Source organism: Hibiscus syriacus, unplaced genomic scaffold (assembly GCF_006381635.1).
Source record: "Hibiscus syriacus cultivar Baekdansim isolate YM2019G1 unplaced genomic scaffold, ASM638163v2 tig00013773_pilon, whole genome shotgun sequence".
Taxonomy (NCBI): Eukaryota; Viridiplantae; Streptophyta; class Magnoliopsida; order Malvales; family Malvaceae; genus Hibiscus; species Hibiscus syriacus.
The window spans coordinates 237,159-375,081 of record NW_024062309.1 but is presented as its reverse complement, the minus strand read 5'-3'; the positions used below and the strand labels follow the sequence as shown (position 1 = coordinate 375,081).

General features: G+C 33.7%; 12 protein-coding genes and 7 pseudogenes across 15 annotated transcripts; 10 read left to right on the top strand and 9 right to left on the bottom strand.

Annotated features, from left to right (window-relative positions):
- Positions 1-775: 775 nt before the first annotated feature.
- On the bottom strand, positions 776-2,311 carry LOC120206454 (60S ribosomal protein L36-2-like). The gene is made up of 4 exons (XM_039206099.1): positions 2,193-2,311; positions 1,562-1,665; positions 1,101-1,300; positions 776-983 (listed from the first exon to the last, which is right to left on the bottom strand). The coding sequence occupies exons 2-4, from the start codon at positions 1,661-1,663 to the stop codon at positions 950-952; spliced, it is 336 nt and encodes a 111-aa protein (XP_039062030.1). The 5' UTR covers positions 1,664-1,665; positions 2,193-2,311; the 3' UTR covers positions 776-949.
- A 1,185-nt stretch (positions 2,312-3,496) lies between these two features.
- Positions 3,497-4,422, top strand: LOC120206423 (annotated as a pseudogene).
- A 20,296-nt stretch (positions 4,423-24,718) lies between these two features.
- On the top strand, positions 24,719-37,341 carry LOC120206451. 2 transcript variants are annotated; one of them, XM_039206098.1, is made up of 10 exons: positions 24,719-24,951; positions 26,254-26,480; positions 26,564-26,700; positions 26,882-26,926; positions 27,016-27,069; positions 34,392-34,493; positions 34,595-34,798; positions 34,961-35,046; positions 35,709-36,684; positions 36,797-37,341. In XM_039206098.1, the coding sequence occupies exons 2-9, from the start codon at positions 26,306-26,308 to the stop codon at positions 36,568-36,570; spliced, it is 1,665 nt and encodes a 554-aa protein (XP_039062029.1). In that variant the 5' UTR covers positions 24,719-24,951; positions 26,254-26,305; the 3' UTR covers positions 36,571-36,684; positions 36,797-37,341. The 2 variants fall into 2 exon arrangements, with proteins under 2 accessions (XP_039062029.1, XP_039062028.1); XM_039206097.1 differs by lacking the exon at positions 24,719-24,951 and adding an exon at positions 25,795-26,177.
- A 690-nt stretch (positions 37,342-38,031) lies between these two features.
- On the bottom strand, positions 38,032-44,025 carry LOC120206450 (annotated as a pseudogene).
- Positions 44,026-46,539: 2,514 nt separating this feature from the next.
- On the bottom strand, positions 46,540-48,553 carry LOC120206422 (annotated as a pseudogene).
- A 105-nt stretch (positions 48,554-48,658) lies between these two features.
- On the top strand, positions 48,659-49,781 carry LOC120206453 (annotated as a pseudogene).
- Positions 49,782-50,223: 442 nt separating this feature from the next.
- On the bottom strand, positions 50,224-51,231 carry LOC120206406 (protein SRC2 homolog). Its single transcript, XM_039206069.1, has one exon. It carries the CDS (start codon positions 51,128-51,130, stop codon positions 50,294-50,296), a length of 837 nt encoding a protein of 278 aa, XP_039062000.1. The 5' UTR covers positions 51,131-51,231; the 3' UTR covers positions 50,224-50,293.
- A 2,039-nt stretch (positions 51,232-53,270) lies between these two features.
- LOC120206449 (proline--tRNA ligase, chloroplastic/mitochondrial-like) lies at positions 53,271-58,366 on the top strand. The gene is made up of 11 exons (XM_039206096.1): positions 53,271-53,649; positions 53,747-53,803; positions 53,889-53,999; positions 54,170-54,256; positions 54,341-54,454; positions 54,542-54,748; positions 56,445-56,582; positions 56,869-57,030; positions 57,352-57,551; positions 57,871-57,954; positions 58,060-58,366. The coding sequence occupies exons 1-11, from the start codon at positions 53,296-53,298 to the stop codon at positions 58,199-58,201; spliced, it is 1,656 nt and encodes a 551-aa protein (XP_039062027.1). The 5' UTR covers positions 53,271-53,295; the 3' UTR covers positions 58,202-58,366.
- Positions 58,367-60,764: 2,398 nt separating this feature from the next.
- Positions 60,765-68,479, top strand: LOC120206421 (annotated as a pseudogene).
- Positions 68,480-68,765: 286 nt separating this feature from the next.
- Positions 68,766-71,312, bottom strand: LOC120206448. The gene is made up of 2 exons (XM_039206095.1): positions 71,170-71,312; positions 68,766-69,991 (listed from the first exon to the last, which is right to left on the bottom strand). The coding sequence occupies exon 2, from the start codon at positions 69,550-69,552 to the stop codon at positions 68,914-68,916; it is 639 nt and encodes a 212-aa protein (XP_039062026.1). The 5' UTR covers positions 69,553-69,991; positions 71,170-71,312; the 3' UTR covers positions 68,766-68,913.
- Positions 71,313-75,649: 4,337 nt separating this feature from the next.
- Positions 75,650-77,459, bottom strand: LOC120206442 (beta-carotene hydroxylase 2, chloroplastic-like). 2 transcript variants are annotated; one of them, XM_039206089.1, is made up of 7 exons: positions 76,934-77,459; positions 76,792-76,851; positions 76,647-76,718; positions 76,434-76,568; positions 76,228-76,353; positions 76,060-76,116; positions 75,650-75,957 (listed from the first exon to the last, which is right to left on the bottom strand). In XM_039206089.1, the coding sequence occupies exons 1-7, from the start codon at positions 77,330-77,332 to the stop codon at positions 75,703-75,705; spliced, it is 1,104 nt and encodes a 367-aa protein (XP_039062020.1). In that variant the 5' UTR covers positions 77,333-77,459; the 3' UTR covers positions 75,650-75,702. The 2 variants fall into 2 exon arrangements, with proteins under 2 accessions (XP_039062020.1, XP_039062021.1); XM_039206090.1 differs by having other exon boundaries at positions 75,776-75,931; positions 76,934-77,438.
- Positions 77,460-82,896: 5,437 nt separating this feature from the next.
- LOC120206441 (probable polygalacturonase) lies at positions 82,897-86,380 on the top strand. Its single transcript, XM_039206088.1, has 6 exons — positions 82,897-83,044; positions 83,134-83,475; positions 84,891-85,011; positions 85,110-85,284; positions 85,365-85,435; positions 85,518-86,380. Exons 1-6 carry the CDS (start codon positions 83,021-83,023, stop codon positions 86,210-86,212), a joined length of 1,428 nt encoding a protein of 475 aa, XP_039062019.1. The 5' UTR covers positions 82,897-83,020; the 3' UTR covers positions 86,213-86,380.
- Positions 84,534-105,713, top strand: LOC120206445 (heavy metal-associated isoprenylated plant protein 12-like). Of its 2 annotated transcripts, XM_039206093.1 has the most exons (5): positions 84,534-84,545; positions 97,989-97,994; positions 100,589-100,601; positions 105,238-105,313; positions 105,400-105,713. In XM_039206093.1, exons 3-5 carry the CDS (start codon positions 100,596-100,598, stop codon positions 105,696-105,698), a joined length of 381 nt encoding a protein of 126 aa, XP_039062024.1. In that variant the 5' UTR covers positions 84,534-84,545; positions 97,989-97,994; positions 100,589-100,595; the 3' UTR covers positions 105,699-105,713. The 2 variants fall into 2 exon arrangements, with proteins under 2 accessions (XP_039062024.1, XP_039062023.1); XM_039206092.1 differs by lacking the exons at positions 84,534-84,545; positions 97,989-97,994; positions 100,589-100,601 and adding an exon at positions 105,099-105,134.
- Positions 86,745-105,739, top strand: LOC120206447 (annotated as a pseudogene).
- Positions 92,765-93,315, bottom strand: LOC120206420. Its single transcript, XM_039206074.1, has 2 exons — positions 93,059-93,315; positions 92,765-92,945 (listed from the first exon to the last, which is right to left on the bottom strand). Exons 1-2 carry the CDS (start codon positions 93,313-93,315, stop codon positions 92,765-92,767), a joined length of 438 nt encoding a protein of 145 aa, XP_039062005.1.
- LOC120206446 (heavy metal-associated isoprenylated plant protein 39-like) lies at positions 95,643-96,373 on the top strand. The gene is made up of 3 exons (XM_039206094.1): positions 95,643-95,770; positions 95,881-95,956; positions 96,106-96,373. The coding sequence occupies exons 1-3, from the start codon at positions 95,765-95,767 to the stop codon at positions 96,264-96,266; spliced, it is 243 nt and encodes an 80-aa protein (XP_039062025.1). The 5' UTR covers positions 95,643-95,764; the 3' UTR covers positions 96,267-96,373.
- Positions 101,747-102,736, top strand: LOC120206444 (heavy metal-associated isoprenylated plant protein 12-like). Its single transcript, XM_039206091.1, has 3 exons — positions 101,747-101,838; positions 101,941-102,016; positions 102,172-102,736. The coding sequence occupies exons 1-3, from the start codon at positions 101,833-101,835 to the stop codon at positions 102,486-102,488; spliced, it is 399 nt and encodes a 132-aa protein (XP_039062022.1). The 5' UTR covers positions 101,747-101,832; the 3' UTR covers positions 102,489-102,736.
- A 3,635-nt stretch (positions 105,740-109,374) lies between the features above and the next one.
- On the bottom strand, positions 109,375-114,276 carry LOC120206440 (annotated as a pseudogene).
- A 4,395-nt stretch (positions 114,277-118,671) lies between these two features.
- Positions 118,672-119,927, bottom strand: LOC120206419 (probable membrane-associated kinase regulator 5). Its single transcript, XM_039206073.1, has 3 exons — positions 119,018-119,927; positions 118,852-118,923; positions 118,672-118,769 (listed from the first exon to the last, which is right to left on the bottom strand). The coding sequence occupies exons 1-3, from the start codon at positions 119,757-119,759 to the stop codon at positions 118,672-118,674; spliced, it is 912 nt and encodes a 303-aa protein (XP_039062004.1). The 5' UTR covers positions 119,760-119,927.
- Positions 119,928-137,923: the final 17,996 nt, after the last annotated feature.

Sequence of the window (137,923 nt, the reverse complement as noted above, 5' to 3'; positions counted from 1 at the left end):
GTACACAGCAAATTGTAATAGAAGGCCCCTTGTGCGACTATTACTACAAGATACGGGAATATCTATATTACCAGTTTTATTTACTTTAGATTGTGGAATGAAATATACATCATATGTCGGATGGGCTTCGCTCGTTCTCCCCCTTATTTGACGACCTCCGATATCGAACAACTACGCCTTATTCCGGCGGAAAGCATGGCGCTTGTGCGGCGGAGAAATTAGTTTCTCTGTTTTCCCCTCTGTCTCTTCCTTTTGCACTAAAGACGGTAGAGGCATATATTTGTATTTTCGGATATGTCTTTTGTTAAGACACAATTATCAGTGACTCGATTGAAAAATTATATGAAATGAGCCGAGTAGTTTCACATTATAATGAAAAAAAGAATCCCACGTCATATTATTTATCAGAGTTGAGCGTTTCTGTTAGTATTGTTAAATTTTGAACGAATGAACTCAAATAAAACAAAAACTAAACTTTAAGTATGCTTTTGAAAAAAATAAAATTTTAAGTACTAAAACATAACAAAACTAATAGTTTAGATACTAAACACATAATTTACAATTAAAAAATAGACATTAAAGAAGTCTTATGTAATTAACTCGTACTACAAACGTTCCAGGACATTAGGTTTGAAAATAGTTTGTATAATTGTGCATTTCGCGCAATATTGTCATCCCTTACTAACAATTTAGTGAATTTACCATATGTGATCTAATTCGAGAGAAACTTGCACGTAGAATAACAATGGCGATAAATATAAATTAAACAAAAAAAAAAACAAAAATTTGAAGTAATTACTTCTTCCAATCTCTCATATCTAATTCGAATAAACAAGTTTTCAAACAGATTTCAATCTCGAGCAACAAAGAACAAAACATATGCAAAACAAACCACTGGCTGCTCGTAAAAGCGAACAAGCGAACAGACAGAAACGGAGAAAACAAAGGTTTATTTCTTCTTTTCTGCACCTCCACCATGGGCCCTGCAAGCAACATCACACAAAGAACAATATTTATTTCCATTCCCCGGCGATAAGGCTCCGTCGAAACAGATGACGATATATTATACTTTGCTTGTGTGAGATGTAATATGATATTACCTCATCTTGCGAAGAACGCTTGACATCTCCTCACGCTTCTTCTTAGCCCTTTTGTGAGTTCCCAACTTTCTTTTAGCTACCTTGAGAGCCCGCTTGTCCTTACCAACTTTCAGAAGCTCGGTGATCCTCTTCTCGTATGGTGCAAAACCAGCAACTTCCCGGATTAAGCTCCTCACGAAATGGACTCTCTTGCTTGTTTTCTGAATAAAATAATCAGGACAATGACTTTTAGGCCGAAACAAGTATTTCAAAAAGATAGATAAAAAAGAATAACAGATTTAACATGGTGATTTACTAACTAGCATCACAATCTTCCTATGGTCGAAAAAAGCTTTAAAATTTTAACATACATATGTCAAACACGTCCCCTTATCCGAAACTCATACATGAATCAAAGTGAATACGATTTGGGTTATACCCAATTACAAATAATCTACATAAATGGGAATATATGTACTCACTCCTTTTCGAATAGAGGGACGTGGAGCCAACTCCTTCTTGGTCACAACATGACCCTTGTTCAGTCCTACAAAGAGGCCGGTATTTGGCTGCTTGGTAGCCATGCCTGCTTCGGAAACAGAAAACCAAACATAAAAAAGAACGAAAAACAATACATTTCAATGATCTTCATAGTCGAAAGACGGATCATTCAGTTCATCAACTCCTGCTTCAAACAGTAATCAAAACATTTCATTTATAGTACTTTCCTCCATAAACACCTCAATTTTCACAAAATATATTTGCATCAAACAGTTACTCGAAGACAATGTAGGCGCAAATTAATCTCCAAATATCTCGATAACACAGTTATATAAAAAGGAATGAAACAAAGGCTTCAAAACCAGCTATATCACATAGAAACATCAACAACAACAACAAAAAAAGAAAGCCTGTAAGACAAGCTCAGTGCTGCTAACATCATATCAGCCAAAACAAACCCAACAATTAACGCACAGCAGATAACGAACACAACAAAATATTTATGGGTTTTCAGCTTAGATTTTCGCTTCCCATTCAATCAAACAGACCAAAATACCCAGGAAAAGACACTAAATATGTGTTAAAGGGCAGAGAGAGATCATAGGAATGTACCTGCCGAGACGAAATATCTGAGGCGGAGCTAAATGAAATTAGGGTTTTGAATTTGTGATATAACAAATATATTGACTGCTAACTCTAGGTTTCTAGGGTTTGTAATTTGGGTTCAGGGCTGAAAATGAGCTTAAAACCCTTGAATTAAAGGACATAAAGAGAACAACAATGGCTTGAGGAATTGGCCCAACCCAAAATCTCTTAGTTTGTGTTATTAGTAACATATTTTTATTTTATAATTTAAATAGAACTATAAATTTTATATAAAAATTTAAAAATATATATGGGTTGTGGATTAATAGTCAAATCATTTTTGCCTTGATATTCAAATTCTATGATTATTATTTGTTCTATATATGAGTTGTGGATTTAGTCCATATACTTTAGTTTGATCAATTTTAGTCAGTATAATTTTCAAATTTTGGTTCAATTAATACCAAAATCGGAAAAATATAGAAACAAAAAATGATTGATAAAATATATGATCTAAATTCATAATTTGTATATAATATGAATGCCAATCATAAAATTTAACCTCCCTTAATTGTGTGGAATAAAAAGGAAGACTTATGTTTCCAAACTTCGCGTTCTCCACTTGTACGTAAAATAAGTTCGTATAACGCTTCTTAATAACCCGAAAAACAATAGGGGTATACAATTGGGTGAAGGATGTAAAATTTTTGGGTCGGATCAGGTTGGTCGAAACCTGATCCAAACTCAACCCATGAGCATACCTAGTCAATCAATATCGAGAAGAATTCATTTAGTCAGAAGGTTAATACAATTTGATTTTAAGTTAATCTCTATCTCCTTTCATCATTGTTTCTATTGTCGTTCAATAGTTTTTTTTATACAAAAGATAACCAAACTACTTATCTTCTTCATATCTATTTTTTTAGTTTTATCTTGACAAAAGATCTTTTAAAATCCTCAAATATCAATCGAAACTAGAAGGTAAACTTTCTGGTTCCCCAATATCAATTGTTAGATCAACTTGAAATCAAACTATGTTAATTTTTTTTTTGACTAAATAGAACCTTCTCACCATTGAGATTAACATACAAGTACAAACCGTTTTCTTTATAAAAAAAAGTTAGCTATTAATTTAGATTTTTTTAAAAAAAACTTTAACGTGTCATGCCAACATTTATTAACAATAATAAAATCAATTAAAAATCTAGCGATTAAAGTGAAAGAATTTTAAAAGTTTAGTGATATTGTGAAATAATTCTAAAAGTTTAGTGAATAAATATGTAGTTTACCCTTATTATTATTTGTTAATTTTATCATTATAAAACCTACAAATGATGAGCCTTGTCTTACTACACTGAACTTTTTGCCTGTAAATTTAAATCTTCATGATACAACTCAGCATTACCCCAATCTCTACCAAAACTTTCCATAAATTAAAGTCCATGTCGTTTTTGTTATTTTCTTATCAACGATCATCTGCACATGGAGAACAAAAATTCGAAATTCCAACTCCATTTGTTGTAGTCTAGCAACTCTTCTTTCTGCCTTCATACTGCTGGCCATGACAGTGAGACATGGGGTCTTGCAACCGCCGAAGAATTCGAGCCTGTTTCTTTTATGTGTCGCTATATTCTAGCTGTTTATGAAGATGGTATTCGACATCCCCTTTGGGAACCACCGGGCGGATATGGGATCAACCCTGATTGGTTAATTATCAGAAAAACCTATGAAGACACTCAGGGACAGGCTCCTTCGTATGTACTATATCTCGATCATGATCATGCTGATATCGTCCTTTCCATTAGAGGTCTTAATTTGGCAAAAGAAAGTGATTACCAAGTGCTTCTGGATAATAAGCTGGGTAAAAGGAAATTCAATGGTGGATATGTTCATAATGGACTCTTGAAAGCTGCTGGATGGGTTTTGGATGCAGAGTGTGATGTTTTGAAAGAACTTGTGGAGGAGTATCCGAATTATAATTTGACATTTGCAGGACATTCTCTGGGGTCAGGCGTAGCAGCCATGTTAGCGTTGGTGGTTGTCCGGCATCAGGATAAACTGGGAAACATTGACAGAAGGAGGATCAAGGTGCATGTCGCTGAATTTAGCAGTCAGATATGCAGATGCCATCAATTCATTGGTTCTTCAGGCAAGTTGTTTTTCACCCTTTAATGTTTGGTTGAAAATAGAACGGGAAGTACTGAAAGGTCAAGTGGGCGAAGGAATACATGGAGACCGGGTTTTGGCCGGGGATTAGTTAAATGTCACTATGTTTAAATCCATATTTGCCCCCCCCCCCCAAAAGTTGGCAACTTTTCTCACTTTGGTTCCTGAATAAATTTTTTAATCAGTCTGGTCTTGAAATTTTAAAAAGTTGTCACTTTTTGTTCACCATTATCCTTCTCCGATAACGTCAAAATTACAAATTTACATTACAAAATGTAAAAAAAAAAATCAATCTTTAGTAAAATAAATACCACAATTTGAATTTTTTTAATAAACTATCGTGTAGTGAACTTAAGGATGATTATGGGTTGAGTTGGGTCTAACTTTATTTAAGTGTAACACCCTTCCTCACCCAACCTGCTCGGATTTTAAGAAAGTTCCATCCAACTCAAAACTCAATCTAATTTTTAAACCTTACACAAATATATATAAAATAAGGGTAAAGTATAGTAATGGTCACTGAACATTTCTGAAGCTTGCATTTAGGTCTCCCAACTTTTAAAACTTACAATACAGTCCCTAAACATTTTTTCCGTTTGCAATATGGTCCCCCAACTTAAACCACCGTTAGAAAATTAGGGTAAATTATATAAACGGTCATTGAACTTTTCAGGCACATGAATTTAGGTCCCCCAACTTTTAAAACTTGCAAAACAGTCCTCAATTTCATTCTAAACCCCAATTTCCAAAGTAATTCAATTTTATTCTAAACCCTAAATTCCAAAATAATTCAATTAAATTCTAAACCTCAAATTCTAAAATACTTCAATTTAAGGTTTAGAAAATAAATTTATTAATTATTTCAAATAAACACATATTGATATAATATATAATTTATAAAAATTCAGAATATTATTTTACCAGGTCATATTGAACCTAGATCCACCTATTTATAATAACATTTCAATAGAAAGACGTTTCAAAATATTTTAAAAATATATATTATTTTTTACTAAACACGTGACTTTATGGAATTAAGAAAGTGGCGTTGTCATGATGGAATAATTTTTGTCAATGCGTTAAGTGAGTTTGTAAAACATTTGACAGAAAAATATAAACACGTGACAAGGTTGGCCTCTTTGATGGCTGCAACTTTTTTTTTTATTTGTCCTCCTGCATTCTTTTGACATCCTTAATTCACATAGGTTATGCATGGAGTAGACCGGGATATTGTGTGGCTTCAGCTGGACTTTGGCATATATATATATGCAATCTCTTTGACACTGGACAGGTTTGTATTGTCAACTTGTCACTTCTCTGAACTTGAGGATTTAATTTGATAATTTTCTGTTAAACTCTTAGTGTTTCTATGAAGCTATTTATTGGGGTTATTAGCACTTATCAATAAATTAGGGGGAAGGAAATTGGTATCTCAGACTATACATGACAACTCTGGACTTGTGGTATAATAACACAAATTTTGGATGATTAAGAAGATGCTAATCTCATTGGACTCATTGAAGATGTTAAATATATTATAGGCTTGGGAATTTTACTGCTTACTGCATATTAAAGAGCCTAATTACTGTACTTTAAATGCCATTGTCTTTATGGAAATGCTTAGGCATAGTTTTGAGTGCAATTAGATATACATGAATTACTTGCCTGAATTGAAGTGAAAATTTGTGTCGGATACCTACCAATTTGTTGACTTATGCTTTCATTGTTTTATGTCTCCTAATTGCTTTGCTTTTATTATATGTTTTGTGATGATAGATATGCTAGAGAAGACACGCACTATTTTCTGTACATTTATGATTTAATGAGAATCAAATTGCTATAAATACCTATGGAACCTGAACAGTGTGATGCTCCTTTGGTAGAGGTACGAAGCTATGAATCATAATTCACATTATTTTCTACATTTACCATAGTTTGTCATATCATAGTGCTGACCCTTCTTGGAGATGAGAAGCTAAGGGATTTCAATAGTCTTTAATCATAGTTAAATTCATGGAAGTGTTGTGCTCCTTTACATATTCCTCTGGCATTTGACATTCTATTTTGTTCAAGCTTCAATGCATAATCTACAGCTGAGGCTATGTATTCAAAATGTTTAATGCATGTGTAATTTGTTGATCTCCCCCCTTGAAATTAGCTTCTTGGTCATTGGTTCTCCTATTTTTCAAATAAATTTACATGGATGTATGAATTGAGAACTTTATTTCTTTCCGGTATTTATTTTGACCGTTATCTTACTGGCAAAGGTTTTCCTACTAGCAGGTCTACAAGCGTAGTTCTGATGTATGCATGCAATTATATTTTTCTGTCAAATGTTTTACAAACTCACTTAACGCATTGACAAAAATTATTACATCAAGACAACGCCACTTTCATAATTCCATAAAGTCACGTGTTTAGTAAAAAATAATATATTTTTAAAATATTTGAAACGTCTTTCTATTGAAATGTTATTATAAATAGGTGGATCTAGGTTCAATATGACATGGTAAAATAATATTCTGAATTTTTATAAATTATATATTATATCAATATGTGTTTATTTGAAATAATTAATAAATTTATTTTCTAAACCTTAAATTAAAGTATTTTAGAATTTGAGGTTTAGAATTTAATTGAATTATTTTGGAATTTAGGGTTTAGAATAAAATTGAATTACTTTGGAAATTGGGGTTTAGAATGAAATTGAGGACTATTTTGCAAGTTTTAAAAGTTGGGGGACCTAAATTCAAGTGCTTGAAAAGTTTAATGACCGTTTATATAATTTACCCTAATTTTCTAACGGGGGTTTAAGTTGGGGGACCATATTGCAAACGGAATAAATGTTTGGGGACTGTATTGTAAGTTTTAAAAGTTGGGGGACCTAAATGCAAGCTTCAGAAATGTTCAGTGACCATTACTATACTTTACCCTAAAAATAAATCTCATTTTTATACGGTAAAATAATGATCTGTTTAAAAAATATATAGAGAGAAGAGTATTATAATAATTATTCCTAAACATATAAAGGCCAAGTATACTATTATTTTCAGGTAGAGTTGGATCAAATATTTCCCCTAAAAATTTTAAGTCAAAGCTACCCGATCTTATCTTTAAAAAAAATCAATTTGAATAAAAAATTTCAAGAAAAAAAATCTATCATATTAGGTTCGAGTCAAATACTTATACCTCAGTAAACCAACAAGACCCAAAGTTATCTTTCAAAATTACATATTAATGTACTAGTGTGAATATGATTGTAACACCCCAACCTTTATCCGACCCGAATACAAGTTCGAGATGTCACATTGACTTTTTAAAACGATATTCTTATAAAATATCAAAACATTTGAACTCATTTTACGAAAATACAATAATATACTTGTAACACCCCAACCTGTATCTGACCCAGATACGAATCCGAGGTGTCACATTGACATTTTAAAACATGTACTTGTATAAAATAGTGAGTAATTTAAAACTTTTATAACATATAAATGACTAATTTACATAAAAGACATTTTCATTATTACAAAACCAATCAGAGCGTGTATATTTCACTTATTTATTTATATATAACTATTCAAAACATTTATAAAACTGTTCATAGCTTAAACAATATATTCTTTTGAAAACATGCCAACTAGAACTTTATATACTGAAATACATATTATTCACATCTTTTCTGATCTGACCTTTAGTAAGGAGAACTGACATGTCTTGCTCCACATTGCTCTTTACTCTTCTCGAAACCTACGTGTAAATCACTTACACGCTAAGTCAAAGACTTAGTGAGGCAATAAACATATAAGGTAAACGGTAACTAATAATCATACATAAACAATTATTACTATCATTTCATACAACTCATACTTTTACATGTAACAAATATATATACATGCATATATGTCATTATCATTCATATTTCTTATCTCATGTTCGTATGATCTCTTATGTCCATATCATATATCTTATAAACTTATTATTATATCATCATTTCAATCAATTATACTCATTCACATATACCTTAACCTGTACTCATGTATATCATATAACATATACCATATACTATCATAAAACACGTACACCCAGGCAACTATAATATCATCTTCATTTTTATTAATATTATCTATTTAACAGCCCATGATACACATGTGAGAACTAAAGATATGCGAGTACATAGAGGTTGTGCACTAATGCTGTCACCATAGCTCATATAATTGCACCGAAGTGCCACATATAATTGCACCGTAGTGCCGCGTAGAATTACACCATAGTGCCATATAATAATGTCCATAAGGACCACATATCATTCCTTAAGAATCATATACATATATTAGGGATCAAGTATGTGTCTCACCAGACTTCACACATGTTCCAAAGAATACATATATGTCCCGAAGGACCACATGTCATTCCTTAAGAATCATATACATATGCCAAGGATCAAGTATGTGTCTCACCAGACTTCACACATGTTCCAAAGAATACATATATGTCCCGAAGGACCACATAGACCCTCGACTCTTGGCATACCAACTATACCCCTAGCTCTCATGACACATAACATGGGCATTATCTTTTATATCCTTTTTCGTATTCATGTAACCATATCATATATTTATATAAGCTCATGGTTTCATTCACATATACATGTAATCACGTAATTCATGCCAATTCTCATATGAGTTCATATTCATATAAACATATGATTCACCTTCACGTATCACATATACTTTCTCTTTCATATAGCTCATAGCATTTCTCATGTGTTCATATGATATGTAAATCATTGTCATCTCATCATGTTATCACATAAATATATAATCTTACAATACATACAAAAACACCTCAATACCTATATTAACATATACCTATCATTTCATTATCCTTATTATTATTCTTATCATCACCATTAATCCCTTTTACTTACCATATTCATATCAATAACACATATACTCATGCACACATATAAATCATAACAAATACATACTTCTATGAATTCATGTTTTTCACTATTGGAAATAGACTTATCACAAGTCTTATTTTCCCTTGAACCTCATATACTAGAGAATGTGCACTCACCTTAGCCTTGTTTGCTTTGAATCAATCTTAATCCTTAGATTTTTCCGGAACAAGCTTCATTCTATATCTACATCATAATAATACATTGATACATATCAGTATACTAATTGATATCTTCTAAATTGTAACTTCTTAGGCTAAAAGAAAAGATTTCATCTTTTAATGAAGGTATGCATCGATGCACTGCACAGTGTATCAATATATTCCCTACCGATGAATCGATGCACTACTTGTGCATCAGTGCACAAAATACATTCGATGTTTGTTTATTACTGGGATGCATCGATGTATGCCTTATGTATCGATGCACCAATTGCATTCGATGTTTTAGATTAAAAGAGTGCATCGATGCACTACCTATGCATCGATACACCTTCAAACAATTTCTGGGTTTTAACCTTGATGCATCGGTGCACTATGAATATGCATCGATGCACTCTGCCCAGAATCCTCTTTTTGAACCCGAAAATTCATTCTTTTTGGATTAAATCCTTCATATTTCAACTTCTTTCATATTCCTAACTTACATATACATACTTAAACTCATTAATATTCATTTATCTCATCTTTAACCTCAAAATTCCATCTTTCATATGGAAATCAATAATCATACCCAATTTTCCATGTTATCCAAACTTAATTCTAACACTTCTAACTTTTTATTTTTATAGATGACAAGTCAAATTCATCCTCCAAATTCATTTAAACCTTCTTATTCAAAATTTCAGTTAAAATTTTCTTTCCAAATCTCTTCTAACCTCCATCTTTTTTTAATCTTTAGACTTCTAACCTTACTTTCAAAGAATCAAAACCAACTTTAGAATTCAAATAATAATCACTAATAAAAATTTCACCTTGCTCTTTTCCACGAAGAAGAAAGGAGAAGAAGAAAACTCTGGAAACTCACATTTTTTATATCCCCTAAAAGAGAAATAAAAAAATCTTCTCTTAGAAAAGACCATAATACCCTTATCACTTTCAAACTTTACTATTAAATCCAACCTCAAAATTCTCCAATTAAAATTCTGAACTTTTAACTTATTTCGAAATTGAACACAATGCTTTCAAAATTCACCTTTAGGTCACTAGCCTGATATTAAGGATGTTACAAATCTTCCCTCCTTTTTAAGAAAATTCGTCCCTGAATTTTCACTACACATCGTGAGAAGAACATATCTTCTAACGTTCTCATGATGCTTTCTAAACTTAATCTTTTGTATCATCATTAATAACTTGGTTCTTATCTTTTCAATTATTCGACTACCTTTTTACTTTATATCTCTTATCATGTCACTTATCAGATAGACAATAACATTAATTCTTATTACCCAAACTCATAAATCAATCAAATTCCTTATCAATCTTCAATTGTCTTTCAAGAATCGCCAAACTTTTATTTCATCCTACTTGACTGACTCCAAAACTTCCTTAATACATATAAATCTTTCTTTATTTCTCTGACTACATCCACTTGACCAAGAAACATAACCTTAAATCTTCATCATAGTTGATTAAACATACACTTTGCATAACTAAACAATTTCTCATATTACCTGACATACCTTTCTTACTTCTGGTTAAACTTATAACCTATATCTCTCAACATAATCTTTATCACATCTAATTCTTTAAACTTCATCCTTTCATTTTCTTTATAAATCAAAATGTTCTTATATACCAATCATATCTTTCTTTCATGTTCACATACTCTTTTCCTATCACTTAAACTTATCTCTGATTACCAATCTTTATTATATCTTTATAACTTTACTAATCAACTTCACTTATACAGAACCTCATTCTTATCGTATCTTGCTTGTATTTTCTTCCTTCAAAACTTTCTTTAAAACACATAAATATTTATCTCCTTGCCTATATCATATCTATATGATCAAAATACACAACCACATCCAGATTCGTATCTCATTTGATTAACTTACTTTATGTTTCCTTCAAATCTGATAACTCTAACATCCATGCCATTACAGCTAATTAATAACAACTTTTCAATCTAGGGCGTAAGCCCTGATCAAATTAATCATAAACATCATTTCAGTTAAAATCAACCCAGTGTAATTCACTTATTGAACCCATACTCTCATTCATATACAGTATTATGCCTTGTCTCATTTATTACCTTTCATTTTAATGATTAAAATACATAACCATATTTCAATCCACACCATACTTAATTAGCTTACCCTGAAATCATCTTCTAATCCTTTAACTTTAATACACTACTATCTTATAACTCTGTCAGTCAACATCGGTTCTTCAAATCTAAAACGTAAACTTTCATTGAACCATTCCTATATATTCTTTGCAGTCAGAATTATTTCAACAATAGTTTACTCAACTAATCAAATAAACATTCAATCTCATACACCATGTCACTTCCATTGTTCAAGCTTAACATTATAACTTCCTTTATTTATAAAACTGATCATTGATGTACTCATACTTAAACTCTTCTTATCAATCCTTAGTTTTACTCAAACATATGAATCCTCACTTCCTTCACTATTTCATATTTCTATGATCAGAATATATATATATATATACAATTGTATCCATATCCACTTCATATTTGGTTATCATAACCCACCATATCTTGAAATCTTATAATTCCAATACATTCCGTCCCATAATCTTGTTAGCCCACGCTAACTCTTTCTATCTTAAATACAAAAACAGTATCTACCTCACTTGATACATTTAAAATACTTCTTATCCTTCACATTATTCAATTTCTAGCAAAACACTTAATCCATTCCTTGGTCTTTATCCATTTATCCTTTTATAATCTGCATTGTCTTATACATAACTAAACCATATCATGTTCTTCATACTCCCATGCTCTTTTATATCACATATATTTATCCTTAACTATCACTCCTTATCACATTTTCATTACTTTGATAGTCAACTTTACTTGCACAAAACCTTATTCTTTACCATTATTATACTTATGTTTTCTCCACTTGTTTCAAAAATCACCAGATTTCAATACTCATCTAATCCATTTAAAATACTTTTTCTGCTTCGATTTACATAACTTCTAAAAGAGCTTTTAACCCAATTCACAAGGGTTGTCTTTAACCCTGACTTATCCTTAATTAACTCTTTGTTTAATCTTTCAAGATCAAACCTACTGTTGGAGTCTGTCGAACTCTCATCTGATTTGAATCTCTGATGGAGAATACAACTAATTCATGTATGGTTTAAAGTTGAACCAAAATCTCTACCTTTCTTTGATGGTGCTAAATTCTATGAAGCACTAATTATCTTAATCATCTGAGATTTTTTTTCAATCCTTTTATTCTTAGCTTTCTCTAGAGCTTTAACACGATCAACCATTTCTCTAGTAAAACTCTTTTAATTTAAGGCACAAGCCTTAAACAATCAATCACATGTATCCTTTTTATCCTTCTTAATCAGAATTAATTCAACAATAAATCTGCTTAACTTATCAAACTTACTTTCATACACATGCATGGGTAATTTCCTTGCTTCAAGATCATATATTCGAGCTTCATTTATCCGTCATACTCTAACTTGCCAAAGTAGTAACGAAACTACTCAATCTAATTTCTCCTCTTTGGAGAAATAAAAACCTTCTATCATATCATCTAACCATAGGTCTGTAACAACAGAACCTTCCTCAAATCCATCCTTGAAGTCGGGTGCTCTTAACTTTTCAACTAATTCGATACATTCATTCTTTGAGTTAAAAAAATATAAATTGAAAATTAATCAGAATATTCTTCAACATGGTGAAGACATTCCCTAAGTTTATACAGGCACTTCCTGAGGTTTTTCGCTCTTCTCCCTGCCTGGCCAGGGCAGGTGAATGCTATTACCTTCAGTCTATTGCCTTGTGCTTCACTTTGGAAGCTCTCATGATCATACATCTAATATAACATAACATTTTAATTCTATTAGCAAGACAATACACTCCTTATACTATTAGATCAGAAATTATTCACTTTATGTTGGCATGTATACTTTTTAAAACACTTTTTACTTCGATCGATGCCTAGAATCGGCTAAACCATATCTCTGATACCATTAAATGTAACACCCCAACCCATATCCGACCCAGATACGAATCCGAGATGTCACATTGACCTTTTAAAACATGTACTTGTATAAAATAGTGAGTAATTTAAAACTTTTATAACATATAAATGACTAATTTACATAAAAGACATTTTCATTATCTCAAAACCAATCAGAGCGTGTATATTTCATTTATTTATTTACATATAACTATTCAAAACATTTATAAAACTGTTCATAGCTTAAACAATATATTCTTTTGAAAACATGCCAACTAGAACTTTATATACTAAAATACATATTATTCACATCTTTTCTGATCTGACCTTTAGTAAGGAGAACTGACATGTCTTGCTCCACATTGCTCTTTACTCTTCTCGAAACCTACGTGTAAATCACTTCACGCTAAGTCAAAGACTTAGTGAGGCAATAAATATATAAGGTAAACGGTAACTAATAATCATACATAAAACAATTACTACTATCATTTCATACAACTCATACTTTTACATGTAACAAATATATATACATACATATATGTCATTATCATTCATATCTCTTATCTTATGTTCCTATGATCTCTTATGTCTATATCATATATCTTATAAACTTATTATTATATCATCATTTCAATCAATTATACTCTTTCACATATACCTTAACATGTACTCATGTATATCATATAACATATACCATATATACTATCATAAAACACGTACACCCAGGCAACTATAATATCATCTTCATTTTTATTAATATTATCTATTTAATAGCCCATGATACACATGTGAGAACTAAAGATATGCGAGTACATAGAGGTTGTGCACTAATGCTGTCACCACATCTCATATAATTACACCGAAGTGCCACATATAATTGCACCGGAGTACCGCGTAGAATTACACCGTAGTGCCATATAATAATGTCCATAAGGACCACATATCATTCCTTAAGAATCATATACATATACTAAGGATCAAGTATGTGTCTCACCAGACTTCACACATGTTCCAAAGAATATATATATGTCCCGAAGGACCACATATCATTCCTTAAGAATCATATACATATGCCAAGGATCAAGTATGCGCGTCTCAGCAGACTTCACACATGTTCCAAAGAATACATATATGTCCCGAAGGACCACATAGACCCTCGACTCTTGGCATGCCAACTATACCCCTAGCTCTCATGACACATAACATGGGTATTATCTTTTATATCCTTTTTCGTATTCATGTAACCATATCATATATTCATATAAGCTCATGGTTTCATTCACATATACATGTAATCACGTAATTCATGTCAATTCTCATATGAGTTCATATTCATATAAACATATGATTCACCTTCACGTATCACATATACTTTCTCTTTCATATATCTCATAACATTTCTCATGTGTTCATATGATATGTAAATCATTGTCATCTCATCATGTTATCACATAAACATATAATCTTACAATACATACAAAAACACCTCAATACCTATATTAATATATACCTATCATTTCATTATCCTTATTATTATTTTTATCATCACCATTAATCCCTTTTACTTACCATATTCATATCAATAACACATATACTCATGCACACATATAAATCATAACAAATACATACTTCTATGAATTCATGTTTTTATCTATATGAAATAGACTTATCACAAGTCTTATTTTCCCTTGAACCTCATATACTAGAGAATGTGCACTCACCTTAGCCTTGTTTACTTTGAATCAATCTTAATCCTTAGATTGTTCCGAAACAAGCTTCATTCTATATCTACATCATAATAATACATTGATACATATCAATATACTAATTGATATCTTCTAAATTGTCACTTCATAGGCTAAAAGAAAAGCCCATTTCATCTTTTAATGAAGGTATGCATCGATGCACTGCACAGTGTATCAATGCATTCCCTACCGATGAATCGATGCACTACTTGTGCATCGATGCACAAAATACATTCGATGTTTGTTTATTACTGGGATGCATCGATGCATGCCTTATGCATCGATGCACCAATTGAATTCGATGTTTTTAGATTAAAAGAGTGCATCGATGTACTACCTGTGCATCGATACACCTTCAAACAATTTCTGGGTTTTAACCTTGATGGATCGGTGCACTATGAATATGCATTAATGCACTCTGCACATAATCCTCTTTTTGAACCCGAAAATTCATTCTTTTTGGATTAAATCCTTCATATTTCAACCCCTTTCATATTCCTAACTTACATATACATACTTAAACTCATTAATATTCATTTATCTCATCTTTAACCTCAAAATTCCATCTTTCATATGGAAATCAATAATCATACCCAATTTTCCATGTTATCCAAACTTAATTCTAACACTTCTAACTTCTTATTCTTATAGATGACAAGTCAAATTTATCCTCCAAATTCATTTAAACCTTCTTATTCAAAATTTCAGTTAAAAACCCATTTTCTTTAATCTCTTCTAACCTCTTCATCTTTGAGTTTTCACTTATCTTTAGACTTCTTTAAGCTTTCTTACTTTCCGAAGAATCAAAACCAACATAGAATTCAAATAATAATCAACTAATAAAAATTCTCACATTTGCTCTTGGCTTCCACGCGTGAAGAAGAAATGAGAAGAAGAAAACTCTGGAAACTCATTTCCCTCATTTCCCACGTTTTTATATCCCCTAAAAGAGAAATAAAAAAATCATCTCTTAGAAAAAACCATAATACCCTTATTACTTTCAAACTTTACTATTAAATTCAACCTCAAAATTCTCCAATTAAAATTATGAACTTTTAACTTATTTCGAAATTGAACACAATGCTTTCAAAATTCACCTTTAGGTCACTAGCCTGATATTGAGGATGTTACAATACTATTAAATTATGTTTCATTATAAAAATCTGAAAAAAAAAACGTATTTATGAACAATACTATATGATATGAACAGTACCGTGAACAGTAATGAACAATACTGCTACAGTGATTTTCATAAAATGGTACATAAAATTCGTAAAAATTTAATCGTTCATTACTATGCATTTATATTTACATAAATACGTTTAAAACATTACAAAACTCGATCAGGGCATAAATACTTAATTTATCAACTTTGTTTACATGCCAACCACTATCCTTATTACAAAATACATACTATACATTCCTTTTCTGATATGATCTTTGGAAAGGAGAAACTGACATGCCTTGCATAACTTTTACCAATTTTCCTCTTCTTGAAACCTATGCGTGAAACAATCACACGCTAAGTCATTGACTTAGTGAGGCATATAAAGCATATAATAAAAATAATGCATTTCATATCCATATGAACATATCATCTACTCATTCAATCATGTCACATATGATTCCATGTAAATAATAATAGCATGATAACATGTAATAATGCAAACACTTTTATACCTTTTTGTAAGCCCATGTACATTATTGAGAACTTAAAGTATTTGAGTACATTGAGGTTGTGCACCACTATGTTGTCACCACAGCTAGTATAAATGTCCCGAAGGACCTATCCAGAGGTCATAATAAACCTCGACAACTGTCCATAGGTCCCGAAGAACCTAGGTAAACTGTCCATATGTTCCTTAGAACATAGGTAATCCTGTCCATATGTCCCGAAAGACATAGGTAAACCCTCGACTCTTGGCATGCCAACTATACCTATAGCTCTCGTAGCATATATTGTTGAAAACATTTTGATGTTTCGATATAACAAATTAAGTTAAATGAATTTTAAGATTTTACAAAAGATTTTCTAAGTATATTCGATGTAATTATTTGAATATCAAAATATTACTCCAATTCTTTCAAAGTTCATTTTAATCCTTACTAAAGTGTAAAATTGTGTTTTATACTTAAACTATTTTAAAACAATTTTACAAAGTATTTCGAGCCTTAATCGAGCCAAAAATATTTTCTTTTTAAAAGGTTTCAAGAAAAATCAGATTGTCCAGGGGGTATAGATTCCCCCCCAGAGGGTACAAATTCCCCCCAGGGGGAAAAGATTCCCCCAGGGGATATCGATTCCCCCCTGTCTAACGGTCGAAAACATATTGCACTTAGGGAACCGATTCCCCCCACGCTCCAATCTGTTTTATTAATTATTTCTCATCTCCAAACGGCTCCAAAACATCCCCAACAACTATATACGACTTCAAACACATTTCAAGCTATAAATACAAGCTAAGGACACTTGAAGAAGCAAGAGAACAACTATCTAAGCAATCAAACACAAGAGAAGAGTTTTTCAATCTTATTTCACCTTTCTCTTGTAAATATTTTGTTCTTGTGAGCTTAATTCTCGTAAACATCTACCTTAGAGAGGTTTTCTTGTTTACATTTCTTATCCTTTTGTAAAGGGGAAAGGTTCTAGCTAATCCCGTGTAAAAGCTAGGGAAATGTTCTAGTTTAGCCCGGAAAAACTAGGGAGTCTGTAAGGTTACTCTTTATCCTCAAGAGAAAGAACAAATAAGTGAATTTGTTGGAAAATCCTTGGCGAGGAGCTAAGGTAGTGGATGTAGACTTTGTTTGATAAAGTCAAACCACTATATGCAATTCTCCATCTTTCAATCTCTTTACTCCCTAAACATAAAACCGTTCCGACCCCTCTTTGCAAACCATTCTGGTTGTCAATTCGAGCTTCCAAAAATCCTAACAATTGGCATCAGAGCCTAACTTGTTAAGAAGGTTTAACCACCTTGAGACGATCCTAGAAGAAGCTCTACCAATTCCCGACACAACCGATAAAGAAATGACTTTTTCCTCAGATGCTTATTATCTTGAAGAATATCCTATTATGGATTCACAACCGGTCAACAAGCCACCCTTCTTCAATGGAGAAAATTATGCACATTGGAAGAATAATATGATGTACTTCATTCAATCATACAATCTAGGAGCTTGGTACTCAATCATGGACGGTTACTCCTCTCTACCTGGCAAGTACACCGATTGAAGTAGAGAAGAGCAGAAAAAATTTCAGCTTAATTATAAGGCTATACATATTCTATTTTGTGCTTTAGGCCAAAATGAATATGGAAGAGTCTCATCTTGTTCCAGTGCCAAAGAGATTTGGGATAAGCTCCAAGTCACTCATGAAGGAACCGACGAAGTGAGGGAATTAAAGAAAAGTCTTCTCAACCATAGCTACGAGAACTTCAAGATGAAACTGGATGAAGACATCAAAGCTATGACGGATAGATTTTCTGTGATTGTCAACGGTCTCAAGGGATATGGAGAATTAATCCTAAATGAGAAGCTTGTGAGGAAGATGATTTACTCTCTTCCAAAGGAGTGGCAATCAAAGAAGACGGCCATTATCGAAGCAAGAAACCTAAAGTCTCTCACTCTCGATGAGCTAATTGGTTCCCTTCTCACTCATGAGATGATGGTGAATGAAGATGAAGAAAGGGAAGAGAAGAAAAACAAGAAGAAGAAGAAGAAGAAGAAGAATGAGGACGTAGGCATCAATGAAAGCTATCAAGATTCAAGTGATGAGGTGGATGAAGACGATGATGAACAAAAAGAAGAGATGGTCAAGCTCTTGAAGGAACTCAAGAGATTCATGATTTCCAAGGAAGTGAAACATGAATCAACCAAGAAGAAGAGTCCCCCGGTATGTTTCGATTGTCAAAGAAAGGGGTATGTTATGTATGAATGTCCTCTTCTAAAGAAAAAGGGGAAGAAGGCATTTGTTGCATCTTGGAGTGATGAAGATGATTCCAATGATGAAGATGAAGTAGTCAACCTATGCCTCATGATCACTCAAGAAGAATTTGAGGTATCTTCTAACTAAAATGAATTTAATTCATTTACTTTTGATAAGTTACAAGATGCTTATAATAGGTTGTATTTGGGATTTGAGACAATGACTTCCAAATATACGAAATTAATTTCAAAACTAAAAAATAAAGATAATTTGATTTTGAAAGCAAAAGTTGATTTTGAAAATCAAAATGAAAATTTAAAAGATAATTTAGAGCTTTCAAAAATCAAAATAAATTATTTAGAAAAAGAAAATTTTGAGTTAGGTGTTAAGTTTGAAAGCTTAATAAAAGAAAAAGAATTAATTTATAAAAACAACCTATTATGTTTAAATATGGCAAAATACTCACATTGTCATTATCATGGTCATATGGAACATACTTGTTCTTTGAAGAAAGGAAAACGTTTTAAAATTAGGCAAGTATGGGTTCCAATAGGAACAAGGGGCATTGTAACTAACGTTCAAGGATCCAAAGCAATTTGGATACCAAAATCTACTTAAATGTCTCTTGTAGGTGTGTGGAAGCAATTGCGATGAAAATAATGATATTCAAGATGCTCTAGCCACACATGAAAAAAGAATGGGTAACCTCTAAGCTTAATACTTTTAATTTTGGATTATTTGGTTGCTCATTTGATTTTAAGCATGCATGAGTTTTGGTTTTAAATGATTATGCATCATTGTTTTAATCTCATGTATGTTGAAAAGATGATTATGATGGACATTTTAAAGTTGTAATGATTTTTCAGAATTTTTAGTTCATCATAATAAAAGTTTGGTCAAAATTTTGTTTTAATGCAAATGATATCTCTCTAACATTTGATATCAACTTTTCAAATACTTTGATTTTATAAATCTTTAAAAAATTTACCTAAATTGTAATGTTTATGCATGTGGTTTAAATAAAAATGATATCTCTCTAATAATTGATATCAAAAATTTTCAAATGCATAACATTTTTAGAAAACTTTATGCATATGATCTTAAATTCAACAATTGGTATTGCATAAAGTATTTTAGTCTTGGATATATTGAATTTCATATGCTACTAACATGTTTGCTATTCTTTGTTGAAATTCAATTTTGTTTAATTGTCAAGATCCTAAAAGCAAAATTTTATTTGGAATGCATTTATTGAGGGGGAGCTTTGATTTTTTTCAAATGATTTTTAAAATGTCAAATTTACTACTTACTCTCCAAAGTTATTTTGAACTTCAAATATTAGAGTCTTTTTGATTTAACAAAAAGGGGGAGAAGTGTTAAGGTGTTAAAGGGGAGAAGTGTTAAAGTAAGGGGGAGTAATTTCAAACTTTATTTCAAAATCTTAAAATTACTCAACTGTTTTGTTATATCAAAAAAGGGGGAGATTGTTGAAAACATTTTGATGTTTCGATATAACAAATTAAGTTAAATGAGTTTTAAGATTTTATAAAAGATTTTCTAAGTATATTCGATGTAATTATTTGAATATCAAAATATTACTCCAAGTCTTTCAAAGTTCATTTTAATCCTTACTAAAGTGTAAAATTGTGTTTTATACTTAAACTATTTTAAAACAATTTTACAAAGTATTTCGAGCCTTAATCGAGCCAAAAATATTTTCTTTTTAAAGGGTTTCAAGAAAAATCAGATTGTCCAGGGGGTACAGATTCCCTCCCAGGAGGTACCGATTCCCCATGTCTAATGGTCGAAAACATATTGCACTTAGGGAACCGATTTCCCATGAGGGGGGTACCGATTCCCCCCATGCTCCAAGCTGTTTAATTAATTATTTCTCATCTCCAAACAGCTCCAAAACATCCCCAATGACTATATACGACTTCAAACACATTCCAAGCTATAAATACAAGCTAAGGACACTTGAAGAAGCAAGAGAACAACTATCCAAGCAATCAAACACAAGAGAAGAGTTTTTCAATCTTATTTCACCTTTCTCTTGTAAATATTTTGTTCTTGTGAGCTTAATTCTTGTAAACACCTAACTTAGAGAGGTTTTCTTGTTTATATTTCTTATCCTTTTGTAAAGGGGAAAGGTTCTAGCTAATCCCGTGTAAAAGCTAGGGAAAGGTTCTAGTTTAGCCCGGAAAAACTAGGGAGTTTGTAAGGTTACTCTTTATCCTCAAAAGAAAGAACAAATTAGTGAATTTGTTGGAAAATCCTTGGCAAGGAGCTAAGGTAGTTGACATAGACTTTGTTTGAGAAAGTCGAACCACTATAAATCGTTGTGCAATTCTCCATCTTTCAATCTCCTTACTCCCTAAACACAAAACCATTCCGACCCCTCTTTGCAAACCGTTCCGGTTGTCGATTCGAGCTTCCGAAAATCCTAACATATACCATGGGCATTATCATTTATAACATTTTATATCACTTGTTCTTTCTTTTCTGTCACATACCACATGTATGTGTAACCATATATTTCATATCATATCACATGTATATTGTATTGCATATTCATATGTCACATATCACTTATCACATGATTTATATCTAATGATCATGTAATCATACTAAACATATTCACCCATACATGTATTCACATAAATCACATTTATATCATATATTCATATAGGCTCACAGTTTTATCACCTATCATGTCATTTCACATATACACTTTTATATCACATAAACCAATATCTTCTTATCACATAGTTTCTTATTATATCATTCACCTCATATAATCAAGCATACATACATTTCATGTCATTCATTTCATTCTCTATATCCTTATCACATAGCTTATTTTATTTCTCATATTCTTATGTAAGCACATATGTCATGTCTTGTTTACTTATGTTCATATAAGAATTCCATCAATCATATAACATTTTAGGAGTCACTTCTTACCATAGTAACTCCATCACTGGCTCATCGCAAACCAATATATGTTCAATAACATAAGTACAATTAAATTGCACTCACATTAGCCTTGCTTGCTTTGAATAAATCCTAATCCTTCGATTGTTCCAGAATTCGTTTAGGCTATGTATCTACATAAATATAATTTTTAAGATGATTATCAGAAGCCTAAACCTTATACTTCGATGCTATTAACTTAAACGAATTTACTAAACTCATATTCATAATTTCCTTTAGGAGTGTACCAATTCACTATGAGTGCATCGGTACCCAAATTATGTTCGAAATTCCCATGCATCGATGCACCCCTTAATGCATCGATGCACCTTCAAATTTTTTCTTAGTGCATCGTTACACACTCATAGTGCATCGATGCACCTGCCCAGAATATGCTATTTTCACCCGAAATTCATTAATACTTCACCCAAATTTTCATGTATAAAATCCTTATCATGCTACTAAACTCATCTATAACAACTTTAACTAATTTCTATCAATCCACCACCTTATAATCTTCCATATTTTATCCAAATTCTTAAAGCTAAGAATTATACCAAAATTTCCATGTTATCCAAACTTAATTCTAACACTTCTAACTTCTTATTCTCATGGATGACAAGTCAAATTCATCCTCCAAGTTCATTTAACCTTCTTATTCAAAATTTCACTTAAAACCCCATTTTCTTTAATCTTTCATAACTTCTTCATCTTTTGATTTTAAGACAAATTAAGCTTTCCTCAAGCTTAATTATCATCTAAGGATCAAAACCCAACTTAAATTTCAGCTAATAATCAACAACGAAGAAATCTTACCTTTTGCTTGAGCTCTCACGTGGAGGAGGAGGAAGAAAGAAGATGAAGAAGAGAAGTGGAGAAAATATCTCTTTTATCTTATCCCCTCATACATATATATCATCATTTTTTTTCAAAGCCAAATGACCATTTTGCCCTCTCATTCTTTTAATAATTACTAATAACCCTTCAAAAATTATTTTTAAATAAGTCATTGAACTATTCAACTTTTCCACTTTAATCACCAAATTCTGAAATTTTACAATTTAGTCACTAACCTGGTATTGAGGATGTTACAATGATCTACACCATAAATACATAAATTTTTAGTAGTTAGTTAATATACCAAAGTGCATATCATTATTCGTTTGCTTGTCGATACCAAAAACAATAATCCATGAAAACTAGGGATCACAATTTCACTAGCATCCGACAGGTTTCGATTCGATTCGATCGGGTCATATTTTTTTAAAATCAGTTTCAGGTCGGATGTTTTAAGGGGTGAGGTCGAATTACGATGGAGGGTGAAAAAACTTCGACCCGACCCGACCCGAGGATAATAATGTAATTTCATTAAAAATTTTGTTATTTTTAATTAAATCCTTAATTTATACCGGGTTGGGTCAGATTTATACTCTAAAAAATTAAATTGGGTCGAAATATATTTTTCAGGTCGGGTCCAGTCAAATGTAGGATATAATTTTTTTTTTGATCGGGTCGAATTGAATAGAGAGTAAAGCTTAGTGACCCAAAAAAATCAATGTGTTAGGTTCAGGGAGGATAATTAAAGTTTAGAGAGCAAAATAAGAGAGAGAATAAGATTTAGTGATGGATTTTGTAAATTACCCCAAGTAAATTTTATAAAAAAACATAAGATAAATGTTTTTTGAAATAAGTTTGTAATAATTAATATTCAGTGTGGATTTTTGCTTTGTTTCTCAAGTTCACGTCCCTCAACGGCTAAACTCACGATATAATGCTTTCAAAATAAATAATTCACGAGATAATGCACTCCCTATATTATTTATTGAAATAGGGTGAAATCCACAGTGGCCGTAGGTCGCCATGCCTTCCGGGCGACCTACTACGTCGCCATGGGCTTCCCTGGACGTCTGCATGTGCCATGCACGTCCCCAACACAGGTCGCTGGGAGTGCATGGCACTGAATTCACCCCATTTGTAAGAACTCTGAACTCTCCGTTGAAGCCAACCCGAAAAATCTTCAAGATGATATTCCAAGTAAGCCCGACTCGGTTCGAGGTGGCCCGAGCCTTTCATGGTGACCACGTAGATGAAAACAACCAAGCATGCAAGCAATATGACGAGGATCAACATGAAAACAACCAAGCTTGGTCGCCGGGACTGCTTGGCGACCTACAAGGTCACTGGGAGTGCATGGCGACCTTGTAGGTCGTTGGGAGTGCATTGCGACCTGTGTTGGGGTGTTAGGGAGTGCATGGCGACCTGTGTTGGGGTGTTGGGGACGTGCATGGCACATGCAGACGTCCATTATCTCTGTGCAGCTCGTCGGGAAGCCATGGCGACGTAGTAGGTCGCCCGGAAGGCATGGCGACCTACGGCTACACTGTGGATTTCACCCTATTTCAGCAAATAATATGGGGAGTACGTTATCTCGTGAATTATTTATTTTGAAAGCATTATATCGTGAGTTTAGCCTCCCTCAACCATCGCTTTGCCACCAAAAATACTCCACTTCACCTCTTCATATTTATTTACTTTCTATAACTATAATTGCTCCCTATATATTTTTACCATTTTTTCTCATAAATTCACTGTTGAAAAGGGTTCTGGTTTCCACCTTAATATGTTTTACAATTTTGTTACCTCGAAAACTGTCTTCTTCTTTTCTCCCGCAACAATATTCTTGGTAGATCACTTCCTTGTTTTTTCCTCGGTGATTTTCCCTCCCGCCAAACATTCGCCAATCTCCTGCTCCTAGACTCTAAATTCTTGCGATCGCTCAAGAGTTTGTCTATCTAACGAATTTCTCTTCCTCTCTCCCTCTCACTCATTCACTGGTACGTAATCGATCACTTCACTTCTTGGTATATATTGTTTTTGTTTTTTTACATCCAATAACGTGCATTTATCACATATCGCATGACTCGAAGCCCTAACCATTTCTTTTCGTTTAATTGGTTTTAGATGTTTGTTAGTTTTGTGTGGAATTTAATTGTTAATTTGCGGAATCTGTTATAAAATGGAACTTGAAAGTCAGATTTTGAATTTTACGTTGGGTGAAGAATGGAAATTGGGCGAAACTAAGTTCAATGGTTATATTGTGGCTCGGTAGAAGTTTCTAGAAAATTCCTTTTTTTGAGGACTCATGGTTCGAGAAGTTATTTATTTATTTATTTATTTATTTATTTTGTTTTACATGTGGACATTGATGATAGAACTTTGCTCTTCATTGATCTTTGGTTCTCGTTGTTATTGAGTTATGGTTTGGTTAATCTTTTCTTGTAATTAAAATTGATAGTTTGATACGTTTGCTACCTGCATATGGAGTTTAGCGTTAATTTCTATGCCAACTATTTAGTTGTTTTGCTGTGAAAAAATTGATGTAAGATGAGTATTCAGGTCCATTGTTGACATTGTTGGCATAAGATGCCTGCAATTTTATGATGGATATGGTGCTTGGTTTTGCACAACGTGAAAGTTCTCGGCCCTTACTGTTATCAAGAATTTGGTGCACTCTATATGAATTTAATTTTCTTAAGATATTTCTGTATTTGATCTTTGCATTTGGCTGTCATTTCAGAAATAGTAAGCATGAACATAAAGTTATTGCATTCCTGTCTAGCTTTATCCAATGGCATGAAGGCATATATGTATATTGAGTATTTTAGATGGGATAATGGTTGTAGATGACGCCTCTTGACTTATTATTTTGATGATTATTAAGCAGGCATATGTCTTTCACTATTATGTTCATCCCTCAGGATGTTTGGTTGCAACTAACATGTGCACGCTTTGATTCCAGTGGAGGCACATGATTGTATGATGATATTTTAGACACTTACAATTATATAGGTGGGCCAAGTGGGTGGAAGAGTAGCATCAATTTTAAACATTTTCCAGTGTTCCGAATTAGGTAAAATGAGCTAGATGCAGAATGATATCTACCTTTTTGGATAATGAATGGTATTATTGTCTGGTTATTTAACCACCCTTCTATCTAAGTAATTGACTGGCTTATAAATAGATTGATTGGAGTAGCATTCTTTCCTGAATCAATGTCAAAGTACTGCAACGGATAAGGTTAAGTCATGCACTTTAAGCTTTGTTCACGATCTTAATTTGTCTTTCTCCCCTTTTAGTTGCAGTGGCACCTCTGAGTTAGTAGTAGTTGCGCTCTATTTGCATGCATAAATGCCAGTTGCAAAAGCAGCCAATTCTGCAAATGTAATGAAATCAGAGGATCCAAATGATTCTTTGGACACCTTCATCAGACATGCCATTGGAAAAGAATCTTTCATTCCCTTCTCAAGGGTTGGGGACAACCCAGTTCAATGGATTCAATTGCTTCATGCCATAGATCAACGAGGTACTTCTAAATTATTTGATGGCTTAAATCATTGTCCTGGAAAATAAATTATTTCTTGATTTTCTTGCTTGTATCTATTACAGATATCCCTGGCTGGCCGTTACTCACTCCTCTGAAGATGCAGACACAAAAGTGTGATAAGTGTTCGCAAGAATTTTGTTCACCCATTAACTATAGAAGGCATATACGTGTGCATCATAGGTTGAAGAAACTTGATAAGGTTTTCATGTACTTTGAACCATGATTAATCTATTAAGTTCATTTTTTTAGAGTTTCTCCCGCATTTTTTTCTTCTGCTGCTTCACGATCCTAGCCTCTTGGAAAATTAAGATTTCTCTTTCCTAATCTATTTTTATCATCTCGTAGGGCTCCTCTAAAAGATATTGTTTTATATACTGCAGGATTCTTCTAAAAATAGGGATCTATTAGCAACATTTTGGGACAAGGTATATCTCTCCCCCCCTTTGTCTTTTTCTATACATTTTAGGTTTTCACCTTTTTTTTTTCTGTCATTCCTCATTTATATTATTTCCAGCTCTCAGAGGATGAGGCGAAAGAAATCTTATCATTCAAAGATGTGTTACTAGAGGTCATTATTTAATTTTTCTCACTTGTTTAATTATGGATACATCTTTTAGAAATTTTCAAGTGACATCCGGATCTGGTTTACACACCATAGATATATAACTTGTTAACATTACCTTGTGTCCAAATTGTTATTTCTCACGAACATTTGTAATATCTTAAGCATATTTACTAAAATGTCTAGAGTCGCTTCACTCCCCACTGGAGCAAAAAGTCAGTCTTTGCAATTTCTAGTGGTTCTAAATGGGTGGTTTTCGTCGATAATCTCAGCATAAGGGTTTATAGAAGAGCTATTTGGGAACTATTCAAGCGTCATGGTGATGTTGTGAAGGTTTTCATTCCTTTAGTAAATAGAAGGCCGAAGTACAAGGATTCTACTTTCGCCTTTGTTCATTTTGGTTGCCAAAAAGACATGTCAAATGCCATATCGAAGGTTAACAATACGATGATCGATCAGAAAAGGGTTTTAGTTGGTGTAGCAAAGTTCGCGAAAAAGAAGGATTCTAGAGCAAGTCGTGGGTTGGCAGTTGAAAGGTCAAGGAATAACTTGAATGTGTAGATTAGGAATGCCGACAACAAAAGGGAGTTTTTCAACGAGTTTAACGATTGAATGTCATATAAAGAAGCATTGGCAAATCAAAAAGTTAATGTTGGGAGGGAAAAGCTGGTGAATGTATTCATACAGGCTAAAGAGAATGAATGGATAAGGTTTGCTTTAACTGGAATTATGAAGGCAGATTTAGAGTTGGATGTGGTTCAGAAAGCTTTGTTCAGTGACAGAATAGTTGTCAAAATAATTAGATAGGGCTATGCGTGGAACTCTTGCATAATAATTTTCTCCTCGAAGGAGAGCTTGAAGGAGGCGTGGCGGAATAAGAAAGAAGAATTGTCTTATTGGTTTGAATGGATTGATCGGTTGATGATGGAGATTGGTGTTCCAATGGTGTATTGCTCTGTTGAGCTAAGTGGAGTTCCTTTAAACTGTTGGCATGAAACCTTCTTCACAACTCTGGAGAGTCGGTGGGGTTTATTGGTTGGCATTCATGACGAGACCTTGAGGAGAAAGGATTTGTCTGTTGCAAAGATGATATTGAGAGTTGTTAGTCCTTTTGATGTTCCAAGTTTGGTTACTGTTCTTGCAGATGGGAGGTCGTATAAGATTGGGGTAAAGATTGGATCATCTTCAGTGAAACCAGAGGTAAATTTGGATCTAATCAGGTCTGAGGATGTTTGGAAGGAAGAGGTGTCGCCGGAGGACCAAGACGACGATCGGCTGTAGTGGTTTGAAGAGGGTATTGAATAGTCGCTGGAAGAGCCTTTGAATCGAGTTACTTCGTGGCTTGAGGGAGGACATATGGCAATCCAAATGGAGCTTTGAATCAGCAATCATTGCAGTAGACAAAAGAGATGGAAGTCGTTTATGATAAGGAGACAGAACCCCTCGGTACTAGGAGAGTGTTTAATAGAGAGTATACGGGGTTGGGCTTGAGAGATTTTGGTAGTCAACTCTCGGGTGGGCAGGCCCAATCAAAGGATGGTAATGAACCTATTTCCCCTATTAAGAGGATTTATCTTTCTAGGCCAGTTGTTAACATTGCCAATCCTGTTTTGGGGAAAGAAATGGAGAATTGGGACAATCTATTGTGGAGCCGATAAAAGAAAGAATAGTTGAGGGTGAGAGCAGAATGATTGATTTTAAGAGTGGAGATGGAGTCATTAGCAACTCCAATAGGTTATCGTCTGACAAAGATTGTGGGGTGAGCCGAAGGTAACCAAGAGACACGTTCAAGGGACCTTCTTCAGAGGAGATCGTCGCCCTCTTTTTCCAATTGATTATCTATAAGGAGCGCCTCGGATGGTAGAAGGGAGAGAAGGTTTTTTAATAGAGTGTACATCAGATCGAGAGAGAGAAGGATTTGAATTTGATCGGAGAAAGGAGGCAAATCTGTTCAAGCGGTGGAGGAATCCGATTTGGTTGTTAACAATCTTTTGGGCCCAGTGGTACATGTGACCCACGATAGTGAGACGAGGGGCCTGAAGAATGAAGGGGTTGAGGTTGCGATTAATTTATTTCATAGAGGACAGATTGGGGCAACTTCTAAGGAACAGTTGTTGGGAGGGGATATTAATGTGGGTGATTATATCAACCCGTTGGAAGAGACAAATGGTCTTTTTCAGACAGCTGGTGCTCTTGTGATAGAAAACGTGGATCACTTAGAACACGAGGATAAGGTAGATGGTGCGAGTATGGGTCAGAACAACTCTTTGGCAGATTTGGGAGATGGAATTGATATTAGCAAAGACGGTGATATTAATCTTCAAGTTTCAACAGAGAATCAAATTCAAATCATTCCTTTTGAAGGGAGACCCTCGGGAGATGATTGAATTGTTAAAGTCCGTGGGAAAGATACTAGAAGAAATAGAAGAATGTTGATAAGGGATGTGCTAGACCAGGTCAGTACTTCTACTGTTTCTTCCTCTTCCTTCTCCGTGTACTTGGAGGAAGCCTTGGCTACATAGGAAATTAGTAAGTTGTTGGGAATCTCTTTTAAGGATGGGAAAAAGGTTTTTCTGGAGAAAATAATCAGCCTTGAGAAAAGATCGGGAGGAGTTAGGGAAAGATAATCCCCTGGTGTCTTTTAGTAGGGTTTTCTTGTTATTTTTCATCATGCCAAAATTATACATCATCACTTGGAATATAAGGGGCCTAGGAAGAAAAAGAAACAACGTGCAGTACAGAGCTTGTTATCTAAGAAGAATTTGTCCTTTCTCCTTTTACAAGAAATCAAGGTTGGCATTTTATCGCAATCTATCTTAAGAAGAATTGGGGGAAAGAATCTACAGGGTTACGTGTTTTCTCTAGCTGAAGGATCGGCAGGAGGGTTGTTGAGTTGTTGGGATGAAAGTATTTTTGAAGTCAAAGAACAATTTGTAAACAAAAGGTTCCTTTATGTGTGGGTGGTGATTTCAGTGTGTACTTATCTCAAGAAGAGAAAAAAGGCAGATCTCAAAATTGGAATTCGATGGAGCTTTTTAGGTCCTTTATTCATCAATTAGGCCTTATAGACCTTCCTCTAATTAGGGTAAATTTCACATGGTGTAATAACTGGGAGATCCCAACTTTTGTAAGGCTTGACAGGTTCCTAGTGGATGTAAATTTTATGACTTTTTTCCCATATATCACTCAGTATCATCTCCCAAAATCAATCTCAGACCACAACGATGTTTTACTTGAGAATGGTGGTGTCAATTGGGGTAAGAGACCTTTTAAACTTTTTAATTACTTAATGGAGGAGGAGGGTTTTGAAGAGATGGTGCAATTGACAATCATAGATCATAAAAGAAAAAAAAGAAAAGAGCAAGAATTTTAAGCATCTTGAGAAGCACTAAAGTAGCCATAAAAGATTGGTCTGGAAATAGAAATATGCAACCGACTAATTCAATTTTTGCTGTAGATGGGAAAATACACAATCTGGAACGAGAATTACAACAGAATCCTGAATCGTCTGGTATAGTCACTTTATTGGTTGAACTGAGGAAGGAATTATGGAGACTGTACAAAATTGAGTTGAGAATTTGGTACTAAAAATCTAGATCTAAATGGGTGAAAGAAGGAGATTAAAATTCTAGATTCTTCCATATATGTGCATCTAATAGAAAGATAATGAATTCTATGGTTGCTCTGAGGGTAAAGGGTAATCTCATTCAAGAACCTTCACTCACAAAGGCAATTGTTCGAGATCTTGTTTTTTAGATTTATAATTCTAGATCGATTTTGGAAGTAGAAGATATGGAGTTGAATTTCGCCAAAATTACCATGGAACAAAGCCTACTGTTGTAAAAGGAATTCTCGGAGGAAGAAATATGGGAGGCTATTAAATCTTGTGATAGCAACAAAGCTCTAGGGCCAAATAGTTTGAATATGGGGTTTTTTAAAAAGTTTTGGTCATTCCATAAATAAGACATAATGAAATTCTTTAAGAATTTTTTCTTGGAAAAAGCTTGGGAGCGTGGAATCAACCGTACTTTCATTACTCATCCCGAAGAGATATAATCTAGAAAGTCTAGATGACTATAGACCCATCAGCTTGGTTGGAGGAATGTATAAGATACTCTCGAAGTGTCTCTCAAGAAGGTTAAGAATTTGTATTAGCGATAGAATCAGTCCCTCCCAATTCGCTTTCATTCAAAGTCGTCAAATTCTGGATTGCTCTTTCATTGCCAATGAAAGGATAGATTATTGGAGGAAAAAAGGACTTAAGGGACTTGTGTTCAAGGTGGATTTTAGGAAGGCTTATGACACAGTGGATTGGCCAATTTTTCTTGAAGTTATGGAGAAAATGGGTTTTAGGGAGAGATGGCGTAGTTAGATGAGTAAGTGTGTTTCTTCGGCTTCTGTCTCGATTTTGGTAAATGGTGTCCCTACTAAGGAATTTCCAATGGCTAAGGGACTTAGACAAGGCTGCTCTCTCTTTTTTTTTATAGGAATTGAGGCCTCATTAAAAAACCCCTTCATGATTTAAGGAACTCATATTGAATTCCTAAATCGGAGGAAGGAGGAAAAGAGTGCCTTAAACTTTATTAATAAAGATACATAAGATACAATAATAAGATAAAACCCTTACAAATAACCTAAAAACCCAAAATAAGATATCCCAACAATAAAGAAAAATTAACCAATACCAGACTTAGCCAACCCATCAGCCTCAATATTGGTTGTCCTAGCCACCCATATAATAACTCCCTCGACTTCTTTGAGTTTAACAGCTACCTCCCTAACAATGGAGGCATAGACAACAGGACAACAAGGCTGCTCTCTCTCCATGACTCTTTAATTTGATTGGGGAACTCCTTAATTTATTGATGTTGAAGATAATTTCTATTGGGTTGTTTTGTGGTTAGAATATTAGCAGGAATGAGGGATCCTTTAAATTGTTGCATCTACAATTTGCATATGATCTCATAGTTTTCTACAATGGTTCGAAGACTCAGATTAGAAATGTGAAGAAAGTATTACGTGTTTTCAAAATTATGTCTGGTCTTCAGTTGAACTTCTCCAAAAGAATATTATTCAATATTAATACAAGCGAAGAAGAGGTGAAAGATTGGGAGTCTTCTATCAGTTGTGCAGTTGGTACCTTTCCGTCTGATTACCTTGGTCTTCCGCTTGGAGCTAAGAGAAATTCAACAAATTTTTGGGAACATGTCATTTAGAAATTTTACAGTAAACTTGTTGGTTGGAAGGCAACATCTCTCTCTTTGGCTGGAAAACTGGTTTTGCTAAAAGTTGTTTTATGTTCTCCCTCAACTTATTTCTTATCAATTTTTAAGATCCCATCAAGTGTGAACAAGAAGCTTAATTCCATAATGGCAAGATTCTTATGGGGGAGGATCAGAAAGGAATAAGATACATTGGGTAAATTGGATGATTGTATGCAAAACTAAAGTCAATGGAGGTCTAGGAGTGATGAATCTCAATTTAATGAATAGAGTCCTTTTAGGGAAATGGTCTTGGAAGTTTGCAAATTAAAAGGACTCTGAGTGGAGGAAGCTGATTTGCAGTAAATACAATTTAGATAAAAGTTCGTTGCTACTCAATAATCAAATACCAGCTCAGGCTTCCTGGATTTGGAGATCTATTGTGAATAATAATTTTAAAAATGATTATTTTGGCTCCAGATTTTGCAACCATTTTCAAATCAGGGTGGGAAATGGCGAGAATATTCGTTTTTGGCATGACATTTGGGTTATGGAAAGCCCCCTCAAAGAAATTTTCCCTAAGCTACTTGCCCTCTCTACTAATCAAAATGGAAGGTTACTGGAGTTTGGTGAATTTGGAGCTTCATGTTGGTTTTGGCTTGTAGAGATGAGAAGGAATTTGAGGGATTGGGAGTTAGATCAGTGGGTCGAATTGTTGGTAACAATTAATAATATAAGTCTTGTGAAAAATTTGATAGATGGTCTAATTTGGAGAGGAAATGGGGACGGTGTTTACTGAGTTAGATCTTGTATAAAAACTTGCTCCATCGAGTCAGATCCAAATCATATTTGAAAAGTTATCTTTGGAAGAGTTTGGTGCCTCCAAGGGTGGAGACTTTCATGTGGCAAGTAATTCATCAAAAATTGGTTGTAAGGGCTGAACTAATAAAGAGAGGTGTTCTTGGGATATTGGATCCACTGTGCCCTCTATGCAAGCTGGAAATAGAGACCTCTTCGCATTTATTCTTCTCTTGCACGAGTTTGTGGAATAGGTTTATGCATTTGTGGAAGACTTCAGCTGTTATACATGAAAATGCGTACTGCTTTCTTTCAGCTTGGGAGGAGTTGTGCCTCATTCAACTATTTGGATATTTATTCCTGGTGTAGTTACATGGATGATTTGGAAATGTAGGAATGCCATTGTTTTCAAGAAGGGCGTGTTCGATCTGGTTCAGTTGTTTTTCACAGCAAGGTTCAGATTAGCAGTTTGGTTCCTAGCAAAATTCACTAATATTCCTATTTCAATGGATTCCCTCATTGGTGACCCCTCTCTTGGAGACTTGTGCTTTGTCTCAAAAAGTCAGCTAGCAAATCAGATTTCCTGGTCCCCTCCCCCTGTGGAGTTTCTAAAATTGAATGTGGGTGCTGCTGTCAAAGGTGATTGGAAGGCAAGTGGTATAGGTGGGATTCTAAGAGATAGCTCCGGCACAGTGCTAGGATCCTTTCAAGAAGATGTTGGTTTGGGTCCTCCACCTTTAATGGAATTGAAGGCCATTAAATATGGTTTAATTTTTTTTTGAATCTTCTAGCTGGTGCTCTAAGGGGCAGCTGATTATTGAGAGCGATAGCAAGTTGTGAGTGGAGTGGATTAAGAACTGGGATAAATGCCCAAGTATGTATGTTTCAATTTCTAAAGAAATTGCGGATAAGATCATAAACTTGGAGGGTATTCTACGTTGGATAGCTAGGCCAGCAAACTTAGAGGAAAACTTTTTAGCTTAGGCATAAATAGGTTAAGATAGGGAGTTTTGGTTGGGTTTTGTTTTTTCTTGTCTTTTGTTTTATGTTTACTGTACTGGGTTAAAAGTTTGGTTGTACTCTTATGCTTTGTATTGTTCTTTTAATTAATAAAATTTGAGGCGTTTTTTTCCTCCTTCCGCTGTTTACTGGAATATCCTATGGTGTTCTAGAAACTATGAAGGGGTTTTTAACGAGGCCTCCATTTCTTATAAAAAAATGGTTATTTCTCACCAGTATAAACATGTCCATGTTTCATGGATTATTGTTTTTGTTTGTTCTTGTGTCTGCCTCGTAAACAATTTCTTACTTGCTAACTACACTTTCCAGGGAGTTCCGGGATCTTCAGTTATAAAATCATTGACTACACATGTAAAGATCTCCCTTTCTGCTTTGCCACAAGTTTGCTTGAGAGCGGGTTCTGCTCTTCTGGTAAGGGATGTATTTTCTTGTTCATTAAATGTTCTGTTTAGATCTGAAAGATGTTAATACTTTCTTTTCTTGTGAATTTCATATGCCCTATTTCTTTTCAGGATCTCGTGCTAGCTAGACCTTCAATATTTCCAATATCTTCACACGAATTATTTAGTATCCTTGATGATGCAAGTGAAAAGACTTTCCTTTGGGGTGCTGCCATGTCAATGCAAAAATACATTTTTGATGGGGAAGCAGGAAAGATTGGTCTTGAAACCAAAAACTTGGTTGCTTTTACCAGCTTTTTGGTGGAACAGAAATTGGTACCTTTTTTTGTTCTGTTCTTTCTAGGTTGTTTTACTTCAAAGTTTTCATGCATAATTTGGTGGTAAAGAAGAACTGTTGGATAAGAACATGAACTTGTCACATTTTTATATTCTTCCGTTTATTATTTTCTTATAAAAATAAACTGTGTTTATTTTCAGATTAAAGCATGGCTTGCAGATAAAGATGCTGAAGCTTTGAGGTGCCAGAAGTTGTTGGTGGAAGAGGAAGAAGCTGCCCAGAAGAGGTGCATATCACTCATTTTCCATGTCTTAACAGTTTGTTTTAAGAAAAAAGGGGGAAAACTATGATATTTGACTTGTTCAAAAAGGTTGGCCAATTTAAATTCCTATCTTTCTCTATTTTCCTATGAATCTTCTTTGAGTATTTATGTCTAGGAGGAAAAAGATCAGAAAAGCATTTTGAGTAATTTCTTCTTTTCCTCGAGTGTTAAAACCCCACTATGTGGTATAGTTAATAATTTGCTTACAGAAGATGTAACACAAAAGAGGGGGAAAGTGAAGATGTTGATAAGAAATGTTTTTGTATTTCTTGAAATGAAATGTCACCAGCTGGGTAATAAATTTAAAATTGCAGAAATTGTTTTTCCATCTCAACAATCAACATCTTTAAGGATAAATTCACTGGACAAGGAAGACTGTTGGCATTTTTCATGTCAATTCTAGTATTCTAAAGTTCAGTCTTAACTTATGCCTTTTAGTTCCTAGATACAACCTCATCACGTGAAACAGTTAGGCAGCGATAAAGGGTAGGTCCTAACACCTAAGGTTAGGTTTATTGACTATTGACCTGCATGTGGCTTCTTCGGATACTATTCTTGAACATCTTACAGAAGGTGAAATTGAATAAACTTTTAATAGTTGATTTATTTCCTGTCCTCCACTGTAGGCAAGTTGAGCTTCTTGAGAGAAAGAGACAGAAGAAGCGTAGGCAGAAGGAGCAGAAAGCAAAGGAACAAAGACACTCGGATTTGGAAGAAAGTAAGCAGACCATGGATGACTCATCGGAGGATAACACTCCCGCTGAAACATCTAGTCCTTCAGCTGTTGATTCTGATGGACAAAATCCTGCCATATCCACAGATCAAATTCTCCCATCTGTAGAGCCCACTGATTTTTCCAAGCTGGAAGAGGATCCAGGAACTAGTCATAATGTTGAAAGACGAATGGAGCAAGTTGGAGGGCATCGGCAGATAGTTGTTGCTCGATGGCAGAATCCACATACTTCACAACGGGGGGTGCTTAATGGTTTCCATGCCAGTCAGAGTTCTCATGGATTTAAGTGTGGAGGCGTTAATAGACATGGAACAAACAGGGAAAGGTTTGGTGCAATAGGTAACGGTAATAAAATTTGGAGCCAAAAACCTAAAGCAGTAAAGGAAGGGGAGAGCTTGACAATTAGAGAAGAGAAACAAGCAGCTAATCAAGTAAATCAAAATAAGATTCATGGGCTTTTAATTGGCTCTATATCCGTCACGATTCAAAATTATAGCAGTCACGATGGACACAATACAGCTGAAGCCCGTGACAGGATGGCTGAGTGTCAAATCCCAAAGAACAATGTTCAGGAGAAGTTCAGCAAACTTGATCCTGTTCAGGGTGTTTCAAACCGATCAACCATCAAGTTTTGGAGGCCAGTGAGCCGACATGAAAGCAAAAATTTGCAACCAGTCCAAAATGGTGTTAGTGAATTTGAAGTGGAAGTGGCTGCTGAAAAGAATGTAGTACATACCACTTCCAATGAAAGCTGATCAAGGTCGTCTTCGACAGATGGTGGTGATGGTGTGGGAAGCTCTCTTCAACGCTTGTGCAACCTGGTAGCTTGCAGTTCAACAGCAATACTGCCAAAGCCATTCTTGCTCAGAGTAAGTTGTGATGTTTGATATTTTATCTATTGAGCACTATCACCACAGATCTGTTGTCACCGAAATATCTCGTCTCTCTCGTAATTCGTAAACAATCTGATGAGCTTTGCAGGGTGGAAGGAAGCTATTGTAGGCGAACATGTGACATTGGTTCTCTCCCCAAACCTTGATCCCCCAGGGTGCTCTAATATCGAAAACGATTCATTAGAAAAGTTGATTGTTAAGACAAGGGCTTCCGAGGCTTCAACTACCGGACCTGCCCACGGCAAGTTCAGAAGGAAGCCTGAAAAGGGTGCGAAGTACATTCCGAAACAAAGATCTGCCACCTAAGAGGTGAGATGGGAAATTTTTTTGTTGTTCTTTTATTGAGGTATGCACAGTTTAGCGAATCATGGTTATATTCTTAGCAGAGGTTCCAGTTTTAAAAGTGGTCTTCTGTTGGAAAATGCTTATCATTCAGTCATCTTTCCCCCCCCCCCCCTTAAGGTGGTATAGCAATTTGACTAGTCTTCTCTGGTTCTACTAATTACATAAATGTCCAAATTTTGGCTCTAATAAATTGGATTTATTGCTATTACAAAGTTCCTTTTTTTGCGGGGTCAGAAGTGGAGTTTCAGTCTTAGGTTTTCTTGCTTCTGTTCCCTGCAGACATTTTACAATTTTCTTCTTTCCAGAAAAGCTGAACTTCATATTTTTTTTCCTCCAACTTGGTCTCTATATTTTTCACATTAATTCCTGAATTTAGATTTTGTGTCATTTTAATATAGTACTACTATAGTAGGTTACGTAGCATAATATTACACGTTTTTAAAAACATTAAAAAGTAAAATAAAATTAAGAAAAGTTGAAAGACAAGCTTTTTCAACTCTAATTTGTTTGCATAGTTAAAAATTTTCTATAATGTTTATCATACCTATTTTCTCCGGTAAATAAGATGATTTTAACAGCTAAGCATGCACTTTTTTTTTTACATATAGTTATTGATGCAATATCTATGATATTTAGATCCATCTCATCTATAAATTAAAAGATATTAATATTTAAGTATGTTCAATCTCACATTTTCCTCGGTAATTGACCAACGAGAATGTCAATAGAATTAAACTTGGTAGACTTCTTTTAGACATTAAATATAATTTTTATGAATTTAGATATTTTATTAAAATATTTAACAAATTTGAATTGAATAAAATGAATTTATATTTTTATAAAAAATAAATATATTCTAGATTTCATTCGTTGTAATTGCCATTCTGCTTATAGAAAAAGAAACTGGGATAAAGGACATTCTGATCAGTAAACCTAGAATATATTTATTTTTTTTTATAAAATATAAATTCATTTTTATAAGCAGAATGACAATTACATAATAACACTGGCTTGGTTGGGTGAAGGGGAGCTGGGACTAGGATTTAGTGATGGCTTCATCATAGCATATGATCCTTCAGAAGCTGTCAAGAAACACGACCAGCCAATACAGAATGTCCATCATAAGGTTCCCCATGAACCGATCTTCCAATTCCTATAGCATCATTTTCTGATGGCAGTATCTCAGAAAATATATTAGACCCTAGTTGCAATCCACGAAAAATGTCGGGATTGGTGTTGTTATAAGAGGAGCCACTGACATAAAGACCTTTTGGGGGCTTTGGCATGCTTCCAAGACCCTCTTGCAAGTTAGTTGATTGTTTCAGATAACCGAAAGGAATAGCACCAGTGCCACCCGTCAAAGGTGTAGATGAGCCCGAAGTGATCTGCGGGCTAGATATGGGAGGAGGAGACATTCTTCCACTCCAATGTGGCGATCTTGAATGCAAAAGAGGGCTTCCTATGGGTGAAACTCTAGACGAATGAACAGCATGTTGCTCTGACTCCAAGGGGGAATAATTCCTTGCTTGGCCAAAGCCCTGTGAAGTCAATGAGCCAGCAAAAACAATAACAATAGGTAACTTGTGAAAGTTCACAAATTAAACGTGTAAGAAAGTCAGGCCACAAACACAAACAGGCATAACAATGAAAAAGTCTTCATCTAGACAAAGCTGAAATATAAATTCAAATGAGAAAGTAAGCAATAGGTAAACTGGTATCTGCCAAGTGCCAAAAGTCAAGCATTAAGTTACAACATGACTAAGACATAGAGGGCATCACAGAACCGCAATCAGGCATATCTAAAGGCAGGATGATGTTTGTTCAGAGCATATGACAATTTTCAGCATCCCCCCTGCATGGTTTCATATTAATGGTCCGTATTACAACCCGGTAGCTTATCACATGGCAACGATTTCAGAATAAATTACTCGAGTTAAATAATGAAGCCTCCACAGCAGCAGCATTTAAACATAGACATTAGCACAGGGATGATTGACCCAGCTAATATTTATATAGAAACCGATTCATTGGCTGTAGCCAAAATGAACCTTTCTAAGGTAATAAGCAAAATGATATAGAGCACAGTTGCAACCTAATTACAAATTAGGTAAAGCAGTATGAGAAAACTACCAGAGCTTTCACCACGTTTGTAACACCAGGGGCAGGATCTGAAGGCTCGGGATCTGGAGTAGACCTTTCCAAAGGAGCAGCATATTTTACAAATGGGTGATCTAAAAGCTGAGCCGCTGTAGGACGATGTAGTGGGTTACGTTGCAAACACTGCCGCACAAAATCTTTTCCTTCATCTGAGAGGTAATCTGGAATGGTTGGAAGCTCCTTGCTATTTCCAATCTTGAACATAGCAGCAACCTGACAAGCAAAAATCATACAAATCAAAATAAAAACTTTAATTAGATAATATGCTTGAAAATTTATTTTTATACGCAGAAAAGAAATATTATGAAAGGCAACTAAACAGCGCTAAAATTTCAAGTATTCTATCCTTGCTATTTTTACAACTAACCCCTTCATATTGACTCCAAGGAGGTTTTGTTGTAGCCATTTCCAAAACAGTGCATCCAAGACTCCATATATCCACAGCAAGGTTGCACCCACTTGAGTTCCTTATAACCTGGGGAAGGTTTCACAGATGAAAGCTAAAAACCAGATAAACGATGGTTTCCCCCCCCCCCCCACGTGATGGACGAGAACTTGAAGTAACCATTAAAACCAAAGACAAAATTAAGTCTGACCTCAGGTGCCATCCAATAAGGGCTTCCTTTAAACGAAAGTGGACATGACTGCCCTGCAATCTGCAAAGCATGTGTTTTGAAAGTAGGAAATCACCTTGAAGAAGAAAGCCTAATCATTGAATAATAACGCAGCATAAATGAGTCACAATATAATTTCCACAACCATGGAGTTGGGCTACCTCAAGTTTAATCAGATTAAGTTCATTTAAAATAAAAAAATGATTAAGCCTGCACTTACATGCTTTGCCATCCCAAAATCTGCCAACTTAACGCCACGACCATTAGGATCTACCAGTATGTTTGCTCCTTTAATATCTCTGCCCAAGAAATAGAGAACAGGATGGTGAATGATATTTTTCTGAGGAAAAATCAACAGACAGCTTCCCGCGAAGCTATAATTAAAAAATGTTAGATACCTAACTGACTTACCTGTGGACAGTAGACTTTGAATGTAGGTATGCAAGGCCAGACAAGATCTGTTGAGTATAACTTCGAATTGCTGGCTCACCAAGTTGCCCATACTCCTGGAGAAGTTTATAAATTGACCCACCAGATACATACTCAAGGTATATGTAAAGCCTGTCATCTACCTGTAAAAAAATTTCCCGAAGGTCTGTAAGTGAATCATAATAATCCTTGCCTTAGCCATTTTTCCTGAAAAAATGCTTATATGTTATAGTAAACTTTAGTTGGGTAGTTTAAGTAACCATAAATATAGTTCCCAAAAGTTTCTTAGCATTATATGATTCACCATTTCTCAATATTAAAGAGCAATGCTTCCGGATAGAATCCTTTCGTCAATGAAACTTTTAACTATGTTCAACAACAATTTTAAAATAACCATACTTGACTACTAGATATGGTTCACTATTTCTCAACATATAAATAGAAACTCTTTTAGATAGAAACCAGAACCCTTTAGGTCTGTAAATGTTTTAAATAACCGTAGCAATACAAGATGTCAAGACCAATGAACAGAATGTCATACATAGGACACACCTTTTCGGACCCATAGTATTGCACAATGTTTGGATGCCGTAAACAGCTCAATAAAGCAATTTCCTGTTAGAGCAATAAGAATATGAATTTCTACCATACCTATAACCAAATTAAAGCATAATGAGGAGTCAAGAAACATATTATTTCTTTTGGCATCAACCGGAAAACAAAAACTAATATGGAAGGAAAAGCAGTTTACCTGCATTAACTGCTTAGTGCTTTCTTTTGACTTGGCATCATCTAAAAATAATGTAACCTCCTTCATTGCACACATTTCACCACTTTCACTGAAAGAGATAGAAAACAAACTGAATTACTGATGAATATTTCAAAAGGGAATACAAAACAAAATTGGTGGATGCAAACTTGTTTAAAATCGAATATGCAAAAGGAACCTGCAATTGATAGAGTAAAATTAACACTGAATATTTACAGCTCAATATAGACTAGCATAAGGCATGAACAATGGATACATGTTAATTTCTAAGTCTAAAAGATGTAAGAAATGAAGTCATTTCTTTGGAGTATCATACCTGCTAAAACCGACATAAACATGGCCAAATGTGCCTCTACCCAGAAGCTTTCCCTTTTTCCACCGTGATCCGGGCTTTATGAGATTCTCCACCCTTGCCGGACTACGTGGCATGGAGGGAGATGTTGCTACTGAATTTGAATGAGAGAAATGAGATGAATTAGAAATAGTTATGGGAGGAAGGGGCAATCTATGGCTTTGTTGTTTCCCATCATCATGCCAGCTAGCATGTGACTCAGTAGCCGTTCCTGCCAATCTAGGATGAATAGGAGTAACCGCACCACTATGTACTCTGGAACTGGGACCAGCACTGGTCAACCTGGGACTTGGTATTGGAGAATACTCAGGGCTGCTCCTACTTTGTTGCCAGAATAGCTGTCCTGACAGATCTCCACCCATTGAATTATGGCCAGAATTGTGACCTGAACCAGGACTGGAGCAATGGCCAGATCCAAGTAAAGTGACATCAGTGTTAGTTTTCCCTGCCCAAACAAGAGGGTTCGCTTGCTCTGTGCCAAAAGCTCTCATTGGGCTCCTAGAAGGACTTGACACTGAGCTGTCAGGAGCACTGCTGAAAGCACCGTGATGTGGAATCTGTAGATTTGGAACATGATTTCCTAAAGGTCTACTTTTAGGTGATTTCGGGGAGCTACTATTACCAAATGATATATCCTTTGTGTTTACTTCTTTCGAGTTACATTGGATGCCTGCAGGGGACTGGTCCTTGAGCATCAAACTTCAGACAAAAAATAAAAAATTTGAAAGGGATAAGTTTTTAGTAAACAAATGACAGAAGATAACAAGTAAAAGTATACTACCATGTTTTTACAATAATAAATCCTCAATGCAAGCCTCTTGGTTAACAAGAAACAGACAGACTAACCTAGAACGGCTGCTGGTTGCAGTTCTAGTCACATTGTTGTAATCAGTTGTCAGGGGGCTATGATGCTGCAAGTCAGTGGGATCATCACCTTCAGCAGAGCCCTCACTTGAAACTGAAGCATTAGCGTAATCTCCATCTAAATCATTAGGATTTGGCCGACAGCGAATGCATCCAGGTCTAGGGATAGTCAGAAATAATGATGACTTGGAGCCTTTTTCTTGCCTTGCTTTTGTTGAAATTCCAATTCCAGAACCTGTACGACCCACAATTGTGGGATGCAGATCAGGAAGTGGAAGTGGCTGAGAATGAGGCCTTTCAGCCAAGCTTTGACACCTAGAAACTCGTTTAGAAGATAAAGGAGACCTTGATTCTGCTCGGAAGTGAGATCCCTTTTCCAAAGTTATGTCACTGCAATTTCTTTGCAATACTACCGATCTACTATTTGGTTACCTTCAGATGGAGTCTTAATATTTAGGTGAAAGGTATCAATGACACTCTCTTTGCTTGTCTTCTTCTTCGATTCTCTCGATGATGACTTCCTCCACCATGAAGGCATGTTTCCAATTTCGAATATCAACAGTACAATATGGCAAGGTTTTCTAAAGTAAATCTACTTCCAAATATCATACTAAAACTCTAGACCCATATAAGATTCATATATTTAATCCAGAATGGATTCACAAAAGAGCATCTTCAACAAAAGTCAGGACTATGAGCTGGAATCCAGCAAGCTTCACAAATAACACCAAATGCCAGAATCTGAAGAAAAGAAAAAACAAGAGCAGATGAGGGACCACAGATTTAGTTTCTATCAAACACATTTGAGTAACATGCTCAATAACCGGCCGAAGTGCATTAATAGTCCATAACAGAAATCAACTACTTTAAAACATAACATTTATTTTTCTAAGATTAAATGTGATTTGTTTATGTTAGGACATGTTTGTCTAGCTTCTAAACCAATAAAGTCCATCGCATGGTATCTTAAATTTCTTAATCAGTGGAATTGACTCCAAGACAAACACGCCAGTAAAAAATTCCGAGCAGACATTATTATAGAGCTGAAAATCTGGAACCGGCCTTCATAAATCTCGAGTCTCTAGTGCCTTTGGTTTTAGGGTTTCTCAGAATGAACCCAAACTACCAGGTTCTAGCTGATTCACTTAAATTCATCGAAACCTCTAAACAACCTGAAATTCACATCTGTTTCTACAGCTAAACATCCTGAAATTTAATCCCTTATATGCAACAAACATATCTCAGTATTCATAAAACAACCCATGGTTGAGCGAATCTCAAACTTTCAATAGTTTAGACAGTGAAATAATACTTGAATTCCCTCCCCCATTTTCCGCGAAACCAAACAAAAATAAACAATCTCGTAACTACTCAAAAAGCGTGAGTCACAAAACATACAGATCTACATACAAACTCCAACGAACGCCAAAATTAACCGAAAATGAATAGCTAACAAAATGGATCAAACATCAAAGAAAACAAAAAGGAAAAGGAAAAGGAAAAGAAAACTTACTTCATATTCCATGCTTGGAGTCGGGTCTATGAATCTGAGCTCCAAACAGACTGATACACATCGCCGTATTAATGCACTCTACAACATCCAATATATCGCCAGCTAAGAAGCAAAAATACAAAACTATTTCGAGGTTAAAATAAAAATAAATCTAAATGAAAAACGTCATATCTCAAATATTACTATAATTTTCTTCAACTTTCTGTGAAATTGTAACTACTGTTAGCAGATCGCGAAGAGAGGTAATAATGATCGAAATGGAGAGAGAGAGAGAGAGGATTGATGTTGATTTCAGAATATTAAATATAAACGAATATTATTAATCATAAAATGTTTTTTTTAAAGTAAATAAATAGAAGCATCTGAAAATTTCCACGTGCGTTCATTTTTTTACATTGGATATTCTTCCTTTTTGGCTTTTGGTGATTTTTTCTCTCAGAAAAAATAATTTAAATAATAATAAAATTAAGAGTATATTGCACAAATTATTATTATTTTAATCATTTATATCTAATTCAATAATCAATTAATCTGAATTATAAAACTTTAACTAATTTTGTTGGTGCATTTGAACTTACATCCATGGAATTGCTAATTGCTTAATCTAATCTATGGAAACAAAGACACGGTTGCTCTTGTTTTGAAAAAACTAGTGGTTGCAGTATAAGAATGTTTCACTCTCAAAGCCCATTTGTTGTAAACCGGCAGCCATATCAGCCCGTTTGATTTCTTAACTTTTTTTTTTCATATTTATGGATATACATTTAATCTGAATCGAATAAATTCTAACTCGATTTGATTTTATAAAATTAGTCTTTTTTAAAAAAAATGGATTTAAATTACTTTTTTAATGATAAGATCAAATCAAAAAAATAGCTGACCCTTTTTCCCCATATATAATAAGGTAAGGGGGAGGTATGATAGAAGGTTGCCCCCAGCGCCAGGTTGAGAGCAGCTTCCGTGGAGACCTCCGAATTATAAAATACCCTCCGTAAGACTCGATCCCACGACCACAAGATTAATAGCTTTGTGCTCTACCAACTGAGCTGCACGAGCATTTGATAAGATCAAATCAAGTTGAATTTAAATTTATAGTTAAAAATACTAGGGATGGTCAAAATACGCGAACCCAACAGATTCTGACTTCACCCAACTCTATAGGGGTGGGTTATTTAAAAAAAAATTGGGGTTCAGAGTAGGGCAGGACGAATTTATATAGGCTGATTCGAGGCAGGACTGGATCGGGTTTAAAGTGAAAAATCACCGATCCGACCTGGTTATATTTTAAATATTTTATTTAAAATATTAACTGAACAAATTCTAACTAGATTTATTTTCATAAAATTAGATTCTTTTAAAACTTTGGATTTGAATCACTTAATGAGAATATCAAATCAAGCAAATTTAAGTTAAAATATTTGATATGCTCCAACCCGAAAATAATAATATAATTGACTTTTATATATTTAAGAATAATTATTATAATACATATCTCTATCATTTTTTTTCAATTAAGCCTTTATTTTATCTGATAAAAATGAGAATGATATGTATGTGTGAGTCGAGTCGAGTCAGATCGGATCGGATCGGATTGGATGAAATTTTAAATCGAAAAAAACTGTCCTAAATCCGAATCAAATCAGATGATAGGTGAATGGATATTATACTTAGATCAGATTCGAGCGAGCCAAAAACACAGCCCGAACCATAACAATCCCTATTTACATCCTACAAAGAATCACTTCACTTGAAATTGTTAAAACACTGATTAATTTGGCAGAATCGAAGAAGGTTTAAAAGGAAAAGAAAATGGAATCACTTCTAACCCCTTTTCTTTTTGAAATATTTATTTTATTTTTTAAATTACTCAATTTCCATTGATGGGGTAAAGTCTTAAAACAAAGACAAAACTGTGCTTGAATTGTTTTCTCCATCTGCACGACTTGAACTCAATGATTTACCTTAAACTGACAAGTGACATAAAAAGAAAAGAAAAACAGCAAATTTGAAGCTTATGCTCAGTAAAAACACAAGGATAGGAGAAAAGGCACTAGAGCATAAGTGAGCCCTCAAAATCCCCCCCATTGATCTTTATAATTATGTGATGGCGAAGAAGAAGAGTCCATTTATGTTGGGAACAGCTTGTTACATCTTCTCTGTCTTTGATTTTTGTGGACAGAGAGATTAAAGCTTTGGCTGCTACCTAACCAGACATTGTTCTGCTTATCCTTAACCAACCATTAATTGCCATCATTCTATGACCTACTATGTACTTCATTGCTTTAATGATCCATGCCCTACAAAAGAAATGTCTATTAAAATCGTATGCACTTATCAACCACTTCTGCACCAAACATGTTCCCTCTGGCTTCAATGCTATGCAGAGTTCTTGTGCCTAATTACCATGTCATCCGGACTCGAACGTTATCGCCGGGTACATACATGCCTAAAGATAGTATTCTCGTACCTATATATATATATCCGAATGTATGTGAAGAAAAACAGAGTCCGGATAACTAGCTTAACTAGATGCAAATAATCTGAACACCAACTATGAATCCCTCAAGACTTGAACCATAAAGGTGTGCTTGTTTTGGTTCAAACTAAGCATATCTCCTACAAGGGAGTCCTTAGACCTCGAAACTTTCGATGTACGCACATGCAAAGCGACAACTAAATCCCGTACGTGTGGTGAGAAACGGGAGAGAGGTCCGAATCCCAATTATTACTAGTTGAGAGCAATGTGTGAAACACAAAAATAACCAAATGAACTGCATATTACTAGCATGAAAAAAAAACATCCTTCTTACTATTTCATATTTGAAAGAAGAGAATAATAGTAATAATACAACACTACATGTGGATTGTGGATACTTTGTTTTTTGGTATAACACTAGGTAAAGAAATATTAAAAGAATGCTCTATCAGTACCCACACAGTTTATCCCTATGAACTATTGGCTCGCCGGATCATCTTTAGGTCATAAGGAATAAAGACTCTTCTTACCTCTGAAAGTCTTTTAGTTCACCATCTAATTATACCAAGACTATTGAAGAAAGTACAACCTTCAGATAAAACAACTGAAAGGCTAGTGGTTTAGTGTTGTTGCAAATCTATTAAACCAGTTTTATGACTTTATGCATTGATGTGAAACTAAGTTGCATAATTTACAAAATCAGCTGACCTCTGGCTGCAACATAGGGAAGAAACTCCAGTCGTTACTGGGCCTAGCTTCCTTTCCGGAAACCTTTTCATTCGCCCACCACTCGGACCTGACAGTGGGCTTACCAGAAGCTTCACCTTTTCTGTTGTCAAAGTTGAACGAACGATGCTTTTGAAAACAATGGTCCTCTTCAGCTTCTCCTGAAACCTTTTCATCTGTTTCTTTGGATGTGTCTCCAATAAATAGCTCACAAGAACTTTCTTGATCCTTTGTTAGTCCATCTTTTTGTACCCTGCCCTGCTCCGCCAAGCCCTTCGGATATTCATAATCTAGCATGGTTCTGCTTGAAACCAATGACTTGTTTTTGAGGCACCGTGCGATATCTTCGCCGTTCAATTCAAAAGAGACCCTGTGATCAACTATAATCTCATCGGTTTTAGGTCCATTTTTTGGATTAGAAGCAATGCTACCTTAGAAATTTGACTCTCCACAAGTAGACAATTTCTAGAGGCAGGACCCAAACCATCAGGTGTCAGTGTTCCCGAACCCAATCTTGAACCCAAACCCAGACCATATGGAGTCACGCATCCAGAAGCCAGTCGTGAACCTTGCCCCAGTCCAACTGGTGTCAATGATCCAGATCCTAGCCTAGAACCCCATTTTCGAGTAGTAAAATGTTCAAATCCTAAGATTTTGGGAGCCTCCCCCATGCGGAACTCAATAATTGGACGTCTATCAGGAAAAGGAGAGGATGTTCCAGAATTAGAGATTACTCACCCGGGTGATATGAGATTACCACCAGGGCTCCCAGGGTATATTTGACAAGCCTGAAATTCATAATGGGACAATCCAAATTTCTGATTGATCCCGCTGTTTCTCCGAGCACGCTCCAAGGAAGAAGTCAGCAATTACTTCAGGGGATGAAGGTGTAGTCAGTTGAACAGATTCTGGAGGGGGAGTAAAAGGACCTGTGGATGGTTCAGTTGTCAAGGTAGAGAATACAGGTGGTGTGACTAACTGGTTTTCATGTGCATAAGGACCTATGGCAAAAATAGACGCGGGTCCACGGGGAGAGTAGGCGTTAACGGAAAGGGCAGTTAGGGATAGCACTGCAGACGGTGATTGGGTGGCAGATGGAGGATCCGATTGCAGGAATGATGCAGGAGATGAGGGAGGGGCGATAAAGGGCATTACAACGCCAGTCGGATTGCTTACATTTTCAGCAGTTGAAACTGCAGCTCCAGGTGCCACTGGTTCAGGAACAAGCACAGCATGGCCAATTCGCTCACTGTTCTTATGAGATCCGAAACACCAGTAAAAGCTCCAGCAGCTTCCCCATCGTTTCTTCTGTTGTTAAATAAAAGAGCGTGATTCAGTATTCCATACAGAAAATAAGTTATTTTAATCCTCAAGCACTCTCTTTAAGGCATTGAACGATATAGGTAAATTGGTTCCAACTCTCAACTGCTAGAATAAGATGCCAATGAAGGATTAATGAATGGCAAGATGAACAAATAACTACCTGTTACCGCAACATGATAAGGACTACATCACAATGACTAATTCCAAATAAAAAGTTGATACTTTTTTCTGCCTGGATCTTATTGTTGCAATATGTTTATAAAACTCCGCTTTCCATATTCCTTTGTTAACTTTGCATGACAATGTAAATAAACAAATCCAAGACTGTATAATATCATAGGCAGTTCAATATGATCAGCAAAAAAGACGTAAATCACTTAAGATGGTGTTTGGTCCCAAGGGTCTGGCTGAGGTATGTTCTACATTCACACTTAGATGGTTAGTTAGTTCATCGGTTATGTTCATATTAAACCTTAAGTGATGCTAACAGCCATCGCTAATGATATCTATTGTCCGTGTGTAGGCTAAGACATGAGGGAGTGTTAAGTAGTGTTATCCCCCATCTCTTAAACATTGTGTTTTTGCTATGACAGTTTGCAAATAGCAATCATTTTGATGCATTAATGGAAGTTAAAAATCCTTTTGGCATCCCGATAGCCTAATAAATGCAGGTTGCTCGGAATTTAGGGAAAACTTAGAGTGAATTCCAGCCCACCATTAGAGAACTTCAGGTAAGACGCGTTCCCTTTGTTTTTTCTTTATATATTCATACTTCGAGGTAGCTACTAGCTTGTCTTCCGAATTCTTCGTGTTTTTTTCCCTCGAAGGAAGTTACAAGGGAGCTTACTCTCGATGAAATGTCAAGTTCCACACAAAATACACCGAATACGAAAAGCCCCCATCTAAATAACTGTACTTCAACCCCTTTATCAGCTGCCTGCACCGAGGAATCTAGTACCAAGACTGACCCTGGTGAGTGCTTTGCGTTCTTGTATTTTAAAGGCCATGAATTTGCCTTTGGGTGTCTGCTCATTCATGAATTTTTTTGTCTGAATATCGTTTATCGTGTTACTCGATCTATTACCCTGAAACATGCACTGAATGCTAACCGATAGTGGAAGGATCTTTTTTTATTCATTTCCTATTCCCTTTGTATCTTCCAAATAAATTCGTTGAGCCTTGGAATTTGCCACCTTAACTGTAGACGGTACTCCATCTGTGACAGAGGCTTATACTAGTGAAGACTACCTAAAAATCACAGAAGAGCAGCTAAAGGCTTCAGCTTCTCAAATGCCGGACCAGACTGCGTCACCCCCCCCCCCAGGAGAAAGCCAGTTAGAATCTGAAAATCAACATTAAGGTTAGTTCTTGTTCGTCTTCATCTTCATCTTTTTCCGATCCCTTTCTTATTGTGATGTAATTCGTGTAGATCGGTGACAGCTACTTCCAAAGAAACCGCCGCCGCCGCAATGCCTCCATCTCAGAAACTCGAAAGTGGGACATGAAAATCGCATGGAAGGAGAAACATTTACCGATCTAAATCGAATCCCATCTCAGATTGGTTATTGCAATTCTTTGTAGTCAGCCAGAGTAATTGCACGACATGTTCTTTTCACATCTTCCGTTTTCGAAGGAGGAATGTCTGAGATTGAGGATAGTGTATCGTGCAGTACGTTGTAGTTGCCCTTCAAACTTGTTAAATAAAGGTCTAATTTTGCTTTAAGTCCCTATTTTATGTTGAAATTTGAGATTTAATTATTCTATTTTTTTTGACGTAATTTAGAAATTGTACTTGTATAATGTTATTAGTTGGTCTAAACAAACAAAGCTTATTGTCGTCAACTTCAACAATTGAGAGTTGTGACAAGACCATTGGCTTGTCTCAACTCCTAACAACAACGTCAAGAAAACCAATCAAACACAGCCACGTAATTGCATAAACTCTCACTTACAACATCACATTCAATTCTATTAACATTGATTCACATGGCAGAAACGTGGAGAACCGTCTAGGGAATCAGAAATCATCACCAACGACATCGACATCGTAACCAAGATCATCTTCGACCCTCTCCGCCGCCTCTTCGGCGATATGATCCTCTAGCGCCTCCAAGCCTTCTGCCAATGCAAGTCCACCCAAAGCCCCCGCAACCGCACCCACTGCCATCCCCGTCCCCATTCCCATCCCTCCGAACTTGTTCTTCCTCCCCTCTTGCCCGTAGTAATACCCGCCACTGCCACTTCCCTCTCCGTAAGGAGCTTGCCCGTACGACTGTGGAGCATTATAATTGTAGGCACTATAAGGGTAGCCACCCGGTGGGGTCGCATAGTAAGGGTAGCCAGACGGTGGCATAGCGTATGGGTAGCCGTAAGGCGACGGATGAGGAGCTGCCGACGGTGGGACACGGTATTGATGTGCTTGATATTGATCGGGCGCGTGATAGCGTGACTCTCGTATCAAAACTTTGACGTCGAGTTTGCCTTGCGGCCTCCCTGAGGGTCGTTTCAGCTGGAGCGTTCTCCTGTAGCTTTCGCCGAATCCGGCATCGTCGAGGACTTCCCGGAGCTTGAGCCTAGCCAAGCCGATTAGAGGCTTGGTGCCCTCCTCGGAGCCGGCATGGACGACGTCAACGAAAAGGATGGTATCATCATCGATAGGACCGGGCAGAGGGATGATAATAGTCTCGTCCCATGTTGGATCGGTATCGCCTACCTCGTCGGCTCTAGTGGAACACTTGTAATTCGGATCCACCCAAACGACGACGTATGGCCTGATCGGACCGTGGCGCCAGTTCACGTTCTTTAGGCCTCTGGCGGAGGAGAAGGTTACCTCTATCTCATGGGGAGACGCCATGTTTCAGGTTCTTTACTTGCAAAAGGGGTAAAATTGAAATTTGGAGAGGAAAATAAGCACGTTCTGTTTTGGATTGTGATCGGACAAAGTGATGTTCGAGTGGCTGAGGGAATTTATATAATTAGGTTTCCATTAACAGAAGAGAAGAGGTTCTAGGAGTTTCTGGTAGAAAGGGTAAATACAATAACGAACAATGTGGAGTTAGTTACTTTGAACTGTGTTGGGCCACTAACCAATCAAGGAATTGTTAGGGCCGGGGCAGCTTTGATGTGGCTCATTAATATTAGGTTTTTTTTACACAATACGACAAACAGGTAAATTATTTAAGAAAATAAAGTAATTAAAAGTTTATTTTTGGATCTATAATATTTTTATACTATTTATTAAACTTGACATATCGAGAAAACGAGTTCTAATAAAAAATATTTTTATTCAAACTTATCATCTCGAGTTCTAATAAAATATAAATTTTTTATTAAAATTTATCACATCGAGATAAAAAGTTTGGTGATAAGTTTCATGCATTGTAAAAATTATCGTAGATCCCAAAATAAAAGTGTTTGTGTCTTATTTTGCAAAAAAAAAATTGACAGGCCTATTGGACAAAAAAAACCTTAAGGGCGTGTTTGGTTCGGGGAATGTGGGATTACCGAGGGAATGGAATTCACATTCCCCCATTTGGTTGGCCTGTATTCACATTCCCCCATTTGGTTGGCCTGTATTCTCATTTCCGGTAATCTTTTATTACCAACAGTGGATATTTTTGGGTATATTACCGGGAATGTCATTACCTCCCTTCCCTTAGGTATTGTTGGATTACCGGCGTTTTGGACTAAAATGCCCTTAATTTTTTTTTCAAAAATATTCTTCTTATGTCATTGAATAATAAAAAAATCTACAAAGGTTAAATTACAATTTTACCCTTAAACTATTTTAGATTTATAAAAAAATCTATAATTAAAATTTTATATAAAGTGCAGGGGTTAAAATAAAATTTTACCCTTTCATTGAACCTTTTTATATTTTCAATTTTGTAAAAAATTTATATAAATTTTATGAATTTAATTTTTTCAAAGAAAATATATAAATATTTTATAGTAATATCATAGTAAAATTAAACTTGTTAAAAAACCAAATATATAATAAGGACGATTTGGTCAAATATACATTCCAATAATCTTTTATTCGTTTAACCAAACACGATAATCTTACATTCTTGCTAAACCAACCAAACACAAAATAAAACATTAATCGTATTCCCTGGTAATCTTTTATTCCCACTGGTAATCTTACATTCCGTGAACCAAACGCACTCTAATATTAAGCTAACATTGAGCTTCAACTCACTCTATATATAGGACGGTCGATTAAATTAAGCCAACATCAAGCCCAACTTATTTATAAACCTATAGTTTAGGCCCATATTTTGAGATGATATAATTTATTTATAACAGTATATTTTTAAAATTCCATGATTTATTTATAACATTACTAATAACTGAATGACCCATAATAAATTTTGATCGAAATAAGCTAAAACAATCATAATTGTTCCATATATGAAATTTTTAATCTAGATGACGTGATTTGTCAAATCTCATAAAATTGATCTATGAAATTCATAATTAAATCGTTTTACATATAAGATTTAGCCATTTTTAGATCAACCAAGGCCATTCAGCTTAGTTACAAATAACCAAATTAGAAATAAGGTAAATTATGTGATTAGTACCTAAGCTATTAGTTTTGGTCTGTTTTAATACCTAAAATTTTAATTATTTTAAAAATCATACCAGAATTTCAGTTTTTGTATGGTTTTAGTGCCCCTGTTCAAAATCTAACGTTAGTTTTTCATTTTTTTTTAATTTTAGGTAATAAAGTGGATCAAAATTGATAGTTTATGTACTAAAAACGTAAAGTTTTTAATGGTAGATACTAAAATGAAATACAAACTAAATATTAAGTATGATTTTGAAAAAATGAAAGTTTAGGTACTAAATATGTAATTCGACCTAGAAAATATTGAACCAACGGCTACATAGATCGAACGACCATAATCCTCAATGTACGCCATCACACCCAATTTCTACCCCTTCAGAATCTCTTCGACCCTGAAGAAAGCTCCAAGACTCGTGAACGCTGCAACTTGAAACTCTCTCCCCGATATGGTGTCGTCTCTAAGACTACCAACGCTCACCTCCCTCTTCTCTCCATCCTTCACCCGCCGCTCCAAGGTGCCACTTCGGCGGCATTTCCATCTCCGTCCGTCTCTAGCCGCTGGGTTCTCTGCCCAAAGCGCGGCGTCGAGTCCAACGGGAACTGAGGACCGAATTGACAATAAGAAGAGCGGCCGAGTACAAGACCGAGGGAACACTGACGGATTCATCACGCCTCGTTCGCAGGACTTCAATGCTTGGTACCTTGATATTATTGCCAACGCTGAGCTAGCTGATTATGGCCCCGTTCGTGGTACCATGGTTATTCGCCCCTACGGTTACGCTATTTGGGAGGCAATTCAGGTCACTTCATCACTTCAGTTTCTTCTGATTTCTTTTAATAATTGCTCCTTTTTATCTTTCAAAAATTTGGTTTGTTTTTATAAAAAAAAACTTGCAGGATTATTTGAATGTTAAATTCAAGGAGACTGGGCACAGTAACATGTACTTTCCACAGGTGTGGTTTTTGTTTGGATGGATAATATGTAAGCTATCCTATTGTATATTTGCTTTGGTTTATGAAATTTACTTTGTGACTGCAGTTTATTCCGTACTCATTTATAGAGAAAGAAGCTAGCCATGTTGAGGGATTTAGTCCAGAATTAGCTCTTGTCACGGTTGGAGGAGGAAAGGAACTCGAAGAGAAACTTGTGGTACACATTTAGTATTAGTTAGCTTAACTCTTTTGCATTAGTATTATTTGCTAAGTCTTAGTGGCATACTTTCTGATTTTCTTTTTAATCAAAATGCTGGTTCAAGAGTAACCATGATGGCATGACCTGAGTTTTGCCTTTGATTGTTATACTTCCTGAGGTTGTGACAGGTTCGACCTACCAGTGAAACCATAGTAAATCATATGTTTACGCAGTGGATTCACAGTTACCGCGATCTTCCTCTAATGATAAATCAGGTATTAGCTTAGTCATTTATAACCCGGTTATATAGTTCTTCAAGGTTGCCACTGACTGAGTTTTCCTTGTTGTATTCCGTTCAGTGGGCAAATGTCACTAGATGGGAGATGCGCACGAAACCATTTGTAAGGACACTAGAATTTCTTTGGCAGGAAGGTCACACAGCACATGCCACACCAGAAGAGGCAGAAAATGAGGTTTATGCCACTTTACCTATGGCTTAGACATGGTGATTTTAGACGGTATTGTTTTTATTTAAAGGATCGGATGCTTCTGAACTGCAGGCGCTGCAAATGATTGATGTCTATACAAAGTTTGCTTATGAGCAAACTGCGATACCTGTAATTGCAGGTAGAAAATCTAAAGTGGAAACGTTTGCTGGTGCTGACAAGACCTACACAATAGAAGCTATGATGGGTGATCGTAAAGCCTTGCAAGCTGGAACCAGCCACAACCTTGGGCAAAACTTCTCCCGTGCCTTTGGGACACAGGTGATTGATACTCTGGGTTGTCCTTTTTATCTCTTTTCCATCCCTGAGATGGATATGCATGCAGGGAGCAAATGTTTTGTTTACAAATGATGTTTAATTTTAAGGAAATTGCTGGAAAACATTTCACTTTTATTATTTTTCGCATAAATGAAACACGAACCTGCTATATTTTTTGTGGTTAACTCTTTAAAGCTTGAATCCGTATGGAATGTAGACACTCTCATGGAGCTTTTTACTTAAAGAACCTTTTTGTTTTTGGAAATACATTTTCCTGGATTATATAGGCATCTTTTATTGTATGTTTGAGGTGGCTTTAGTTTTTTCCCCATATTTTCATTTTTCTTTTAAACTAGTGTATTATTCTCTCTGCTCTTGGTATTAACAATTTCAGAAAGTCAATGCCAGGAAAGGTCGGTGTATATATTCTTTTGAAATCAAAACACTTCTTTTACACTGTAGGCTGGGTGACATTTTTGTACTGGTTCAGCTGCCCATTTGTCCTCCCACAAATAGTTTGCAACTTTGTAACCTGAAAAAATTTCTTTTCTATTTGTTTCTGGTAGGTGTAGTAGGCTTTTCAAATGCTAATGTGAATAACCAATTCTCTTTGTTGTATGCATGGTTTTCAGAACCGGACCGGTTAGCGAACCGGTCATGCTATCGGTTCACTGATTCAACCGGTCGAACCGGTCCGACCGGTTGGAAGAACCGGACGACGTCATAATTATTTAAAAAATTAAATAAAAATACCAAAAAATATTTAATAAAAAATAATTTTGTATATCACAAGTCATATTCAAAGCAAGTCATAACATATATGAGTTAAAAACCATAAAATCAAGTGAAACAAAATGATTCAAATTAACTACAACATAATATTTAAGGTAAAACATATTAAAAAATAAATATAATTATATAACTATAATTAAAAAATAAATTTGGGGTTAAAAAAATCATAACAAAATGATATTGTTTGGTTTAATTTTTTTTTTTAAACAATCTCACATGGCTAAGAAACATAGAAGAACATCTCAAAAGTCTAAAGAGTAAAAATATGAGAACAAAACAATCCCATATGGCTAAGAAACATAGAAGAGCATCCCAACTAACTTCTATAAATAATAGAAGTAATTTGACATTCAAAATCATGGAGACTTTTGGTGAGCATAGAGTGAACTATTCTTTCACTTCAATCAAGCTCAAATTTTAGGCTTCAATCGAGCTTCTAAATTTTTTTTGAGTTCAAGCCTTTTTCGAGTTCAAGTTTCAATATTATATTTCGAGTTCGAGTTGAACTTGATAATTTTTAGTTCGTGAGTTTGAGTCGAGTTGAGCTTACTTTTAAAGTTTGAGTCGAGTTGAGTTTACTTTTAAAGTTTGAGTCGAGCTCAGCAATACTCGAGTTCGACTTGGCTCGTTTAACAAACGACGTCGTTTGGTTTTATTTTAAAAAAAAACAAAATTGGCAGTTTTTTCCGATTTTTTCCGGTTTTCAGCCGGTCCGGTTCGAACGGTTCAACGGTTCTGGCCGGTTCACTAGTAGCGGTTCAACCGGTTTAGTTTGAACCGGACTAGGCAACGGTTCCCGGTTGAACCGGCCGGTCCGGTCCGGTTTTCAAAACAATGGTTGTATGTTGTGCTTGCCTATTGCTAACTCCATAATAAAGGCTTTTGACTAAAACTTGTGCTTGTGCAGTTCACTGATGAAAATGGCGAAAGGCAACATGTGTGGCAAACATCTTGGGCTATCAGCACAAGGTTTGTTGGCGGTATTATCATGACCCATGGAGATGATATTGGTCTGATGCTTCCTCCGAGAATTGCACCAATACAGGTATACATTGTAGTACCCTTTTGATAGGTATGGTCCAGCCTGACAGGTGGAGCTTCTAAGTAAAATGATTTTTACAGGGAACCCTTTTTGCTGATAACTTTGTGGATATTAGAAGTGATTTATCTTCATGCAATTTATTGATTCGCTATAATATCTTGAAGCTAAATAAATATCAAGAGAATTACTTCTGTAACATGCTTTAAAGGTACCTTAAGTTTACCATTTTTTGTTTGTTTGTTGATTTTATGATTGTTGTCCTTTTGTGTTGTATGTCATACACTATCAGGTTGTGATTGTACCAATTTGGAAGAAGGTTGATGAGAAAGCAGGAGTTCTAGATGCTGCAAAATATGTTGCAGAAGCTCTGAAAACTGCTGAACTTAAAGTTAAACTTGATGACACAGATCAGAGAACACCAGGATGGAAGTTCAATTTCTGGGAGATGAAGGTATCTTTACATTTAAATGTGGTTGCACTTTTGTTGGTTATTCTGAAGTCTAGATTCGCCTTCCAACTTAAAAAATGAGATAAGGGAATTCCTTAGAAAATTCATAAAAACTGCCCGCATCCAGAAAATGTGTATGGATGCAATCTTGACCAGTCTGTTCCTTGAGTTGTTTTGAGTGCTTTTATCATTTCATCATGTGATATAGTCTGATGTTTTTTTGCTTAGAACGTTAGTATCTCTCTCTTTTTCTATCTTGTAGAGAATATTGCTTTGCTAAAATATTTTTAGTTCTGCCTCAATCTTTAGATGATAATTTTGTAGGGAGTACCTCTAAGGATTGAAATTGGTCCCCGTGATGTTTCAAGTGGGAGTGTGGTCATATCTAGAAGAGATGTTCCAGGAAAGCAAGGGAAAGTTTTTGGAATATCTATGGAACCTTCAATATTAGAAGCTTATGTCAAAGACAGGTTGGATGAGATTCAATCATCTCTTCTTCAGAAGGCAATATCTTTCAGGGACAGGTGTGTGTTCTTTATTAAGAGTTTCAACCCAAGGATTGCTTGACTAATAGCAGTATTTTTTGAGCTTTTGAATCAAGCTTGTTAATGCACTATGTATGTGTATATGATGAGTTTTTGAAGCTAAAGAGTTTCAAGCCACAGTCTCTCCAAGTACTATTTTGAAGTCATTTTGTCTCATCAAATGTTCATCTGATAGATTGGATGCGTATATGTAGAATGCTTCTTGGAGATTTTTTAGTTGCACAGAATGCATCTGTTTCTCTGCACTCGCTTGAGTTCGTTGGTCTTATTTCTAATGCTTCTTGGACTCTCTCTGCAGTAACATAGTGGATGTGTGCTCTTATGAAGAACTCAAAGAAGCAATATCTTTGGGCAAATGGGCTAGGGGACCGTGGTGTGCTAGGTAGACCACTCTTAGATAATAGCCATATCAGAATCACTTGACAGTATATTTACTGAAACATGTGCATTTGTGAGTCTTAACAATATGCTTCTTTTGTTGCTGCAGTGATGCAGACGAATTAAGAGTGAAGGAAGAAACAGGGGCAACGATTCGCTGTTTCCCCTTTGAACAGCCTCAGGGGACCAAAACATGCTTGATGACAGGCAACCCTGCAGAGGAAGTTGCTATTTTTGCAAAATCTTATTAATACTTTGGTAAAGTTGGTTTTCAAGCTCACAGCCTATCTGGTTTTGCAGTTACATGTCATGAATTTCGTCCAGGTTTTTATGCCCTCTTCCTCAACTATTTAAACACGCAGCTTTGGTCAGCGCACATAACTGTTTTACGCGTTTTTAAAGCTGTCATTTGGTCATATTCTTGCCTCACTTTTTGAGGGTGGGGAATCTAGGAAAACGATTTATGCTTCCGGTCTGATATAGCAATATTTATGTATAAAGGTGACATTGCTTGATTTGCATTCTTTTATCTGTTGCCGTCTTTCCTTATTCAAATGGGGTTTCTTCATGAAAATTATTGATATTGGCATAACTTGTGTATTGCAAGTAGTCAGATAATTGAGAATCGAGATCCGTCCAAACCGGACGAAATGCACACTCGCACGATGCAGATTTGGATTGCTTTCGATTTGTTCTTTAATGGAAACTATTTAGCACTGCAACTCATTTGTTGTTGTCCTCGGTTCCAGCTTTGGAAGAATCATGTACCGCTTTCTCTTAGTATTTCGAGTTATTCAAACCAACCTTGCTACATAATGATAAGGGAGGAAGAAATGTTGGTAAAAGTAGTCTTATTTGTCGGCAGTTGTAACTGATGAGCCCGCAATGCGAGTCACTTGGGCACCACCAATGCAATGCCCCGTCGATACTTCGCTTCTCTCTCTCTCTCTCTCTCTCTTTTATTTTGAGAAATCAGTATCTAATTCAATGATTAAAGAGTTAATAAACGCTGTTTTAAGATAAAACAATGGCCAATAATTATGATTTATTTGGAGAAAATATTAATAATAGGCGAGGAAGTAAGCTGTGATTATGCACCAACCAACTCGAAAATAAAATCTTCAACAATCTTGGGCGTCTCCACCACCATCTTTTGCTATAACAAAAGGATAGATAATTAGAACACGTGTATCGTATCCATTGGAAGATCATGAAACCTAAATTTATTTGTTATTATTAATTTTTTTATTAAGTTAAAGTGATTACAAAGTAATATTTGTTTTAAATATTCTTAATTAAAAGCGCTTAATCATCTTTATCATGCTTGTTGGTGCTCGAACTCGAGACCTCTATGAATAACAATCATTCTTTCAATCATTGAGGTAATTTGATTCGTGTACAAATTATTTGTTATTAATGACATAAAGGTAGATAATAACATAATTTACATAGTGGTTAGAAAAGGTTATCCTTATCAATTTTTTGGTATAACTTAGGCTATAAATAATCTTGTCTCCCTCGACATTTCAACCTAGCTTCACAACAATAAAGCAGTAAAGATAGAACCACAGTAATATTTACGTGGGTTTATCCTTCTCACACTGTCACTCTCAGCGGCCGGATAACTTGTGGGTGGTAAATATCAACAAAAGCAGGTGGAGGCTCACGGTCGTGGTCATGGAAGGCTATGATGATAACATGAAATCATAACGTCATTGAAAGCGCGCTTGTGCTTGCCAGCTAAAATCTATAACGGATGGCTTCTTCTACTACCGCCACCGCCCACACCCTTAAAATGGCTCGTGGTTGATGGACATATTAATACATCAGTACGAACTAGTATAATTTTCACATTAAACTGTCGGAGTTGGTATTATTATTATTTTTTTTTGGTAAAATAATAACTTTTGTTCCTGTAGTAGATTTAGTTTATTAATTTTATTTTTATTGTATTTTTGTATTAATTTAACTTTCGAATCTATCCGATTAGATCATTTATACCATACTCTAATTTTAAATCCTAAATTATAAACCCTAAACTATAACCTTATAACATCTAAATCATAATCTTTAAATCCTAAACCTTACTTAAGGTTTACAATTTTGGATTTTAAATTAGTGATAGATATAGAATGATGAAATTGAATAACTTCAAAGGTTAAATTGATGTGAAAATACGATAAGGGTGAAAGTGATAAATTACGACTACTATAGGGACGAAAGTTACTCTTTTACCCTATTTTTTTAATTAAGCTATGATGATTACAAAGTAGTATATGTGTTAAATTTTATCAATCATTCAATGATGAACATTCAATCATTCTTCTACAATCGTTAGTGTTAAAACTCATAATCTCTAAGAACAATAATAATTCTTTTAACAACTGAAGTAATTTGGTGCGTTCATAGATTTGGTATTAAAATATCAGTATTCACATCGTTTTTTATTTTGTTAAACTTCTATTATTGCTAAAATTATAAGCTCTAATTAGTCAAAATGGATAATCCGAACTTAGAGATGAAGTAAATAACTTGATAAAATAAGCTACTTTATGTAGCTTTGTTGTCGTGGCGCCTTTCAGCAAGGAAATAGTGGGGAAGAAAAAGGAATAAAAAAAATCGATTTCATTTGGTTTTCTACCAGTTTTCTGACTTCGTTTATTGGCATCAACTGAGAATGATTTCAATGGTGATTCGTCCACGCTTATCTGGACCATAGTAGCGAAAGAGAGAGCCACTACGAATGTGAACAGTTCACAACAAATATTACCAGAAAAACCATCAACTTTCATGGCCAAACCCAGTAATCTCTCCTAATCTCCAAGTGAACCCAGTTTCTTCAAAAGCATTCTCTCTTTCTTCTGTGACCTTCCATGGATGCTCAAAAGCTTCACCTTTTAGCTTTAATGTTCCTTTCACTCTTTTACTTAGCTAAATCTTTCGTCCCTGCAAATAGCTTTCTCCTCAACTGTGGATCAAACGCCAACGCTTCACTTTATGATAGTGTCTTCATAGCGGATTCAGCTAAGCCCAGTTCTGTTTCACTCACTGACAAAAACCCATATCCAGATTCTCCCATCTTGTATCGTGCGGCCCTGGTTTTCACCTCCGAGTCGAGCTACGAGTTCAGCATCAAGCAAAACGAGAGGGGAGACTCACTTGGTACGCCTCCATTTCTCTCCGTTTCGAGCTCAAAATTTCGACTTGTCTTCTGCGAAATTTAATGTTTTGGCTAGTGGCTTCATGTTACTGCGAGGTTTTCGTGCTCACAATAAGGTGTTAAAAGAGTTCTTATTGAGAATCGATGGTGAAGCTTTCGAAATCATTTTTAGTCCTCTGGGTGATTTTGGGTTTGCTTTTGTTAGTGCAATTGAGGTGTTTTCACCTCCAAAAGACTTCATAATCGATGATGGAGCTAGGTTGATTAATGGTAATGGAATTGAAAGTTACAAGAACTTAACATCACCGGTTTTAGAGACTGTTCATAGGGTTAATGTTGGTGGCTTGAAATTGACTCCTTTTAATGACTCTTTGTGGAGGACTTGGATCCCTGATGATGGCTTCCTCGTGTTGGAATCCGCCGCGAAGAAAGCCAGCACCTCTCATGTACCGAATTATCAGAATGGCGGCGCGGCCCGTGAAATAGCCCCGGACAATGTTTATATTACTGCACGAGAGATGAACCGAGATAATTCGATGTTGAATGGTATATTCAATGTCACTTGGGATTTTCCTGTAGGTTCACTTGGTGCACCATACTTGGTTAGGTTGCATTTATGTGATATTGTTAGTCCTGCCCTTAATCAGCTCTACTTCAATGTGTATATCAATGATTTCTCTGCCTATACGGATCTTGATTTGTCGTTGCTTACGGTTCATGTACTCTAGTCTCCGCTCTACTTAGATTTCGTCGTGGATTTGGATGATTCGGGGGTTATTCGTGTCAGTGTTGGACCTTTGGATTTGAGCACACCTTCGAAAATTAATGCAATTTTAAATGGGGTTGAGATCATGAGGCTGGTGAATCTTATAAGTTTACATCCTAAGTCTAAGAAGAAAAACACTTGGATTTTGGTTGTTTTTATTGTTGGTGGCTTTGGTATCTGTTGTTTAGCTGCGGCTGTAGCTCTGCTTATGTTTAAATGCCGAAAGAAGAGAGCAAAACTGCCACGACATGTAGAGAGTGCCGGTTGGACACCGATGTGCATTTATGGGGGGCACGACGTGTAGAATGTCCGAAGGGACTGCTACTACGTCCCCCAATCCTAATGGTATCTTGAAAATCCCATTTCTTGACATACAAGCAGCAACAAACAATTTTGGCAAGAGTTCGATTATTAGAATGGGTGGATTTGGTATGGTTTACAAAGGGATGCTTAATACTAAGGTTGTTGTGAAGCGAGGTGTCTTGGGGTCAAGGCAGGGTCTCCCGGAGTTCCAGACTGAGATAACCGCTTTCTCAATGATCTGTCACCTGCATCTTGTTTCACTCGCTGGATATATTGACGAACAGTCAGAAATGATATTGGTCTATGAGTACATGGAAAATGGGCCATTGAAGAATCATTTATATGGCTTAAAACATCCTCCATTGTCTTGGAAGCAAAGGCTTGAAATATGCATCGACTCAGCTAGAGGTATTCACTACCTTCATACTGGTTCAGCACAAGGTATAATTCACCGTGACATTAAAGCTACCAATATACTGCTTTATTAAAATTTCGTGGCCAAGGTTGCCGACTTCGGTCTGTCGAGATCTGGTCCGTGTCTCAATGAAACCCATGTAAGCATTGGGGTAAAAGGTAGATTTGGTTATCTTGATCCCGAGTATTTCTGGAGACGGCAACTTACCTATAAATCAGATGTTTATTCATTTGGGGTTGTGCTTTTCGAGGTACTTTGTGCTAGGCCCGCCGTCGATCCATTGCTTGCTAGAGAGTAGGTGAACTTAGAAGAATGGGCGATGCAGAGGCAGAAAAAAGGCATACTCGGCAAGATTATCGATCCCAACCTTGTGGGTCATGTAAAGCCTAGCTGTTTGAAGAAATGTAAAGCCCAACTTTCGGTGCTGCTTGGAAAAAAAAGGGGCAGAAGCTATTGTTGAATTTTGAAAATGGTAGAACCTCAATTTTAGCCATTGTAATTTAGGATATTTACAAATTAGTCCTTAAAGCTTCAACTATAAATACCCTAGCTCATTTAGCTTCAAAACCATCCCAAAACATTCTAGCTTTCTTCCAATACTAGAGAATTTAGAGAGTTTCTTGAGAGTTGTTTTCTCCTTTTTTATCAAGAGAGAATTATCATTGTTTTCTCCTTGGTAGATCGAGAGAAGTTGTAATTCCTATTTTCTCATAGTGAAATTCTTCTACCGTTGCCCGTGGTTTTTACCCTATAAAATTTAGGGGTTTTCCACGTAAATTTTGTGTCTCTTTTATTTTCATTTTTATTTTCTCAAATTATCAGTTGCGATTTTGCTCTATCCGATAGCCGTCTTCCGCAACAATTGATATCCGAGTTAAATTAGAGTGTGTAATATCTGCTTATTGTCTTTGTGGTTGCCACCAAAAGGTGGATCCTCCAACATAAGAAAGTAAGAAGTTATTACCCATTCTTTGAAGGTTTCAGAGAACTATTCACGATAGTGAAATAGTGGGAGCTATCCGTAAACGAAGCAATGGCAACGAAATTTGATATTGAAAAATTCAATGGGAGAAATTTCTCATTGTGGAAATTGAAGATGAAGGTCATCCTAAGGAAAGATGGGTGTCTAGCGGCTATTAATGAAAGGCCGGTGGATTTTGCAGATGACATCAAATGGAACGAGATGGACGGGAATGCTATGACAAACTTTCATCTAGCATTAGCAGATGAAGTATTGTCAAGCATCGAGGAGAATAAGACAACTAAGGAGATATGAGATCATCTCACCAAATTGTACGAGGCCACATCGCTGCACAATAAAATTTTCCTTAAGAGGAAATTATACACTCTCCGTATGCCAGAATCTACTTCAGTGACGGAGCACTTAAATACACTGAACACCTTATTTTCTCAGCTTACATCCTTAAGCTGTAAAATAGGAGAACAAGAACGTGTTGAACTTCTACTTCAAAGTCTATCGGATTCGTACAATCAACTCATCATCAACTTGACAAACAGTAATGTTACCAGTCTAGTCTTCGATGACGTTGCAGCTGTTGTTCTACAAGAAGAAAATCGGCGTAAGAACAAGGAATACAGACAAGTAAATCTACAACAAGCAGAAGCGTTGACAACGATGAGAGGGAGATCAACAGAACGTGGCCAAAGCAGCAGTCACAAACATGGTAGATCAAAGTCGAGGAGCAAGAAGAATTTAAAGTGATACAACTGTGGAAAGAATGGTCACTTGAAGAAGGATTGTTGGAGTCTAAATAAAAACTCCAATCCACAAGGCAATACCGCAAACACTTCAGATGATGGAGATGCTCTATGCTGTGAAGCGTCAACCATCGTGGAAGGCAGAAAAAGATTTACAGATATATGGCTCATTGATTCGGGAGCGACATATCACATGACCTCAAGAAGAGAATGGTTCCATCATTATGAATCTGTCTCAGGAGGATCTGTGTATAGTTGCAATGATCATGCCTTAGAGATCATTGGCGTGAGAACCATCAAATTGAAGATGTACGATGGAACAATCAAAGTTGTTTGAGATGTGCGGCACGTGAAAGGCCTGAAGAAAATTTTATTATCCTACGGATTGTTGGATAATAATACAAGCAAGATTGAAACACATAAAGGAATCATGAAGGTGTTCCGTGGAGCGCTTGTGGTGCTGAAAGGCGAAAAGATAACTGCAAACTTGTACATGCTGAAGGGAGAGACTTTGCTAGAAGCAGAAGCCTCTGTTGCCTCATGTAGTTCAGATTCTTCAATGCTATGGCATCAGAAACTTGGACACATGTCAGAACAAGGAATGAAAGTCCTTGTGGAGGAAAATCTAATTCCAGGCTTAACAAAGGTATCACTTACTTTGTGTGAGCATTGCATAACAAGTAAGTAGCACCAGTTAAAATTCAACACATCAAATTCTAGAGGAAAAAGTGTTCTAGAACTAGTTCACTCTGGCGTATGGCAAGCACCAGTTACATCCCTAGGCGGAGCAAAATATTTTGTCTCATTTATTGATGACTACTCCAGGAGATGTTGGGTGTACCCTATTAAGAAGAAGTCTGATGTGTTTTCAACTTTCAAAAACTTCAAAGCGTGGGTGAAACTTGATTCTGGAAATAAAATCAAGTGTTTCAGAACAAATAATGGAGGAGAATACACAAGTGAAGAATTTGATGACTTTTGCAGGAAAGAATGCATCAAAAGACAGTTCACTGTGGCGAACACTCCTCAACAAAATAGAGTGGCAGAGCGGATGAACAGAACCTTGTTAGAAAGAACAAGAGCAATGTTGAGGGATGCAGTCCTAGAAAAATCATTCTGGGCAGAAGCAGTCAATACCGCCTGTTATTTGGTGAATCGAGCTCCATCAACTGCAATAGAACTGAAGACACCAATGGAGATGTGGACTGGTAAACCAACTGATTATTTAAACCTCCATGTATTTGGAAGTATTGTGTATGTGATGTACAACTCCCAAGAAATTTTAAAGCTGGATCCAAAATCCAGGAAATGCAAATTCTTAGGGTATGCTGATAGTGTAAAGGGGTATCGCTTGTGGGATCCTACTGCCCGCAAAGTGATCATTAGCAGGGATGTTATCTTTGTAGAAGATAAGTTACAAAGAAAAGAAGATGATGATAGCGCTGAAAAGTCAGAGACTACACAGATACATGTGGAAAATGAGGTTGAACAAGGAGATTCTTCTGAAGCAGAACCAGCACATGATGAACAAGAACCAGGGAGTTCTGAAGCTCCAACAACTCGTCAATCAGATCGTGTGAGAAGACGTCCCAATTGGCACTCAGATTATGTTATAGAAGGTAATATTGCATACTGCCTTTTAACAGAGGATGGTGAGCCATCAACATACCAGGAGGCAATACACAGCTCAGATGTTTCACTGTGGATGATGGCGATGCAAGAAGAAATCGAAGCCCTTCATAAAAATAATACATGGGACCTTGTGCCACTACCACAAGGAAGGAAGCCAATTGGTAACAAATGGGTCTTCAAAATCAAGCGAAATGGTGATGATCAAATTGAGAGGTATCGTGCAAGACTGGTGGTCAAAGGATATGCTCAAAAAGAAGGTATTAATTTCAATGAAATATTTTCTCATGTGGTTCGACTAACAACAGTTCGAGTAGTTTTGGCAATGTGTGCTACATTAAACTTACATCTAGAGCAACTAGATGCTAAAACAGCTTTTCTTCATGGAAATCTTGAAGAAGATATTTATATGCTCCAGCCTGGAGGTTTTGAAGAAAAAGAAAAGAAGAACTTGGTTTGCAGGTTGAACAAATCTCTGTACGGTCTAAAGCAGGCGCCGAGGTGTTGGTATAAGAGATTTGATTCCTTCATTATGTGCCTTGGATATAACAGACTTAATGCAGACCCTTGTGCTTATTTCAAGAGGTCTGATGATAACGATTTTGTTATATTACTGTTGTATGTGGATGACATGTTGGTTGCAGGACCCAATAAAGATCATATTGAAGAATTGAATGCACAACTAGCTAGGGAATTTGAAATGAAGGACTTGGGATCAGCAAACAAGATTCTAGGGATGCAAATTCACCGAGACAGAAGTAATAGGAAGATTTGGCTTTCACAAAAGAATTATTTAAAGAAGATCTTGTCACGATTCAGCATGCAAGATTGTAAGCCAATTTCTACCCCTCTTCCTATTAACTTCAAATTATCCTCCAGTATGAGTCCTAGCAGTGAAGAAGAAAGGATGGAGATGTCTCGAGTACCATATGCATCAGCAGTGGGAAGTTTAATGTTCGCTATGATATGCACAAGACCAGACATTGTACAAGCAGTGGGAGTGGTTAGTCGGTACATGGCGAATCCAGGCAAAGAGCATTGGAATATAGTAAAGAGGATCCTGAGATACATCAAAGGGACCTCAAATGTTGCATTATGTTACGAAGGATCAAATTTACTTATCAATGGGTATGTTGATTCTGACTATGCAGGGGATTTGGATAAAAGCAAATCTACTACAGGATATGTGTTTAAAGTTGCTGGTGGAGCTGTAAGCTGGGTTTCAAAATTGCAATCAATTGTGGCTACATCCACAACAGAAGCAGAATATGTAGCAGCTACACAAGCCAGTAAAGAAGCAATTTGGTTGAAGATGTTATTGGAGGAGCTTGGGCACAATCAAGAGTATGTCTCTCTGTTTTGTGACAGTCAAAGCACTTTGCATCTAGCAAGGAATCCAACATTTCATTCAAGGACAAAACACATACGAGTTCAATACCATTTCATTTGTGAAAAGGTGGAAGAAGGGACGGTAGATATGCAGAAGATCAATACCAAAGACAATATAGCAGATTTCATGACGAAGGCGATCAATGCTGATAAATTTACCTAGTGTCGATCCTCTTGTGGCCTGTCAGAGACGTAAGCAACATGATGGTACAAGGTAGAAAGAATGGTGTGAAGATATGATTGTTTCAATCAAATCTTCAAGTGGGAGATTGTTGACTATGCACTGAAAGTGTGCATAATAAATGCAACTTTCGGTGCTGCTTGGAAAAAAAAGGGGCAGCAGCTATTGCTGAATTTTGGAAATGGTATAACCTCAATTTTAGCCATTGTAATTTAGGATATTTACAAATTAGTCCTTAAAGCTTCAACTATAAATACCCTAGCTCATTTAGCTTCAAAACCATCCCAAAACATTCTAGCTTTCTTCCAATACTAGAGAATTTAGAGAGTTTCTTGATAGTTGTTTTCTCCTTTTTTATCAAGAGAGAATTATCATTGTTTTCTCCTTGATAGATCGAGAGAGGTTGTAATTTCTATTTTCTCATAGTGAAATTCTTCTACCGTTGCCCGTGGTTTTTACCCTATAAAATTTAGGGGTTTTCCACGTAAATTTTGTGTCTCTTTTATCTTCATTTTTATTTTCTCAAATTATCATTTACGATTTTGCTCTATCCGATAGCCGTCTTCCGCAACAGATAGGCCGACTATGGGTGATGTCTTGTGGAATCTGGAGCACGCACTTCGGCTTCAAGAGTCGGGGCCAGAAGAACCATGCGAAGACGGCAACATGAATGGAATGGATTATACGGCACCTATTATTACCACAGCTGGGCCATCCAGCAATGCTGGAACGGAGAAAGATGATCCTGTTGGTAGTTCAAACATGACAACAGGCCAAATATTTTTCTAAATTGATGACAAATGAAGGCAGATATTTGACAGAGATACAATCAAGATCATTTCTCATTCCCAAATTTTCTTATGTATACATATTGAAAGTTTCACTCTCTTTACTTCAATATTTTCTTCTATTGTAGCAAAGTTCCACTCTTATGTGGTAATCAAAAGTAAATGGTTTAAAATGGTTAGGGGACAAAATAGCCACTTAACTTTTAGTACGCTTGCATTTGGTCACCAAATTTCTAGAACTTGCAATACAAATTCACTTTTATGGATGTACCATACCATATTATTACAATGTTGTTATTTATGGCCATGTTATTTGTAACGCATCGAGATGGTTAGCCAATCCCATTCATGCCTTAAAAAGCGTCCTCAATATAATTCATGTCGATAAAAATGAAAAAAGATGGGGAAATAACAATGCCAAGAAACAGACCATTTGACATTACGGTCAACACGAGAAATACATAATGCCACAGAGTTCGATACAGAAGCAGCAACAAGAACAGACGACTGACAAAGTCATAACAACTATACACAGATCCATTTATTCAGAGAACCATAAGCAAAGACAGCAAACAACATGGCATGTTGTAACATAAACAGCAAAATGATTGGCTTAGCCTCTCAACATTCTGTTGAGAACGATAGCGTCTACGTCTGTATCCTCTCTGATCTGCAGTGCAGAAACAGCCTGTGCTGCGATAAGATCAGCTGAAAGTCCGTCATTTCCCCAGCCCTTATTTTCAAAACACGACGCATGTAGATCCCTTCCACAAGCTCCATACGTGAAAGACCAGTCACCATTTCCAAATGCAGACCACTCACTTCCACCTCCGTATGCATTAGTGACCCACCCATCACGGTTTGTGTTTGCCTGGTGGGGAAGGCCAGCTCCCCAAGCTCCCCCTCCACCCATAAATAGATTGAAATTACTGCCACAATCCCAACGGTTGAACCCCTCTTCCTTGTTCAGCATAATCTCACCAGAATCACCGGAGTCTTCACCAAGAAGGACATGCAGAGCAACAGCCTCAGCAATTGCAGCACTATCTTCATCAAGCCTCTGCTGTTCTTCCTTCTTCTTCTGCTTTTTCTTCTCTAGTTCAGAGCGGATGGCAGCAGAAGTTGCAAGGGCTTTCTCCAAACGCCTCTTTTTCTTTTCAGCCTGTTTAATACGATCGAACTCATCCTTCACCTGCTTCTTTTTTGCTTTTCTCACTACTGGTTGCACTTTATTGCACCCCTTGTTATCCATTGAAACTTGAAGCTTTTAAAAGACTTCAGTTCAGATTTTTTTCACTATCAAAAGTTTCTAGATCATATGCATTTCCCTATAAAGTTATCTTTTCCTCTTTCACTTTGTTCCTTGAAAGAAAAACTTCGATATTGTGTATTTCTAAATAATTCTCTTATGGAGAACTAATATGATTATATAAACTTAGGCTACACAAACTCAGGCCTGCAAGAATACCTCATCTTACGGACGATGCAATCCCAAACAGAAACAACAGGAGAACAGAGAATCGCGGAATGGTATACATTCAGAGACTCATCCCTTGGCATCATCCTTCCTAATTTCCCACAACCCTTGCTTCTACCCATCTTGTGCACACTGATAGAACCAATAAGCTTATCCCTGTCGAAGACCGTCGATAACACTATTTCAGTTCAAACAACTCACATGGCCCTCACCACTGTAGTGAAAGAGGAACAACATTTTCGTCATCAGAATATGAAGCTAAACTTCATTGCAAAATTACATTAACCATTATGCATGGATATAGAGGCACATAATGATATAATACAAACAAAATATACTAAGACAAACATAAATTGCAGTGTTCGCTAATAAAAGCTCAACCAGGAAGCTTCTTGGAAAGAACAAACAGATTTAACTATCTGATTGCTTAACCTAATTAAAACAATCCAGCATCCATAACCTAATTAAACAAAGGACATTTACATGAACCAGTCCAAGTTAGCATGGAAAACTAAGGTCACCTTCATTAAATACTATCATATGCAAGTGAGATGAAGAAAATTTCAGAAAATTAACGATCCCATGGCTTAAAAGCTTTGCAACTATGCCAAATGCATTAAAAGAAACAATAACAAATAATCAAGGTCTCCTTCAATAAATACTATCATATGCAAGTGAGATGAAGAAAATTTCAAAAAACTAACGATCTGATTGCTTAAGATTTGAACAATCTAAGACGACAACAGAAAAAGAACTGAATATTAGAGTAAAACGTTAGTCCGCAGCAGGTCGTTGAATTTTGTTGGAATATGGTAGCCTAGTAGTTATTAGTGAGCTGTAAATAAACAGTCAGCTAGATACGCTTGACACACACTGAAGGCTTTGTATTTCTTACGTAATCTGGTTCAATAACAAATTAGTTTTTCTCAGAGATATTTCCCAGCGTTTTCTCTATGCTCTAAGGTATTTTCCCACTGTTTCTTGGACATTCTTGCAAATTCACTAATCACTAGAGTTTTCTCGCACCAACGAGGAAAAGAGTTTATTAGTAGAGTTTCTTCAATTTTACCATGTTATATTCATTCGCAATTTTCATTTTCCAATCCTATTTCCCTCAATTTCTTGCAAACCAACCAGAAGCAACAACTGGATTTATCCTATTTGTTTGTATTAAAACCTAAATTTGGTTTGAATTTGCATAGTACCGTCATTGAAATCACGCGATCCACTTCAACAAGATGCAACAAAAAATACAACAATAAAAAAAACTACTTTGGAAGAAAAATCGCTACCAGATCCAAATATCTATTACTAAGAATCAAACAAATCAAAACCAAGGGAAGAAACTTCACCGCCAAAAGAATCAAAGAAGATTTACATGAAGAATCTAACCTTATCCAGAAAGCTAAAAAGATAAACGGATCTCCACCGCTCCTTTAGAAATAGCCAAAACAGGGAACAATAAAGAAATTATTAGTAACGAAAGAGAACAAACTTTGTTTGGAAGCAGAGAAAATCGGGGAGAGAGAGTGAGAATAGGGCGAGAGGGGGTTAAAATAACCGGGCGGACTCAGCGAGTGGCAAGCGAACAGAGAAGGGTAATCGGTGTCTTCAGCCAATGGTAATTCGACACGTGTAAACTTTTAAGGGTACATCTAGAATATCTGACTTTTTCTCCTCGGCTGTTTTTGGGTTGGGTACAGTGTGTACATTAAGTCTGCGGTCACGGATGATATCACGCCACGTGGGGACTATTGCGTAATGGACCGTCCCTTAGCGATATGGGCCAAAATTGGATTAGACAATAACAACCGTCCGATCAGATTTTCGCCGACTTTCGACGGATGGGATTATAGATCTGGAAACGAATTATGACACGGAAAAGAGTGGAGTTTCGTAAAGAACAACTCCAAGCCTCCGAGTGTAAAACCGTAAAAATAAACGGACACCACCGGGAGTCTCCGAGGTTAAAACCGTAAACATACACGGACACCACTGGATTAGAAAATATATAGAGGTATATGTGTGATTATAATTCACATGAGACTATATGATCAAACAATCACGAAAGAAATAAATTGAAGTGAGCGAATCTTTCCTATTATAGATATATGCGATACTAAATTTAAATTAATTGATCGATAAATTAAATATCAATAATTATATTTTAAAAAAATCCGATTGATTCATTTAATTATTCAATAGTTCAAGAGTTTGGGCTTCAAAATCTGGGTTTAATGGACTGAACATGATGCTATCTTGTTGTTTTTCAAAGGGAGTGAACTGAGGGGAATACAAGATTGATATCAATTCATTTAATCGTAAGCCCACTCAAATGTTTATGGGCTTCAATGTACATATTAAGTTTTGGCAAAGCTGGCCCAGTACAGCATTTGGGTTTTTTTATTTAGCCCAATAGTGCACGTAGAAGTTTATTTTGAAATTTACGATATTTTCTACTGTGACATGGAACTCGTCACGTTGAAGTGACAAATTCTAATAAAAAAAGTATTCAAACTTTTTAACTCGATGTGATAATTTTTAATAAAAAAAATTGTATTTTATTAGAACTCGTCGCTTCGAAGTGAAGAGTTATATGAACTTTGTAAAAAATGCAGTAGATCCCAAAATAAAAACTGATATGCCCTAATAGAATAAATAAAAAACCCCATTATCTGGGCCAAAAAGAACCTTAAATTTTTAGGCAAACTACCCATAAGGACACTAAATTAATGATTTTAATTTATATAACCACTTAACTAAATCATTTATCAATTAGGTCACTAAACTTTAAATTTAGTTTCAATCAAACCATCTATTACTAAATGTTAACAGAATTATTGATATGATAGTTAAGCAAATTAGTATAATATCATATTTGATCCTTATTATATCAATTAAATTTTTATTTTAATTAAAAATAATTTAATAAATTAATCTATTAAGATAGTGACACATGTCACCATCTTATTGAAGAAAATATTAAAAAAAATGGAAATGAGGTTACTAGAAATTGAGGAAAATATTATTATCTACTAATCCATATAATATTTTAAAATAATATAAATATTTTTTAGTAGTGAATAACATTATTTTATACATTCAATATCAATATGATATTTTAATAGTGTTTAAAGAATTATTTAAATGTTTAAAATACATTTGTATATAAAAAATAGTTAATTATATGATATGTCCTCAAACTATGATTCTTATTTAAAATTAGTTCTTAAACTTTCAAACACTCCAATTTCATCCTCAAATGATGACTCTCGTTCTAAATTAGTCCTTAAACTTTTTGATCTTATAATTTCATACCCAAAAAATTCAAGGACTAATTTAGAATGATAGTCATAATTTAAAGATAAAATTTAAATATTTAAAAAAATTAAAGACTAATTTAAAATAAGAGTCACATATTGAGGACGTAGGATGTAATCAACTCCGTACAAATATAACTACATAACGTATTTTGTTTTTGTCCCATCTATCAATTGTTTTTTTTTTTTTTGACTTACAACGACAAGATATGATTGGGGATTATAAAACAAAAAGCAATATTTAGACGTTGGAATTCGTTCTCTTATTTGTCGAACCAAAATTGGATTCACCAATGACTTGTTTAAAACGCAACAAAATACTTTCACGATTTGGACATTTATGCAACATTGAACAACTGAATTTGAAAGCTCCAAGTTTTATCCAACTGTAGATAGTGGACTTCTACTTTTAGCGTTCGGCGGTGCGGTGGCATTCCACGTTCGTCAAACAATATTATACACTTGTCAGCCAATCATTTACGCACATATAATTTTAATGACTGCATATGAATATTGTTTAGTTATGTATTTATTTATATATGCACTGCATTTTATCTATATTTTTAATTTTCTGACTGTCGGAGGTCTTTCACGGAAGCTACTCTCAACCTGGCGTTGGGAGCAGCCTATTACCCTACCTCCCCTTACCCCATACATATAGGAATTGGATTTTGTTGTTGTTGTTATTGTTGTTGTCAGCCAATCATTTAAAGCCACGTCATACAGAATATAAATATATAAAATCACTGTAAGCTAATGCATTTGAAGTTATGGTCCTATGGATTCTTGCTAAATTTAAATTCGATCCGTATGATATTATCAAATTAAATTAAAATAAAATTTATAAAATGAAATATTAACTCATAATATATTTTACATGTATTTATGTTGACTTTTTCCGGTAATAAATCATATTGATAAATCTTTTTTGTGGTAACGGAGTGCGAGGGCCACTAAGCTTACGGTTCAATGCATTACTTGATAGCTTTTGGGGGGGGGGGGTCCTGAATTGGGAGATCGAGCTGAGTTAACACGTAGCCCATGAAATGGAAGGAAGTTTCAAGACAAAAATCATGATCACCAATGGCAGTGCAATCGAGTCACCGTCCATTAACACTTGTTTTCATCAAGTTATATTCGGTTCCGACAAGATTCGGACACAACATTTTATATCGTAGTGAATTTGAAGTTATAAAATTTTAAAGGAGATAAATAATTTTTTAATAAAATTTATATATAAAATATTTAAAATATATGATAATTTTAAATTTTTATAGTCGACATGCAATTAGGTTTATTCATAGCGTTATTAAATAAAAAAAACCACATTTATTATTTTGTTAGAAAAATAACCTCAAACAACATTAATTAAAATAATACCTCCTAAACTATCATATAGGACTATCTTGCATCTTACGAAACACGTTTTAAAGATCTCATTTTCTACTTAACGCGAAATCTATCAACTTTTCATAAAATTTTATTTAATTTTTGGATAAAAATTAAAGATACAATAAATACATAAAACTCGTTTACGGATTTTTTTTAATTAATACTATTTGAAAATTGTTTTCCTACTGAAATAATAGAGTTTTTCATTTAATAACGCATTTATTATTCTTATCGTCGTCGACCTTGTTTCTTGCCGTCCTGTCTAAAGCGAGGCCTAACCCTTTTGGCAACTTGGTCAAAGGCAGAAATAACTTAATGGCGATGTGATTAGCCACATCTTTGAAAATGTCAAGTTTTATTGATGGTAATATACTAAAAGGTAAGCTACATATTTAGTGTTAAAATTATCAGTTTGATAGTTTTAATCTGTGTTAATATTTAAATTTTTATTTTTTTAAAACTATACCTGATATTATTTTTGTTTTATTTTAATACATCATCATTAAAAAACTAACGCGTTTAATACATAAACTATCAATTTTGATCCGTTTTAGTACCTAAACTTTTTAAAAAAATTAAAACTTAACTTTAAATTTTAATTGGGTACTAAAATGAAATAAAAACAAACTTTAGGTATGATTTTGAAAAAATAAAAGATGATGTACTAAAACGGACTAAATCTGATAGTTTAGGTATTAAATGCATAATTTACCCTATATTAAATCATTTTCATTATTTTATTTTTCAATAAAAGTATTTATTATTAACTTATCGGTAATTATAAAAATATAAAATTATATAAGTGAAAAAATGAACATAAATACTTAAAACAGTTAGGCAGAGCTCATACTTTCCAGATTCACGGATTAGTATACCTTTAGTCCAATTGTTATGTTATTAATTAGATAATTAAAAGGTTAATCTCATTTTCTAATATCTTTCGGCTGAGACCAATCCCAGCTCTCTGACATAATGCATTGATTAATTCGATTTTCTCGATTAAATCATGTCTTTCGATATTTTGAATAAACGTTACGATTGGTCAATAAATAGGGTATTAAAGATTTTTTATATACACGATGACTCAAATCTTAAACATTGTTTAAGCGATATCAAATTGTTTACCACTTGAACTAACTCCGTCAATATAAATAGTATATTCAATAAGAGATTGTACAAACTTCATAGGAATTCATTGAAGTGGTGGGAAAAATCATATGTACAATATTTGGTATTTCATATCAAAAGAAAGGTAAAGAAAATTATACTTATACACGTGATCACCACCGGCGGCGAGTAGGAAAACAAAGAGTGATAAAACCAAAATCATTTTCCATTTTCCCAGTATAATTCTATTGCGATTCATCAACTCTTTTGCTTGATTTGATTCTCCTGTTGATTTCTTTCTCCAGTTCTTCAAGTCCTCCCACTTCCTCCAACTCCTGTCCCCAATACCAAAGACGACTTCATATTTTGCGCATTGATTATACAACGTTAAGATGATTTGATGGCATGTTATTATTTGATTATTGGAAATAAAATAATTAAGAGAATTAGACAGCTCAGTCACCTTGGGTCCTAGAAACAGCCCATACGGGACACCTTGGAATTTTTCTGAATGGTGGAGCTGAAAATGCCAAACATCAAATCCAGACAAGATCAGAACTTCGAATAAAAATCAAAATAAACAAATAAATTGTTTTATTTATGTATGCATAATAATAAGAATGTTATTAACCTGGTGAGCCGCGGCAACCTTCCTGAAGTAGGGAACGTTGGCTATAGGCCCCACTTGGAATCTCTTATGCACCAGACCGTCGTGGACGAACATGTAAGCCATTCCGAACACAGTAATCCCAAGTCCCTGCACCCAATAAAAAATATGAATATAATTATAATTTATTAAAAATATGAATATTAAAGACAGGGAAGAGGGAGACTTACAGCACCAAAACACAGACCGGGCACAAGCCCTTTGTTAAAGAAACCATAAGACAGGAGAGCAATGGCCGGGACAGCGTTGATAATGGCGAATACATCGTTTAGCTCGAACGCACCTTCTCTTGGCCGGTGATGAGACTACCGGAAAATAAATTACGATAAGTCTATTCAGCAAGATTAGAAATTCGAATCGTAGAATTGTGAATGGAGAAATACCTCGTGCATATGCCACAACGACGCATGCCAGAGCGCTCGATGTGCCCATCTAGCCCAAAATTCCATGCCCACCTGGAGAAGAAACCCCGGTTTCAGATTCCGAGGAGGTGAAGAGAGTTTATGAGGAAATATGAATCGAACTTACAGCAGCACCGACTGACAAAGCAAATGTACCGAACATTTCAGAAAGAGGAACCTCTCCGCCCTGACAAATATTGAAAGAACAAGACGATAAAGGATTGGTAGTGTAATTAAAAAAACAAAGGGGGAAGGGAAAGAAAATGAACCTCCATTTGCCAAGAAAATCTATAATAAACGGCCAGAACAGCCATGGAAGTGATACCGAAACTAGACATGACAGCAGCGACAAGGTAAGTGAACCTTTCGGATCTTTTCCTAGCCAATTTTTCAGCCACGTGGGCGGGTATTAGGATCCGCGGGTCGATGTTCGGGTTCCCGACATCCTGGGACCCTTCTTCTCCGCGGTTTACGACCTGGGGTTCACCGTGTTTTTGTTCTCCCAACACAAAGGAAACGGACAGCGAACTTGTCTTCCTCCGAACGTCGACTGCTATCCTTTGGGGATGAACTAAAGGGTTGAAAATCGGCGTTGGGTTCGGTCTATGGTGTGGGGAAAGTAACGAAAGGAATGGTTTAGGGGTCACGGCGGCGGATAGGCCAGCCATGTAAATTAACCGCGAGAAACTGAAAACCTAAAGCGAGCTCCGGCGGAGGAGATGAATGCAGAGGAAGAGAGATGCGTCGGTGATAAAGATTGCGGAGTTTTGGTTCTTTTATAGAGTGACAAGTGCGCGAAGACCACAACTTTTCTGTTTGATTTTGGTGTCAACTGTCGTCAATTGTATATGTTTTAATTTATTGCACAATTAAATTAAAAGTGGAAAATTACAGCATTGATTCTTCTACCAGAATTGCCACTATGATTCGTTTCCAAACGTAACACGTGGAGTTTATATACCGACTTAGACTAGTGTTGATTTAATTAATTTTACACGGTTTTAAGATTTTATATATAATATTATTTGAAGTGTATATATACCATTAATATTTTAACACATACAAATTAATTACTAGTTGATCTAATGATAGTATTAGGTTCATCGAAATATAAGAGATTAATCAATTATTGACAAAAATAGAATATGAGAACCGTTTTATTATAAATATCTATAATACTCAATTAAATTTAATCGATAAATAAATTAAAAATGTTTTAATTCATAAAATTTGAATTTAATTATATAATTATACTACTAACGAGGCCTTGGTTTAAGGAGAAGATTGAAGAATGAGAACCTTGATGTTTCATGTTTTACAGTATACTCCAAATTTAGGATTTTAGTATCATGTTAGTTTTGGTATAGGTAAGTCATCAAGTGGTTTGGATGATAAAAATAAAAATTATCTTTTTACTAAAAAGTCTTTGATTCAAACAATTATACTACTACTCAATTATAACGAGCTATCTAAAAATAAATAAAAGAATATTTTAAATATTTTAAACGAAACCATTTAATCAATATCCAATAATCGAAAGAAAATAAATTAATGTTGAATAAAGTATATAAATGATCTTTGACTATAGAGTATTGTTTTATTAAGTCCATCGACTATTAAAAGTTATAAAATTGTCAACCAACAATTCATTATGTTACAGACTTGTCATTTTCCACTTAAAATTGACAATATTTTGAGCTGAACGTTAACATATTAATTGTGATATGATAAAATTATATCTCATAATCTCCAATGACTATCATATCTCAGTCATCATGTTATCGTCTGACTTAAACAACCGTCAACGTTTTAATGAAAAAGGGTGAGTTTGGAATATAATGAATAATTAGGTGATCATTCTGTGACTTTTAATAGTCGATGGTCTTAACAAAGTAACATTCTATAGTTTGAGGACTATTTTGTAACTTTTAATAGTTAAGAGATTTAATAATGCTTTATCCTATAGTCAAGGGACCATTTGTGTACTTTACCCATTAATGTTTTATAACTGTATCAGGAGTCCAAATCACAAGTAGGGAGGAGAAAAGGATAGGTTGCGCAGGTACGTGGGGCGGCGTGTACAAATGTAGGCGAGGCCCCATCTCATTCCAACCAAACCAATTTAAATGGAATTCTTGAAAGAAATAATAATTGACCGCACAAAATCGAATTAAGGTTCGTGTATTTGTCCTGCCACGTGACTCCCCGGTACTTCGGCCTAACTACCTATCGGAACCTTTTTGGACATGTTGTGGCCATGTGGGAGGTGTCCATTGGGCACCGTTTAGACACGATTTCTCCTTTTAGCCGTCGAGTCGAGCACATGGGCGAGAGGTTCCCTCCAGGCTCCACCCACAGAATCCTTGCGGATCACAATGTACTTCTAGTTCTATGCCACACTTATTTTGAGCATAGTTAGTTAATAAACTAGTTTATTTTAAAAATTTTTGGGTTTATTATAATAATATAATTTATATTCAAAAGATTATCAATTATTTAATAGTGAAGATTAAAACACTCGTACAGATGTTGTACTTGAACACAAAACCTCTAGAAAAACTAATCATTCTTTAAGATTTTAACTGTTGAGATCGCTTAATTCATGAACCTTATGATAGTTACATTTAATCTTATTAATCATATAATAATTTTTGTCTAATACTAAGCTATTTTTACCTAAAATAAGATAAGACGAGTTTGTCACTCTCGACGAGCATCGATGAACACTACTAAAGTTTAGCACCATTAATTTAATTTATAAAAATTTAAAATTCTAAATGACTCAACGTATAATTATAAATTAGTTAAACATATAATTATAAATTAATTAAAATTTAAAGGTAAATTATTTGAAGTAAATGGCAAAATATACTAGTGACCACCTAACCATTGCCCATTTTCATTTTGACCACCATTTTTTGGAAATTTTGTCAATCAAGTCACTCAACTATTTAAATGCATTCAATTAAGGCAATTGTTGTTAATATTTAACATGTATGATGACGTGGTTGCTATAATATTTGGTATAATTACACATTTGGTTATTGTTACTTATATATTCTATCAATTTGGTCCTAATTTTAATAAATTAAAATAAACTTATTTTAATTGCAGATAAGTGTAATAACATATAAAAAATAAATTAAAATAAATTTAATTACATGTGAGTGTAATAAATTAAAAATAAATTTAATAGTCCAATCGGATGGTGACACATGTTATTACACTTATATGTAATTATACCAAATGTGTAAATAAGTTTATTTTAATTTATTAAAATTATGACCAAATTGATAGAATATATTAGTAACAGTTACCAAATGTGTAATTATACAAAATATTTTAACTACCACATCGGCTTCTTTGTTAAATATCAACGAAAAGTTGCTTAATTGAATGCATTTAAATAGTTGAATCACCTTACTAATGGAATTTCAAAAAGGTGGTCAAAATGAAAAGTTCAAATAGTTAGGTGGTCATGAGTATAGTTTACCCTTTATTTTAAATAATTTACCCTTCCATTTTAAACTAATTTATAATTATCCGTTGAGATTTTAAAATTTTATATTTTTATAAATTAAATTAATGATAGTCATTGTTAGTTGTGCTCATTAGTACTTGTCGAGTGTCATAGTACTTTTCAAATAAGATATTGAAAGTTAAAAAAACTTATAACAAGAGCCCAAAGCTAAAATTCAAAAACATGGGCAGCAAGGTTCGGTTTGCAAGAGCCCACACAGAATAAAGCGGTGTAAACGCCTTTAATGTATTGCCCATATCAAGAGAAGGATTTGCAAGAGTAGCCCAAATAATTTTAATATATTTCCAAATTTAAATGAAAAACAAAAAAGAATTATTTAGGCAAATAATAGGATAGAGTTATGATCAAATATTAAGAAAAATAAACTATTTAAGTTTACAAAAATAAAAAATTATTAAGTATTTATCTAAAAAAAATGAAAAAGGAAAAGACATAATTTTATTTAAATTAATAGGACTTAAAAGAAATCCAAATTAAAATTAATATAAAAGAAATCAAAATTAAAATTGATCAGATCAAAAATTGATGTACTATTAAAAATTCGAATAGAAGTATAGAACTTAAGAGTGTTAAAAAATGTCCGACCTAATTGATCCGGTTTGTCGACTCGAATCTAAAAAATCAAATGATTTTCTTTAAAAAATAGCCCTACCTCTGATTTTCCCTGGTATTTGGGTCGGGTCTCGGTCTAATTTTTTTATAATTGGGTACTTAACCCAACCAAGTAATGTTAATATATATATATATATATATATATATATATTAGGTTATTAATATTTTTACCTTAAAATTAAATTTAAATCTCTAATTTTCTCTTAGAATTTTAATATGTAATTTTAAATTTTATAAAAAGTTTTTATTACTTTGTCAATATGAGATTAAAAAAAATCCACTATCAATATTAATAACTTTAATTTTTTTAGAAATAAACTTTAATACATGTATATATATCCAAATATTTATCCTTAAAACTAATTGTAAATCACTAATTTTTATAAATAGATTCTATATAATGAACTTATGTATTTTATATGTGATTTAAAAAAATTAAAAATAGATGAACATGATACACGTGATCCGAAAATATGGGTACCCGACTATCAAGTATTCGAATTTAACATCACGTACAAAAATATACTATCTGGAGAACTAAATATCCAATATTCCGGGTATCCGAAAATATGGATATCCGATTTTGAACATCTATGATTGAACCAAAACAAATACAGACTGACTTAGCCTTTGTTTGTTTTCACTGTTCCACCTCTTCAAACCTTTTATGTCTGCGCCGTGCAGACCACACGCAGATATTAGGCTTCGCAGACCGTTTGTTTTTTAGAAGACAGAAGCTCTTCTAACGTCTGTGCGAGCTCTTCTTGGTGCAGACATGATTTTATGTCTTCAAAGGTCTTCAAACCTCTTCAAGAACAATTATAAAATATGATTATTTATTAAAATAATTTTAAATAATTTAATAAGATTATTTATTTTTAAATAATTTATTATAAAATATGGATTGATTTATTTTAAAATATTTTATTAGTATGGATTGATTTATTTTAAAATATGGATTGATTTATTTTAAATAATTTATTAGTATGGATTGATATATTTTAAAATATGGATTGATTTATTTTAAATAATTTATTAGTATGGATTGATTTATTATTGTAGTTGTATGGATTGATTTATTTTAAATAATTTATTAGTATAGATTGATTTATTTTAAAATATATATTGATTTATTTTAAATAATTTATTAGTATGGATTGATTTATTTTAAAATATGGATTGATTTATTATTGTAGTTGTATGGATTGATTTATTTTAAATAATTTATTAGTATAGATTGATTTATTTTAAAATATGGATTCATTTATTATTGTAGTTGTATGGATTGATTTATTTTAAATAATTTATTAGTATGTATTGATTTATTTTAAAATATGGATTGATTTATTTTAAATAATTTATTAGTATCGATTGATTTATTTTAAAATATTGATTGATTTATTATTGTAGTTGTATGGATTGATTTATTTTAAATAATTTATTAGTATGGATTGATTTATTTTAAAATATAGATTGATTTATTTTAAATAATTTATTAGTATGAATCGATTTATTTTAAAATATGAATTGATTTATTATTGTAGTTGTATAGATTAATTTATTTTAAATAATTTATTAGTATGGATTGATTTATTTTAAAATCTGGATTGATTTATTTTAAATAATTTATTATTGTAGTTGTATGGATTATTTAAATTTCAGTATTATAAAACTAAAATTATTTAAATCTTAGTATTACAAAACTCTTTTAAATTTAAAAAATCAGTTTATTTATATTTCAGTTCATTTTAACAGTCTGCAAATGTTAAAAAAACAAACAGTCTTCTTCTTGCAGACTGTAGACTTTTGATCTAACTCTTCTGCTGTAAATGTCTGCAGATGTGATCCGTAGACTGAAGACTTTTTATCTCTACAAAAACAAACAACCCCTTAGCGATGCATCCAGTTCTGTACTTTTAGATCCAAAGGCTGTAATAAAAAGTAATCAGATCAAAACTGGAACCGTTTTAGCCATGCAAAGCATGATATCACCGTCCATCATAAATAGTAACTAAAAGGAGGTTATTCACATAAGCACGCAATTTCAACAGTGTAATTTAGTTTCCTCGCGCGTCGTACTTTTATAGCTTCGAAAATCGCAATGGCATTTCAAATTAACGTTACAAAATCAGTTCTCACAAAGAAACAATGATTTTCTCGTGAATCCTTTTTCCTCACAATAATCTCGCTTCGCTTTTCAGCAATGGAGTTTTCAGGAAAATCCAAGGTAATGTATGTACTTGCGATTTTGCAGTCCTGTCAGTATTTTTTTTCCAGAAAACTGTCAAAACACTGATATTTTCTTGCTTTATTTAGGTGCTGTTGGGGAAGTTCATCTCGGCAATATTTTTATGGGAATTACTGAGATCAAACGTAGTAGAATGTGGAGCTGTGGGGCTTCCGACGAATAGCATCACGTTTTCGGCGCTAAATTGTCGCAAACACAGCGCGGTTTTGACGGATTTTGGCGGGATCGGCGATGGAAAAACTTCCAACACGAAGGCGTTCAAAGCTGCGATTACGAATCTTAGCCATGTTGCGGCGGACGGTGGCGCACAGCTCATTGTGCCGCCAGGGAAGTGGCTAACTGGGAGCTTTAATCTCACCAGCCATTTCACGCTTTTTGTCCATAAAGATGCTGTTATTCTTGGATCTCAGGTACAATTTCCGTCCTCCAATTCTCGCTCACTCAACTCTGGACTTTGCTACGATTAAAGTTTCATCTTAAGTTTCATTTTTTGTCATCGGTACTAATAATTAAAATTTCTGTTTAATTTAATATTTAAGTTAATTTAGATTTCGACTCAATTATTAATTATATATTTGCTTTTATTTCAAGTACAATGAACATTTTTGAAAGATGCTTTTATCTTTACATTATAGTATAAATATTTAAATAAAACTATTAAGATTTATCATCTAATAATATTTGAAAGATTTAAAGATAATTTAATTTTTACAAATTACTTTAACAAATCATTTCTGATTAAAAAAATAGTTATTAATTACACTCATATGTGCTTTTTTAAAAATGTATATTATTAAAGGATTATTTTTTTATGTGATATAGATTATATAATATAGGTGAAAATAAAATAATCTCATCCAAGATAAAAAAAGGGTTGTTCTGAACTTAATCGTTGGAACATAAACTCAACTCATATGGTTGAAAGGATTTATTTCTATATTTATTATTAAATCCAACATAAGTTTTTAAGCTCTCTCGAATATTGGATTACACTTATCTTAGATGAGTAATCTAAGCCTCTAATTAGGGAAGGACACGAATTTTATGTTATGTTAGTGGACTTGAACTTTTTAAATTTTAGGTGGCGACCCGTTCGTCTCGGTCCATCTCTACCTTAAGATGGTTCTACTACCAATTGTTGACATTTCACCTTCCAACTTTTCTAGTTGTTCACTTTTTCTTTTGAACCTTTGACGAAATTGCTCGTTTCTGGTTTAAAATAGTAACTACTACTTGAATTTTCTGACTTGTGCACATGAACTGTTGTATATGATGCTGTGCATATACCGGTTTTTCTTTCGGTTAGGTCATAAAGTTATCTGCCAATTCTATTAGTCAAAACACTTTAGGCCATTGCTACCTAACATCCTATACAAAAGTGCGAGTAGAATACCAAACTTTAGATAAACTACCAACTACTTAATGACCATAATGTTTCATGCTCTTATAGTTTCTGGGGCTTGGTGATGTTTTGAATTTGGTTGGTTTTAGTTTTTGAATTTTTTTTGACTTGACTTATACGATGTAGGTTAAAGTAAATAAATCATATAGACAAAAAAATACATTCGAATAACAAAAATTAAATATATATTACTTAAGTATGATATAAAGGCTTTAAAAAAATTGGCATATCAAATTTAATAGCTATTTCTTGTGTCAACCAAAATTTAAAAGTAGGACTAACAATGACAAATTAGAGTTTAGGGATTAAACCTGTAATTTATGTATAGTAAAGGGACTAACATAATGTATATTAAAGTAGCATAATGGCGATGGTCATGAATCTTGTTTGATGTTTACCTAATCTTTGAAAACGAAAAAACAGGATGAATCAGAATGGCCTCCTGTTGCTCTTCTGCCATCATACGGGCTGGGAAGAGATGCCCCTGGTGGAAGGCTCAGCAGTCTTATTTTCGGCACCAACCTCACAGATGTTGTCATTACAGGTAACCAAAACACTATCTCACCTTAAATATCCATACATGCTGAATCGTATCGAATCGATTGAATTAAATGGGGGAGTTTATATGACTTGTAACGAAAGGTAATAACGGCACCATCGACGGCCAAGGTGCATACTGGTGGAAGCAGTTCAAGGAGAGCAAAATGACTGTAACCAGACCCTACATGATTGAAATTATGTATTCGAAACAGGTTCAGATATCGAATCTAACGTTGGTTAACTCGCCGTCATGGAATGTTCATCCTGTATACAGCAGGTTGGTTTAGTCTCTAATAAACACTTCATTATCCCCATGAAATCAAATCAAAACATTTGATTGAATGTTGAATTTCGCAGTGATATAATCATCCAACACTTGACTGTTCTTGCACCGGTTGATTCTCCTAATACAGATGGAATAGACCCAGGTTTGGTTTTTTGTACTCAGCGGCTACAGTTCTGTCATTAGTTGATATGAGCCCTTGATGGTGCTATTTGTTTTATTTCTAGATTCATGTACGAACACTCGAATCGAAGACAGTTTTGTTGTCTCCGGAGACGACTGCATTGCCGTTAAAAGCGGATGGGATGAATACGGTATCAAATTCAACATGCCAACCAAGCAACTCGTGATCAGAAGGTTCACCTGCATTTCCCCTAGCAGCGCCGCCATTGCTCTCGGGAGCGAGATGTCCGGTGGGATCAAAGACGTAAGAGCCGAAGACATTACAGCGATCAATACAGAATCCGGTGTGAGGATCAAAACTGGAGTGGGAAGAGGAGCTTACGTCAAAAGCATTTACGTCAGAAACATGACATTGAATACAATGAAGTACGTGTTCTGGATGACGGGTGATTATGGATCGCATCCAGGTGACAAGTTCGATCCGAATGCTTTCCCCGTAATCAAAGGAATCAATTACAGGGACATTGTGGCAGATAATGTCACACGGTCGGCACAACTGGATGGAATCGGAAGACATCCTTTCACCGATATTTGCATTTCCAATGTCGACATCAAACTGACCGCAAAACCAAAAGAAGTGCAATGGAACTGCACCGAGGTTCAGGGAGTTACCAACCGTGTGAGCCCCGCACCATGTGGTTTGTTGCCTCGAAAGGAAATCGAGTGTCCCTTCCCTAAGGACAGGCTGCCCATCGAAGATGTCGAGTTGAAGACTTGTTCTATCAGCGGCAACTTCTAATAACCATTTAATTTACTTTATCCTTGCTGCTTATAATGGAGACCTAATATGTTATATATATATATATATATTATACAGGTATGGTGTAAAAGACTGTTCGGACGAGTGTTTAAATGTGTGGAATTCGAATATATATATATATTCGTATGTTAAAAAGAATCATATTTTATACTTATGTGCTGTATATTCAAATTTAATAAGATAAAATGTAATAAATATCACTAAATTATGCTTAAATAATTATTTTAATCTTCAAAATTTGAAATTTATAAAATAGACATTAAATTTACCAAATCAGTACAAAATAATCATTTTCATGTTATAATAATTATAAAATAAATAAATTTTAAGAATAATTTGATAAATTTAATTATATATGCAAAATGATTTAATAAATTTAATAATTATTTTAGAATTTTTAAAAAATTATTAACAAAAAATAGTTTAATATTTTAACTTTGATCAATTTAATATATTACCACGTGCAAAGTCCACGTCATAGAAATTTGTTCGGCTCCTTCGGAACACGAGGCAATGGCGGACGTGCAGATGGCTGACGCGGAGACATTCGCCTTCCAGGCCGAGATCAACCAGCTCCTGAGCTTGATCGTCAATACCTTTTACAGTAACAAGGAGATTTTCCTTCGTGAGCTTATTAGCAATGCCTCTGATGTACGTATTCGTCGTCTCTGTTACTGCTTTTTTGAAAATTTGAAGGAAAAAAATATATATGCTTAAGGTTTAGATTGTGGTTATTGGCCTAGTAGTTAGCTCTTCCGTAGACGTTTTGCTGTTGAATGATGATCTCTGTGGCTAGAAGATCAATTTATTGTTTTAATGTTAGGGTGATTTTAAATCGAGCGGATTTGTTTTTGAATTTTGTAGCAAGCAAGAAACATTTGAAGTTTTTCGTTTAGAAAATTTTCAGTCGTTTTGCTTGCTTTTTGAATGAGAATGCCTGATTAATTTGGTTATGTTGTGTTGCAGGCTTTGGATAAGATCCGATTCGAGAGCCTGGCTGATAAGAGCAAGTTAGATGATCAACCAGAGCTTTTCATTAGGCTTGTGCCGGACAAGATCAACAAGACCCTCTCCATCATTGACAGTGGCATTGGCATGATTAAAGCAGATAATGCCAGCTTAGATGTGGTCGAAATTGCTTGAAATGATGTCATTTGTATTGACATAGCTTCTTAATTGCGTTGCTGTCTGTAAATTCAGATTTGGTGAACAACTTGGGTACAATTGCAAGGTCTGGAACGCACTGCAAGCCGGAGCCGACGTGAGCATGATCGGACAATTCGGTGTTGGTTTCTACTCTGCTTACCTCGTTGCTGAGAATGTCATTGTGACCACCAAGTACAATGATGACGAGCAGTACATTTGGGAGTCCCAAGCTTGTGGTTCCTTCACTGTCACCAGAGATGTCGATGGAGAGCAACTCGGTAGGGGTACTAAGATTACTCTCTTCCTTAAGGAAGATTAGGTAAATATTTCGCTTGTTTCCGACTAAACTTTATAAGAATTAATCTGTATGATCTCGGAATTTGAATTGTTGTTTGCTGATTGTATTTGCAGTTAGAGTACTTGGAGGAGAGGAGGATCAAGGATCTAGTGAAGAAGCACTCCGAGTTTATTAGCTATCCAATATACCTCTGGACCGAGAAGACAACCAAGAAAAAGATCAGCGACGATGAAGATGACGAACCCAAGAAAGATGAGGAAGGAAATGTTGAAGATGTCGATGAGGAGGAGAACAAATCGAAGAAGAAGAAGATCATGGAAGTGTCTCATGAGTGGCAACTAATCAACAAGCAGAAACCGATCTGGTTGCGTAAGCCAGAGGAGATCACTAAAGAGGAGTATGCCTCTTTCCACAGGAGCTTGACCAATGATTGGGAGGAACATCTTGCCTCCGTCGAAGGACAGCTCGAGTTCAAGGCCATTCTCTTTGTACCGAAGCGGGCTCCGTTTGATCGCTTCGACACTAGGAAGAAGATGAACAACATCAAGCTTTATGTTAGGAGGGTGTTCATTATGGACAATTGCGAGGAGCTTATCCCCCAGTACCTTGGATTCGTGAAAGGCGTAGTCGACTCGGATGACTTGCCACTCAACATCTCTCGTGAGATGTTACAACAGAACAAGATTTTGAAGGTGATTAGGAAGAACATTGTGAAAAAGTGCATTGAGATGTTCAATGAGATCGCCGAGAACAAGGACTACAACAAATTCTACGAGTCTTTTTCGGAGAACCTGAAATTGGGTATTCATGAAGACAGCCAAAACAGGGCTAAGCTAGCCCACCTTCTCCGATACCACTCGACCAAGAGTGGCGATGAGTTGACAAGCTTGAAGGACTATGTCACTAGAATGAAGGAGGGGCAGAAAGATATTTATTACAACACTGGTTAAAGCAAGAAGGCAGTGGAGAATTCCCCGTTCTTGGAGAAACTGAAGAAGAAAGGATACGAAGTTCTTTTCATGGTGGATGCCATTGATGAGTATGCGGTTGGGCAGTTAAAGGAATACGATGGCAAGAAGCTCGTCTCCGCCACGAAGGAAGGTCTGAAGCTTGAAGACGAAACCGAGGAAGAGAAAAAGAAAATGGAGGAGGAGAAGAAGTCTTTCGAGGATCTGCGCAAGACAATTAAGGATATCTTAGGAGACGAAAGTGAAGGTTGTAGTCTCCGACAGGATCGTCGATTCGCCTTGTTGCCTGGTTACCGGAGAGTACGGGTGGAGTGCTAACATGGAAAGGATCATGAAAGCGCAGGCACTGAGGATAACAGCATGAGTTCTTACATGTCCAGCTAGAAGACTGTGGAAATCAATCCCGACAATGGAATCATGGAAGAGCTGAGGGAGAGAGCTGAAGCTGATAAGAACGATAAGTCGGTCAAGGATCTCGTGCTGTTGCTGTTTGAGACGGCGCTTTTGACATCTGGGTTCAGCCTGGACGATCCCAACACATCCGCAGCTAGAATCCGTAGAATGCTGAAACTGGGTCTGAGCATTCGATGAGGATGAAACCGGTGGTGATCATGCCGACATGCCTGCTCTCGAGGAAGATGAAGCCGAGGGAAGCAAGATGGAGGAGGTTGATTGAAATTATAAGAAAAGTTTAGCTCAAGTTTCTTTATGCCGGTGAAGTGGAGTCCGTAAGGCGGTGGATTCTGTGAGGCTTACCCGTCTCCTTGTCTTCTCTGTTTCCGTCATCTATTTCGCCATTCATAAAATCAAATGTCTTGAGGTCTCAATAGGTTGTCTAAATATTAAGTGTCAAAATATTACTCAGTCTGTTCATTTTCTCTAGTGTTCTTGGTAATGATCTAAAAGTATAGTGATTTTCAAATTTTGTTATATGAACCGTGGTTAAATCAAGAACAAGCGTTGGGATGCGACCACGTACAGCACCGGGCGAAGTTAATGATCCCACTACCGAGAACCCAGAATCAAGAAACAACAGGGTAAACAAAACCGGATAAAAATGGTGAATACATGAGAAACGAATTATGTTCTTTCAGTCATGGGGCCACCGGCAATCCCAACAAACAGCAAAAGCCGAATGATAATATCAAAGGAAGGAGGAGGAATGGATTGTAAGGCCCGATGTCGGCGATCAGTCAAGCCGTCATCGGAAGGGGAACCGAAGGCGAAGGCGAATCCAGAAAGGAAATTATAAATACAATAGTAGATACCATATAAATGTTTATTTTAACATATCTCAAATAAATTAGCTGACCCTATTCCCATATGTAATGGGGTAAGAGGAGGTAGGGTAGTAGGTTGCTCCAACATCAGGTTGAGAGCAGCTTCTGTGGAAGACTTCCTTTATGAATTACCCTAAATGGGACTCGATCCCACGACTACAAGACTAAGAACCTTGTGCTCCATCAACTGAGCTATACGGACAATTAAATGTATAGAATGTATTCAAGTCTTAATCATAATAAACTTGTATAGAATTACTAATGAAATTAACTGCAAAATTGAAAATACGCTACAAAGTAATTCTAAAAATTTGACTTTTTCCCATCCACCGAACACTTAAATCCCACTTGTGTAATCTATAAAAGTATCATTTGAATGTCATTTGATATATTTAAATAATTTTAAATCTTAAATTTCAAATAAAACAGAAGATAAAGTCACATTTAATACTTAAACTATCAATTTTATCTATTTTAATATCTAAATTTTTATTTTTTATTTCATTTCAATACTTCAATCCAAACTTTAACGTTAAATTTTTGTAATAAAGTTTGAAAATTTAAGTAGTAAAACAGATCAAAACAGATAATTTTGGTGTTAAACGCATTAATCTTTTAACGACGGGTACTAAAATGAAACAAACGCTAAATGTTAAGTATGATTTTGAAAAAATTAAAAATTTAAATACTAAAACAGACAATAAATAATAGTTTAAATACTAAATGCGTAGTTTACCCTAATATATATACAATATAATCCCATTTGTAGAATATCTTTTATATAAGTGGATGAAACAATAATCCTAAAACATTTGTCACCATTTTAAAAACATATATTTGTATATAACAATAATCCTAACCGACATATGAAGAAACATATACTTCAATGCATATAACAAAAATGTCATCCCATTTGTCTCCTTCAGTTAGGGGTGTAAACGAGCCGAGTCGAGCTCGAGTATTGCTGAGCTCGACTCGAAAATTCTGAAATGAAGCTCGACTCGAACTCGAAATCCTGAACTGAAGCTCGTGAGTAGTTCGAAAAGGCTCGAAATGAAAAAAAATCTTAAATTTAACTAGATTGAAGCCTCAAACTCAAACCTGAATCTTAAATATATAAAAGTCTTACTGTATTTTTTTAAAAAAAAATCAACACTTAAATGTTAATATTATTAATAATTTATTTTTTTTAAAATAAAATCTTAATATATTATATTTTCGAACTGCTCACGAGCTTTTCGAGTCGAGTATCAAACAGCTCGTTTCGGCTCATTAAGAATTCGAGTCCAGCTCGAATCGAGTTCATTTGATCCGAGTATTTATCGAACCTTGACCGAGTTGATCTCGAGTAACTCGCGATCTGTCTCGTCTCATTTACAACCATATCTTCAATTCTCCATTACAAATCAATCCTACTTTCAATTAATACATATAAAACAGTTAAAAAAATATTTCAGAAATTTCAAATTTAGCAATAAATTAGCCTTCAACATCAAATTCAAGTGAAATCTTTGAAACTGACACTCGAGCAATCAACAACCGCAAATCCGCAATCAATTTCCAAAAGAAAAAGACAGGCAAAACCCTAATTTAAAAGAGAACCAGAAAATTTTCGTATAACTAATTAGATAGAAAAAATGGTTTTAGAATTTACAGCTAGAGAGCCTCGAGGAACTTGTCGTGTTTGGGTTAAAAATTCGAGTTAAATTTAAGTTCGAATTAAATTCATTTAATTTAATTATTAATCGAATCTATCTTAAATAACTTACGAAGTGTAGCATAGTAGAGATCTTGGAAGAGTCGGTCCTAAGGTGAAAAGGATAGGTAAAGAGGCGGCTGTTTTCACTAAATTACACGTGGCAGAAACAAGAAGCTAGGAAACCCGAGATGTGCGGTGAAGATGAAATCCGATAACTCTAAGTGGTCAGCAAACACCACCACATGATATGACAGCAAGCAGAAGATATTTAAGTGTGGGTCCCTGCATAAACTTGTCGTGTTCTTGTGTTTTGTTTCTGTTTTTTTTAGACATCTTTGGTTCACCCCGTTTGTCTTTCCATGATTGTGATAGAACTTGGACCGGTTTTCATTTCGTCAGATTGGATAAGCCCGACATTAGATTTCGCTTTGCAGTTTGTTTTGCTAGTATCTTCTGCTAGTCATGTTTGTGTATAAAGAATATCTCTTGTTCTTTATATCTAATGGAACGGTGGCAAGAATTAAGTGGCCTTGATCATAAATAAATTATTGTTATTTTTTAAAGTATCGCATTTGATCATTAAGAGTATCAAAAGTATAAACGTTTAATGTCAAATACTGAGTTATTTATAAATAAATATTATTTTTACTTATCTCATATTAATAGAAAACTAACGAAGGGATGTTGTTTCATTTCATGGAGATTCTAAAATCGAATTAGGTTAAAAAGAAAAAAAGAAACTCAAATTATTTTTTATTTATGTTTACGCGTTTTACGCGTATGAGTTTTTTTTTGGTTAAAATAGGTATAAAGGGTTGTTTAGCTGCTCGTTCTATCAGAAACTATCAACTTCTCAGCTTCCTTGGGAGAGTTCTGCAACAATATTTTATCCCCCTGATATCTCCATATCTGTTTGGTAATTATGTCCGCTGCTCGATTGGCTTCTTTAGGTATGTGCTTTAATTCAACCATCCATTTTCTCTTTAGTAGCCTCTCTATATGCTGAAGAATAGTTAGCTTTCTGTGTTCAGTCGACTTGTTTTTGATGAGGTTTATGGCTTCTCTGTTGTCAGATTCCAAAATCACATTCCTCTCTCCCTTCGTCCATGCAACATTTAACCCCTCATGAATGCCCAAAAGTTATGCTTCCAAGATGGAGCAAATCCCAATTTTCTTACCAAAACCCCAGATCCAATTTCCGTTATGATCTCTTGCAATTCCCCTGCACACATCTTCTCCCGTATTTTGTCGTTTAGCTTCGTCTGTATTAATCTTACAGTAGTCTCTGTTTGGTTTTTGCCATTTGTAGTGCTTGCTATTTCTGCTTTTGATATTTTCATTCTTAGCAATTCCTATATTCTGAATATCATGGGATAGTCTTATGGTTTGTTGAATAATGGAATCTCTTTTAATCATTTATGGGTCGAAAATAACCTGGTTTCTTCTTTTCCACATGTACCAGATAACAGAGCTGAAGAAGGTAGGCCAATTCTCGATCCTTGGCGAAGGGATTTGCTTGTTTCAATGTTCTCGATGATCCACTCCTTTATGTTGGTATTCAGGAACTTATCCATTTTCTGGGTACCCAGCAATTCAATCCATATCACCATGACTTTTGGACATAATCTCAGCATGTGGTTTATATCTTCTGCTTCATAATTGCACATAGGGCATCTTTCATCCGTTGTCATATGCCTACGAGCTCTTTCCAGGTTGGTCAGTAATCTGTCGTTTCCTATAAGCCATAGGAAAGTTTTAATTATGGGGATGCTATTATGCTTGGCAATGGTGCACCAGATCTTCTCCTCACTGGCATTGATATTTGCAATCTTCTTATATGCATATTTGAGTTTACGTGTACGAGTTAATAAAATATTAATTTCATTTGTGAAAAGTATGAGAAATTATGTGTTCAAATATTAATTTCATTTGCAATCTTCTTATACGCCATTATTCGAGTAATTTCATTCGAGGAACTAAATAAAATAGTACTTTATAGTCGGGGGATCATTTGTGTTATTTACCCTAATATAACTGTATATTATTAATAAATCAATTGATGATGATAATTACGTGATTTTAAAACTTAAATCAGCTGTTAACATTATTAAATTACCATTACAACTATTTGATTCAAATTTATTTCTTAAAATAAATTTGAATCTAAAATCTTAAAGCTTTTAAGACTTACGATTTATTATAATTTCAATAGCGATAAGTTTCAATATTAAAAAAATTGTTTTCTTCTTTCAGTTTATTTATTAAACGAATTCTGCCTTATATTTTCAAATTATATTAAACAAAATTCAAATTACAATTCTTAATATCGAATAAAATTAATTACCTTGCACTATTTCAAATGACACCTTTCCATCGGATTTCCATCTCACACTTGACTAAGAAAATAACAGTCCTAAGTTGCCTTTGTTTTCAACCGAAGGGCGAGAAAATTGTTTAGCAATTGCAGAGAAGCACAACCACAGATAAAAACAAAAATGATTGGGGGACCTGATAGAACCTAAACGATGGGTTTTAGTCTATTTTAGTATTTAAATTTTTAATTTTTTTAAAATTATATATAATGTTTAATTTTTATTTCATTTTAGTATCCACTCTTTAAACTTTAATGCACTTAGTACCTAAACTATTAGTTTTGATCAATTTTAATATATGAACTTTCAAATTTATTCAAAAATTAACCTTACAATTTTAACACGGGCACTAAAATGAAACAAAAACTAAACTTTAGATATGATTTTGAAAGAATTGAAAGTTCAGATAATAAAATTGACTAAAATTGATAGTTTAATTACTAAACGTGTACATTACGAGAAATTATTTCATGGACTCGACTCACCACGCCATTCATGATCTCAGTGAATGACAACCACAAATTTCAAAAAAACCACACACCTTTTATTTTCATAAGGGAAAGAGATGAAAATTTACCTTGATAAAAAAATGACATGAACAAATATTATTGGTTATGACCATAAATGACGATGTAATTCAGGACCATCTAATAATTTCTCTTACCTTTTTTTTGATAACGTAGGACCTCCCAAGGTCAGACTAAAGAACCCGACCCTACAAGGCAACTTCCGGATGGACTCAAAGAACCCACCACTTTGTACTCCGCTTTTTTTAAGATTCCCAACCAACGCAGTTCAAACCTAGAACATAAAACCAACTCATAATCTCAAGAGCACTTGCTTTGCCAACTGGATCACGCCTGCCGTAGTAATTTCTCTTACTTTGCCTTAAAAATAATGTAAATTAATAACCTTGGTGGGACCCCGAAACCAATCCTAGTTCATTCACTTGCCCAAGCTCAACAATAATAATCGAAGAAATAACACGTCCATTTCCACACTGCTAAATCACAGTGGTCCCCACTTGACCGAGTCAATTTAAATGTTTCTAAAAGTTTGGATTAAGTACACTAAAGGTCCCTAAACTATGATCAGATGGTCATTTTTGTCACTTAACTTTCAAAAATTGTAAATAATCATTAAAAAATATAACAATTGATATGATTAAACGATTTCAACATTTGCTAACTATCATGTCAGTAATTTAACGATCAACGTCAACTAATTCATAAAATTAATATAATTAAATGAGTTTAAGGATAAATTTGGCATAACCAAAAAATAGGAAAAAATATTAATTTGAGTTTACTACAAAAATAAAATAACCCCTTAAACCAACATTTTATGAAAATATAATACATTTTATGATCATTATATAAATTTTAAAAACGTGATGGCAAAAATGATAATTGCATTATAATATAACGACCTTAGGAATTTTTCTCTCTCGAAATTTCCCCACCCACAATCTTTACAATGTGAACTTCAGTTAAACTTTTCCAAAATGATTGATTAATGAGTTATCGTCGACGTACCTTCCACGAACCTGAAAGTCGTTTGCCAAAAAAAAACCTTTTTTGATAAAAAAAAAGGGAGGCAAACAGTAACTTGACTTAAGTTGACTTGAATCGCTATAAATTTCATAAGCTTTCAGCTTTCCTTCAAAGCCAAAGCTATTACAGCACCTTCTTCTTCTTCTAATTTCCTCCCTTTCTTCCCCATCTCGTTTCCCCAGTTTTGCTACACAGAGTATTCCCATAGCTCTAAAATGAAGGTTTTATATATATATATATATATACACACATATACATATATAGTGCTTTTAGACTTTGGAGTCTTGCTTTGATCGAGTTATTAACAGAAACTGGTTTTGTTTTTTGACAGAAGGTTGTGTTGAAATTGGATTTTCACGACAACAAATGCAAACAGAAAGCCATGACGATAGCCTCTGGTGTATCGGGTATTGTATTTTCATAATCAAATAATTAACTTCGAAATTGAATTGGGTCGAATTTTATTTCGAAAACGAGCTTTCTCAAATCTTAATATTATTATTTTCATTTATCAGACTAGAAATTAAAAAAATGAAGTAGTTTATTTTATTGGCAGGGGTTGAATCAGTTGCCATGGACAAGGATCAAAAGCTAACGTTGACAGGGGACATTGATCCGGTGGAGGCAGCGAAGAAACTGAGGAAGAAGCTATGTCACACCGAAATAGTCTCCGTCGGGCCGGCGAAAGAGCCGGAGAAGAAGAAAGAAGAGCCGTAGAAAGAGGAAAAGAAGGACGATCCTAAGAAAAAACAGCCGAAAGAGGCTACAATGACCTACCCCTACCCTCCGATCGCCCAATTCTACCCTCCGGTTCCCTACTGTTACGCTTAGGGGGTGTTTGGTTCAAGGAATGTGATGGGAATCCCACATTCCTATGTTTGGTTGGCCGGGAATCTCATTCCCGGTAATGTTTTATTACCAATAGTAGATTTTTTGGGGTATATTATCGAGAGTGTCATTACCTCCCTTCCCTTAGGTATTGTAACATTACCGGCGTTTTGGACTAAAATGCCCTTAAATTTTTATTTTTTTTCAAAAATATCCTTCTTCTGTCATTAAATAATAAAAATTTCACGAATGTTAAATTAAAAATTTATCCTTAAATTATTTTAGATTTACAAAAAAAGTTTATAATTAAAATTTTATATGAAGTTTAGGGGTTAAATTTTTTTTACCCTTTCATTAAACATTTTTTATATTTTTAATTTTGTAAAAAAATTATATAAATATTATGAATTTAATTTTTTAAAGAAAATATATAAATATTTTACAATTTGTAATATTATACAAATATATAATAAGGACAATTTGGTCAAATATACATTCCAATAATCTTTTATTCATTTGACCAAACACTGTAAAACCTTTGAGGAACATCCAGCTGGTTGCGTTATCTGCTAAATTTTTGCTCATATATATAATTCCAAAGAAAAAAAATTACACAATAAAAAAAATTAAAAACAAGGTGATATGTTAATAAAAAAATTAATATTTAAGTTAACCCTCAACTAATACTAAATTAAACAATAAAAGCAGTAGTTTTCATGTGTGTGTTTTTTGGTACTTGAAAGTTTAGGTCAAGTGACTCTCTCAGTCCAGGGTCATGGTATATCTAAAACTCAATTGAGATTTATATAGGACTTTATAGATTATCCATCAAGAGTGACGGTGGTGAAATTCGAACTTAACCTTACAAATTTAAATTTCTGAATCTAACCACTTGTACTATCAATCATTGGCGTAGTTTCCATGTGTTTGATGGATCATGAATGATTTGGAATCCGTATTCAATCCTTTAAAATTGACGGATCTGTCAACTAAAAAGTAATGCATAGAGAATTATATTTTATATACGCTTATTTGTTTATATTTTAATTACTTTTTATGTATTACATCATGAGTTCAGATTCAAAACTAAATTAATTTTAAAATATTATTACATCATAATTGACGCTTATATAATTTTTTAGATAAAGAAATTTCAAAACAAAATATTTTAGAATCAAAATTGTTTGTCATATAATATTAGTTGATCAGATATATATAAATATGGAAGAAAGCGAAGTTAAATTTTAGGGTAAATCACATATTTAGTATATAAATTATTAATTTAACCCTTAATATTTATATATTCTAATCCTTAATATTTATATATTCTATTAATTTATTTTTAATTTAAATTTAATTTAATAAATTAATCATTCAATCTAGATTTGACATGTGTCGACATATAATTATGACATATTTCATTAATAGCACATGTCACTATCTAATTTGATTTTTTATTTTAATTTTATTTTTAATTAAATAATTTTTTTATCCAATTGAATGATGACATATGTAATCTTTAGTCGAAAAGGAGAACGGATAAAGTTAAAATACATTCGTGGGGGTTAAACTTAGGACTCATGGGAGGAGAACAAAGCCTTTTCCACATAGCCAAATGTCTCATTTGGGTTAAAAGCTTAACACCAACATTAAATTATTTCTTAACATTATTAATGATATAAAGATAAATAAATAAAAATATTCGAATGATATTTAACTTTAAATAAATTTATATTTTTAAACAAAACAAGTTTAATATTTCTATAATTTTCATGGTTATCAAAACCGGATCGGATCGACCAGTTCAACCGGTTGAATCGTGAACTAGTGCCCTGTCCGGTCCGGTTAACTTCCAAAACCAATTTTGCAATGAATCGGCTGAGAACCGGTAGAACCGACTGAGAACCGGCAAAACCGACTGAGAACCTACTGAGAACCGGCAAAACCGGTTTGAACCGCCGGTTCTATTTTTTTCTTTTTAAAAAAATCAAATCAAACGACGTCGTTTGTTAAACGAGCCGAGTCGAACTCAAGTATTGTTGAGCTTGACTCGAACATGAAAACTTTAAAAATAAGTTTAACTCGACTCAAAAACTCACGAGCTAAAAATTATCAAGTTCAACTCGAACTCAAAATATAATATTGAAACTTGAACTCGAAAAGGCTCGAACTCAAAAATATTTTAGAAGCTCGATTGAAGCATGAAATTCGAGCTCGATTGAAGCGAAATAATAGTTAGCTCCATGCTCACTAAAAGGCTCCATGATTTTGAATTCCAAATTACCTCTATTATTTATAGAAGTCAATTGGGATGCTCTTATATATTTCTTAGCCATGTGATATTGTTTTGTTCTCATATTTTTACTCTTTAGACTTTAGGGATGCTCTTCTATGTTTCTTAGTCATGTGGGATTGTTTTTATAAAAAAAATTAAACCAAACGACATCGTTTGTTATGATTTTTTTGCCCAAATTTATTTTTTGATTATAATTATATAATTATATTTATTATTTAATATGTTTTACCGTAAATATTATGTTGTAGTTAATTTAAACCATTTTGTTTCACTTGATTTTATGTTTTTAAACTTATATATGTTGTGACTTATGATATTTTTATACATTTTAATATTGTAAACTTAAAAAAGTGTTATATATATATATTAATATTGCTTTGAATATTATGTAAAATTTAAAAAAATATATTTTATATAAAATTCAATTCAAATAGATTGAACCACGATTGAACCAGTACCTTCACCGATTCAAGGTCCGGTTTGATTTTAAAAACATTGATAATTTTAAAGTAAATTTAATATTTTTAAATGAAATTTATGGAAAAATCAAGTAATATAAATATGTTATATTTTTAAACAAAACATTTTAATTGTTTTAGTTATCTTATGCTTTCTATTAGAACGTGTTTGTTTTAATTGTTTTAGTTATCTTTGTTTCTCTATCATTAATAATTTTAAGAAATAAATAAATGTTGGAGTAAAAATTAAACCAAATTTAAGTGTTTGGCTTAGTGGTTAAGACTTTGCTCTCCACCCATTGGCTCCTTCAAACCCTCATAAATTCATCTTAACTCTAGCCTATTTCCTTTTCATTCAAAGGTGACACGTGTTATCGTTTGGTTAGATAAAAAATTTATTTAATGAAATAAAAATTAAATTAATAAAAATAATTAAATTAGGTAGTGACATGTGTCACTAACAACACGTGTCATGATCATGATTAATGGTTAATTTATTAAATTAAATTTAAATTAGGATCAAACTAATAAAAATATATAAATATTAAGCACTAAATGTATAATTATACCAATTCTTTTAATTTCCACATCAGCATTTTTGTCAACTATTAACGGTTGGAGATTTAAGTGACAATAATTAAATAATTTGACGGTCTGATTGATAAAATTAAAAGATCGGTGGCAAAAGTAAGGACTAAATAGTTAGATGGTCAATGATATAATTTACCCAAATAAAATAACCCCTTAAACCCACATTTTATAATAGTTCAATAAATTTTATGGTCATTATATAAATTTAAAAAAATTTAATAACAAAAATGATCATTCATTATAACTTAATGACCTTATGTGTATTTTCTCTCGAAATTTCCCCACCACAATCATTTATAATTTGAATTTTAGTTTTTTTATTAATATAAGTTAAGGATAATGCCCTGTATATTTAAAAATAACTCTTAATCATTTAATATTAAATGTACATTATTAATATTCTTAATGTTCGAACAAAAAATCTTAATAAATAAATAATAATAATTATTTTATGTTCAAACAAAAGACCTTAATAAATAACAATAATTATTCTAACTACAAAGTCACTTAATTCGATAAATCTTTTTCAAAATGTTTTAATTCGGATGTCTCCTACGGAAGTTACTCTTAATCTAGTGTTGGGGACAGCCTACTATCTTACCCCCTTACCCCATTACATATGAGAACAAGGACGTAACTTCTAGGAACCGAGAAAGTAGTTGCCAACAAAACAAAAGCATTTTTTACCCCCCAAAATGAAAAGGGTAAACAGTAACTTGAGGTAAGCCGACTTGAATCGCTGTAAATTTCATAAGCTTTCAGCTTTCCTTCAAAGCCTAAGCTTTTACAGCACCTTCTACTTCTAATTTCCGCCCTTTCTCCCCCAATCTCATTTCCCCAGTTTTGCTACACAGAGTATCCCAGAGCTCTAAAATGAAGGTTAGATTTTAGCTAAACCTTTGGTTAAGTGGAGTTTAACTAAGCATAGATTGAATTATTGTGAAGAAAAAATAATGAGAGAAAAATAGAGATGAAATAAAAGCAGTACTTCACTGATTAACTAAGGCAAATAAATTTTAATATGTTTTTTCAACAGGTATTTATAACTCGACACTCCTAAGTAAATAAAATAAGTAATTATTAAACAAAATATAATAATAAAATAATATCTTAAATTAAAAAATTATCACAAAAGATAAAAGTAAATATTTAAGTATTGTAGTTCTAGTTGAATTTCTCTTCATCTTCTGGATAATGTTATCATAAGTAAATTCCAAATAAATATTTAAATCTTTTAATTCTGATTGAATTCATCTTCTAGATAATATTGATTATCGTCGAAATATGCTTATTTTTAGGCTAATTAACCCAATGAAACTTATGTCTAAAATAGAGCCAAAATGAAACAAATCAATAATATCCTAGCGACAATTAAATAGTAAATACTAATCAAAACATAAAATATTCAATGTTTACCAAATTTTATCATATCATAGTCAGTAGATTAATGTTTAATTTAGACAATTATATAATTTTTAACGAAAGAATGACAAATTAAAAATATATGAATAGTGAAATTACAATTTTATAACTTTTACTCAACAAAGTTACTTTATAATAGACAGTAAACCATTTATGTTCTACCTTTATTGAATAATAGCCTAGGTGGACCTGCAAACAATAGAACTTCATTCACATGTCCGGTTTATTGAAAAAAAAATTAGATGTGTTTGGTTTATCACGTTAAAACTAATAAAGTTTATCTACATTAATTTTTTTAAGATGAATCTTCAACTCTTTATTATACGTAAAAAAAAATGAATAGTTATTTAAAAGTTATTTTGAGATGAATCGACCTTATTAATAGAGATCACGAATGAGATTGTGAAGTTTATCAAATAATTTATAGGTTTATAGTGTGAAATAGTTAAATTTTGTTTTAGAAAAAGGTTGACTGTGTTATCGATGTTTTACACTATACTTTCCACGAACCTGAAAAGAGCAAACAGTAACTTGACTTAAGTTGACTTGAATCGCTATAAATTTCATAAGCTTCCAGCTTTCCTTCAAAGCCTAAGCTTTTACAGCACCTTCCTCTTCTAATTGCCTCTCTTTCGCCCCCATCTCGTTTCCCCACTTTCGCCTCAACGAGTATTCTCAGAGCTCTAAAATGAAGGTTATATATATATATACATATACATTGCTTTTATACTTTGGACTTTGGAGTCTTTCTTTGATCGAAATATTAACAGAATCTTTTTTTTTTTTTTTTTTACAGAAGGTTGTGTTGAAATTGGATTTTCACAACGACAGATGCAAACAGAAAGCCATGAAGAAAGCCTCTGGTGTCTCAGGTATTGTATTTTCATAACAATATAATTAATTTTGAAGTCGAATCGGGTCGAATTTTATTTCAAAAACAAGCTTGCTCAAATCTTAACATATATACTTTTTTCATTTACGAGACTCGGAATTGGAAAAAAAATGTAGTAGTTTATTTTATTGGCAGGGGTTGAATCAGTTGCCATGGACAAGGATCAAAAGCTAACGTTGACAGGGGACGTTGATCCGGTGGAGGCAGTGAAGAAACTGAAGAAGTTATGTCACACCTACATAGTCTCCGTCGGGCCGGCGAAAGAGCCGGAGAAGAAGAAAGAAGAGCCGAAGGAGGAAAAGAAGGAAGATCCTAAGAAAATCCAGCAGAAAGATCAGGTTATAGTAACCTACCCGTACCCGCCGATCGCCCAATGCTATCATCCGGTGCCCTGTTGTTATGTTTACGGTAAAAGCATCGAGGACGATCCAGTTGGTTGCGTTATCTGCTAAATAATTCATATATAAAATAGTTGTTGGAGTAAAGTTGATGAAGAAGACGATAAGCAATAAGTTTTTTATTAGGGTTTTCTTTTTATTATCCATTTTTTTTCTCTTTTTGCACGGCATGGTGGGTTTACTTAGTTTGGATTTTGCTGTGATTTTTCAAGCTCCAACCTATCATGTATTTTGATTTACATATTTAGTATTCTGGGTAAACTGCACTAATGTGTGGGTAATTTTATTTTATTTTATTAAAGCGTGAGAATTTATGTTATAATTATTAATGTTATTGATTTATAATAAAATATTACTATGTGGTTATTTTCTGTTAATTTTCCGATATCATATGTTAATGAAAATTAATATTTAATTTAACTCTTAAACTATTGTTAAATTAAACAATAAATATAGTAGTTTCCTCATGTGTTTGATGGCCCATGACTGATGTTAGACTCCATGTTCCTAGTCTTTAAAATTGCAGATCTGTCAACTAAAAAATAATACATAGAGAATTATTTTATATCTACAGCGACGCATCCAGAAATACTTTTCAGAGTGGACACATATAAGTTAGTAACATTAAATGTTTAAATGAAACGGGTAAGAATAAAATTTCATGGTGGATACCATTCGTAAAATAAGTAACTAATCAAAGAAAACTCAGATTTCATAACTGATTGAATAAAATTCGAATTTTAGGTCACATGATCAAGCCGTGGCTCGGCCACTGTATATATATTTGTTTATTTGTATTTCGATTACTTTTTTTATGTATTATATCATGAGTTAAGATTTAAAACCAAATTTAATTTAAAATTATATCATAACCGAAGCTTACTTAGTATTTAGATAAAAGATTTCCAAAAAATAATATTTTATAATTAAAATTGGTTGTCATGTATTGTTAGTTGATCAGATATAAATATGATGAAACCCTAATCCTGGATGATTGAAGAAAGTGAAGGTTAAATTAGATGTCACTGACTGACTCCTGTCTCTTGAGCCCATGTGACGAGGTACCATTTTTAATAATATCATCAAAGACGACGTAGTGACGTAAGAAGAGAAAGAGCAATATTCAACTTATGGATAATAAAATAAGGACCATTTGGTAAAAAATGAATTCCCAAAATTTAGAGTTGTTACTGAAATTCCCATAGTTTAATGACCAAAATAGAAATAATCTCAAAGTTTAATAATGAATAGCGTAGTTTACCCTAAAATAAGTTGAAACTAAAAATGAAAAGAATACTTTAATATCAAAAACTAATTATTTAAAGGCAAAAATGCATCAGAGGTCCCTATAATTTTAAAAAAAATCAATGTGACCTTGTATTTTTTTTATCTTAACGTAGTCCTCCAACTCAGAAAATAAACTCAATGTGAATCTTTGATCAATGACTTTTGTCGTTGACCGTTATGATATTGATGTGGCAGTTCGATTTACTGACATGGAGATCACGGTGCTGATGTGGCAACCAACGGTAGTTAATAACGTGATAGATGACATGAAGATAGGCTAAATTAGTAACTCAAGTATGGAAGATTGACTGCCACATCAGCATTGTTGATCGTCACATCAATATAATGAACTATCACTATAACACCGTGACGGTTAAAGAAGAAAAACGTTGATCAAAAGACTACATTAAATTTATTTTTTTAAATTAAAAGGTCACGTTAAGAAAAAAATAATACGAGAACGATATTAATTTTTTTTTAAATACAAGAATCCTTGTTTTTTTCGCCTTTTTTAAATGAATAAATGGAAATTGAATATTCAGGAATACTGCTTTCAAGCCGAGTAATTATTACCCAACTAAGAAAAGTAAGCTACTCGACCAGATCTTCCTCAAACACGTGATTGATAAAGACGGATGACCGGAAGACGAAATTGTTTAGCAATCGCAGTGGCAACTGATACAAAACAAACTTTAATTAATTAATTAATTAATTAACAGGATTATCATTATTTTAGATGTTAGTAACATGATAAATGTTTTCTAATTGGAGGGTGAACATAGATTAGTAGAGATTAAATCAATATAATACTTAAATATTAAGTAATTTTTTTTCCAGAATTATAATCCAATTGAATAAAATATAAATATTAAAAATTAAATATATTATTATTTTACATCATTGGACATATTTTTTTATTAATCCAAGTTAAGAACAAGACAGTATTTGTTTACAAATAACTCTTAATTTCTCGATATTGAACGCTCCCACCTTTAATATTCTTTATGCTACTGTGTTCAAATCTGAATCCTCAAAAAATAACAATAATTTATTTACGATAATATTATTTATTTTATTATTTATTTTAAATCAAATGATTTATTTATAACTTTTAATAATAATGAAACTTGACCCCACTTGACCGAGTCAGTCGGAACTCGTAAGGTTTAGTGAAACTTCCCCACCCACAGACTGCGTTTTAAATCGAAGTATCTTCCACGAACCTGAAAGTCGATTCCAAAAAGAAGGCTAACACGTATCTGTCTGACTTGACTTAGGTTGACTCGCCTCTATAAATTTCACAAGCTTCGCCATTTCCATCAAACCCAAAGCTTTTTACACTCCTTCCTCTTCCAACGATTTGGCCCTCTCATTTTCTCTCAAGTTTTTATACACAAAAGCTCCAAAATGAAGGTTAGATTTTACATCTTTTTGTTATTCTGCAAGTAATATACGTTGGCTTTTTAGAATTTGATCGGAATATTAACGGTGAGATGTTTTATTTTGTTTCCGGCAGAAAGTTGTGTTGAAATTGGATTTTCACGACGAGAAATGCAGACAGAAAGCCATGAAGACGGCCTCCGGTATTTCGGGTATGGTATTATTAACGAACTTGTTTTTTTAAGTTCGAAAGCCAGATCTTGAAGAAGAAAGAACCCAACTTTAATTGTTTTTGCAGGGATCGAATCGGTTGCCATGGACAAGGACCACAAACTGACGGTGACCGGAGACATTGATCCGGTGGCGGCGGTGAGGAAACTAAGGAAGCTATGTCACACCGAAATCGTTTCCGTCGGACCGGCGAAAGAGCCGGAGAAGAAGAAAGAAGAGCCCATGAAAGAGGAGAAGAAAGATGAGAAGAAGGACATACACCATCCACCCTACCCGTATACCTTCGTATATTACCCGCCGGTACCGGATTATTACACTCACGGTAAATACGTGGAAGAAGATCCCGCCGGTTGTGTTATCTGCTAAATTTTTTTAAAATTTGAGCTTATCAAGTTTTTTTTTTCTATACATATTACTTTCTTTTCGGAAATAATGTAAAATTTCAATTTTATATTTAATGCACAAATCATTGAATTAGTTTATATTATTTATCAATTTTATAGATAATAAAGTTTATTTTTAAAGTATATATTCATTTATATAATAATGACAATAAAAATAGAAACATTAACACTTTCAAATAATAAAGGGTAAATTATAAATTTCTTCACTTAATTTTACTCTCTCTCCTATTTTACTCATTAAACTTTAATTTTTTTTATTTTCTCACTAAACTTAATATATTGTGTATTTTTTTATCAGTGAACTTTATATTCACTCATTTTTTAATCACTCTGTCGTTAAATAGTTAATGACATTAAAAACGATGTCGTTTTAAAAAAAATTCATTAAAACGACGTCGTTTGCATCTATATAACGACTAATCTTAACACCGTTAATTATTAACGAACGAGTGACCAAAAAATCCGATGCATTAAGTTCAATAAGAAATTTGAAAAGATTTAAATTATAGTGACCGAAAGTAAAATTTAATTACTAAATTTGTAATTTACCCAATAATAAAATACAATAAACAACGCTAAATCTTCTGCCCCTTAAAAGTATCAGTATTAGCATCCATACACCATGAATAGAAAGGAGATAATATATCGAATAAATTAATATGTTTGTGATAAAAATATTTACATAAATAATGGGTTTGTCTTATTAACATTTTCATAAACTTAATGAAATAAATTACTATTAATTAAAATTATTATTCAATTTTTTTTAACATTGATAGTGAAATTTTAAATTTTCATAATACAAAAATAGAAAAGAGGAAAGTGTCGTTATCATCAATCATATCTCAACTCTCGCTGTGAAGTTAAAATATTTTAGTTTATTAATTTATTTACTTTTCAAAGTGTATGAGAGCTAAAATCCAAAATTTATATTTATCAAAACGAAATATATATTTCAATTTGAAAAAGATTGAAAATGCAGTCCTTGACTTAATATTGTTCATAACCCTTCAATTATTTCGGGAAATATAAAATTTCATTTGTTAAATAATCAATCTAATTTCTAATAATTAATATATTAATTAAAATTTATTTAATTATACAAAAATAGTATTACACATAATTTATTTTAGTTTTAAAAGCATGCTAGGGATTCGACCTTACCGGTTAACATCCAGGGTAATGAAATTACCCTCGAGACTAGCAAATAGTCTTGCTGATAAACCAAAAGTTTAGGTAGGTAGCTCCCAGTCCAGGATCAGGGTATATCTAAGACCCGATTATAGGATCAGGATATGTCTAAGACCCGATTAAGATTTACATAAAAATTTACAGATTTGTCATCAATAGTGACGATGGTAAGATTCAAACAAATTCAAATTCCTGAATCCCAACCGTTTGTACCATCGACTAGTAAATAGTCTTGATCTTTTAAGATGTTTTTCTAGTGAAGAAATATAATAAAAAAACTGTTAATTCAAACTTTATCAATAATTCTTATATTATGTTTAAATTATAGATTTAATTTTTATTGTTCAATTTATCATCTAAATTTCATAATCTTAAAAAATTATTAAATTAAAATTTAACGATTAAATTAAAAAAATATTTTATAAAAGTAATCTTTATTATTTATTAATAATACGATCTTAATCAAGCCGGTTCCCATCGTGGTCTTTTTTTCCCACACCACTTTTGTATTTTCGCAATCCTATAGCATGAACCCTTCTTCAATGTGTCCCGACCAATCCCTAGTCGTTATGCACCCAAAAGTTAAAAATAATAAATATATGGTCAATAATGGCATGCCATGCTCCTTCATTACAACCAAAATGTAAAACCGTGATATAATTATTAGGGTAAACTAAACATTTAATATATAAATTATCGGTTTTAGTTCGTTTTAGTACCTAAACTTTTATTTTTTTCAAAATCATACTTAACGTTTAGTCTTCATCTCATTTTAGTACCCATCGTTAAAAACTTAAAACATTTAGTACCTAAACTATCATTTTTGATCCGTTTTAATACCGAAAGTTTCAATCTCTTCAAAACTTCACGTTAAATTTTGAACGGGGTGCTAAAATGAAACAATAACTAAAGTTGTTAACGGCAGGTTACTAAATGAAACAAAAACTAAACTTTAGGTATGGTCTTGAAAAAATTAAAAGTTTAGGTACTAAAACAGACTAAAAACTGATAGTTTAGGTACTAAACACGTAATTTACCCTAATATCTTGAAATTTAGATATATTAGTTTATATAAAAGAACTTATTTAGATGTTTTAGTAGTTAAGGGGAGTGTTGTTCTCCTTTAAGATTTTAAGTTTGAGCAGTTACGTTAGCAAGGTGCGCGCGTTGTCAACGGTTAAAAAAGATTACAAACGTATATTATATTGTAACCAATAATTAAGAGTGTTGCTCTCCTAGTCTCCTTTAAAGACATCCATATTTATAAGATATGTACGTTATCGATAATTGAGTTTGAATTAAATTGGGTTTGATTTCCTTTCCTTGATTAACAAAATAAACTACTTATCAATAATATTAATAAATATTTTTATTTTGGAATCTAATGGATCTAAAACAAGTTTACTATATCCCATTGAGATTGCATAAATAATTACCAATAGATGTGATGGATCCAATGCTTCTTGTTAAAAGTGATTTAGGCCAAATTTGGATGTTTTGGACTTATTAGTGTTGCCATTAGGTACGTATTTATTATTATTTTAGATAATCAAAAATTGTTTTTCAATTAAAAATTACATCAAAGGGTCACTAAACTATGCTGGAACACACATGCATTTAACTATACGTTTTAATTAAGCCTCACCTAACGCCAACCTGCCAAGTGATTTACTAGAAGAGCCCTGCGCTTGTAGGGAAAATACTGTGAACGAATCGGTAGAGAGAGCATAAGAGCAATTATGGTATGTTTATTTCATTTTAACTGACTGCTGAGGATGTAGACATAAGAGCATAAGTAGTTAAAAGGACACAACACAAGGTGCCTACAAGTAGGGACAGACATGGATCAGAATCCGACGAACTTTGATTCGATCTAAATTTATAATTGATTGATTTTGAAAAAAAATCAGTTTTGGATCGGTTTTTAGAGGATAAGTTCAATTCAAATTTAGATTTAAGCTGAAAAATACTTGACCCGATCCAATCAAAAAAACAATGTAATTATACATTATATATGTAGAGACAATTGCAATAATACTCTCTATATTATTTTTTCCAACTAGATCCTTATTTTCTAAATAGAGATTAAGATTTTTTTATAAATATATTTGTGTCGAATTAGGTCAAGCTTGGATTTAAGTTTTATCTCAAAAGATCGGATTTCAAGTTGTGTTCAGTCACCCTAAACCCGAGCCAAATCAGGTTTCAAGTGGGGGTGTATACTTTTCAGGCGACGCTAGATTGACCAAAAATAAAATTCAACCCGACTTATACCCATCCCTACCTACAAGTAGGGGGACTAAAAAGGGTGACCGAAAATAGTTGTTCCTGTGAAAATTATGAATTATCATATATTTAGATATTTCCTTTGTATTTTATATTAATAACATGTTTTAACTCTTAAAAAATTATAAGTTCTATCAATTCTTAAATTTTTAAGAATTATCTTCCCTAACATAAAATCATACATATATCCTCATCAAGTTCTCCACTATTTTCTAAGGGAAAAAGAGTTTAAAAAGAAAAGAAAAACGAGGCTTATTCTTCTAAATTATAAATGGAATTATTTGTTTCATTCCTCATCTGAGCCTGAACCTTCAGGGCTTGAGCCTTTATTATTCTGCACCGTGCCAATAGCCGCAGGGCCCTTCCTTTTTGTATTCTTCTCATCTTCCTCGTCTTCGCTGTATTCGCTCTCATAATCATCATAGTCCTCTTCGTTCTCCTCTTCCTCTTCGATTCCATCCTCCAAAAGAGGTCCTTCTTCCGATACATGACCACCACGGGTGCCGGCTCGTGTCCTTTTCAGAATCTTAACCTTCAAGCTTGTCTTTTTATCGCAACCTATCCACGAGTCGCACAGACAGTAGCAAGTCAAGTTGTAGTTCCCTTCCACCGGGGCGGGGAATTTGCCCATCACCAACCTGGAGCCACCTCGAACCTTCTCTATTGTTCTTTTAACAGCTTCACTTGTCTCCTTAGCACTTGCTCCTGAAACCTCCATTGTCTCCTGAATCGTTTTCGAGGCGGCAGTTATTGCTGTAGCTTCGTCCATGAAGCTCACCTTCTGGGAAAACCACACGTTGTTTGAGACGGCATCTGCAAGCAAAAACCAGAAATTTTCTTCCTTGTGGAAGGGGAATAAGGGCATGGGGAAGTGCACTGGTCAGGCCATTGCCACGCTCGAGTTTTATCCAAACTTGAACCGTCACAACGTCCCCCTCTTGAATACCTTCTTCACCCTCGGTCTCACATGTACGTCAACAGTTAGGGAAGGCATCATTTCCAACACCATGTCAACATCTTGTACTTCGGCAGGAGAAAATCCAGCAGTTTGTGTTAGAAGTTGAGCACGATCTTCCATAGTCATGTCTCGAAGGTCTTGAAATGTTCTCACCTTCTGCAACAGAGCATAAATAACTCTTAACCGTGAGATAGGTTTAAGGGCCAAGAAACTTAGGTTTCCCTTGGTAATCCAACTTAGACAAAACGAGTAAGAATCTTCCCCTTGTATTTTGTACCATATATCAGACAGATTCAAGGATATATGGCATATGGCAAATCTAGAGCACAAACTATATCGAAGTTTTGGGTATGTTACCCGAGTCCAATTCGAACATCTATTTACAATTTCCAACATAGAATATTATGGAGAGATCTAGCTCCTTCATTGACAGCTAGAAGGTGAAATGTTAAAACAGTGCATTCTTGCAAAAAAAAAAATCTCACTAACCTTGCGAGCGATCTTTTTCACGACAGCCTCACTAAAATGTGGCAGCTGCAAGAAAGATGCAATGCCTTCAGAGGACCCTCCGGTTGCCTTTTTTGCACTGAGTGGAACAGCCTGTGTTGCATCAATAAAAATAAATAACACCAAGAATTAATATGTGGACCAAAAGATAAGGAATTGCAGCTTATAGACTTCTATCACCAAGGAAGATGGAGAAAGGGAAAATACCGAATCAAAGATTACAAAATATTTTGGATTTATTTACTATTATCTTATATAATTAACTTTGTGAGCATGTATATTAGAAACCTTAGAAGGAACATATTATAGTTCCTACATCAAGAAAATCAGGACTGAGGATGATAAGGGAAATGATTGTTCAAAGAAAAAAGGGGAAGGCATAAATAGACCAACCTTAACTGTTTCAAAGTTGTTTTAAGTTATAAATTATAATATTGCATTCAGAATTTAATAGATGAAAGTTAATAACTGGATTATGCATGACTAGAAACATAAGGGAAATGATTGTTCAAAGAAAAAAGGGGAAAGCATAATTAGACCAACCTTAACTATTTCAAAGTTGTTTTAAGTTATAAATTATAATATTGCATTCAGAATTTAATAGATGAAAGTTAATAACTGGATTATGCATGACTAGAAACGTATAAATGACTGAAGATAAGCAGCAGCAAAAATTTCCAAAATAAGCACCTGAATGATACATTGAGAAAGCTCCACGACTCCTACTGCTGGCCTCAGCCATCCATGACCCTGAGCAGTACGAGGTATAAGTGCCATCTGCAATTGAGAACGCATTAATTAGTAACAGAAATCCCACATGAAAGCTACATATAATTTTTATCTGAAGAACGTAAAGAGCATAAGGATACAAGAATACAAGCTAACAGGCTAAAGCATGACAACTTAGTACCATTGGTAAGTATGCCCATTTTTATCTTTTAGACAAACTCATACTTGGATTTTATTTCTTTTTTTTTAATTATTTCTTGTTAATATTATCTGCAACAGTTTCTCATATAGCTTCCTATTCATTTGTCTATCCCCCACTACAGAATCTGTTCACTAATCTGACTCTATTTCAGTTAGCATTCTCAAATTTAATCATAGGTCCTAAATATTTAAAACCCCAAGACACTGCAAAGCTGCTGTTTTGACCTTTCAAATGACACTGCCATGCACATACCACACATGATTTCAACTTAATTAATTTCTTATGTATTTGAAAATTATTTAACAAAAGACAGTAGTTTCAATAAGCCAAATACTAGTAATCATACACTTTCTTATCCTGAAAATTAAGGATTACACGGCATCCGCCCATGAAGTTGACATTGTAATCACATGAAGCACAAATTGCTTCTTTATATTTTCACTCGAGAATTGGGTTTGCGAAAGTACTCGAGTATAAAAGATCTTGAACATGTTCACCAGGCATGATAATGTATTATTATTGGTTCTAAGTCTACTCAGGAAGAAATGACAGGTAGATGAAATTGACCTTCAATAATTCTTCCAGCAGTCTAGGTGCAAGTTCTAGCATGCGCTTGAATTCACCAAGCAGAGCTGGAGATAAGGAAGCCGATTCACGGGTTAATTGTGCTTGAATCAACAACTCAGTCTGGATAGAAAATGACACAAAAGCAATCATAAGAAACTCTGTCAGGAATCAGAGTAATTAATTCTACTCTCCTTACAGATAAATCCCAGCAGTCGGCATATAGGTACCTTCACTATAGCTGGATGCTGCTTCCAAAATTTAGCTTGCTCTTGCTTTATATTCTTAAGGTCCAGATTCAACTCACTCCTAACTGACATAAACAGCTTCTGGAGAGGTTCATCATCAGTCCTACGAACTGGAATCTCCATAAATTCAGCAGCCTTAGTGAAGACTTCCATGACTTTGCTGTAAATCAGGTAACAGAACAAATCAAATCATTTTGCAAAGAATAATACAAACTCCACAAATTCATACAGTGAAGGGATTAAAAAGAAATTCAATTAGACTTCAAGAAATGTTAAAAACTATAGGTATCAGATTCAAAAGAAAAATTAAATCAAGGAATTCGGAAATCTAGGTGATGGCACCATGAACACACTTCTTAAAATCCTCAAATACATTGATAACTGCATACGCTCAAGGTACAACATAATTATAACCAAATCTTCGGTAAAACAAGTTCATATGTAACTAGACATGAAAGGAGGAAGGGAAATCATTATTTACTAATTATAGCGCCACCCTAAAAAAAGGGGGGGGTCATTCTTGCTTCTCATCTGACACCCATTGATTCACTGTAGAGTTTGTAATCAGTGATCATAAATATTTTTGATTGAGAAGAGTACCTTGGGGCCAAAGAAGGCTTCATGAAATAATAGTAAGTAGATAGTGTTTGATGCATGACATAGTTTCCCGTGTACTTTGATGACCTTGAGAGATAAATGACAGCAATCACCAATGGCAAGAGAATACAACACCAACAATCCAGAGAAAATGCCACCAGATGCTCCATCAATGTCCAGCAAGAACTGAGGAAGAGCAATGCCCATTTGAAAACCCTGCACCAAAAAGATATGGCATTGTCTTAACTCTTAAAGAGGATTAATTATCTTAATAATTAGAAATTTAGAATTAAAATAAATCACTGCTTGTTCTAAAATATAAGACTGATTACTTGTCTTCCATCTGGATGTCCATATTTCTCGAAATTTTCACGGGATATTGGGTCTGTGAGAGCTTGATATGCCTTGGCTATATACTCCACAAAATATGTGTGAGCCTCTGAAAATTTAATATAATAAAATTGTTAATAAAGTATTGCTATCAATCAAGTGTTTTTTTTCGTACTAAGCCTACAGGAATTCATACAACTATACGACTAAAACACCTTCAACCTGGATCTGGATTTTTATCTGGATGGTATTGAACAGAAAGTCTCCTATATGCTTTCTTTATTTCTGAATCTGAAGCTCCATGCTCCAACCCAAGTATACTGAAAGGCTCAAAAACTTGAACCTGGATGAATAAAGAAAAACAGAGTAGTTCACTTAGTGCAACTCATAACAGCGATCTAAAACATAGGCATCACAGGAACAACTAATTGGTGACAATAGCACAAGAGAACAACAGGAACTCTTACAGCAATATAATAGCTAAAGAATCTCACATATGACTCATACTCTCCTAATTGCATTTACCTCTTGACTAACGCTTTTAATGTAATAAACCAAGAATATCATGATGGCCCAGAGCAGCACCAGAGTCAAATTACTACAAGTCGATAAGTTTGAAATCTGCAAGAACAAACCAACTCATTCCAAAATCAGCATATACCATAACGCATATTAAATGATGAAATTCCTCATAAACTAAAATTTGAATGATAAATTAAAGGGGCAGCAAAATGGCGGCTTACCCGCTTAAATATGGATTTGCGGTACTTCCCTGAGCGAGAGCATTCCGCACACTGGCAATGAATTACCTTTGCTTTCTTGGATGCTGCTCGGCACAACTTGAGAAATGTATAGGTACCAAAGGCAGTGCCATTATCGTTAAAATGAAAATTGGAAACATAGCACTATTCTCTTCCGAAGCAGCCATGGCGACCTTCTACCTTATATAAAAGTTCCAATCAGTTACTGCACAAGTAAAATCAGCAATTCTACCGTAACCTACGTTCATCTACTATAATTTATATTAAATAAAAAATGCTGAGTAGAAAATCCAATTACACAAAATATTAAAAAATGCCTCATTTTATAAACAATTAAAACAGGTAAGGTCCTGAACTCCTGGCTCCTATTATTGGAGGAAAAGAAAAGAAAACCCTAATTACAAACTGATGAATCTGGTACTGAAATGAATTGAGCGTAAACTGCTAGTACAGCCAAAGTCGATCAACAGCTATTAACTCAAGCCAATTGGGATATGAGTTAAAAATTAAACAAAAACAATAGAAAATCCTAACATCCGAAATTAGAACGAAAATTTGAAGGAAGTAAACTACAATTCGGGTTAAAACAACTAGCTGATATTCGAATAATCGTTCGTGATTATTAAAAAGTGTAAAAATTCAACATACTTACATAACATCGAAAGAAATGAATATTAACCTGTGAAAAATAAATTTCAGATCGCGATCTGCTTCAGAGACGACTTTGCGTACGATGGCGCCAATCAGAGTAATAAAGAAGGGGGGGGGGAAAGTAAGTGAGATAGGATAGTAACGCTATGCTCTTGCGTTTTGTGATGATCTTTAAAGGATAAATTATTTTATAGCCCAATCAATTATTAGTAAGATTATTAATTGATCATTTAATTTTAAAAAATCACAAACAAGTCAGTGAACCGTTAAATATGAAACGGATGTTAGAAAATGCTTCTCTTTATATATGAACCGTTAAATATGAACCGTTAAATCATCAAGGATAGTTAAATAATTAACGAGTCACAATTTACTACTTATTTAACATAATTCATTTTATCTTAAGATTATTAAATACGTCAAACCTCAATCTCAATAATTAGCTGACCATATTCCCATATGTAACGGGGTAAGGAGAGGTAGGGTAGAAGGTTGCCCCCAACGCTAGGTTGAGAGCAACTTCCGTGAAAAACCTCCGGCAATTATGAATTGCCCTCCGTGAGACTCGATCCCACGACCACAAGATTAAAAGTCTTACGCTCTAAACCTCAATCTCAATAGTCAATACTAAATAAACATATCTCAATCATGCATTTAATTGTTCGAATAATTTTCATATCCTTTCTAAATTTATATCCTCATAAGGTTATTTTATAATCTTGTACAATACAACCACTTTAATACGAAAAATATTTGTGTAGAATTAATTTCAATTAACACTTACTAAAATCAAACTTAAACTTAAGATATAAGTTTTTGGCTATTCAAATATTTATATTCTATTTAACTCTTTTAACTGGTACTCCAATTTGATCTTAAGCTTTAAACCAATTATATGTTCACAATTAAATGACGAGAATGTAAATTTATTAACAATTTTACAATCAATTTAATAAATTAGACAAGAATGGTGGAGAATGGATCTAATGAATCTCACTTTATATACATTACAGGCATATCAGTTTTGATTGAAAGAATAAAAAAAATGATTACTCACATATATTTTTTTAAAGGGATAACTTTGTACGTTATTGAAAGGAAACACGTATAAAACAAGAAAGAAATATAGGTCTCGTTCAAAACCTTCTTAAACTCAATTGGAGGAAAAAGAGTGCAACATATCAATGTCGAAAACAACCCTAAAAAAAAGGGTCAGTGAAAACAAACCCATAAGAGATCCAATCCATACCAATTTAAAATGGAAAAATAAAAAGGATTAAATTGAACTAAATTGAAATTTGAGGGTCCAATTGAAGCAAGAGACCAAAATGAATTATACTTTGAAAATGGGGGACTGCGTGCGTATTAGGCTATCCCCTAATTACATATACATCCCTTTATAAAAGCAATTCATTTCCTTTTTTTTTCAACCTTATTCCAAAAAAAAATCAACTCTCAATTCTCTCAAACTCTCTCATCTTCGGTCACTTTCTCCCCAAGCCTCCACTCGTCGTTCGTTCGGTCGCCATCCGTTCACTGCCCATGGTGGCCGGAATCTTAAAATTACCCCAAAATGCTCCTTCCAACCTCGTGAGTACAGATCCGATACCTAAATATCCAAAATAATCCCCTCACGACATAGATATAAACTAAAAAGTTACGGTCTCCTCACCTTCTTCGGCGACGATTCGAACTCCTCCGTGATTGCTTGCTTCTGAGTGAAAGGATATCTCTGCTCACGTATTTGAATAGTATATACATACGCTCACGTATTTTAATAGTATATACATACGCTCAAGTAACCCAGGTGTCCTTACTATTTCTCAAGTATCAAACAAAGGCTAGTTTTATGCCATATAATTTAATGTTATTGTTTATAAGGGTTTTGAATGTTATTATCACTTGTGGTCTTATTTAAGAAGCCTCAATGCCCTCATAACCCCCTCAACAGCCTTACAAAATTTGCTAAATTTTTTGCCCTATACAGAACGTCAGTACTGATAATGAGCTTGTCAATATCTATACTTGCCTTAGGGTATCGATACTAGCCTTAGTATCGATACCAATTTTAGCTTCGATTTTAAATTTTATTCTCAGTATCGATACCCTGATATAGAGTATCGATACTCCCCCATTGGTATCTATACTCCCATAAGTATCGGTACCAGAATAGCATTCTGAAATCCTCAAAGTGTCCCGAGTATATATACTCTCCTAATGGTATCGACACCAGACCCTGAGTATCGATACTCACCCTCAAAAGTTATCTTACTTTCATCTCTTATGAAGAATAGTATCGGTATTGTTCTTATAGTACCAATACCAACGGTCATGGGTGCTCTGTTTAGGCACGAAAATGACTTTTCAAAGCCTCTCATAAGCCCCCTTAAGGCTACCACAAGATTATTAAGTTTTATGGGGTTACTTAGAACCACAATAAGTCATTTTAACATAGTAAAAGCATCAATTAAGCATGCTACCATTAACACCCACTTGCACCCAAAGAACACAATAAGCAAGCAAACATAGACTCATGGCTTACATATGGTAGAGAGGAGTTACTTATATGTTATATCACTAAGGCTGATGAAAAGAGGCTCCAAGGGTCACCCAAGCATCAATTTTTCCTTGCTATTAGCTATGAGCATTTACCACGTTCTTTCACTAACCAAAACAAATAAAGGATTAAGAATCTCGTTTTAGGCCTCTAAATGTTTAGAAACACGTTTCTAAACACTTACAAACATCTTAGAAACATTTTTAAGTCCTATAATTAAAACCTCTAAAAAGCCCAAATTTTGCTACCATAGCCAAACTTTGTGTTTTTTAGCTTGAATTAAAGCTCGAAGAGTATAGATTTCCTTTCTTACCTTTAGAGATGCTGAAAAACCTTGATGTACTAAAAAGCTCGTACCTTTAACGATTTGAGGATTGAAGAAGATAGGAAGAAGATGACAAAGATGGAGAAAAAGATAGAAGATGTGCTGCAGATTTTCACCCCGTTTACATCACCCTCTTTAATTACTATTTAGCCTTATTTTCAAACAAGGGGTTAATTACTTCCTTGGTCATTCTTTTTTTCATACCCAAATCAAAAAAGCCATTTTTACTAACTTGTTGGCTTTCCTACAAGCCCAATCATCTCTTGACCCAAATATTTAAATTGAACTTATTTTAACATTCTAAACCCAGCGGTAAAACCCGAAACAACTAACCCAGTATTTTGAGATGTTCATTTTAATACATTTGTTCATAATTTAACATTACATTTTAAAAAAAATTGAAAGATTAAATACTAAAATGAGACCAAAATTAATAGTTTAAGTATTAAATGTGTTAAGTTTTTAACATTAAAGCACTAAAATGAAAAAAAAACTAAATATTTTATATGATTTTAAAAAAATTAAAAGTTTATATACTAAAATCGACCACAATTAAAAACTTAAATACTAAACGTGTAGTTTACCCTAGATTTTAACCATCACTTGATGACATGATTTCTTACCGTTCAAAGGTGCACTTTGGATGGAAGTGGAACTTGCAATTAATCCTTCACTCATAAACGATCGAACTGCATACATTGAATGCATTGCATTGAATACCCAGTACTGACAGCAACTGCATTCAGTTGTGAGATGCAATTGAATTAAGATTTGAATTTCATTGGCATATTAAACAGTGCAAATCTGGGAATAGTCTATTACTGTTGGAGCAATTTGAAAGGATTGAAGAAGCAAAATCCCCACTAGGAACTATCAGATTTGGAAAAATGGAAGACACTGTTTCAAAATCATTATCACATCTTTGATGTGAACATCTCTCACCTTTCAAATCAAACATGATATTGGTTTCAACTGCAGAAATTTAAGATCAAACTTTCATTTCTTTCAAAAAAACATAACTACACTTTCTCAGATTTTTACATCGTTATGATATTGAAGGTCAGAGTCTATGTTCTTCGCTGGATGTTCTGGCGGAAATGGTGTAGCTCGTGAAAACATGGAAGAATCTGGGGAAAAAAGATGATTGATTAGCGGTTAAAACTTGTTTTTTTTTAAAAGGTTTTTTGCAGTGGGAAACAATGTGTATACCTGTTGAAGAAGCATTGCTTAGTTTATCCTGTGATGAAGAATCACTTGTGCATCTTGACAACCATGAAGAATCTGCAGGCAAACCCAGAAAATAAAATGAGCTAAGAATCGAATTTTGAATCAAACCCAAAGTTTAAAATTAAGAATATAGTTGAGTAATTAACACCTCTTGGTGAATCGAAAGATCTCTTGCAATGCAAAATGGCGCTTTGGATCCCGTCATGTTGTAGAAGCAAGGAATCATCTCTCATGTTAATCGGCGATGCTGCAGCTGACGATGATTTGTTCTTCCCCATATGCTTATAAACACCTCTAGTATTCCCCTGTTTCTCCTTTGTGGAATACACCGTCGCCGGAGAAGCCGCCGGAAATAACATTGTCGAGTCACTGGAGATTCCTACCTTGGAGATTTTTGTGTACAACGGCTTGATTACGTTCAAGTATTTGTGCACCAGGTCCCTGGATAATTTCTTCGAGGAATCGTCGGTTTCGCCGTCTGTTCTCCGCAAACTGCTTTCTCTGGCGAAATGGCCGCCGCCTCCGCCGTGCTTTTCGTGCTTCGGGGTCTCTGCTTTCGGCTTCCTGTGATGAAAGACTCGAAATTTCTGGGCCGATTTCAACAGAGCGATGGGCGATTGAGGTTTGGAGACTGGCTCGACCGGCAAAATCTTCCTTTTCGAGAAATGATCATTGGGAGACGAAGAACAAGCTTCAGCATTCTTAGCATTCCCTTTATCTTCTTCGGCCTCACGCAAAGGAAATTCCAAGTCGATGAAAGCGTCGTCACCTTCATCGAACACATGATCGAAAAACTTGGCGGTGGCGTTACCGTTACAATGTTGGGCTTGGTTCACTTTATGAACCCCGTGACCGTGTTTCCAAAACCTCAGAAAATTCAGAGCTTCCATGGAAGAAAACAGAGAAAAGAATCCAAAGAGAAAATGAGCGTGAAAGTTTTGGGTTTTTCTTCTTTGGGGGAGATTTTTAGCTATTTAAAAAGGTCATGAGAAAGGACCTCTCTGCGCTTCCTTTGATGACAGGAAATTGAAAACGGTGTTTCAGGGGAGTGAGGTAAGCTTTTGATACACTTTTACAAAGAGATTCGGACAAGAAAGGGATAAATAGCTTATTTAGCTTTGCAGCCTTTGCTTTTCACCAGTGATGATTCTTTTTAAGGAATAATAGTCTATTTTAATTGGGATAATATCACATTTGATCCTTGTATTGTGATAAAATATTTAATATAACATCTATATTTTAATAAGATGTCTAATATAATATTCATACTTTCTTTTACAAATTCTAAAGCTAATTCTATTCATACTTATAAAAGAAAATACGAGATAACAAAAATAAACAGCTTGATTAACCGACTAAATATTCTTATAATATAACTTTTAGGGTGCGTTTGGTTCACGGAATATAAGATTACCAGTGGGAATGTAAGATTACCAAGGAATAGCATTACTGGGAATGTTGTATTTTGTGTTTGGTTGGCTTAGCAGGAATGTAAGATTACCGTGTTTGGTTAAAGGAATAAAAGATTATTGGAATGTATATTTGACCAAATTGTCCTAATTATATATTTGTGTAATATTACAAGTTGGAAAATATTTATATATTTTCTTTAAAAAAAATTAAATTCATAATATTTATATATTTTTTATAAAATTAAAAATAAAAAAAAGTTTAATGAAAGGGTAAAATTTTATTTAAACCCTTGAACTTTATATAAAATTTTAATTATAGAATTTTTTTTGTAAATCTAAAATAATTTAAGGATAAATTTGTAATTTAACATTCGTAAAATTTTTATTATTCGATGACAGAATAAATATATTTTTGAAAAAAAATAAAAATTTAAGGGCATTTTAGTCTAAAACGCCGGTAATCCAACAATACCTAAGGAAAGGGAGGTAATGGCATTCCCGGTAATATACCCCAAAAAATTCACTATTGGTAATCTTACATTACCGGGAATAGGATTCCCGGGCTAACCAAACGGGGGAATGTGGATTCCATTCCCATGGGAATCCCACATTCCCCAATCCAAACACCCCCTTATACTTTTAAAATGTCAAAACTAGCATCTCACTTTTCATTTCTTTGTGTTTATTTGCACTTCTAATATCTTTATTTTCTATCGCTTCAATCTATTGAAAGAATAACTAGGGATGGCAATGGGTTTGGTTAATGTCAGTTTTTTTGTCAACTCGACCCGCCTAAAAATATTTATCCTCCACTCAAGCTCGACCTAACCTAAAAATTTTATATTTTTCACCCGAATCGATCCAAAAAATATATATTCATCTGACTCCAACCCGCCCGACTTCTTAGAACATAATTTTGACCCGACCCTATATAACAAATGATTTAATTAAAAACAATAAATTTTAAGGAAATTATATTATTATCCTCAATTCGTGTTGGTTCGTAATATTTTGACCCGACCGAACATGAATTTAAAAAAAATCCGACCATATCGGGTCGGGACCTATTAAATTAGAGATAGATTGTCATCCCTAAGAATACCTCCAACACCCTAAACTTAACTTAAGGGAGAGATTGATATAAATATTAGGTGATTATATAGTAATATTTGTTCAAATTTTTTAATCTATTAATTATACATATGCACTCTGTAACGTAACTGCTCAAATCTAAATTATCTAAAAATAACCATAACTTTTTACCGTGGAAGACACTTAATAGATTCTATTAGATGTTTTATTGAATCATAATCATTACATGAAACATTTTAAATGTATAGACACCTCATTGTCAATTTCACCAAAATAATTGATACCAAATGTTACTTTTATACTGTTCAGCTGCAAAATATGAAGAGAATGGTTTTAGTTTGCGTTAGAGACTCACAGGCAGAGCACGTGAAGGAGCTTGTTGTTGCGAGTGAGTAATGAAAGACAAAATCTTTTGCAAATGATGCAAATTTATTACTCTGTAAAAAAAAGATGGAAGTTACCACAGATTTGCAGATAATTTTTTTTTACTAAAGTTAATATAAGTTCAGATCTTTGCAGGAGAAGTGCAGCCTTTTTCACTCGCCTTTCAGTAACTTTCTCAGTAAAAATAAAATACATCGAATCCTGGATTTACATGTGCGCTCGTCTCCATCACTACCATTCTTATCTTTTTGCTGTTTTCCTCGCTCTAACCCTTTATAAAAAAAATATTAAAAAATAATATTATTTTAATGTGTAAATTGAATATATTAAATAAATATATGTGTATATGGTAAGAATTGCCCGTCTAGCTCAGTTGGTAGAACGCAAGTCTCTTAATTTTGTAGTCGTGGAATCGAATCTTACGGTGGACAATTTATAATTCTAAATGTCGGAGGTATTCCATGGAAGCTGTCCCCAACCTGACGGTGGGGGCAGCCTACTACCCTACCCTATTACATATGAAAATAGGGTCAGTTAATATATGTGTATATTGTAAATCTGTATTATTTCATGTTTGGTGTGAGTTTTTATCTTAAAAATTCAGTCGAGTTTCGGCTTGTTGGAACTTCCCCAAACTCAAGTGATAGATGAAAAGATGTTATATTCGGATCGAATTCAGATGAATAAAAATATCATCAATAGTTTACCTTGTTTTGATTAGTGGAAAATATGTAGAAATTAAGTGAAAATGACCAACAAGATGGAATAAGGGATAAAGAAAAGCAAATGGAAGGGGAAAAGAACCAAAAAGAACAGTTGGACAACAACAAAACGGTAGACAAGAGAGGGAAGTTTACTTTAAGGCTTGCACATGGTCTTAAACACCAGCTAAAGTCAAAGACACTGTTGGTTACTTTTCTTTCTTTTGGGTAAACTACGCATCTAGTATATAAACTAACAATTCTGATTCGTTTTAGTGCTAAACTTTCAATTTTTTAAAACCATACCTAAATTCTAGTTTTCATTTCATTTTACTATCCCGCTGTTAAAAACTTAAAATGTTTAGTACCTAAACTATAAGTTTTAGTCTATTTTAGTACCTAAACTTTTTTTCAAAACTTGACATTAAATTTTGAACAGGGTTGCTAAAGTGAAACAAAAAGTAAAGTTTTTAACCATGGGGCTAAAATGAAATAAAAACTAGCTTTTAGGTATAGTTTTGAAAAAGTGAAAGTTTAGGTAGTAAAACGAATCAAAATATATAATTTAGGTACTAAATACGTAATTTACCATTTCTTTTACAAAGGCATTGGTAATGTGTAAAATACTCCTGAACTTTGCCATAGGCTAAGCCTTCGCCTTTGAACTTTGAAGGGGTCCCACTTCAATTCTACCGTCTTTTGGAGTTGAATTTAGGACAAATGGGTCCACAAAAGGCCAAAGGTAGCATCATATTCAATTCAACCCCATACACTTTTGCTTTCATTAATATAATTAATAATTAATAATTTGATAAATTGATAAATTGATAAATTAAATAATTATTTATTAATTTAGTGTGATGAAACGTTAAATTCTTTGAATAATATTAAATATTCTTATTCTAAATTTATATGTTCATCATTGTAGATAATGTTTACAATGTCTGATCTGAATTAATTAACTAATAAATTAAATATTAATGATTACTAAACTCATATGAATTAACTAATAAGTCTACATTCATATAATCACTATCATACATACATATATAAATACATACATATATATATATATATATAATTTGACTTTTTGAATAATTTTCAAATTTGTTGACTCGTGGTATTATGAATGGTCTTTTACTATAAAAAGCAGAAGATCTAACCCCAAAAAAACGAAAGTAAGCTCGTCATATGACTTTGAAGCATTCAATTCTTTTTGCTCTTTATTTTCTTTTTCAAAAGATGCAAAAATAAAGTAAAAAAATAAAAAAAAATCATCCCAAAAACAGAAAAGAAAAAGGATATAGAGCCTTTAATTTTATTGTTCCTTTAGATAATATAAAGAAAATATGCTATTCCGTCGTTAAATATATAGAATAGTAATATAGTATGATGATAATAATAATAATTTTAGGTCTTGAAATTTATATGTATTTGATTCTATTTTAAAATCTTTTATATTTAAATTTTTCATCATTTTAGTATTTAATTTTCTTTCATAAATGTTATTACTTTCGTTATATAATAACAATTTGACAATAATTTGTTGTTGCTTTATAGTATAATACATTTATTCAACTATCTCTCTTATTTGATCGACTCGCATGGTTTAACTGTATCGTTAAAAAATTAATTTGATGAAACTTTTAAATTTTAACAACATATTGATATGTTAGTGGCTTTTAGAAACAAAGTGAAATAATAAAGTGACTTCTGATGTAGTTCATTTTTGATATTTCATGAGATAAAATTTATTTTATTTTATTCAATTTGAGCTTTAATGCATCCTTTATATGTCACATATGTAAAAACAAAATTTATCCCGCACTACACCTTATAGACATACGATTAACATGACATGTGTATATTTATATATCACCAAAAATATATCACCTTCTAAAAAAAATAGTTAACGTGTTACTTTAATGGTTAAATGAATAATTGGATTACAAGGTATTCATGGACGAAACCATGGTCAAATACTGGGAAGGACAATGTATCTAAGTCCAAAATAATAAGAACTTGTTATGTATTTAATCTAAAAAAAATAGGAGATTCTATTTTTACTGAAATTTAAACTAATAAGGATATAAAATACTATTAAACCAATTTACCCCTCCTACTGTATATGTAGTTTCGTCCCAGAATATATTTAAGCGATTATTATTAAACAATTAAAAGTATTTTTAAAATTATGTGATGGTTGTCAATGGTGACAGCGTTGAAAAAGATGCAGTCAGATCGGTCTTTCGTAGCCGGAAATTAGGCACGAGGATAGCCGAAGCTACATTATATGATTGTACTTGGATTTTGGCCATCATACCCGGGATCCAAATTCATTGATATTTATAAAAATATTGAATATCATACAATTTATTTTAAAGGGTTGACTACATGATGAAAATTTATATTTATTTTTTTGTTTATTGATTTAAAAAAACATAAAATATGATCATATTTGTTTTTAGTTAATAATGTAGTCGTTTTTATTTTTATTTAATTAACCCCAAGTGAATTGTCGTTAACATAAGTTTAATATTTTTTATATAATCATAAAGTTGGTCCTTGTTATTTACATATTATTTCAATTTAGTCATACTTTTAATAAATTAAAATAAATTTAATCATCTAATCGAATAATCTCACATGTCATGCCAGTAAGGCTATTAAAAAATACCCGAATCGCGATTGAGCTGACTTATCGACTCGCTGACCCAATTAAAAAATATCAGGTATTTATAATAAAAATACATGATTTTCTGGATCGAGTACCTGTCCGGGTTTCTGGGTCAATAATGGGTCACAAAATGTTGGTTAATCGAGTACCCTCCGACCTGATAACCGATTTATTATATACTTTTTATTTTTTATTTTTGTTTTATATTATTTTTATTCATGCCCCTCAAATTATTTCATGTAACACCCCCAACCCGTATCCAACCCGGATACGAGTCCGAAGTGTCGCATTGACTTTTCAAACCTTTATTCGTATAAAATAGTGAGTAATTTTAAAAACTTTTATAAAATTTAACTTATTCAAAACATTTACAAAACTATTCAGAGCTTATTCAATATATTCTTTTGATTACATGCCAACTAGAACTTTATATAAAAAAATATACATATTATTCACCTCTCTTCTGATCTGACATTCGGTAACGAGAACTGACCTGCCTTGTTCCTCTTTACTTCTCTTTTCGCTTTCCAAACCTACGTGTGAAACAATCACACGCTAAGTCGATGACTTAGTGAGGCATATAAAACATATAATATTTCATATAACATAAAGCATACATAAACATATACCGTCATTATCATAATCTCTATCATTATCATTAAGAAACACATATAACATCATATGGTTCATGTAACACATTTCAAACCACTTACTTTTGATAACCATTTATAAACCCATCGTATACATATCACATTCAGTATGTTTGTTTAATCTCTTTATTAGCCCATGTACACTAGTGAGAACTTAAGGTATGTGAGTACATTGAGGTTGTGCACACATATGCTGTCACCACAGCTCATATAAATGTCCCGAAGGACCACATATCTGTAACATCCCGAAAGCCGGGTCAGTGACTAAAATGTAAATTTTGGGAAATTTAGTGCTCAATTTTGAAATAAGTTAAAAGTTTTGGGATTTAAGTAAAGAATTTTGATGATGGATTAAATAGCATAGATGGATAATTAAAGGGGTAATTTAGTCTTTTCAGCTTAAAGAATATTTTGTATTTTCTTTAAATACAAGTGATACACGTGGGTTTTGGGAGAGTTCTGGAAGCCTTCTTCTTACTCTCTTCTTCTTCTTCTCGTAGCTCCAACTTAAAGGTAAGTTTGATTTTTAACTGTTAATTTCTGGAATTTATAAGTTGGTTTTGAATCTTTGGGTATTAAATAAGCTTAAGGAAAGCTTATATAGGATTTAAACAATAAGATAAAGGAATTATGAAGGAATTTACAATATGAGTTTTAAGATGGAATTTTGATAGGGTATGGTTGTTGAAGTTTTATGGATGAATTTGACTTGTCATCAATCTAATTAAGAAGTATGAAGTGTTAGAATTGGAATTAGAACACATTGAAAATTTGGTATGATTTTTGAATCTCGTATGGAATATAGGATTTTGACGTTTAAGATGAAATAAATGAATATAGATTGGTTTAAGTATGTGTACTATAGTTAAGAATGAAAAGGAGATGATATATGAAGTGTTTGAGAGGAAATGAAGTAATTTTCGGGTTGAAAATATGATTTCTGGGCAAGGGGAATCGGTACCCATTCAAGGGGAACCGATACCCCTTCAAACGAACAAGAATTTCCAGTATGTCATGGGGGAACCGATACCCCCATGGGGGGGGAACCGATTCCCCCTAAAGGAAAATTGGGAATATGGATTTAATAAGTTCATTTAAATTGATAGTATCCAATTACAAGGTGTAGGTATCTATTGATTGTCTCGAAATGTACATTTATGTAGATTCTACGCATAAAGAAATTCCGGAACGTTTGGTAAGTAAGATCGATCAAGGGAAAGATAAGAGATTGGAATTGGCTAGTGAGGCCAGGTGAGTGCATATTAGTTAGTTTATGGTGCTAAATGGAAACAAGACTTGCGACAAGTCTATTTCCTATGTTAGAATGCATGAATATGATTATACGTATATGAATGACATGAATTGTATGTATGCATGAATATATGTGTTGACATGCTTTTGAATGTAATGTTTATGAAGTATGTGCTATATAATGTATATATATATACATATGTGAAACTGAACTATGTGACTGCATGAGAAAGATATGAGCCATATGACATGATATAGGTGAACATGAGAAAGCAAAGTATGAGATATAAACTATGTGATCATAGTAAAATATAATTATATTATTATATGATAAGTGAAATAAGCTGGATAATATTGATCTATAGGATGAAGTGAGAATAGTACACTAACTAGGGGATTTGAACATAAATGATAAGATGAACGTATAAGATAAGCTAGACGGGAAAGATTCATAGGTTTAAATAAAACTATAACACATGGGTTGTATGATAGAAATTTATGAGGTTATATGAGAAGATTATAGGAGTTATATGAAATTGAATTAAGTAAACATATTAGATTATATATAGAGAAATAATAGAAGTGAGATATGTTTATAAGTCTGCCCTAGATGATACGAAATATAAGAGTGCTATATGATTTATATTAGGATAATCTTAAGGATATATATATATAGATAGATATGACATGAAATGAAATGAGTTATATGAATACACAATTATGTGATGAAATGGTGAATTACCTGAACATGTGAATATATATATATATATATATATATATATATGTCTAAGAGAAGGCATAAGATTAAGATATAAGCAATGTGACTATAAGTATATGTGCTTTAAGTGATATGACTTATAAGTATTTTTATTATAATGTTACATGATATGTTATGTATGTTAAAGGAATTATGTGATGGTATAAGAATTGATAGGAAATATATATGTGAAAACAAGTATATATTACGAGACAAAACCTATGATTATAAGCTACGTGAAAGTGTTCCTATCTGTTATATGAAATATATGATCATATGTGAACAAGATATGATGAGCATGTGAATTATATGGAAATGATCTACGTGTAAGTGAACTACGTGACTATGTGATTATATGAAAAGAAGCTATGTGATAAGTGATATGTGAAAGTGAATTACAAGTTTATGTGAATATTTGAAATGAAATAAATGATAACGCCCATGTTATGTGTCATGAGAGCTAGGGGTATAGTTGGCATGCCAAGAGTCGAGGGTCTACGCGTTCTTAGGGACATATGTATATTCTTTGGAACATGTGTGAAGTCTGGAAAGACACATACTTGATCCCTAGCATATGTATATGATTCTTAAAGAATTCTATGTGGTCCTTATGGACATTATTATATGGCACTACGGTGCAAGTCTACGCGGTTCTTAGGGACATATGTATATTCTTTGGAACATGTGTGAAGTCTGGAAAGACACATACTTGATCCCTAGCATATGTATATGATTCTTAAAGAATTCTATGTGGTCCTTATGGACATCATTATATGGCACTACGGTGCAATTCTACGGGGCACTTCGGTGCATTTATACGAGCTGTGGTGACAGCATAGTGCACAACCTCTATAGACTCACATATCGATAGTTCTCACATATGTACATGGGCTAATCCAGAGATATGAACAAATATAAGTTAGTGGTATGATAAATGCTATAGAAATGATATGATGTTGTGTGTATAGTGTTTGATTGAAAAAGTATGTGATTATATGATAACCTGTGAATGATGAATTATGTGTATGTATGTATTTACTGCGATTAATCTGATATGATTTTATACGATATGAAAAATGCCTGGAATTGCTATAACATGATAGAACAGAACATGCATGTATCAATATATGTTTTAAAGTGCATTATAAGTGGTTATGCCTCACTAAGTCTTCGACTTAGCGTGTGATTGTTTCACACGTAGGTTTCGAGAAGAGTAAGGAGGGATGCGGAGCAAGACAAGTCAGTTTTCCTTACCAAAAGATTAGATCAGAAATATTTGACAAAGTATGTATTTGGTTATGTATAAAGTGTTGGCATGTAATAAGTCATTAAGTACGAGCACTCTGATAAAGTCTTTATTTTGATTTAATAAAGTTTTAAATTTCCCGGGATTTTTCTTAAGAGTCAAGGTTTGAAAAGTTAATGTGACACTTCGGACTCGTATCCGGGTCGGATACGGGTTGGGGGTGTTACATTTAATGGTATCAGAGCTATGGTTTAGCCGATTCTCAGCATAAACCGAAGTCCAAAATGTCATAAAAGGTGTACATGCCAACATAGATTGAAAAATTTCTGATCTGATAGTGTAAGGAATACGTTGTCTTGCTAATAAAATAAGAATAGTTTAATACAGTAGAAATCCGATCGTGATAATTTCGAAGTAAGTGAAAGGTGATATTCCTGATTGTGATAGCTATTCACTTGCCCTGGCCAGGCATGATGAAGAGCGGACACCTCAGGAAATGCCTAGTAAGATCAAAAGTTGATTTCAGAAAGCTGAAATCATATCTGAATAATGATAGAAAATTTTCATCGTTTGGAATTGGAAAAACGATGTAGAGTAGTTTTGCTATTATGTGAATAAGATAGAAGATGGTGAACGGGTGTCACCATAAGAATGTTAAAAAAGATCTAATGACGTGATGATTACGTATAGAAGAATTCAAGGATAAGTGCATCAGTGACAAGCGTATAAGATGTATATGTCAGAGCTTATGAGTTCGAAATGAAGGAATAACATTGTGTATAAGCCAGAGCGTTTATATGATAAGGGTTTGCAGTTAAGACGGAAAAGTTAGCGTTAGCTAACAAGAATATGCGATGGGAATGTACTGGAATTATAAGATTATAAGATATTGTCAGGATATGATAACTAGATCTGCAATGGATCTGGATATAGTTGCATATTTGGATCATAGTAATGTGGTATAGTAAAGGAAAAGGAAGTAAGAATTTGTATATTTAAGTAAAGCTGAGGATTGATAAGAAGAGTTTGAGAATGTGTATATCGATGATCAGATTATAAGACACAGGAAGTCAGAATGTTGAGTTTGAGCAAAAGAAATTTCAGGATATATAAGAATAGAGGTGAAATTGATAAGTTGAGTAAGCGAATTTTAAGATAATTTCGATTTGAAAGGATGTATGTGTTTAGTTGATTAGGGTTTGTACCCTATATTGAACATATGTTATTGACTAGCTGTCAGAGTAAAGGTGATAGAGTTATAAGACTGAAGGAAAAGACAAAGTGGAGTTAATTGATTATGATGTGAATTTGAATATGATTGTATATTCTGAGCAGATAACTATGATATAGAAACTGAGATAAGTATTTGCATGGAACCTTCAGGAAGGAAAATACAAGTATAAGAAATGATAAAGAATGAAGTTATGTATAAGAAATGGGTTATTAAAGTAATGAGGATGCAATGAAGATTGGTACATAAAGATGAGATAAGTAATAAGACAAGAGTATGTGAACATGAAAGGAAATATGATTAATGTATAAGGAATAAGGAATAAAGAAATGAAAGGGATTGATTTAAAGGATCATATACGATAAATATGGAAGTACAGAGGACAATTTTGATATGGAAATAAGACCAGTGTGCAAGGTGATGTGAAAATATTGTTTGACTCCTTAAAGTATATGTTTAATCACATTGAAGAAGATTTAAAGTTGAGTTTTGGTCAAATGATGACGACATACAAGTTTGGTATGGTTATAAGGTAATTAGAGAGTTATGAAGAAATAGATGGATTTATGATATAGAGATGGATGTTACTGTCAATGTGATGAGTGACATTATATGGAATTTTAGAAAGGTCAAAGGAAAAATGCATCGTCGAATGAGAGAAAAGACAACAATGGATTGGTATTACTGGTTATTGTTTATATGATAAGCAACAAAAGATGAATGTATAAACGAAAAAGATAGTTGGAAAACTTAAGGATTGAAAAGTAAGTTTCCGATGATGACAAGAAAGAATAAGTCAGGGAAGCAACATAAGAACATTGGAAGAAATGTTCTTACTAAGATGTTCAGTGAAAATTCGAGGGTGAATTTTCTTATAAGGAGGGGAGATTTGTAACATCCCGAAAGCCGGGTCAGTGACTAAAATGTAAATTTTGGGAAATTTAGTGCTCAATTTTGAAATAAGTTAAAAGTTTTGGGATTTAAGTAAAGAATTTTGATGATGGATTAAATAGCATAGATGGATAATTAAAGGGGCAATTTAGTCTTTTCAGCTTAAAGAATATTTTGTATTTTCTTTAAATACAAGTGATACACGTGGGTTTTGGGAGAGTTCTGGAAGCCTTCTTCTTACTCTCTTCTTCTTCTTCTCGTAGCTCCAACTTAAAGGTAAGTTTGATTTTTAATTGTTAATTTCTGGAATTTATAAGTTGGTTTTGAATCTTTGGGTATTAATAAGCTTAAGGAAGCTTATATAGGATTTAAACAATAAGATAAAGGAATTATGAAGGAATTTACAATATGAGTTTTAAGATGGAAATTTGATAGGGTATGGTTGTTGAAGTTTTATGGATGAATTTGACTTGTCATCAATCTAATTAAGAAGTATGAAGTGTTAGAATTGGAATTAGAACACATTGAAAATTTGGTATGATTTTTGAATCTCGTATGGAATATAGGATTTTGAGGTTTAAGATGAAATAAATGAATATAGATTGGTTTAAGTATGTGTACTAGAGTTAAGAATGAAAAGGAGATGATATATGAAGTGTTTGAGAGGAAATGAAGTAATTTTCGGGTTGAAAATATGATTTCTGGGCAAGGGGAATCGGTACCCATTCAAGGGGAACCGATACCCCTTCAAACGAACAAGAATTTCCAGTATATCATGGGGGAACCGATACCCCCATGGGGGGGGAACCGATTCCCCCTAAAGGAAAATTGGGAATATGGATTTAATAAGTTCATTTAAATTGATAGTATCCAATTACAAGGTGTAGGTATCTATTGATTGTCTCGAAATGTACATTTATGTAGATTCTACGCATAAAGAAATTCCGGAACGTTTGGTAAGTAAGATCGATCAAGGGAAAGATAAGAGATTGGAATTGGCTAGTGAGGCCAGGTGAGTGCATATTAGTTAGTTTATGGTGCTAAATGGAAACAAGACTTGCGACAAGTCTATTTCCTATGTTAGAATGCATGAATATATGATTATACGTATATGAATGACATGAATTGTATGTATGCATGAATATATGTGTTGACATGCTTTTGAATGTAATGTTATGAGAAGTATGTGCTATATAATGTATATATATACATATGTGAAACTGAACTATGTGACTGCATGAGAAAGATATGAGCCATATGACATGATATAGGTGAACATGAGAAAGCAAAGTATGAGATATAAACTATGTGATCATAGTAAAATATAATTATATTATTATATGATAAGTGAAATAAGCTGGATAATATTGATCTATAGGATGAAGTGAGAATAGTACACTAACTAGGGGATTTGAACATAAATGATAAGATGAACGTATAAGATAAGCTAGATGAGAAAGATTCATAGGTTTAAATAAAACTATAACACATGGGTTGTATGATAGAAATTTATGAGGTTATATGAGAAGATTATAGGAGTTATATGAAATTGAATTAAGTAAACATATTAGATTATATATAGAGAAATAATAGAAGTGAGATATGTTTATAAGTCTGCCCTAGATGAATACGAAATATAAGAGTGCTATATGATTTATATTAGGATAATCTTGAGGATATATATATATATAGATATGAAATGAAATGAAATGAGTTATATGAATACACAATTATGTGATGAAATGGTGAATTACCTGAACATGTGAATATATATATATATATATATGTCTAAGAGAAGGCATAAGATTAAGATATAAGCAATGTGACTATAAGTATATGTGCTTTAAGTGATATGACTTATAAGTATTTCTATTATAATGTTACATGATATGTTATGTATGTTAAAGGAATTATGTGATGGTATAAGAATTGATAGGAAATATATATGTGAAAACAAGTATATGTTACGAGACAAAACCTATGATTATAAGCTACGTGAAAGTGTTCCTATCTGTTATATGAAATATATGATCATATGTGAACAAGATATGATGAGCATGTGAATTATATGGAAATGATCTACGTGTAAGTGAACTACGTGACTATGTGATCATATGAAAAGAAGCTATGTGATAAGTGATATGTGAAAGTGAATTACAAGTTTATGTGAATATTTGAAATGAAATAAATGATAACGCCCATGTTATGTGTCATGAGAGCTAGGGGTATAGTTGGCATGCCAAGAGTCGAGGGTCTACGCGGTTCTTAGGGACATATGTATATTCTTTGGAACATGTGTGAAGTCTGGAAAGACACATACTTGATCCCTAGCATATGTATATGATTCTTAAAGAATTCTATGCGGTCCTTATGGACATTATTATATGGCACTACGGTGCAAGTCTACGCGGTTCTTAGGGACATATGTATATTCTTTGGAACATGTGTGAAGTCTGGAAAGACACATACTTGATCCCTAGCATATGTATATGATTCTTAAAGAATTCTATGTGGTCCTTATGGACATCATTATATGGCACTACGGTGCAATTCTACGGGGCACTTCGGTGCATTTATACGAGCTGTGGTGACAGCATAGTGCACAACCTCTATAGACTCACATATCGATAGTTCTCACATATGTACATGGGCTAATCCAGAGATATGAACAATATAAGTTAGTGGTATGATAAATGCTATAGAAATGATATGATGTTGTGTGTATAGTGTTTGATTGAAAAAGTATGTGATTATATGATAACCTGTGAATGATGAATTATGTGTATGTATATATTTACTGCGATTAATCTGATATGATTTTATACGATATGAAAAATGCCTGGAATTGCTATAACATGATAGAACAGAACATGCATGTATCAATATATGTTTTAAAGTGCATTATAAGTGGTTATGCCTCACTAAGTCTTCGACTTAGCGTGTGATTGTTTCACACGTAGGTTTCGAGAAGAGTAAGGAGGGATGCGGAGCAAGACAGTTCAGTTTTCCTTACCAAAAGATCATATCAGAAATATTTGACAAAGTATGTATTTGGTTATGTATAAAGTGTTGGCATGTAATAAGTCATTAAGTACGAGCACTCTGATAAAGTCTTTATTTTGATTTAATAAAGTTTTAAATTTCCCGGGATTTTTCTTAAGAGTTAAGGTTTGAAAAGTTAATGTGACACTTCGGACTCGTATCCGGGTCGGATACGGGTTGGGGGTGTTACAATATCATTCCTTAAAAATCATATACATATGCAAAGGATCAAGTATGTGTCTCACCAGACTTCACACATGTTCCAAATAATACATATATGTCCCAAAGGACCTATCCAGAGGTCATAAAGATCCTTGGAAACTGTCCATAGGTTCCGAAGAACCTAGGTAAAATGTCCATATGTTCCTTAGAACATAGGTATACCCTCGACTCTTGGCATGACAACTATACCCCTAGCTCTCATATCACATAACATGGGCATTATAATAAAAATACATGATTTTCTGGATCGCGATTGAGCTGACTTGTCGACTCGCTGACCCAATTAAAAAATATCAGGTATTTATAATAAAAATACATGATTTTCTGGATCGAGTACCTTTCCGGGTTTCTGGGTCAAGAATGGGTCACAAAATGTTGGTTAATCAAGTACCCTCCGACCCGATAACCGATTTATTATATGCTTTTTGCTTTTTGTTTTTTGTTTTTGTTTTATATTATTTTTATTCATACCCCTCAAATTATTTCACTCTAACATTCTAAAATCATAATTTCTTAAATTTTGACACCATAACGTTTTATAATCTTAATTTCTTAAATTATTTCACATTAAAGTTATAATTTTTTAAAATATTTATTTTAACTTCAAAAAATTTAAAATTTAATTATATTCGTTTATTTTAAATTTTAATAAATTTTATATCAATTATGTAATTGAATTTTTAAACTTTATATGTGGATTATATATATTATAAAGTTTTAAATTTTATATTTTTTATACAACTTTTAAAAAATAATATAATTAAAGAAAAATAAAAAATTTAAGAACCATGTGACCTGAATTATATATAATAATTTTATATATATTAACTTAAAATATTTTTATATTAACTTATTAAATATATTTTATTATTAACTTAATTTAAAAATAGTTTATTTTTATTTAAAAATATATAATTTATTAATTTATTAAAAATATTACTAAATTGAGAGAATATATCAATAACAGTGACCAAATATGTAAATATATCAAAATATTTAACTGTTGTTAACGACAGTTAATTCGAGGTGAGTACATAACTTTATCTTATCACAAGATTATAAGTGGAGTATAATTTAATTTAATAAAAATTATGTATTTAGTACCTAAATTATCAGTTTCAGTTCGTTTTAATTTTTAAACTTTCATTTTTAATGGTAAACTACATGTTTAGTACATAAACTATCACTTTTGTTCCGTTTTAATACCTATATTTTCAATTTTTTAAAATCATTCCTAAAGTTTACTTTTTGTTTCATTTTAGTACCCGACTTTACTTTTTGTTTCATTTTAGTACCTAAATTTTTAACAGCGGGTACTAAAAAATGAAACAAAATGTAAACTTTAGGTATGGTTTTGAAAAAATTGAGAGTTTAGGTACTAAAACGGAACAAAAGTGATAGTTTAAGTACTAACATGCAGTTTACCTTTTTTAAAACCATACCTAGAGTTTAGATTTTGTTTTATTTTAGTACATGTCGTTAAAAACTTTAATTTTTTTGTTTGTTTTAGCGCCGGTTCAGAATTAGCATTAAGTTTTGAAAAAAGTTAAAAGTTTAGGTACTAAAACGGACCAAAACTAATAGTTTATGTATTAAACGTGTTAAGTTTATGCATGATTTTAAAAAAATTGAAAGGTTAAGTGCTAAAGTAGACCAAAATTAATAGTTTAAACACTAAATATGTAGTTTACCCATTTTAAATCCCAGAATCTTGATGCATTCACAGTCTCTTCTAGGGCAAAGGCATAGATAGTTGTGATCCAAATCATGATTGTAACCTGCAAGTTGAGAGTTCTTTTTAATGCTTTTTTAGTATTTACTCTTTTTTATCGTCTTCATCATCAAAGCTGCCAATTAATTTACCCTTTTGTTGTCACCATCTCAGGTGTATGAAGATTGAAGACAAATCTATTCTTTTATTCCCCTCGCCTATGAATTTAATATTCGGACCAACTTATAACGATAATTAGATCAAATCATAATAGATACTTTTAAGGTTTTTATTATATTTTGATATATTTTTTTAATTTTAATTCAAATAAAATATTCATTTAAAAATAATATATAATACACACCTTAAAAAAAAGGATAATTAGTATATCTAAAATGCCAAAAAAAAAAATTGTAAACTTTAAATCATGGAAAGAGAAGGAAAAGAAAAGGGTAAAAAGAACATGCTCATTATAAATTATTTATTTCACACTTTAATTGAAAAAAATGAATTTTTGGTACAAGTCATGGGCTACGGATGTCGAAAATTTTGCCCAAAGCTAAGGCTTGTCACTAGGGTAAAGCACTGGCGGATGTAGGTTGAACCCAGGGTATGAGGTGCCCACCGGAGGTGTAAAAAAAATATTTTGTGTAAAAAACATTTGAAATCGGATTTAGGAAAAATAGGAAAAATTAGTTTTTTTAAAATCGGATCAGACCGAATAGTATAATCGGTTTGAGAAAAAATTGAACGATCGGATTTTTTACCGGATTACAAACCGGTTTGAAAAAACCCGGATAAAAAATCATTTTTTTATTTGAAAAAAATCCGGTATGAGGTTTAAAAAACTAAATTTGAAGGATTATTTGGATTGAGCGGATTTTTTTTACCATATTAAAAACCGATTTTTTAAAAAAATCGGTTTTTTTCAAACCGAAACCGGTTCACCGGTTAGAATCCGAACCAGTTTTTTTAAAATTTGGTTTTTTTGCTAGGTGAAAAAATCGGATCTGATTTAAATCCGAATTTGTTCATCCCTAGTGCCCACCATATAATCTGAATTTCTTTATGTTAGTTATTCATTTTATTAAAGGTGTACATCTTGAAATTTTATTTGTGTCAATCATGTTATCCGAATTGTTTTATGTTAGTCGCTAATTTTGCTAAAGGTGCTTACCCCATACAAAGTTTTTTTCGTTATTAATACATGTGCCCACCATGAAAAATATTTCTGGATCCGTTATTGGGGTAAAGTAGACAAATGAACCCCAATTATTGAGTATTATTTTATATATTCCATTGACTATTAAAATTTATAATGCAATCCCTGACTATAGGATATTATTTTGTTGAGTCCACAAACTATTAAAAGTTACAAAATAGTCGCCCAACTATCATTATGTTCCAACTCGTCCTTTTATGTTAAAAAATCAATGCTGCTTAGAGCTGAACGTTAATCTGTTGACTGTGATATGATAAAATCTAATTACAGAATCTTAAACGACTATCATATCTCAGTCATCATGTTAACGTCCAACTTAGACAATCGTCGATCTTTTAACGGAAAAGGACGGGTTTAAAACACAATGAATAATTGAGTGACTATTTTATAATTTTTAATAGTCGAGAGACTTAATAATGTAACATTCTATAGTTAAAAGACTATTTTGTAACTTTTAATAGTCGATTGACTTAATAAAATAATATATTGTAGTTAGGAGACCATTTATGTACTTTATCTTATTTTATATTATAATATTTAAATCGTTAAATAATTAATAACAATT

Bases quoted from the DNA above. Each gene is read 5' to 3' on its own strand.
- LOC120206454 (XM_039206099.1), bottom strand. From the start codon at position 1,663: ATGGCTACCAAGCAGCCAAATACCGGCCTCTTTGTAGGACTGAACAAG. The intron at 1,301-1,561 runs GTGAGTACATAT...TATTTTATTCAG, and splicing joins GTCCCTCTATTCGAAAAGGA to AAAACAAGCAAGAGAGTCCA. The intron at 984-1,100 runs GTAATATCATAT...TGTTGCTTGCAG, and splicing joins AGCGTTCTTCGCAAGATGAG to GGCCCATGGTGGAGGTGCAG.
- LOC120206451 (XM_039206098.1), top strand. From the start codon at position 26,306: ATGCCAGTTGCAAAAGCAGCCAATTCTGCAAATGTAATGAAATCAGAG. The intron at 26,927-27,015 runs GTATATCTCTCC...TATTATTTCCAG, and splicing joins TAGCAACATTTTGGGACAAG to CTCTCAGAGGATGAGGCGAA. The intron at 34,799-34,960 runs GTACCTTTTTTT...GTTTATTTTCAG, and splicing joins TTTTGGTGGAACAGAAATTG to ATTAAAGCATGGCTTGCAGA.
- LOC120206406 (XM_039206069.1), bottom strand. From the start codon at position 51,130: ATGGCGTCTCCCCATGAGATAGAGGTAACCTTCTCCTCCGCCAGAGGC.
- LOC120206449 (XM_039206096.1), top strand. From the start codon at position 53,296: ATGGTGTCGTCTCTAAGACTACCAACGCTCACCTCCCTCTTCTCTCCA. The intron at 54,455-54,541 runs GTTTATGCCACT...TCTGAACTGCAG, and splicing joins CAGAAGAGGCAGAAAATGAG to GCGCTGCAAATGATTGATGT. The intron at 57,031-57,351 runs GTATCTTTACAT...ATAATTTTGTAG, and splicing joins TCAATTTCTGGGAGATGAAG to GGAGTACCTCTAAGGATTGA.
- LOC120206448 (XM_039206095.1), bottom strand. From the start codon at position 69,552: ATGGATAACAAGGGGTGCAATAAAGTGCAACCAGTAGTGAGAAAAGCA.
- LOC120206442 (XM_039206089.1), bottom strand. From the start codon at position 77,332: ATGGCTGGCCTATCCGCCGCCGTGACCCCTAAACCATTCCTTTCGTTA. The intron at 76,354-76,433 runs GTAAGTCTCCCT...TATTGGGTGCAG, and splicing joins CCGGTCTGTGTTTTGGTGCT to GGACTTGGGATTACTGTGTT. The intron at 75,958-76,059 runs GTGACTGAGCTG...TGCGCAAAATAT, and splicing joins GGCTGTTTCTAGGACCCAAG to GAAGTCGTCTTTGGTATTGG.
- LOC120206441 (XM_039206088.1), top strand. From the start codon at position 83,021: ATGGAGTTTTCAGGAAAATCCAAG. The intron at 83,045-83,133 runs GTAATGTATGTA...TGCTTTATTTAG, and splicing joins AGTTTTCAGGAAAATCCAAG to GTGCTGTTGGGGAAGTTCAT. The intron at 85,436-85,517 runs GTTTGGTTTTTT...TTTTATTTCTAG, and splicing joins TACAGATGGAATAGACCCAG to ATTCATGTACGAACACTCGA.
- LOC120206420 (XM_039206074.1), bottom strand. From the start codon at position 93,315: ATGACAACGGATGAAAGATGCCCTATGTGCAATTATGAAGCAGAAGAT. The intron at 92,946-93,058 runs GTTATTTTCGAC...TATCAAAAGCAG, and splicing joins TGTGGAAAAGAAGAAACCAG to AAATAGCAAGCACTACAAAT.
- LOC120206446 (XM_039206094.1), top strand. The intron at 95,957-96,105 runs GTATTGTATTTT...TTTTATTGGCAG, and splicing joins GATAGCCTCTGGTGTATCGG to GGGTTGAATCAGTTGCCATG.
- LOC120206445 (XM_039206093.1), top strand. The intron at 105,314-105,399 runs GTATGGTATTAT...TTGTTTTTGCAG, and splicing joins GACGGCCTCCGGTATTTCGG to GGATCGAATCGGTTGCCATG.
- LOC120206444 (XM_039206091.1), top strand. The intron at 102,017-102,171 runs GTATTGTATTTT...TTTTATTGGCAG, and splicing joins GAAAGCCTCTGGTGTCTCAG to GGGTTGAATCAGTTGCCATG.
- LOC120206419 (XM_039206073.1), bottom strand. From the start codon at position 119,759: ATGGAAGCTCTGAATTTTCTGAGGTTTTGGAAACACGGTCACGGGGTT. The intron at 118,924-119,017 runs GTGTTAATTACT...GTTTGCCTGCAG, and splicing joins ATCTTTCGATTCACCAAGAG to ATTCTTCATGGTTGTCAAGA. The intron at 118,770-118,851 runs GTATACACATTG...TTTTTTCCCCAG, and splicing joins AAGCAATGCTTCTTCAACAG to ATTCTTCCATGTTTTCACGA.